Source organism: Polyodon spathula, chromosome 2 (genome assembly GCF_017654505.1).
Source record: "Polyodon spathula isolate WHYD16114869_AA chromosome 2, ASM1765450v1, whole genome shotgun sequence".
NCBI lineage: Eukaryota > Metazoa > Chordata > Actinopteri > Acipenseriformes > Polyodontidae > Polyodon > Polyodon spathula.
The window spans coordinates 10110339-10254517 of record NC_054535.1 but is presented as its reverse complement, the minus strand read 5'-3'; the positions used below and the strand labels follow the sequence as shown (position 1 = coordinate 10254517).

The following is a 144179-nucleotide window of genomic DNA, read 5'->3' as shown; positions in this document are numbered from 1 at the left end:
TATATATTATTATTATTATTATTATTAATAATAATAATAATAATAATAATAATAATAATAATAATAATAATAAATATGACAGTTTGTGCAACGTGTCGGTCCTACAGGTTGACTGTGTGCAGGAACACAGTGTCCTGGGCTGCTGTGTGCAGGAAGCCTCCTATGTGTCGTGTTTGATGATATCTTGCCGTTCTTGGGTAGAGACAGGAGTGCAGGCAGCGTTGTCTTTCATTTGGGACGCTGTGACTGCTATCTCTGAGACCAGAGCTTGCTTATTTTAATTTAGGTTTCATTGATCTTTACAAACTATCGGCCTGTGAGATGGTTTCTAAAGTCTCAGACTCCACTTTTAGTGGATGTAGCCTGTTTATCCATTTCAGCAGAATACAGCCTCTATGTTACCTTCAAAAGAGAAACGTAGTTTAGGCCGCTTCGTGGGTTTAATTTTGACAGGCAGTTTACGCCCATCATTGCATTCCATTTCGAAGTTGTTTTTTTCTTTATTCAATTTTGCTCATGGCAATAAAGTTCCGTTTCCCTATAACTGAGCATGGTTTATTTCCTTTTATTTATTTATTTTTTCGTCCTGTCATGTTCTATTAGACTTTGTTTTGGGAGGGAGGTAAAACATAAATGAATATAGTATTGTTGGAAACTTTATTTAGACAGTTATAAATGACATACCGTTTTGTACTTTCCCACCTACTTAACAAAAAACGGTCACACATCGAAACACACGTGACATTTTGAAATATAACATGAACTAAATTATGTCTCAATCCTAAAATTCTAGGTGATGCAAAACTGATGTGTCTGTGTGTGCAATTATGATACAGCCTATATACTGTTTTATATTATAGTCTGCATTATAATTGGAGGTAGCAAGTTGAATCAGGCAGCACAGTGGAGTGATTCAGCTGCTAAGCCAGGTCTCTTTATTTACCTTGACTCTTCCATGAAAGCCGCAGTATGTCAGTGGGTTGGATTAGGTGCACTTCATATACATAAGAAGTATCTGACACATTTAGGGACATATTTCAATTTTCTGTACAAGGAAAATGGTCTTTTAATGTTACAAAACAAATATGCTGAATGTTTGTGTCTGTACACTTTGGAGCAAACACACCAAGCCCACTTTGTTAATATAGATACAATAATTTACTTTTGCTTTTTGATGCCTTTATTAATTTAATATGTAATAATAATAATAATAAAAAGCTTCTTGTGTATCTGGTTGAATATCTAGTAACTTGCGCAATATTTTTCTTGTATTAGTGACATAATGCACTGTTGAACTTTTGTATACAGTTACTTATTGTCATCTAAAAAACAAACAAAAAAACAATACATTTAATGATTAACTGCTGAGAAAGTACTGCACTTCTTTTTTTTGTTCTTAAAACTCATAATCATGAACATTTATTGACGTGCATGTTAATTGATGGTCAAGATAAATAGTTTTCCTTTATGAAACGGAGCACACTTTGAACTGGAGCAAAGGAAACAGTGACTAGTGATGTGTTTTTGAGAGAGTTTAGAGGGGGGGGGGGACCCGCCCCCCCACATACACACACACACACACACACACACACACACACACACACACACACACACACACAGACAGACCGACACACACACACATATATTCCTTTCAACTTATCAACCCCCACCCCTACCCAGTTTAAAAACAAACACAGACTTTTTTTTTTTTTTTTTTTTTATGAAAAACAAGTATAGTTAAAACAGATGAATGCATTTCTATCCAGAATTTACAACGTGTAGACTACCCTGCTTCTTCGTGTTCCTCACGTCATTTCGATGACAGGACCAGGTCATCTAAACATGTCTGTAGACACTCCGGTCACAAAATCTAAAAGCGAGTGAAAGCAGTTTTGCTCAAACTGCAGATTTATAATAAGCTTGTGTCACTGTCTGCTGCACTGTTGAGTAGGTTGGTGGAATTACAGGCACAAGTTTTATCCACTATCAAAGGAATACAAACATTAAAGTTAATACACAGCTTTCTATATATAATATACTCAATCATACATATCTTAAGCACTGTTAATAAACAATAATAAATAATAATTAGATTGTTATTACTCTAGAGTAGGCCGAATCCTAAAATCAATACAAGCAAATCAGAACAAATCTCATCTGGAAGTGCCATTAATACGTTACTGCAATATCAGAGCACTATCTTTTATAAGTTTGTACCTTTTGGAATCTAAAAAATCCCACCATTTCATGTTTGATTAAATAAGACGGCATTCAATAATTCTGCATTATTGTATTCCAACATGCAACATGCATAATTATTATAATCGCTTTTTTTGTTTTGTTTTGTTTCTTAGACTTTAGCAAATGATCTTATCAAATGTATTTCACACAGTAATATTATGGACATTCTTTATTTTTCAATATTTTACTATAAAATCTAAAATACCAATGTTACTAAGCCTTAAACGTCACGACAATAACAGACTGTTTACAAACAAATGCACAGCTATATTATGTTAGGCCTCCTATCTCAATCAGACCCTGGGTCTGGTTACTTTAAATAGGCCTATGTGTTTTTTATAGATTCACCACCATATTTTAAAGTAGTTATGAATCCAGCACTGTATTAAAACTTGATAATACTGCAGAATATAATATGTGATCATGTAAAACGTTAGATCAATCAAATCTTCTCTGGCATTTTACGATGTCTAACTTTGATACATAAACACATAACTGAAAAAAGTTACAGTTGGGTATCTTTATTTAAAAAAAAAAAAAAAAAAAAAAAAAAAAAAACTTTTTGTAAAAACAAACGTATCTAGGATTTTTTGTCTAAAAACAGACAAAACCTTTTTGTAAATCTTTTGACAAATGTATCTTAAGGAAAAAGTTAACTCTTCAGGCTTTGTTATTTATAATTTAAAATGTATAGACAGCATACCTGTTTATGTTTTTTGGAAAACAAATAAGGCAGTTTCTAGAATAAAAACCTATTTGAATTCAAAGTCATTACTTTCTTGCAATATTGGCCCAGGAGGCACTTGGAGTAAGCAAATACTTTGCTGGTATATCAGAAACATTTTACAGCAAGCTTGAACTGAGACACAAACAAATAAACTCTATAAGCTACATGTGGAAAAAGTGCTGAAAATTCTTACCCTAATCTCAGTAAGAAAAAAACAGGAACAGTCTGTGGTATTTGGGAGGTCTCATCGCTGTCCTCTCTACTATTAGTAGAATGAGTAAAATAGGAATATAGAACACAGATAAATATTTTAAGTAAAACCTGCAAATTCTAAACAGTCCATACATTCAGCAAAAAAAGAGGCACGCTTGTTGGTAATCAATAAAGTCCAACTGTGAGATTCTCATTTAATCGATGTGAATGGAAAACAAGTCCTTAGTACTTTCAGTATAGTATAATCCATAATGCTATAAACAGTCAACACATGGATTCCATGGAACATTCTGCACTGGGCAGTTTTAGCTTTTAAAAAATTACAATAAAATAAGTGTCTTTATTTAAAGCAAACCAAATATTAATAATAAATACTGTTGAGTTTCAGTTTGATGTCAGAGGTTTTTGTTTCTATGAATATTGTTTCACTGATTCCCAGCGCAGGCAGACAGTGTCCATGCTGGAAGGCAGTATGCATAAGGGTAGTAGTAGGACGGGTGAAGGGATAGGAGCGGCGGTCTTATTAGTTCTTCTGGGCTGTACTGTCTCTGATCATCCCGAACTAAAACTTTCACCGCTACTTTCTTGGCTGCTGGGGCCGAAGCCATTAAGTCAGCAGCCATCTGGCGACGTTTGGTTTTGTATCTGCGGTTCTGGAACCAGATTTTAACTTGAGTTTCGGTCAGCTTTAGGGAGGCCGCCAGGTCGGCTCTCTCGGGTCCGGATAAGTACCTCTGGTGGTTGAATCGCCTTTCCAACTCGAATACCTGCGCGTGTGAGAATGCGGCCCTTGATCTCTTCTTCCTCTGTTTAGGCTGATCCAAGCTTTTATCACACGCAGTATCTTCTTCGGGCTGGCTGGGATCTGAAAGAAGTAAATATTATATAGTAAACTCTTGTTTTTGGAGGTTATTGTACTTAAATTGATCACCAGAGCGGCAAACTCAATACGCACAAATGGGGACATGGGTGTTATTTATGTGTAGCCTATGTCTCTTAACAGCTTTACCTAAAATCATATGAACTGGGAGTGCTAACTTGTTCTTAGTTAAAACACTGTCTATGTTACAATCGCAGGCTGTTTGTAACGCCTTTTAATGCTTAATGCATTTCATAAAGTTTTTCGTTTCAATACTGGTATTAACACGTACATATTTTAAGGGATACCAAAGCATCATCGCTTTAAATGAACATTAACACATATAACGCTGACTCGGTTCTTTTTATTAAGGACGGGGAGTTATATTTTCGGAATACGTTATCACTTACCAGACACGTTTGCCGGTATCTCATAGTCACTAATAGTTTGAGCACTGTCCATTGCTGTGGATTCGTTATCTGTTTCATCATGGCAACTGTTTTCCAGTAATGCTGAGGTTGAAAGTTCCACGTTATCTTCCTCTGATTTGCAGACAGGACGGGTCGCACTGTCGTTCTCTTCACTGAGACCCGAATCTGAATCATAGCTCTTCTGGTCGCTCACCATGCCCGCCTCTCCTTCGCTTTTAGACGGGGAAGAAAACCCTTCAGATGCTCTGGTGTCCATATCCCCAAATACTTTCCAACAGGGTGACTTAGGAAAACAGGGCACGTCCAAATCGTTCGAATGCCTGCTGTATTCTCTTTTATTTAAAATAGCCTGGATGGAGAACGGCGTTAAGGCGTTGCTGCGAACAGCCATTTTAATGAAAGTTCTTCTTTAAATGATAACAGTAAGACCTATATTATTTTCCTCCTATAGATCATCAGGGTTGTTTCTTCTCCTGCTACAAGAAGCACTTTGCGTATACGGAATCCACAATGTGGTCCTGTTTTCGACTGCAGGAATCTTCTCTCTCGGCAAGTCTCAGCAATCCAAGTCTCTTCGTTTTCCTCCCCTTTTTCATGCAGTTCTGGTATATTCTTACCTGTGACTGACAGCAATCCCTCAGCAACTCCTATTGGACGAAGCAAGAAGAATGCAAGGGTCTGATTGGTCAAACCAATCTGTGAAACGCTAATACCACAATATGTATTTAATACTGCCGGAACGAAAAATGAACCCTTTCTTAACAGTGTGAAAAGTGGGCTCTGTTTGACGACGAAAGAAAAAAAAAAAAAAAACTATAACTACCTATACACAACATTAAGCCTGTAACCTTGTTTTTTATTTTTGTAAGTTTGCAAGTTGACATGATTTATCTTGTAGATTTAGAACTACTCATTCACTTGTGATCAGAATAAAATAGCACGTTCCAGTTGGTGAAAATTGCATACGCATTACTTCTGGACTCATAGCATTGATTGCTTTATTTGAATGGACTTTTAAGTGTGTAAGTGTAACCCCCCTTCACCTTTACTTTTAAGTGTATGTAAGTGTACCCCATGTTCACCCTTCTACTTACCCATAATACCTGGAGCAAAAAAAAAAAAAAAAAAAGAAAAAAAAAAAAAAGAAACTTCATAAAATAAAACCATCCTTGTACAGATAAGCGCAACTGCGTACAACACAATTGGCCCAATCATTTTTATGAGATTTAAAAATGCGGTGAACAAATAAGCACCATGTTAATTTATTATTATTATTATTATATTATTATTATTATTATTATTATTATTATTATTATTATTATTATTATTATTATAATAATAATAATTAATATATATTTTAATAATAATAATAATCATAATTTAAATGGAGTACGTGTTATAAATATGGTATAAGTTGCCATAGCCCATACTAATAATGAACTGTCTTCCTTACGACAAAACTATTAATGCTGTTGTTAGAATACAACGTGTCAGAAAACTGAAAAATAGTTGCTGAACAAGTTATATCTAGCTCACACACAGGTTTTAAAAAACTTATATTATGCTGTTAATAGTGTAGCCTATTGTTGGAAATAGGCTACACGTCCCACTTTTTATTCTTTCCGATTTTGTATTTTTAATTAGCCAACATTTAGCGATGTATATTTAGATGAATGGTGTTTTGTAATATTGACAAGCATTTTCATTATTGGTCTTAATTTCTAATTAAATAAAGCATTTTGTTTTGATTGTTTTGTACTAACGTGTTTTAAAAGCACATTATTAATATTACCACATCTTACATTTACTAAACTTACATTTATACAAGCTCTATTTTAATTTTGCTGTTGGTAATTTATCCTAGAATTCCAAAAATGTTAGTGTAGGCCTAATTGTCTTTAGATGCACCTGACTGATTCTTAAAGGCTAAAGTTTGGGTATCCTCTAGTTTACAAAATGATGGTTTTCATGTTAACGCTCGTCATTTTTATAGTTAGAAATCATGCCCCTTGTATAGTTTCCACTTAATCCCTATCACAAATCCATACTGGTGCTGTTACTAATTTTACCGCCTGATTTAACTATTTAAATCAGAAACCTTTGTGATTTTACATTTCTCTTGAGAAAACAGAATTTACAGTCGCTGAATCAACTGACCATATGGATGTCAGAGAACCATTCAGTGCACGAAGTCCGACTTTGGCTTTCTGAGTTCTGTTAAGCGAACTGGGTGGTCTGAGTTCATTTCAACAACTTATCGACCCCCGTATAGGCCTACTTTCTATTGTGGTTCTGCGCTTCAGCGCTCTCCAGCTGACCGGTCTGTTCAGAAGCTCCGTAAATTATTTCGTTGGTTTGTAGTGCGACCAGAAGGGTGATATATAGGCAGACATACACACACATGTGTGTGTGTGTGTGCATTCTGGAGGAATGTTTATTATTTTTTATTATTATTATTATTATTATTATTATATTATTATTATTATTATTATTATTATTATTATTATTATCTGGAAAATTGAGGTGAGGATTTAGGTGGCATTCTAAAAAGGTATTTCGAGGGATTTGAACTATTTTTATTTTGCATTTATTCCGATGGACACAACTATGGGTGTTATGGCATTGGGAATATTGTTTTTCATTGTCCTTGTAAAACATTTGAGCTGTTACAATAGCCCTGCATACTACATTTTCCACAAAATAAAACATATTCTGAAAGGGGATAGATCGACGACGTACCTTATTTATGCCACCCGGCCCTCAACTTTAAAATGCTCGTCGTATTCAACACGTTTCACACACACACACACACACACACACACACACACACACACACGCACGCACGCACATATATAAAACATTTGAGCATCATAACAGCAGTCCATAGCCGTAGTAATAGTCGGCATAAATAGTTGTGACAAATAATAACATACTAATAACACGTTCTTTTTTCAAAAAAACAAACAAACAAAAAAACCCACGAAAGTAGCGTAATAGGCCTTTATAAATAACACGTTTATGATATTTCCTGAATTAATTCGCCATGCAAAGTGATGTAAAACATCCCTATTAAAATTGGCCAAATACAATTGAAAATAAGGTCATAACTATATACGAATAGTTGTTGCTTTTACCCTGACATGGTCTGCTTGCAATTTACAGAAACAAAATAGTTTGTTACTTTTACCTGCCCATACCAGTGCAGTAGGCACATCTTAGGCAAATAATATTGAAGAGAATGCTTTCAAATGGCTGAACAACAAATTACGGTTTAGGCCAATATACAAATCATAGCTACATTTCTGAAATAACTACCACGTCTTAATATGCAGGGTTAGAAACGTATGACTTTTGACTTGTGTAAAATCATACAACAAAATTTAAATACCATTTCAAATCAATTTAAAGCTTAAAAAAAAAAAAAAAACCTTAGCATGGTGATGGAATATTGCGCTTGATTTCCTCAAGTATAAAAATATAGGCCTGCTTTACTGACTGGTTAACTTTGTGTGGACTGCTTGGATTGCTACATATCATGGTGACTCCACCTGAAATTCAAATCACTCTTGGAGTTTAAATTTAGTAACACAGGTGATGTCATGGTTTCACAGATCATATGGTCAGATAGCCTACCAGCATCCTATTTTTTTTTTTTTTTTTTTTTAATTTTGCTTATGTTTTTATGTTTATTGTCTACAAATCATTCATATAATTTGTAAGGCCTAGGCACATCCTGTCATACAAAACACTCCATAAAGCCTGCTCTAATTCTCATATAGGCCAGATTCAAAATACCTTCTTAAATGAATGGAATGCAACATTTTACTTTACTTATCAGTGGTGAACCTAAGGTGTTTTAGCAGAAGGCTTGCTGAACTCCTTCCCCCTAATGGAAGGCATGCCATCTGGTGGGGTTGCTTGACAAAATACTCTTCTGCCACATTTACTTCCTATTAGCATTCCAAAGCAAATACGTTATAATAATAATAATAATAATAATAATAATAATAATAATAATAATAATAATAATAATAATAATAATAATAGCAGTAACGAGACTGCATGTTAGTTTTTTTTTTTTTTTTTTTTTTTTTTTAAGGCATTAGAAGGACATCAAGCCATAACCCATTCAACTCAAACCTAATGAACATTAGTTAATGAAGAGCTGGTACCACATTATTATGAAAAGATCAAGTGTCACATTTAATAAAAACCTTAAACGAGTTAATCATTGGTGGTGGTCAAAATCCAAGCCTCCAAAACTACACCTTTACCTCACATTATTTGGGAGATGATGACTTAAAATGGCTTGCTAAAATGGTCGCTCCTTTTAGAGTACTAGAGAGTTATATTCTAATCAACAAATAAAGCACTCTTTAATGTTATTTTTCCTGATTTAAAAAAATATATAATTCAAACCCCCAAAGAAACTACAATTATTAGTCAAATAAAAACAAATCTGCTAAATTAATTAATTAATTAATTAATTTAATTAAATTAAAAAGCCATTTTATTTGCTTTTTGGTATACACGTTTAATTTCTACGTCTTTAAAAATGTCGCCATTCTACCCAGGAGCTGGGTCTGGGGTAAATCCAGTGAGGCGGAACTCAGAGCTCCTGCTGACAGCACTGCTGCTGAAGCCTCACATTCACTACCGCCGAACATCGGGTTTTAATAAAGTCTAAAAACTGGCTTTTCTAATAAATTCATTTCCCCACATATACTATAGAATCATATCTGTTTGAAAAAAGCAGCTGAAGTTTGGATAAGCATGTTTTACACGGGATTGATCAATAATTAATCTACGTTTCTCTTGAGGAAATATACATTTGTTTAATTAAGGCTGTTTTATCAATACAGAGCGTCTTGGCCCATTGATCATTTTTATACGACATAGACAAATGTCTCTATAATAAATATTGTAAGTTTTATAATGGCATCACCAAAGGTGTCTATAGTGTGTCATTAAAGGTGTAATTCCTAAAAGCAAATATTGCCCCAAGGTATAGTATTATTCCGTATCCAATAATAAAAACAAGCTGGCCGCAGTCCTAGTAGTACTCCCTTAAAGTTTTCTGTATAAAAACGCCTTGACCCGGGATAATGCCAAGTGTATCATATTGTATGGACTTGTATAGCTTAGGAAAAATAGTTGAGAATCGCAAACTATACCAAATGGACAACGCATTTGCGGATGATTGTGCAGGTGCGTAAACAGCATATTGTTAAAATATGTGCAATCTATAACGCCGGTAAATTATGACACATTGCAATTGATATGAGAACATTGCACGTGATACATTTTTTCATTTTTTTTTTTTTTTTTCAATTTTTATTTATTTATTTTATGTACTCAGTCAACAATGCTTGTTCATTTTTCAATCTGGGTGAGACGGACCAAGACAAAACTGCCCGGACAAGTCATTAATACAACGAGAAACGTCTTGCAAACTATACAATACAATCAAAGCATGAAAGCGCATAATAATTATCATTATTTTTATTGTGTAGCCTAGAGATTTTTCAAGACGTTTTGCATTGCTTTTGTGTTCTTTCCATAGAAAGGCAGGCTATAATTAATATAGCCATTGTCATGTTGGATGCAGGTGTGTGAAACGCATTGCTCCGAAACATTATTTATTTTTTCAAATATATATCTACGCACACTACATAGAACATGTAGGATTACTTTGGCAGTGGTATAGTGGTAAATAATAAAAAAAAAAGTGTGTAAACGCGCCTGTTTGGTGGAGATGAACTGATAGTTTGAACAGATAAACATGAACACATACATTGTTATTGGCCCTCAGCATCAGCATTTATGCTGCCAAAAAACAAACAAAAAAAAAGAGGACACGACCTCGGTGTCCTCATTGCTAGTGTATTTAAAATGCTTATTAGATCATATAGGCTAAATAATCTGCTTTGCTCCAAAAACTATGTATATTTTCAAAAATACATTTGTCTATGCAATATAACAATTAGCAAGACGTTCTTTAGTGATAAAACTGCATTAATTAAAAACTATATTGCCTAAAGAGAAACGTAAAACATGCGTACTACAAAACTTTATCGTCATTCAATAAGGAAAGGATATAAAGCTTTGAGTGTGCGTTTGGAATGCCGATTCTAGTAAATAAATATTGTGGCACTTATTTATTACATATGTTTTAACTTTATTTTAAATTTGTGAAAACATGCTATATAAAAAAAAAACTGCACTTGTTTATTGTTTCAGGGAAAATTTATAAAATAAATTAATAATTAAGGTTTGTAAAATGGGTTGCACTGCGAACAACCTGAACAGCTTTTCTTTCAAATGTCCACATCGGATTTTAGAGAATGATTGGATAATAAGAGTCTATTAATAAGCGCTTGGTTAGATTCATTTGATCTGTTCGAACTACCGATAAACTCCGTTAGTATTAGCCTACATTTGACAATTTTTTTTTTAACATTACGAGTAGACTACCCCTAACTCCCTACTGAAAATACCAGATCACAGGTAATATAACCCAGTCCCAATATTACAACTCTTTGCATAACGAGTATTTCTCTACAAAGGGTCAAAACCACTGCACCCAAATTATCGAAAGCTATTGCGGTTACGCAAGTTTGTTAACTGATAGGGATGACTTCGGTTTGAATGGTGGCTAGCTACCAAATTTACCACAACCCTAACATACACATTTCATTGCTCCAGTAGTCCTGGCAGGAGAAGGCGGCGAGGATAAACATTATACAATCCATGACCAAAGTTGACAAATCATGGTGAGAAAATAGGTTATATGATGCGCACATAATAAAACTAGTGGTTTCATACTCTTACGCAGCAATTTTAAAGAAATAATGAAGAAACAGCACCATCTAGCGAATACTTCCAAACATAACATTAACTTTTTTATTGAGTAGACAGTGGCTACAGTTTCTTTGTGAAAGTCACCCCATAAGTAGACTGCCACGTCGATATCTGTATGTCTCGCTGTCATATGATCATGCCAATCTGCCTGTGAAAGGTTAAATTGTTGTGTTCCCTGTCATCTTTGCTACAAATATTATACTGATCGCCATTATTTATCTGTACATTATCTCTGTCAGTTCGACATGGTCACCATTTTAAGTTCAAATCCTAAAAGAACGTACATTTATTGTAGCTTTCCTAGCCTGCGGAAAACAGAACGATTCCCTCATAGTTGAAAGATAGTTGTTCACTTGCCAAAGAACCACAAAGGCTGTTCAGCCTCAGCTACGTCAATGATCTCATCCTGAACACTTTCAGTGTTTTTATGTTTTGGTAAGTGTAGAGATCTGACTGATAGGAAGTAAGTGCTTAGAAAAGGGCCTGAAAACGAAGCATGGAGGAACAATAACTTGGTATGGTTGTCTTTGACAATGGAAATCTTTTTATTACATGATAAGACAATTGTAGTTATTTTGCATTCTTTTCTGCCTGGACAAAGTCTATAGTAATATAGTGGTACCGCTGAGAAGTTTGTAGCAGCTAGCGCAGTTCAAACAATACTCTCTGATACAGCAGATACTTTTCCTTTTATTCTTAGCTGTTTGTGCCCCTCCTCTGTAAGAAGTCCACCTCTTAAGAACATACATTGTTCATTATATCACGACAGTCAATGGCAATGTACATTCTAAAAGGATGCTGTTATAGTACAATGCATATGCTGTGTGTAGGATAGGGTGGGAGTAATATTTCTCCACATAAATTTCCTCTTTTTTTCACCAGACATTTAAAAACTGCAAGCATTGCTAAAAGATATTAGCTAGAATGTTTTGTAGTATTATCAATATTTAAATTTTTGGAGAACAGCTGCTGGAGTGTCATGATGCACAAAAGCATTGCATTCCTCACTGCTTGTGTTTACCACTGTTAGCTTTTATCATTATTTTCTGTTAAACCTGTCCAATGCCTTCCTAAATATATTAATGCAACCTGCGTCATGTGCAGATTTTACAATATCATTCCATTGAGAGCACATTCCTGGTCTAATTATTGCAAGCCAAGTGATCATTTAGAGATCTTAAAATATTTAAAGATATCTGTAAAATATTTTGAGAGATCTGCATTGTGCAGTTTGTAAGATATTGAATTCATTTTAAGATATCTGTAAATCAATATGAGCTATTTAAAAATGAAATAAAGCTATGTCAAATTGATTTACTGATTTCTTTCAATACTATGTAGATATCTGTAATTGATGTGGATTTTGAAAACATGGTAGGCTTACGCAAAACTATAGTTTGGAGATATCTTAAAATGCAATTTAAGATCTTTTTAAATAAAGCGTAAGGTTTTCAAAGATATCTCTAAATATGTTTAGCGATATCTCTAAGTTACTTCCTGTCTATTTAAACATATCTCTAGATCGCCACAATGCAGTCTAATCACGTTCAGCAATTTTATTTCAGCATATCACAGTAACAACACAGGCACGGTGATCTATTCACCAACAAAGCCAGGAAGGAGGCTTTGAATAAAATTTATAAACACCCACTGCGTACAAGTTACAAACAGGACAATCAGCATTAACACATACAGTGCCTATAGAAAGTCTACACCCCCTTTCAAAATGTTCACCTTTTTTTGCCATATAGCTTGGAATTAAAATGCATTAAAATAGTTTTTTTTTCATTTATCTACACATCCAAGCTCACAATTTCCAAGTGAAAAAGATATTCTACAAATTTGTAAAAATTAATTAAAAATAAAAACCAAAATAGCTTGGTTGGATAAGTGTCCCTCCTTGTAATAACGATCCTAAATTAGCTCAGGCCTAAACAATTGCATTCAAAATCACACATCAAGTTAAGTGGCATCCACCTGTGTTAAATTATAGTGATTCCATGATTTCAGAATAAATTCAGCAGTTCATGTAGGTTCCCTCTGCTGGGTAGTGCATTTCAGAGCAAAGACTTAACCATGAGCACCAAGGCACTTTCAAAAGAACTCCGGGACAAAGTTGTTGAAAGGCACAGATCAGGGGATGGGTATAAAAAAAAAAATCAAAGGCCTTGAATATCCCTTGGAGCATGGTCAAGACGATTATTAAGAAGTGGAAGGTGTATGGCACCGCCAAGACCCTGCCTAGATCAGGCCATCCCTCCAAACTGGATGACAGAGCAAGAAGGAGACTCATCAGAGAGGCTACCAAGAGGCCAATGGCAACTTTGCAAGAGCTACAGGCTTTTATGGCCAAGACTGGTCAAAGTGTGCATGTGACAACAGTATTCCAAGCACTCCACAAATCTAGCCTGTATGGTAGGGTGACAAGAAAGAAGCCATTACTCAAGAAAGCCTACCTTGAAACCTGTTTGAAATATGCACAAAAACACTCAGAAGATTCTGTAGCCATGTGGCAAAAAGTTTTGTGGTCTGATGAAACTAAAATGGAGCTTTGTGGCCTAAATGCAAAGTGTTATGTTTGGCGCAAACCCAACACAGCACATCACCCAAAGAACGCCATCCCTACTGTGAAGCATGGTGGTGGCACGTCATATTATGGGGTTGTTTCTCATTGGCAGGGACTGGGTTACTTGTCAGGATAGAAGGCAAAATGAATGGAGGAAAGTACAGAGAAGTCCTTGAGGAAAACTTGCTGCCCTTTGCAAGAAAACTGAAACTGGGATGGAAGTTCACCTTTCAGCATGACAACGACCCAAAGCACACAGCCAAAGCTACACTGGAGTGGCTAAGGAACAAAAAAGTAAATGTCCTTGAGTGGCCCAGTCAGAGCCCCAACCTAAATCCAATCGAAAATTTGTGGCAGGATTTGAAGATTGCTGTTTATCAACGCTCCGCAAGGAACTTGAAAGAACTTGAAGAGTTTTGTAAAGAAGAATTGTCAAATATTGCCAAATCTAGGTGTGCAAAGTTGGTAGAGACCTATCCCAACAGACTCACAGCTGTAATTGCTGCCAAAAGTGCTTCTACCAAGTATTAACTCAGGGGGTGGAGATTATGATCTTTTGGTTTTGTATTTTTAATTTATAATTTTTTCTCAATAAAACCTTTTTCCTCCTTAACAGTGTGGAGTATGGTGTGTAGATAAGTGGAAAAAAATCCTCATTTAAATGCATGAAGCGGAGGCACTGACACAACAAAATGTGAAAAAGTTCAAGCGGGTGTAGGCTTTCTATAGGCACTGTTTTATTTGTTCCGCTAATACCAAGGCCATAGCCAGCTATGAGGCACCCAAGGCACAGGCCTCAGTTAAATCATACTGATCATTATTTGTTTAGGCTCTTTTACACATGGATTTGCAGCAAAATAAAAGCGTTTCATCTCTTGTGTATGCATACATTAAAAGTCCCTCTGATATAGGCTCTGTGCTCTTCAACATCTTTTACTGTCATTGCAAACTACAGCGACACCGCATGACTCAGTTCATACACCATAGCTGTTAGTTAAATGTGTTCGAGTGGCTTTGAAACAGCCAGGGATTATTAGGGACTTTTTTTACAAGGCGAGGCAAAGTAATAATGTTGATTAAAAAGAAGTATACAGTATATCAGCCTAATAATAAGGAATAATACATTCTGTTGGTGAGCCTCAGTTCAGCTTATTAATATTCCACTTCTAAACCTCTAGGGGAAGCAGCTTGTAAACCACAGTTTAGTGAACCCATCTTAGTAATATTCCACTTCTAAACCTCTAGGGGGAGCAGCCTGTAAACCACAGTTTAGTGAACCCGTCTTAGTAATATTCCACTTCTAAACCTCTAGGGGGAGCAGCTTGTAAACCACAGTTTAGTGAACCCATCTTAGTAATATTCCACTTCTAAACCTCTAGGGGGAGCAGCCTGTAAACCACAGTTTAGTGAACCCATCTTAGTAATATTCCACTTCTAAACCTCTAGGGGGAGCAGCCTGTAAACCACAGTTTAGTGAACCCATCTTAGTAATATTCCACTTCTAAACCTCTAGGGGGAGCAGCCTGTAAACCACAGTTTAGTGAACCCATCTTAGTAATATTCCACTTCTAAACCTCTAGGGGGAGCAGCTTGTAAACCACAGTTTAGTGAACCCATCTTCGTAATATTCCACTTCTAAACCTCTAGGGGGAGCAGCCTGTAAACCACAGTTTAGTGAACCCAGCTTATGCTCATTTTAACAATTCTAGTTTAGAATACCCAGGTTGTGAATATTATTGTGTCATTTTAGGTAGGGGTTTGCCCCCGATACACAATGTAACTTACCATAGAAAGTGCCTTTGTACTTTGGCTACGACCCTGAATACATTTTAGATAACTTAAATGCTGGACATTTAACGACACAAGGCTGATCTTATCAGATAGTAAAGACCTCTTATGAGGGTTATGTTGCTTAATTAGATCAATTAATTTAAGATATCTATTAAAGGTATCTGGAAAACATTTCAAGATATCTCTGTACCTATTTTTGTTATCGTGAAATATTTAGAGATATCTCTAAATGAATTTTTGAAATCTCTATACCTATTTTTATTATCTTAAGATATTTAGAGGTATCTCTAAATACATTTGAGGTATCTTTAAATGATAATTTGGCTTGGCATAGTCTAATCTTTAAAAGCAGCTCAAAGCTAGATAAAGGCCATGTGACAGGACGGCTGTGTGAATGACATACCCGGACCAGGAAGCTGACTGACACACACACAGGTACTATGGGTTGAAAGCGCTGGTGCGCGTACTATATTACTGTGAATTAACACTGCAGCATTTATTTCAAATTGGTAAAAACAGCTGCAGCTCTTATTCAAGGGTCAGCAGTAATTAGAAGTACTGTGGTTTTTGAAAGGAGTGTTTTTCTTTTTTTTTTTTTTATAAATTTTGTAATCACCAATTATTTTATTATTTTCTCCCAATGTCCACTCTATTTTAACGTACATAGGTCTAATAAATTATTATTTTCTCCCAATTTGGATACACTGCATACTCACCGTGCAGCCACCTCAGAGCTACAGCATTGGAGGATAACGCAGCTCTGGGCAGCTTACAGACAAGCCTGCAGGCACCCGGCCAGACTACAGGGGTCGCTGGTTCGCGGTGAGCTGAGGACACCCCTCCTCCTCCCACCCCCCCCTCCCCTGGGTGGCGCTTGACCAATTGTGCTCCACCCCCTCGATGCTCATATCTATGGTCGGCAATAGAATAGACTAGACTTGAAGCGGTGACCTCCAGACTATAGGGCATATCCTACACTCCACTCAGAGTGTCTTTACCAGATGTGCCTCTCCGGAACCTGAAAGGCATGTGTTTTTATTGCTGTATTTGAGGGAGGCTTATATTGAAGTTTATTTCTGCAGATACAGCTTGATCAGGATGGCGTAGAAGTCCTACAACTTTAAATTGAAAGCTGCTGAGCTTGCAGATCAGATCAGTGTTTGACTAGATGACGACACATACCAGTGTAGCTTGGAGAGGGAAATAAAAGCAAGAGAGAAATGTGAATTCAACATTGAGCAGGTTGGGTTATTTTCCCTTTCTTTTCTTACAGCAGATTCTAAGAGTCGCAGGGCTGAACTCTTTAATATATGGTACCTTTCTCTTCAACTGGCAAGACAACTAAACACTCACGGTCTCCTGGTCCAGGCAGAGCTTCGGTGAGGAAGACGAGTTGATCCCATGGCTATCCCCTAAACAGCAACATTACAGTGAGAGCGACACTAGCTTCTGCTTGACATTCCAGAACACCACACCCCCATTCTCCAAACTTCCTATCTGGATCAGGATTCTGTCACAAATTACAAAAGTTTTAATTGTTTTATTCACTGGTGGTTTTATTTGTGCAGTTTTAGTTGCATTATTGTTTTTTTACACTTGTGTTATTTTATTATACCTAAAGTGAGGCCCAATAAGTGGTTAATTTATGTGTTTTATATACACAAAGGGAGCCCCAATAAGGAATTTTATGTATCTGTTTTTATCCTTTTAATTATTTTATCACAGGCACGGTCATGGTCACAAGCGATTAGGACCTCAATTATAGTCAGGTGCAAGCCGTCAGTACCACTTGTTTAGTTCCCCTATATAACCAGAACCAAAAGAACAGGAAGAGAGAACATGGGGGGAACACACTGGAACCAGATCGGGGCCATTTTGGACATGGAAGGAAGAGAAGCAGCACTGGAGCCTACCCAACAAATATATTGAAGAGAAGCGGAAGGAAACAAAATGGCAGTGAAGACTTTATGTCATAAAAAACAAAGTTAAGTAGTGATAGGGAAAGTGAAGCCTCCTGAACCACTGAACCCTCTGAATCATTTGGTTTGCAAAAAGATTGTCTGTGCTGAAGCACATGAAGTGCTTCATGCTCTTCAGTGCTATGTCTTAGTAGATCTGCACAACTAAATAGATTGAGAGTAAAGACAGCCCCTTATCTCCAGAGAGGAGGCATTTAGTAAAGTGGACAATAACACTAATGCTCAGAGAAGGCAATGTGTTATATAGTGAAATTGCATACACTTTTGACATACAATATCAAGCAATTTCATTTTTAATTTTCCTGTAAGTGGGCATCTATAATTTAAACAATCGTTTCAGTGTAAATGAACATTTCAATGTTTTTTCTAAAGACAGAGCTCGGCCATTGCTTTTTTCAAAATTGCCTGGAATATTAACATATCAACCACACTGTGATTAACCAATAAAACCTTCTTAAATAATCATAATAGAAATATAAAAGTGTTGTCTAATCGAAACCAAGCTCTTGTTGCTTGAAACAAGACAGCGTAATTTTCAACAGCAGTAGTGTGTAAGATTGTGTGATAAGTAGGATATTTTGATTTGTGCACAACACGATGGGTTGCAGTCCCAAACAATAACAAAACAATGACACTCCTGTACTACAATCCTCCGTGGAAGAAACTATGTTATGTGGTCGTGCTGGATGTGGTCCAAGTGTCCGTGCTCTGCTGTTCTGTACAGTGTTGTGCAGTGATGTAATGAAGTCTGGCTGCAGCTCCTGTTCTCTCTCTCACTCCTCTGTAACAACAATTAAATTAAAAACAACAAATACAGTCTCCAGCTGTACAGCTCATTTCACCACAAGAGGCCGTACTCATGCAACTGCATACCCTTTGTACCACTAAACTCCTACCTGCAACCAGCCCGTTGCCATGGTTTATCCAGTCGCTGCCTGACCCGTATCTAATCGCAACAGAGTTGTTTAGAGTACTTGAAGTTAAGCACTTCTCCAAGATGGACGACTTTCTGTTTCCGCCCACCACTGAGTCAACCCATCTATGAGGAAGTGTACTACCAACCTTACCCGGCTCCCTTTCTGATAGGGAGGGAGATTTACAGCATTGATTCTTTCTCTCTTTATTACACATATCACCCCTCAGAGTGATGCCGAAGGAACACTCTACATTCCTCAATGTTTCCCCCTCCCTTGAACAATAATCAGCGTTGTGATGCTCCTTACCCGCACGATGTTGTACAGTATAGTGGAAGGGTTGCAGCAGCAGATACCACTGAGTTATCCTAGCGTTATTGTCCTTCATTGTGTGTAACCACCTTAAAGGAGCATGATCAGTGAAAAGAGAGAAGGAGCGTCCCAACAAGTAATAGCAAAGAGCAGGAATATCCTATGACAAAGTAGTTAATCTCCCTATGGTACTTTTTTTGCTCAAAAAAATGATATGGTGTTCTACCCCGTCAACTTGTTGAGACAGGACCACCCCCTAGACTAATCTGGGAGGCATCAGTCTGAAAGATGAACTCTTTGCTGAAATCTGGTGAAATCAGAGCCGGAGCTTGACAGTCGCTTCTTAATCATATCAAATGCCTCCTGACACTGCCCTGTCCATTTAACAATTTTTTGAGCAGTCTTTCAGGTGAGATCTACGAGGGGGTTGACTATGATGGCATACTTGATGATAAAACAGTGATAATAGCTGGCTAGCCCCAGTAGTGATCTCACCTGTGACTTGGTTCTTGGTATCATGTCTCCACCAGCGCCTGGACTTTGGAGACAATCGGCTTTACCTGGCCATTACCCATAACATAGCCAAGATATTGGGTTTCTTGTTTGCCAAATGCACACTTGCCCAGCTTGGCTGTTATCCCCGCCTCCCTTATTGACTATAGAATGGCTGAAAGCCTTCCAGGTGGAGCTAAAAGTCGCCACATCATCAGTGCCCATGGATGGGGAGCAAAGACCTTGTCTGTCAGTCTCTGAAAGGTGGCGGGAGCTCCATGCAGCCCGAAGGGCATGGTCCTGAAATGGAACGAGCCACCTGGGGTAGAGAAAGCAATTTTCTCTCTCAAGCTCTGAGTGAGTGGAATCTACCAGTAATCCTTCTTCAGATCCAAGGCTGAAATTAACTGCGCCTTATCCAGTTGGTTGAGAAGCTCATCCACTCGGGATATTGGATATGCATCGAACTTAGAGATGGCATTAACACTAGAACCGGCATGCGGGTCAGTTTAACCCATTTTGCATTTAAAATGTTAAGTACTCTTTAATTGTAAATTGTATGTGTATGTCCGTTTTTGATTTTTCCTAAATACATTAATTAAATATCCTGACAGCGTTTGATAGCCAGAATCGCAAAAATGATAAGGTTATAAACAGTTCTACCTAGAACCGTCACATAGGTTAATGTGACCCATGCATTACAATCCATGTCTTTTTTTTTATATAACGTAAGATATTTTACTATATTTGTAAATGCCACAAACAAGACACACCTAGAACACATTTTTTATTTTTATTTATTTATTTATTTACTTCAAGCCTTTGTTTGCAGACTGAGTACGAGACAGAGATTGCTATGATTGTGGATTTGTCAAGATGCCAACTCACTGAAAGCCTAGTTGCTTATTCTTCAATGTACATGGGAGACAACAATCCTTCGTTTTGTTTCACAAATGGGAATATATCAGAAGAAAATATTTAATCTTGAAATGTGTTAATTTGATTGGAATACAGCAATCTGCACTCGGATGCATACAGCAAACTGAAATGACAGGTAGGATAAAAACTTATGTGCCTAATATGAAACATATTTGCTATATTTTTTTAACATTATTTTTAGAAAATAAAAAACATTTCCATTCTACAGGTTTGTATGTATCAGTTTACACGTGTTTACACAATAGTGTTCAATGGAACTGCGTCTGTGTTTACAACACAGCTCCTGGATGCAGGCAGTCAGCTGGCAGATGCATACGCTCCTCCATAGAGTACAATGCAGCCGGTATACCGGAAGTAGTGTTATATTTTCTTTTTATGTATTATTAGAGACAATGATTTCTATTTTATAGCTTTGTGTGTACATATACCCATTTTCACCTGTACACTGATATATGTACATGCCCGTTTCTTTTGAAAAGTGTATTTTATTATATTTTTACAGTTTGTAGTCATGTTGTAAATGTGCTCATTAAAAAAAGCCTTTTTTGTTTCATTTTCCATGTAATTATGGTGTTTCTGCAATCCAAATGTTAGATATATTGTTGATGAAAAAAAGCTTTTTAGTTGAATCCAAATGTATGTCTTTCATTTTCATAACGAAGCAGTTTAAAAATGTATTGGTCAGTGTGACCATGGTGGTTCTAGGTAGTTTGAAAATCCAGCGGTTCTACTGTGGAGCCATCCTTTTTGCCCACCATCACAATAGGACTGCACCACTACACCGGGAAGGTTCAATGACTCTAAGCCCTAGCATATCCTCCACCTCTTTGCGAATGGGGCCTCTGCGGCCCTCTCGAACCCTGGCACCTGCTGGAATAATAATAGCAGGTGAAATAACATTAGTTCTACCGGGCAACTCAAAAAAACCCATCATTAATCCTTTTCACTAACTGGTAGAGCTCACATTTCTGATCCGGAAGTAACTGTTCCTCCATCACAATGTTAGTTGTAGCTGGTGGACTAACAGTGGGACCAAAATCCTAAACTGTCACCAGCTATGAATAGGGCCTACCTTTCATTCCAGGGTTTTAACAAATTAATATGAGAAATTTCAGTCTTATTTCGGCAATCAGTTGCCTAATTCACATAGTTCACATTACCAATTTCCGGTATCACTCTGTATGGCGCCTGCCACTTAGTGCACAACTTAGACTCTGAAGTAGGAAGTAGCAACAGTACCTTATCACCTGCTGCTGCTGCTGCACCTGGTGATGCTGAGCTAGTTTTAAATTCTCTTGAGCTTGAACCAATTCTAGAGGGTCTCTTAATATGATTAAATACGTGACTATGTTTTGGAAGTTTTTGTTTGCTCCTCCCACCCTTCTTTCACAAGATCAAGGATACTGCGAGGTTGTCTCCCAAACAGCAGTTCAAAGGGGGAGAACCCGGTCGAGCTCTGAGGCACCTCTCTCACTGCAAACACCAGGTAAGGGAGGAGCTTACCGAATGTTTTTGCTCTTGGTTGACAAACCGCTTCAGCATCTGTTTTAAAGTCTGATTAAAACATTCCACCAAACCATCCATCTGTGGATGATAAACAGAGGTTTGAATGGACTTAATTTGCAAGGTCACACCGGGTCCCGATCCCCTTTCCCTTCCACTTGACACATTGAGAAACTTCCCCCACTAAACCCCAGCCTTGCTTTATTGACATTCCTCCGATTTGTTTTTCTCAGGCAAAATCAGGAAAGGAACAAATCCCTGGGCAGCATGGAGGGGGCCCCTGATCTTACTCACCTGGGGGTCATCCTCGGCCTCCATTGTTATCCTGGGTCTGGTGGAGGGAGACGCTGGTGCTGCAGGCTGCGGAGATGGCAATGGAGTGGGCTGCGAGTCTTCAGCAAAATAAAGTTATGTCTCTTGTCGTATGCGCAGAAGATTTGCCTTACAATTTACATCCAAACAAATTCAGATAATGAAATTGCACATTGTAACTTTTAAATTATTTTTTAAAACACTTACAGTATACATATTAAATGCTGAAGAATGGTGCATGCATTTTTACCTATCAGCAGCTACATTGACATCTGTTTCATCCAATGGAAGCACTAAAAAATATTTTGCTCTTGTTTGATTGGGTGATTCAGACGACTCCATCCAACCCCTCACTCCCCCCCCCCAAAAAAATAAAATAGAGGATTGATGCTGACAATTGACTCGAGCAGGGGTGACAACTGACTCGAGGAGGGGTGAGGATTGACTGGAGGTGTGACAACTGACTCAAGGAGGGATGACGATTGACTCGAAGATGGATGAAAATTGACTTGAGAAGGGATGACAACTGAATCGAGGAGGGGCAAGGATTGACTCGAGGAGGGGTGACAACTGAGGATGTCCTAAAATGGACACCGTACGTTTGTCTGTCTCTAGGGCTTGCTTTCTCTTCCCTTCGTTCCAGAAGTATTGTGGAGAAAACAGACTGCTGTATTACCTTGCAGATAAGTGAGGCTCTCATCTACTAGAGTTAAGTATCATTGGCTGGGTTGGAAGACTAATGCTCTTGTAGGGTGGGGCCGAAAGCGGGGTGTATGAATTAGCCCCACTCAGAGAAGAACGAAGGAGGGAGAAAGCACCCCCTGCAAGCGGGCTTTAGATCTGGATGCCAAGTATTGGTAAGGAGCCAGTGGAAAAACTAAAATGCCTGCATTATGGTGAAGACCACTTAGGAGAAGATTGCCTTTTGTCCTTTGAGGAAAGAAACACTCTGCAGCCATTGTGGATGTAATTAATCTACCTCCTAAAAAGTGTGGGACATTTTGGAATCCTCCAGTGGGACTGAACTATAATGTTTAGTTACTGGATATTAAATGACAGCATCGCTGGGAAAACCATTGTTATTTTATGGGGTATAAGTTCTTATTGACATCTATTTGTGAAAAAAAATGGACTCTTTGTTGCTTGACATTTTACTGTGTAGTTCCTGTGCACTCCTGGGGTGGTCCGATGGTTAGTCTGAGATCCAAACAACCTGTGGGGTATAGAAGAAGTTATTACAAAAAAGATATACTCATCTGTAAAGTCACGCAAACATAACCCCTGACAGGAACCATAAATCAAAACTCATAACACTTTCTCTCTCTCTCTCTCTCTCTCTCTCTCTCTCTCTCTCTCTCTCTCTCTCTCTCTCTCTCTTCTTATATATATATATATCTATATCTCTATATATATATATATATATATATATATATATATATAATAAGATATAATGAGGCAATATGCATGGGCAACTTCGATTATACCAAAAATTTTTTTTGGTGGCTACCAATCAGCGGAAATTGTTTATGTCAATACAAATACACATCAGTGAAATATACAGTATCAGATTACATTTCAGCTTGTCACTTCCTTCCCTGATTTCAGGTAAGCCTGCAATACAGGAAGAAACAACTCATTTGCTGTAAAAGCTTTTGATTGTTTTGTCGCCCTTGAGTTCTGAACCTGCTCTAAAGGTAAGAACTTACTCAAACTTTGGGTAGAGAGCTGTGTTGGATTGGCATTTACATTTTGAAAAGGGATAGGCAAATACAAACACATGTATAGGCAAACAATTATCCAGGTTTAAGACATTTTTATTTTATTGAGTTTAACAGGGAACAGACTGTAGAAATGTGCCAATATATTATACCAGAGGACATAGGCAGACATATTTCAAATATGTATGCAGTATAGTCATTAAAACTATCTTATGTTACAAGTACAAGGTTGCTGCAGTAAAGGTTTTATTTTGTGTTCAAAATCATTAAGGCTTTATTTAGTTAAGCTATTGGTATTCCCCCTCTGGGGGTGCATGTTCCATGGTGGTGGTGCTAGTGGTGTGGGAGGAGGGGTACAATCACATCCAAATATGATTAAATCTCCTACGACTTTCCCACATTAACAGAATCTTGAAAAACTTTACATTTATTTTACGAGAGTTTCAGAATCTTTGGTTGTAGAGGCATCTGCCTGTCTGTACAAAGACCTAACTATTTGAGTTTTTCTTTTTAATATATAATGATGATTAATATTTACTCTAACAGCATCATAATTCGAGTATATACAGCTTCTGTTCATTTAAAACACTATTGAAAGGTAACATTTCAATTCGAGTAAAGTAATCATGTTTTGGTAGAAAGACAAGAGGGCATGTTAGTATGAAAAAGCTTTTAGCAAAATTCCAATTTTTTTATATCTTATTTTGTTATGGTCTCTTATGGTTTATTAAAATCTAAATAATATATAATTGTCAGAAAGAAAAAAAGCTACAAAAAGAGGATTTACAGTAAAAAAAAATATGATAAGTCTTGTATGAATAAAATGCCAAGAAATACATTTTATTTTTTCACAGTGAAGCACATTAAGTTTAAATCAGGACAAACAAGTTCAGTTGAGATTTGGGTCCTGATTCTAGGCTATCAATAGGGTTGAACCTTTAGTGCATTTTGTGTGATCGAGGGATTTATCTAAATTGAGCTCTTTTGTGTTCGCACAATACTTTAGGGAATTATTTAATTAAGTGCAGCCTCCCTTATAATGTTTAACTAAATGAAGGACTCATTTTATTTCTCTGTCATTATCTTCAGACAGATACCACCAGGTTCATAACCTATGTAGTCATACTGTTTTGATTTTATAGCCGAGAAACAAGTTAGTTACTATTAAAAGACGTCATAAAGACCAAGACTGTTGCTGGTACAAGATAAGGTTTGGAAATGTAGCAATGGCTCTGAATATCTGGATAATAAAGACAAACAGGTGACATTCAAAAGCAATGCAATCTAATACTGGTACTAAATTAAACCTAAATTACGTAATGCAGATTTTTTGGTTGATTCTGTATTATTTTAACAGATACTGTGGCAAGGCAACATAGTGCCTGTGCCTGTGCTGGTACTCTAGATAATGGCAGGTTGGACTCAAGATGTCGTTATCGAATCACCACCAGGTAGACGAGATCAGCCGTTATTCATTTGAAATTTATAAGGATCTGACTGTCACTTATGAAGCTGAATTTAGATTGTTGACAATACTGATAAACTCTACTTGAAGATCTGCAACTAATGACAAAATTGAATCACCACTGTGCTGCATTAACTTATTAGCTTTTTTTCTATGATTCATTTAATTGTACATTTAGGTGTTTTATTTTTATTTAAGCAATTAGAAAAACAATGTGCATGGAGCATCACCACTGGCTCATCAGACATTGCATTGCACCTTCAAATACACTTCATTCAATGGGCATATATATATATATATATATATATATATATATATATATATATATATATATATATATATATATATATAAGGTTTCGAAAAAGTTTTTTCAATAGGTGTAATATTATGTCTAGGTGTACATTATAAAGACAAAAGTTTTCAATATTGTGTAATGCACATTACTGTAATGTCTTCATGTAAAAAAAAAAAAAAAAAAAAATAGAAAAAAAAAAAACAAGTCTGTACAGTAAACCTGGACCACTGTGGAGAATTTACTACAGTAATCCACCCGCCTGTCTTTCACGGTTTCCTTTAACAGATAAAACATGTTGATTTTGATTCAAAGGAAATTGTCAGTTTTTAACTGGCCAATTATCATCATGTATGTTTTGCCTCGTCTCAATTTAAAACTTTCAAACCTCAACATCAATAGATCAAATAATTGTAACAAGAGGGATTTTTTAAAAACCCTACCTGAAGACATTGGACACTATTTTAAGCCGTCTGTAGGTAAAACAAAGTGTTTAAATAGTGGTCATACTGAATATTGTCCTAGTCTTATTTTCTTGTTTTACTTGGATTTCTTTTTGCCTGGGATAGAAGCAACACTGCTTGAATGCTGTCTGTTTTAATTTAGAGCACAGCAATATTATCTCTCCTAGAGATGAGTATGAGGTTTCACGCAGACTTCAAACCTTGGAAGAGAAGATTGTAAACATACTGAAGAAAACCTGCCAGCAGAAAGAGCTGCCTCTCCAAGAAGGTAAACCCCTCTCCCTTCCCTCCCAGTTAAACCATTCAGTCCCTGGTTTAAACAAGTGACTCTGTTCTTGTGATAACACACACAAAAAAACAAAGACAGTATCTAAATGCCTGGAATATCCTAACAATTTGTGTTCACTCTCTTAGCGGACTGTCTTATTTAACCCTCTACACATGGTTCTGGCCAATACAGCTTTAAAACTACCTTCTCTGCTGTCAATGTCTGGACAACTGTCCAGACTGATTGATGCCATCATCACTTCTGACTGCGTGTAGACCAAGCAGTGGTTCTTCTGTCCCTGTACCTAACAAAATAACTTCATAAATCAGCTACATAGGTCTCAAATGTGCTTTAAAATAAATACGCTAAAGCACACTTACCTTTTCATTTTAGACCATTATATCTCATACTAGATGGTGGAAATCTGTTATACTTTCACTTCTTAGGTCATGTGATATCAGGGTCTTATGAGTCAAAAGCATGTTGCTGGCTGGGAAGCAGATGGTTGGTTAAAGACAGGAAAGAAGCTGTGGACAATACAATACAATATACATTTATTTTTATACAGCACCCTTCACACCATGGCATCTCAGAACGCTCTACAAAGTTAAAAACAAAATAGCGCATGTGTACAGTCTAATTACAATCAATTATTTAAAAACACATTTAAAAAAAAAAAAAAAAAAGTTTTAATTTAGATATAAAATAATCCAATGTTTCAACCTGCCTAATGGTAATCAGAGTTCCACAACTGAGGAGCACAACAGCAGAAACACTGGCTCCAGTTGTTCTAAGATTACTTTTTGAGAGATAGGATGACCCTTATCCATAAAGGGCATTATAAGTTATTACAGCAACTTTAAAATTAATTTGGTAGCTCACTGGTAACCAATGTAAGGACCTAATTACTGGAGTAATGTGTTGAGAATGACAAGTAGGCCTATGAGAAAGCAATCTGACAGCTGCGTTCTGAACAATCTGAAGCCTTCTAAGTTTAGTGGCAGGTTTACCAACAAAGAATTGCAATAATCAAGATGAGAAGTTATAAATGCATGTATCAACATCATTGACTTCCTCATATTCAGTACAGATTTTAATTTGGAAAGATTTTTCAAATCTTTATGCAAAGACCTTTTTGTAGATTGGGATGGACTATTTTAGAATTTTGTTAATGTTATTTATTTATTTATTTATTTATTTTATTTATTTATTTATTTTTTTTTTATAAACAAAAACCTGTTAAAAAACTAAAACTATAACATTAATATAAATAATAACTTTATATATAAATAAAGTACACTTCACGTAACCTACGGAACCGTACTTTCCGTGATTGATTATGATTTCACTACAACTAACACTAACTAACTAACTGTTACTATTTTTCGATAAACCTTTTGTCTTAATTATACCTTTAATTTTCTTTTCGCCCGAGTTCCGAGATTATATTGTGGATCCAAAGCGACGCGAGATCACCGCTTGTCCATTTACCTTCACGGTAGTTTTATTATAACTAACCGAATGTAATTAGCGACTTTGGTATAGTTTGGTTTTCGCTAAACCCATTTTAGAACCAATTAACAAAACCTCTGGGTTTATTTTCAACCAGTTTGTGGCCATCCAGGAGGATTGACCAAAGAAGTGTAACATTATCTGAAAATATAACTAGTGTACTACTAGTCTTTATGCTTTGAAAAATGAATAAATGTTTACTAGAACATGTTTCTTTCAAAACTGTATCTAAGAAACAAAAATGCACAACAGGCAAGATTTCTGGACTCATTGTGTTAGCTACAATCATTTTAAAGTGGAATCATTGTGTTAGCCATAATCACTTCCTTGATTTCTCAGTTTCCACTGCAATCTGAGATACAGTACAGTCAAGCACATGACACATCTCCTGAGTACTTTGTTTCTTATTCTTCCTTAATGTGGCCACACCCTGAACCGTAGTAGAATATGTACCATGACTGTAAAGGGAATTTACTGGTATAGTGCAGCTTGCAACCAAGAAGCTTTTGTTCTCAGTTCCTGTATTATTTTTTGATCCATTCTTTCAGAAAGGAAGGCTGTCCACGTGATAGAATGAAATGCTTTGTTTGAGTATTCATGCGCTAGTATATTGGTGGTTATGCCAATCATTACAAGCTTGAGACAAGGTGCTGGATGGGGAGGTGAGGCTTGATCGACCAAAGAGACAAGAGAATGGAACAAAGAGGGGGTTATATAGACAGTAGATGATGGGACCTGCCTCCTTTCAAAAAATCAACTTCCCCATTCCCATTCTTCTATATTACTGGAGCAATCGAGTTATTTTTGGTGGTAACAAAACTGGCATTTCTTAAGTTTTCAATGGAAACATTGTATTTGGTTTGTCTAACAAAAAGGTTACGAGAAATTGGGAGTATATAGCAAAAACAAATATATTTGGAGGAACTAGAACAATGTAGGAGGGACTCTAAGCTTTGCGGAAGCTTTTTTACTTCTGGATGCAGTGATCACTGTAACAGGCACACATGTGATGTATCACACCACACCAAGTGCTTAGGATCACTTTTCTACACACGTTTCCATACTCCAGTCAGAAACTTCACAACAGATTATGTAAGTTTTGGTCTAAAATGGTTTGAAGACACTACAGGTCACCTTGATTTCTTTTATGAGGCAGGTCCTGCGGGGTACAATTCTACTTGCTTTAGTTTTCTGCACTGTTTTTTTGTCAAGAAAGGTTAAATGCATTATTTCTTACAATAAGTATTTTAATCTACATAAACTGTTTATACAACAGATTTGGGCTTTTTACTGTTAAGATATATGCTCATTTTAAATAGTATGGTGTGCATGTTTGTTAGAATATATTCAGATTAACACCATATAAAAAATAATCCCTCAAACTATTACACTTTGATAGTCTGGTTAAAACAGAGAATAGCCTACTTTGGTTTAGACTACATCAAGCTTTCTCAGTCCAGTACTATTATGATCTACCACTGTAGTAACATTATTCTTTCATTAGATGAAAGGGCCCCTGTGAAAGATGACTCCGATTCAAGCACTGAAATGTTGAAACTGCTTCAATCAATGGAAACCAAACTAAACTGCATTGAAACATGCTTGGGAAAAGGTAGAATCTTTTTTCTCTTCTAAAAAGTATATAATTTTTCCAGCACTTTTACATTATTAAGGCAATAATAAAAAAGAAAATGGTTGTTTGTTTACCCATATATATGTATGCATTAAGGCCCGACAGGGTGTCCGTACACGTCGAATATTTGGACACCTCAGGTCGTTGTGCGCCACGAGACAAAGTCGAGCGCCTCCAACCCTCAAGAAGTCTGTAGAGTCGATGTATACGGACATCCTGAAGGACCTTATCGCATTTATGATCCAGATGTATCTGGCCTAATTACATCACAGGGTAATCTATTGCTGCACAAGTGAGTCAGGTGATCACTGTCTCTGATCTAAGTATAAGCAGACTCTGCGTTGTGTTTGATGAAGTAGTTTGTGTAGACTGATCTTCAGTTTCAGATTCCCTTCTCCTTTTATTTTGCCTGTGAAAAATAACACGTGCAAAGAAAAATAAATAATCAGTCACCTCCCACAGTACAGCTACCTATACAACCAGAGAAAACTGATCCCCTTCTGTACAAATAAAATATACAGACAAAAATAAAGGCCCCGCCACTCAGTAGGTGTAGCGAATCTGCACAGCCCTGCATACAGTTACATTAGTTGGGTTTACACATACTATCAGGGCTGCACAGAAAACAAAAATAAAATACATTATTCACACAAGTTCCCAACATAATAAGTCCCAATTATATTCCCATTTTCTCTTCCCTATATTTGAACCAATTTAATTCATTATTTATGATTTTTCCTGTCAGAATCACTATTCCGCTGTCTCGTAATATAAGCTAAATGAAATTAAGTTAACAGAAATTAAAATAAACATTTTCTAACCAATACAATAATTTGTCATACATGAAATGTGACGTTAGCTATCATACCCTTCATGTTACATACACCCCCATGTACTGCAATTGTTCAATCTGCCGTGTTAATGAACCCCGCGAAAATCCTATTTTCATTACCTCAAAAAGAACACAAAAAATCTGGATCACCTCCCTTTACATTATATAACTAAGTGAGAATAGATCTGGTGCATATATTGATAATCTAGCAAAATAATACACCTGTTACACAGGTCAAACAGTGGATTTGAAAAGGGCAAAACATTTAGTTTGAACTACACACTAAGCTAAGCAGAGTACATTGATTTTAATTGAAACATGCAAAAGTGAGTAAATATTTATTTTTGATGTGTTGAATTGCACATTGCCATTGAAAAGATCCACCAGGAGACAGAGTTGAGATGGCACTGAATTCATTTTTTTTTTCTGTGAGTGCAAGTTTCAGCAGAACGGGAGTAAAAAACGAAATAAATAATGACGTCTTGGATTTCAGTATTTTTCAAGGTCTGTGTCGGGGAAGGGTGGATATTGTGCAGAAATGTCTTTGTGTTTTTTCTGTAGTGTTTACAAACCTCTAAAATAAAAAAAAAACATTATTTGAAGTGATAAAGTCATGGTGAGTGTGTATACTAGTAGTAAAGGTATGACCCCTTCTATCAAAATGCTTTTTATGACCTCTTTTAATTGACTTATGACCCATAAGTTGATTTATGGCCTTTAAGTCCCTCCCCTTCCAGTGACGTGTTTCATCCCGCCCATATCCGGTAACGTGTTTTTATCCCGCCCCATATCCGGTGACATATTTTATGATTGACAGGATCATAGCACCCCCTCAGCCATCATTGCGTAGGCCATTTTGTTACGCCAAACGGGACCTCTGTTGGTTTTAATATGACTGTTTTTATATAGGTGAGGGTGAACTGTTAATATATATTTTATTATGGAATGATTTACTAAATTTTTTTTAAGATTTAGGGGGTAGGGCTTGTGTTAACTGGGGTCATGGGTACCTTAAAACATTTGCAGTGGAAAAAAACATGGTAAAACGTAGACAAATTAAAATGATAGTAAAAAATAAATAAAAACTCAATATCCAAAATGAAGAGAGAGAGAGAAAGAGAGAGAGAGACTTTTTGACTTTTACAATCCCTTTATTTATAAAATAGAATACAGAATAAAAACAAAATAAAGTCACTCTTTAAAAAAGAAGCCAAAACAAAACAAAAAAAAAAATACATTGGTGCAAAACACAAAACGATCCAACATTTCTCATTCCATTTAAAAAAAAAATGAGTTCAAAGGGATCTCAGTCTTTGAGTGTTTCTCACATGAGCAGAACAAGCTGCCCCTCCTCACCCATGGCACACACCCTCTCCCCACTGCACCAACATCTCTCAAAACTGTCCAGGTCGTGCACCATTTTAAAATACGCAAACTCCATCTTGATCCTGGAGACCATCAGGATCCTAAAAATACTCATAGGATTTATAAAACCAGTGTCTAAAATTTTAAAATAGCTAATTTCGCAGGACCAAGGACAAAGTTAACCAATGAGCACCCATCCCTCCATGCAAAATTATACTTTACACTAAAAACAAAAACATTTTAGTAAAAATAACCCCCAAGGAAGCCAGCAGGTTCTCTAAAAACAAAAAGGGCAGCAGCCGAGGGCAATCCACAAACAGGTGGAAAACGGTCTCCTCACGGGACAGAAGGAGCACTGGACACTGACCCCCGGCTCCGATATCTATTTGTGGCTATAATGCCATGCAGCACTCTCCACTGCAGGAGCGCTTAGGCAAGGGAAGCTTATACAACACCCTGCGGACAGGAACTTCATCAACAGGGACACCAAGTCTTTCAATTTATTAAAATGTCTGGTTTTCACACAGATTTCATAAAGAGTCTTTTTCTCATTTGTGTGGAAAGCCACCTCAGTGACCTTCTTATGTGACAGCACCTTCTTCAGGAAACGCTCTGATCTAATATTCAGTGCAGAGGTTAAAACCCTGCTTGCTTTTGTGCAGGATGCACCCTATAGCCTGGACGTCGATGGTTCAAGTCTGGGCTATTCCACAGCCGAACGTGGATGGGAGTTCCCAGGAGACGGCGCTCAATTGGCTGTGCGTCGCGGGGGGGGGGGGGGGGGGGGGGGGGGGGGGTTAGGTCAGCCACGGTGTCCTCAGCTCACTGCACACCAGCGACCCTTATAGTCTGGCCGGGCGCCTGTGAGCTTGCCTGTTAGCTGCCCGGGAGCTGCGTTGTCCTCCTACGCTGTAGCTCCTGGGCGGCTGCATGGTGAATCCACAGTGTGTAAAGAAGCGATCAGCTGACGGCACATGCTTTGGAGGACAGTGTGTGTTTGTCTTCACCGCTCCCAAGTCAGTGCAGGGGTGGTAGTGGTGAGCCGAGCCTAAATAATAATTGGCCATTTTCAAATTGGGAGAAAATAAAAAATAATTGGCAATGACTAAAATTTAAAAAAATTAATTAAAAAAAAAACCCTGCTGGCTTTCGAACTAAAAAGGTTAAAATCAATCAAATGCCCCAGTTTAGTAAAACTGGCTTTAAGAAACAAAGTGGATAAAAAAGCAAATCTAAAAACCTTACATTTAAAAATGGGGTTAAAAAAGTTCCAGCTTAAAAATGAAGGCAGTAATGGAGGTGGGTACCCTCTCAACTGCCAACAAGAAAAGCTTTACTTTTTGCCCAGTTTACTCGTGCTGAGGTTGCCTTTTCATACATTCATGACTCCAGCACAGCGATGTCTCGGTCAGTTGTGACAAACACGCTGAGATCTTCATATGTCGAGAGCTTGATAGGGGTTGCATTGGGCACAACTGGTACTGCCATACCAGGCAGTTTCCCCCTCAGCTGGTGTAGCAGGGGTTCTATAGAGAGGACATAGAGCACCCCTGAGAGGGAGCAGCCCTGCCGTATCCCCCTCTGCAGAGGGAAGGGGACAGTCAGACCGTTATTAATCTTCACAACACTAAAAACATTGTGATAAAGGAGTCTTATAAAAGAAGTAAAAACAGGGCCAAAATCCAATAGCTTTTAAAACACAAAACAGATACTCATGGTCAACTCTATCAAAAGCTTTTTCATGATCAAGCAAAATTAAACCAAAATCAACATTATAGACTTTGGATACATTAAAAAGATCTCTTAATAAAAAAAAAATTACCAAAAATCGATCTCTCGGGCACATAGTACAACTGGTCTGTGTGCACCACTGATCCAATGTTGGTCTTTAGGCGATTAGCGAGAGCCTTTGAAAGCAGTTTGTAATCGGAGCATAGCAAGGAGACAGGGCGCCAGTTCTTGATGTCACAGAGGTCTCCTTTCTTGGGTAGCAGTGTTATCACTGCACTGCGGCAGCTCAGCAGCAGCTCCCCATCCCGAACACATTCCTGCAGGACCTGGTACAGGTCCTCACCAACAGGCAGTCCATCCAGTCTGGGAGCCTTCCCTTTGGAGAGCTGCGCCACAGCCGCAGTGAGCTCTGGGAATGCCAGAGGAGTGTCCAATCCTCTGCGCTCCTCCTTGTCCAGGCTGGGGAGACCCTGGAGAAGCAGCTCCATCTCTCCCGGGTCACAGCCCTCAGCCTGAGCTCTGCAGGGCTGGAGACCTTTCTCCCCCCGGGCAGCCTCAGACAGCACATTGTCTTACACTCCATTGTCTTTCACTCCAGGCCAAAGAAGAAGGCTGTGGGGGCGTCCATATCTTTTAGTTCAGTAAAGTGGGCTCTGAGCAGAGAGCCCTTCACCTCTTCTCCTGCAGGCCCCGATACGCCCCCTCATCGCTCTAGCTGGCCAGCTGGCTCTCAAACTCAACAATCTCTCTCTCCAGCTCACTGACCACTGCATCCACTGACCTGGTGACATTATGTGTGTATTGTTGACAGAAAAGTTTGATTTGAATTTTCCCTATATCCCACCACTGTCTTAAACTACTAAAATTAGTTTTTTTCATTTTGCCAATTTTTCCAAAACAATTTAATAATTAGTGAAGTTTTTGTCCTGTAGCAGATTGTTGTTAAAGTGCCAATATGATTTTGAATGTGATTTGGTTGGTAGTGAAACAGTGATGGAAACAAAATGATGATCGGAAAAGCTACTGGGTGCTATACTACTTTTAATGAATTTGTTAATATGCCTTTGTGGAGTATAGAACCTATCCAGGCGTGCCCCTGACAGCTGATTTTGATTACATTTGTTCCATGTATATTGTCAACTTGTGGAATGAAAAGTCCTCCAAATGTTAACCAGGTCAAAAGTATTTAATACAATGGCCAGCTCCCTGATAGATTGGGGATGGGGTTCCCTGTGGTTTCTATCTTTATGAAAATCAACAGTACAATTAAAATCTACCCCCACCACGAGGAAACTGTCCAGACTGCAACCCTTGAGTACCTGACTGAGCTTTTTAAAAAATAAAATATTTTCCTCCCCAACATTTGGTGCATAAATATTAATAAAATCAATAAAAATCCCAGCGTGTTTTATCTGTACTTTTAAAAGTCGACCTTGAACAATATCCTCAATAGATAAAATCTCCGCCCAAAATCCTGGAGAAAATAAAACAGCAACCCCAGCACTAAAATGAGAATCGTGGCTTAAAATACAGTCGCCCCTCCACTCAGACTGCCAGTGAGACTGATTACTGCTGTCTGAGTGTGTCTCCTGCAATAAAATCATGTTTGAATGCTTGCTGTTTAAAAAAATCAAATAATTGTGCTCTTTTATTAAAATCCTTGCACCCATTCACGTTAAAAGTGCCTAAAATAATTCTCCATAGACAAAAATAGATTATTCAAAAATAACAAACACGTTAAAATAAAAGTTTTCTTAATAAAACTAGCCATTAAAAATGTTTAGATGCGGCTAATGTTTTCCGAACTGAGCTGACATATTTTTTAAGTCTGAATCTTTTATTTCTGGTCAAACTCATTCATAGACGATTTCCTTAATATTAAATCTGCAGAACACAAGAATAGTTTCTGGTATGGGAAGAAGGATTTAATGTCTACTCGCCTCTTACCTTCTGTTCTTTCAAGAAAATCGCTGATCTCGTTCAGTGAATACAGTTTCCCCCTCTGGCTGGCTGTCGTGTCAGAGGGCTGCGAGGTATCGGAGAGCCCATCCTCCCATCCATCCTCCTCCTCACCCGCAGAATCTCCATCAGACATCAGCATCTCTGCTACAGACCTCGCAAGCTGAGGAGTCTCTCGGGGGGGGGGGGCGGAGGCCAACAGGGCCTACCTGATTCCCGAGGCTATCCCGCCCAACACCAATCCCTTCCAGCACCGGGTCCTCAGAAATGAGAATCGTGGGTTGAGGCCCGCCTTTCTTCTGTCCTTCAGACCCGGGTTTAGCTCCACCGCAGCAGAGGGTTGAGACCCTACACTGCTGTCGTGAAAGATCATAAAGGGACCCCACAGAGACTCCTCCTCACCCGCCGCCAGGTCGGCAGCAGCAGGAGATGTTTTTTTATTAATTTTTTTAATTTTTTTTTTTTAAACTGCAGTGTACACACCGTCCTTGCCTGTGTTGCCCGGCGCTGCATCGCCCGGTTCGGATGCAGCCGCGCTGGTATCCTGCTCCTCCGCTCTCTTCCTCTGGGGCTGCGGCTCAGGTCTCGGCGGTCCTCCACCTCCACTCTCTGAACCACCCCAGCCACCTCCCCGCCACCACCACTACTACTTGTCCCTGCTTCAGATTGTAGCTTGGGCAGGTCCGTTTAAGGTGCCCCTGTTTCCCGCAAGCAAAATATTTAAAAACCTTTGTGCTGGCAAAAACAACATAATCCCTGCCCTCGATACTAAAATGCAAAGCTACATTTAAAGTTTTATCCGGGTTATCAAGCAGTACAAATACTTGTCTCCTAAAAGACATGATGTGCTTAATTTCAGGGTTTATACATCCAAAGGGAATCATTTTGATCGGTAACATTATTTTACCATATGTTAAAAGCTCTCTTTCAATCAATGAATTATTAATAAAAGGGGGAATATTTGACAATACTACATTGGTAAGAGGTGTAGATGTTACAGTGTTACGGTTACTAAAGAATCATTCAACATAATGATATATATTATAATGATAAATATTGGTTTGATGTAGATTTTTCTTCTGTTCACTCACTTTGCATTTTCTTAATTGATAAATACAAACTATTAACATGTCTATTTTTGAAAGCATTCTTACTTTACAACATTTTTTCACACCTGCCTAAAACTTTTGCACAGTACTACACACACACACACACACACACACTTGGTGTATCCTGTTTATGTAGAATATCGTTATTCACAGTGCGTTTTAAAGGACAAATGAACGTTTGAGGGTTAGGGTTAAATTGTTAATTATTCATATGATAAAAACGGGTCTACTATTATTTCGAAAATAATAATACATGTGTATTTTTTACGTTTAGGGATTACACCTTAGAAGAACAAATGGTTATTATAACAGAATTTAGCCATGTGTTAAAAAGATGTTAAGTATCCCTTTGAATAGCCTACAATTGGCTAATCCATGATACTGCACTGGTGTAGTTTTACAAATCAATTCTTAAAAACTATTGGATGTTTGGTACAGCTTAGAGGTTATATATATATATATATATATATATATATATATATATATATATATATATATATATATATATATTTTTTTTTAAAAAAAGCAGTTTTTTAAGGGCCCGTCCTCGACCCAAGCTCTTCTTGAAAGCCTCTGTTACAGCCTTAGATGTTCTATTTTCAACGGTAACACCCAGGAGAATTTGGACAAAATATCAATACACGTTAACATACATTTGTAACCAACGTTTTCTTTTGACAAACTAGTCATATCCACTAAATCAGCTTACCACTGGTAATCAATATCACAAGCATAAACTCGATTTCTTTTAAAGTTGCTTCTGGAGGGTATATGAATCTTGTTCGGATAGCCAAGATGTTAACAAGGGACCGTCCACCTTAAAACCATCATTACCCAAGGCCCTTTGAAGGGCTTGAAGACCCCCAAAACTCCCAGGATCATAGTATATATTTTTTCATGCGATTACGGGCCATTCCCTCAGTTAAAAGTATAACAAATGCAACGTGTATTCTGTTCTAAATGTTTTTATACAGAGTTTATCAATCAACACAGAACTTTTTGCAAGTTGTATAAAGTTCATACATAAAAGGGGTTGTTCGTCCATTAAACATGATACAGTGTCTTGTACAATCTGTGGTATATCAGGCTGTAAACCACAGTCTATCTGGTAAAGACATACTTCAGATACATAGGCATACAAAACAATTATATGTACATACTTACAGGATTCTATTTCATTAAACATTTGAGATTTCATTCTCTTTAGGAACTCATTTAAGGGGGTATTACTTTGTACAGAGTCTGTAAGTATTATAACCCATTCTTCAAGTTGGAGTCAAGATATGCCCCATATTCAACAATAAAACATGTCACCAGATATGGACGGGGTAAAACACGTCACTGGATATGGACGGGGTAAAAGCCATAAATCAACTTATGGATCATAAATCAATTTAAAAAGGGTTATAAAAAGCATTTTGACAGTAGGTGTCATACTTTACTACTTCTACTGACAGAATCCCCAGTTTGTTTTCATTTAGACAGCGGTTTATTCCAGCTCTGAGACGAATGTAGCTTGAAATGTTATATTATTCTCCATGGGCATTTTTTACATTTTCATAGAAATCCCCGAGTATTTTGAAAAGATTTTCTAAAGATGTGCATTTTCCAGGGTTGAGACAATTTGTTTTTTGTTTCAGTCAGTCCTGAAAGACAGCGATTTGTTCATTTTATCATTTATTTTTGTTTTGCTATCTTCCAATGAATATAATTGTTCTTCATCCTACTTACTACTTTTTTTTTTTTTTTGCAGTTTTATAGTTGCTGTACACCTGTAACAACAACAACATGTTATTTACATAGTGCCTTTCATAGCAAGTATTCCAAGGCACTATACAAGACCTAAGCAAACTAAAATAAAAGGTACAATTAGGTACAGTTAAAAAACAGTTAAAAGTAGTTAGGTACAATTACAAGCCAATTTAAAATAGTCTTTAAAGAAGTTTTTTAAAAACTCCAGAGGGTCTGAACTTTTAATATAATTTGGGAAGGAGTTCCAAAGTCTGGGTGAATAAACAGAAAAAGCAGTGCCATCCTGAGTGCGCAGGGTAGAGTTAAGAACAACCAAGAGACCAGCCTCAGAGGAATGCAGGCTGCAGGGCCATAGGGAGTAAGCAGGTCAGCAATATGTGAAGGAGCAGTGCCAGTTAGAGCTTTATAGGTTAGCACTGTAATTTTTAAAATCAATAATAAAGTTAACAGTCAACCCATGGAGTTGACATAGTACAGGTGAAATATGATCACAAGCTTTTTATCTAGTTAGAAATGTAGCACCTGACCGCCGAGACAGAGCAGGGGAAGGCCACAAAAAGGACAAAATAGTATAGCCTGACTACGCCACAGAGGAAATTACGCACTCAGAATTAAAACAAATGGTAAAACATGTCTCTTAAGTAGGTTCTTTTATAGAGTGTGGAGCTGGGATACAAATCAGAAGGAGCACACAAACTACAATGATTAAAATTAATTCCAGATTTTATTTGGAGAGGACACAGCCTTGGATCATAAATATGCACAATAACAAACAATACTACTACCATTGACAGTATGTAACGGTGCAGATGTGACAAAAGAGTTAAGAACACTTATATATCAGCTGCAAAAATGCTAATAAATACTAATCAGAATAGTAAAATAAACAAATCAAATACACCAAACACATCTTTAAATCACACATATACAAACCAATAAAAACAAACGGTCAAAGTGCAACACATTGCTATTATAATTAACTATTCCATTTTTTATACACACAAAGCAGGTGGGTTATTTCTGATAGTGCAGACCATTTATCAAGTAATCACACTGCAAGCTGGAGACTAGTCCTATTACAGGAATTTAACAAAAACAGTCATAATAATGATTTGCATTACATGAGAGTAGAGTACAAGTACAGTACATAAAAACAGAATCAAACAACCAGGGGGATATCTAAAAGAACGGAAGCATTAAAACACAAACTAATGGGGGGAGCGGCAAGCTGTCAGGACATCAAGCGTGTGGTGGTCCAAGAGTAGCCAGCTATGTAATGAAAACAAACTTCCTGCTTTGAAACAATAAGTTCTAAACTAGTCAGTCCATTGAAGGATTTCACGACAACCAACGAAGGCAGCTGACTAGAAGATCCTAATCAAACTGGCTTACTCACGTCTCATACTTCAATGTTACTGCAGCTACTCACAGACCACATACAAAATCCTTTTAAACACACTGCCATGGCATTGCACAGACTGCTGACCAGCCATACGGTCACCTCCCGTTCCCTTACATTCTGCTTCCTATTCCGTTCTCTCCTTGTCTATAAAACCCAGCCTTTTAAATGATCCAGGTAATGGGGATCATCCTTTGATTGGTGCAAGGACAGGGACAAAAGATGAGGGGGCATTTGAAAAATGAAAGTAATGAAAACAATAAACAAACACAAAAGTAGCGACCTGCTACATCAGGATACGAGCAGCAGCATTCTGGACATGTTGGAGCCTTCTAAGAGTATTATTAGGAAGGCCACAGAACAAAGCGTTGCAGTAATCCAATCTCGAGCTGATGCGTGCATGAACTAACCTTTCTGCACCTACTGATGATAGATAAGGACTTAAACGGGCAATATTACGGAGGTGAAAAAAGGCTGTCCTAACAACACTGCGAACGTGAGATTCAAAGGTTAAAAGGAATCCATAACAACAGCCAGGTTCCAAATACTAGAACTGACTTTAATATTGAAACAATCTAATGACAGGGAGGAGAAAGTAACTCTGTGCAAATTATTTATTGTAAACAAGATTGCTACCGATACTTTAAATTCTGTGGGCAGCGCAGTGATTTTGAATATATGACAAAGCTCCTAACAAAGCTCCTACTTTGATCAAAATGCTAATAGTTCATCGATCAAGTCTTCTCCTTCAAGATGATCCAACTAAATTTAATGTGTCCAAGTATTATTTTACCCCCAATTTTCTGTTAATTTGGAATGCTCAATCACTTTTCCCTCGCCACAGCAATTCCCTACATGGCTCAGGAAACCCGCAGGTTCAGTGCATGTCTTTCGATCCCACGACCAAGCCAGCTTCCTTTATCACCAAGGAACTTGAAAGCGGATGTCAGCGAGTCAGAGAGCTGTACTACAGTGATGCCGTGACACCTGCAGAATTACTTACAGTCACACTGCAACTGGCAATTCTCAGCAAAGTGTGGGCACAAGCTTCCTACTCCACCCTTTACTTCAGGGTTTTCTTGCTCTTCACAAATCTATCACGCAGTTTTCTCCACTGAGCTTTACATTCTCTCCAGTCGGTTTCTATTTTTTTTTATGAATGAAAGTTGGTTTACACTTCAGATTCTGACATCATTTTTTCAGCGACAGGTTGGAATTACGTATCCACACTCTTGCGACATGCATCTTTGTTGGAAAGTCGTACAGCCTTTTCTCATGCGTCTGTGACCTGAAATCGCATAGGGTCAGATAACGTTAAAAAATGTCAACATTGGCTGCATGGTCGGAGTGAAGCTGCACAGCTTTTATAGCGTTCCGTGCCTGACGAATTACAATCAACTGCGACAGAACTAGCCCTAATGTACACCAATGCTGTTTCTGTTATTTGGGCATCTCTATACTCCAAGTGCGGGGTTACATGAATGTGGATGTTTACGCAAGAGTGTGGCTGACTTAATTCCAACCTGTCGCACAGGTTCGGAGACCAGAGACCAGAAACGATGTCGGAGTCTGAAGTATGAACCAACCTTTAACCTGCTCACCACATTGCTGCGTTTCTACCAGATGAACCAATCTGGGGCCTGATCAAAACTGAACTTAAACCTGTTCCCTTTTAAATATATTTTTCCAGATAATAGAAGATTACTCACTACTACGCCTGAACAGAACGAAGGTAGGTTCCTTTATATCAGGAGTCACCAACCCTGGTCCTGGAGAGCTACCGTGGCTGCTGGTTTTCATTTCAAACAATCTCTCGCTTACTTAATTGAACTAATTATTGGCTTTATTAGTCACAATTAACAGGTGTTCCAGATCTTTAGACACTGATGATGTAAAGACACCTATAAAACCTGCCGGATAGGGGCACTACAAAACCAGGGTTCGAGGCCCCTGCTTTATATCATAGCCACTGTGATACGCTCTATGATGTATAAATTTGTGTTTGTCTACAAGAAAACTTTGTTGACATAAGACAAAGACTTAGTTTGGAAAACAGCCAGTGTTCAGTAAGACATGCACACTGAGAGCTGTCCTTTTCAATTTTAAAAATGATATGTTAATTGTTATCATACTAGGGTTTGATAACAGTTAACAGATAACATTTTTAAAACTGAAAAAGCATGTTTAAAATGTGCTTGTTTCTAACGTGCACACACAAGATCACAATGCAAAAGGAAGTGCATAACAGTTATCTATGGAATTATTTCATCAACTACACCCCTTAAATAAAACGTCCTCACATATTTGTGTTCATTCAGTTGTTTAAAATGAGGCCTCAGTCTTTTTGTTTTTCTATTTAAGATGTCAGCGACAAATTCCTGTATACTGTGTTGGGTAACGTCACTGATGTAGACTGGAAACACTTAATGAGAATCCTTGGCCTCACTGACCCTGAAATGGAGGGAATTAAGCAGGAACACTTATTTGATATTAAAGAGCAAAAATATCAGATGCTGCAGCTGATTAAACAGAAGAAAAGAGAAAAAGGGGAGACTGTTTCAAAAGGGGAACTACAACAAGCTTTACAAATCCTCAAGCTGACAGATGTGCTATCCTGTGTTGAAGCCGGGAGTCATACCTCAGGTAGCATTTTCACCTTATTGAACGCAGTTTTGGTAACTGACAGATACCACATGACATACAATACTTGTGTCAAGAGGCTAAATGACTGATCAACTTGCTTTACAACAGTTTTGGTTGCTCCAATATTTCTTTACATCACAAAAAACAGCAGAGGCTCCACTTTTACCCTTTAAATCGATGTTACTAGTCTGCTACATATTCTAAACTGGGTGATTTATTAACATTACCAAATATAATAAATATAAAACACACGGGTTACAGACAACTCTACTAACTGCTAGCCCTTTATTATCTAATTTGTATAATATTTGGCATGTATTTCTGGGAATAGGGCACACAGAAAAAATAAATAAAATACACCACTTAATTCTCTTAAAATAATGTAATTTCATGTATTTGCTCTAACATCCAGTGTTATTTGTTTTCCATAGCACCTGCTACCTTGGGCTGAGCAAGATGATGTTATTTGTGTTCCTTTAAAACAAGGTAACAAAATCGAACCCTTATAATTTACAAACCTAAAATAGTAGAATTAAAACAAATGTCTGCATAATACCAATTAGCTTACCTAAAGTGTTTTTTTGTTTAGTTTTGTTTTGCTTAGGTGTAAAACAACTGGACCTTGAATCTGGAGACATCTGAAATACAAGAATCAAGACTGCCAGCCAGGAATACAACTTCTAACGACTTATGAATCTAATCAGACGGACTGGCGCATTCACACAGAACAGGACACAACCGTTCACCTCACACATCAACCACACTGACGCATTTATACAGTCAGGACACAACCATTCAAACCAGTCATGTAACGTACTGAACTATAGTGAGACGACCATCAATGCTTTTTGATCTTGCATTGTTTTTAGTATTATACTATATTAAATTATTCTTAAATTTGCTTCCATTTATAAATTGTATCTGTGTATTTCAAAAAATGTCTGGACAGCTCTCCTGGTTGATTCATACACAAGGCATCCAGGTTTTATAAGTTTGAAAGTAGCAAAACACTTAAAATCAGGATTCTAAAACTGATGTTTTAATGCTAAAAGGTGTACAAATGATGACCAAAAAACACTTCTAACACAGTAACTGAAGAAAAGGATACAGCTTTTTATATGTGGTTACCAATTTGAAACAACAGCACATCATTTGTTTCAACAAACATTTTCACTCAAGATAAACATGGTGTATTAAAAGGGCAAACTTTTTTCATGAGTCTTTTGTTTTCTTTTATAACAAAAGTACATTACAGTTAATGTTTGTAAAATTAAGAAAACCAATCAAAACATGAAGTTACAATATAATAAAAAAGAAATACATACCTGCACTGCATTACAACATTCATAGAATGAATATGACAACAGTCATACAGTTTCTTTTTTTTTTTTTTTAAACATAAAAGCATACTTTTGGATATATTTACATAGTTTTCCATAGGCTTCCAAAATATCGATTTGCATGTATAACAGAGGCAAAATGACTCCTTCTATGGCTTCGAAAACCACTGGAGCAAGAACATACAGTTTAAGTAAACATTCTTTATATGCTGTACAGATGGTTAACCTACGCTGATTAAATGACAATCTCATAATCAATTTAATTAATTATGCAGAAATGCTCAGTCTTCAAATCAAACCCATTAAATCAAACATCAAATGTATCTATTTTTAAAACCTGCCACCTTGACTACCTATTTAGGCAGTCCTGGATTAGGAACTCCCACAACATTCACTACCTCTGACAGCATTTCAGTTTATCGCTTGGTCCTTTTAGAAGGGGGCTCCTCTGTTTTTTGTCCCCCCCGTGTGCGGGCCGCAGGGGGACTGGTTTCACGTCTACGTCCCTGCTTACTTGCTGGGGAGGGCTGGACTCTTGATCTATACAAAAACAAAATAGCGAAAATACAGTCTGGGTTTCTCAATACGTCATCATTATCTCAATGCAACACTTTACAAATGTGAGACCATTTACAGGCTTTATATACACAGTATACATAAGTTACACTTACCACTCTCAGTAAATGACATCCTTGCAAGGACTCTTGAACTAATTGAATGGACTCTTGAACTGATCAAATCAACTAATCAATTGTTAACTGCTACCAACGACTGAGCAACAAGGCATTAAGCATTAATATACTCTGAACCCTTTGCAGTCATATGTCAGGCCAGGTCTCGAGACCGATAGGAGCCGAGAGAAGCTGAACAGAGAATAGAGATAACATGGACGTAACAAAGGAAGGAAGCTGCTTCTACATCCGGCGCTCAAAGAATATCACAGACATTTGCAGAGCTTTTTGAAAAGTTACAGTAATAAAATAATGACTTGGATTGCATTATTGAGGAATTTGGTGATAAAACAAGTGATTTATCAGTATGCACGTCTAAAAATACAGCAAACAAGGGGTGGGGCTTGGCTGTCGATACAGTACAGTGTCCTTTTGCGATTCAGTGCCTTTTAAACCTGTTTTACTCTGAAAATATATATTTTAAACAGCACGTGTGTAAATAAATTGGATCTGACGCGTCTGACAAGCGCTGAATAAATGGACTGCAAAAGAGTTAAATGAGCCATCTAAATAAATAAATAAAAATAAATACATAGTCTCACTCTATTATCCACCCATACCGTGTTGTTGTAGCATGAGCAGGGGATGCTTTTTCCTTGGCGGATGTAGAAGGTTTTTCCCGGACAGAGTCTGAGGTGTCGAGTTTCCTGACTGCCCGTGTAGAAGGTTTACTGGGTTTGTTTCTAGAAGAACAGAACAGCATCAAAACAAAGGTATTCAAATGAATCAATGATACATTTTTATGAAGGAAAAAAAAATACATTGCATTAGTGGGGAATTTATATAATATGAACTAAATGAAAAAATGGAATAACCTAAATAAAACAGCTTCAATTCAAGCCTATTTTTGTTTCTATTGTAGATATGGTAAAAGTTTTGCTTACAATAAAAAAAAAAATGACAATCTCGTCATGGCACACTTAAATTCAGACATCATGTGCTATTCACTATACATTTAATCCAGCCTTACACGATATACAGGAACTCGATCAATTCCCTTCATGTTGACTAAGGCATTACCTCTCAGCCTCCAGCCTCGAAGCAGAACGTGTAGTAGCTCTTATCTGTGTCTCCTCCTCCTCCTCCCCTTCCTCCTCATCATCACCGTCATCTTCTCCTTCCTCATCCTCATTTCCTTCCAGTTCAGTTTTTTTATCTTTCTTATCCGAATCTTGCTTTTCTTTTTGAAAAAAATTAAATAAAATGGCTTATAAAGGTAGATTACACATATTAAAAGGGAGTAATGGCTTGCGCCATATTGAAGTGAAGTAACTGACACATTATGCTGAGGAACTAACAAATGAAAACCCACAACACAGGTAATTCCATTTCAGCAATTTCTTTTTTGAAGTATCTACGGTATGTGATCTCTCTGGATTTTCAAGTGCTGCCCAATGAGCTCACTTTAAGGTTCACGTATTGTTAAATGAGGAATTAAAATAGACATACCCGATTCCTCTGCTGGACTACCTTTGGAGGATCTTCGAACATTTTTCTTCTCCATTGTTTTTTCTTTGTCTTCATCCTACAATAGAAAAAAAAAAAAAAAACTCAACATACAAATTGCCATTTAACAGTTTCCACCAGATAAATAGGACTGTTCATGTTCACATTTCTTGTAATGTCCTCCAAAATGTATGTTCTTGATTTCTGCAACCCATACTACAGCATATGAAAATGTAAAAATGCAGGCTTACTTTTTCATGTCAAGATGTAATGCTATATTGCTTGTTTCATACTTTGTAAATCCTCAAAAATCAGAAACGGGGCAGTGATTTGGCTGTTTCTCTTTTTTGAGTTAAGCAGGCAGCTGTGTATTCAAAAGATGGCTTACATTTCTTGCTTTTGTATCATTTGTTCTTTCTTCTTCCTCGTCATAGTCTTCGTCCTCGTCTCCTGGCTCCTCGGTTGGACTACCTGCAAAGAGCAAAATCCAGAAATCAACCAAATCAAGGTCTGTTGTGAGGGTTTACGTATTCTTCACTCTTGATGAAATCTCACCACTGTCACTACACGCACGCTTTGGAGGCCGTTTCTTTGGTGCAGGTTTCTTATCTTCAGACTTTTCAGGTTCATTCTCCTGAAATGACACATTTAGATTAAAAGTAGATGTCCTAGATTGAGGGTCCACATACACCTGGTCTGATTTTGTGGCCTAGTCAAAAATACTTTTTAATTTCGTAAGGAGTTGTTGGCATACCCGTGTCTCCTGTGAAAACAGATTACATGGAGATCTGTAACGTATGGCAAATTTCAAGAAAATGCCCTTGAAAAAAAGTTACACATTTCCATAATTATAACAATGACTATTTGTTTAAAATGTTAAAACACACTCACATCATCTGACTCATCAGATTCTTCAGAACACTTTCTCTTTCTGGTTGACTTGCCTAAAAAATAAATAAATAAAACAGAAATAAATGGCACAGGGGCCTAAATAAAACAATCTGAAATCAGAACAAAGTTACAACAATCCCAACAGTCTACCTTTCTTGCTTAGCTATGTAAACCTCAATAGAATCTCAGTGCATTGGCCACAGAAATGAATAACACTTGTCTCCATACAGTATTTCTAGTCATATGACTCACTTGTATCTTTGGACTCCTTGGGTGGATACTTTGCTCTTCCCCTTTTTGTGACTTTTCCCTCATTTTCTGTCTCTTCCTCCTAAATGAAAAAAAAATAAATATCCATATCGATAAGGTTTTTTTGTTCTGTTTTTTTTTTTTTTTTTTTTTTTTTTTTTTTTTTTAAATGTACCAATGAGTCAAACTTACATCTTTGGAATCTGCATCAGGGGTCTGTCTATTCTTTTCTTCATTTTGCATCTTTGATGGTTTATCTATAAATAAAATCAAATTCAGCTTTAAAAAGAGCAATACCACTTCAAAATAATAAGAACATAAGGCCAAGAGGAGGCCATTCGGCCCATCTTGCTCGTTTGGTTGTTAGTAGCTTATTGATCCCAGAATCTCATCAAGCAGCTTCTTGAAGGATCCCAGGGTGGCAGCTTCAACAACATTACTGGGGAGTTGGTTCCAGACCCTCACAATTCTCTGTGTAAAAAAGTGCCTCCTATTTTCTGTTCTGAATGCCCCTTTGTCTAATCTCCATTTGTGACCCCTGGTCCATGTTTCTTTTTTCAGGCTGAAAAAGTCCCTTGGGTCGACACTGTCAATACCTTTCAGAATTTTGAATAATCTAAGCTAAATACACAAGTATTAACACTAGAAGCCCCGCAACGGTCATTTTGGCGTTTTTTGGTTTTAAAATGCAATTTTCTCCAGTCGTGTAATACATATGGGGTTGCGTGTTCATGTACCTTTCTGTCAGTATGTATTAAATATGCTCAGAAAGCATGAAACACGGGAGTGAAGAAATAAAGGAGTTAAAGCCCTGGGAGGAGTCACACTGACAGCCACACACAAAACAATTGTATTTTAAATTATACAGAACGGTATTGTGCTTTATTATTTTTATATACCAGTTTGCACTGTGTTTAGGTGTAATCAGATTAGTCTCTACTCTCTGTCAGAGTGAATGACTGACAGTCTATAGTTTTCAATCAGCCTTTTGAAGGCTGATGCCTGCTTGCCAGCTGTGCTGCTTTGGTCAGTCGATTAGCATCGGGACTAATGAAAATAAATACCAGAGACCGCAGAGTTTTACTACGCAACAAAATATGGAGTTAATGTTTTGGATAAGTTAGCATGGAAGTATTCCGTGAAAGCTGGCTCCCGACGGTGGTCTGTTCAGGTGTTTTACAATGTATTGGATCTAGCAGCCATCAACTCCTGGGTACTTTACAAAGTATGCACAGCGAAGAATTTACCAAGGAGACAATACATTTTACAGTTAACACAGGAACTTTGAAAGAAGCATTTGGAACATAGGGAGACTGCTAAGCGTGTATTTATTGAGAGCCACAAGAAACACCAATGCCAGGCTGGCAAGTGCAATAAAATTTTTTAAGAAAAGCTGTGCCCTGTGCAGAAAGGCGGCGTGGACAAGCGCATTATCTGTGTGCACCGTCTGTAAAATGTTTTTTTTTTTCTAAGTTTATTTATCTACGTTGTTCAGTTGTTTAGTTGTTTTTTCTTATGTTGTAAACCAATGTCTGTTCAGATGATTATTTATTTACATTTTCTTGTTTTGATTTGTAAAATAAATAGACATACATATACACGTACTGGACAAAAAAAAACTGAAATAACTGGGTAAATGAGGGATGTAAATGTATATTGAAAGCAAGGGCTTCCACACAGGTGTGGCTCATGCGTTAATTAAGCAAATAACATCCCAGCATGCTTAGGGTCATGTACAAAAATGCTGTACAGGCCTGGTTGCCTGAGGAGACCTCAGTGACTTTGAAAGAGAGGTGATTGTTGAGACGCGTTTAACAGGAGCTTTTGTGACCAAGACAGCTCAACTTGCTGATGTTTCACGAGCAACGGTGTCTAAGGTGATGTCGGCATGGAACTCCAAGGGAAAGATATCATCAGCAAAGGGCAACAGTGGGCGGAAGCGCATACTCCAGGATTGTTATATCCGTGCATTAATTAAAAGTGCAAGGCAAAACAGGCGAGCAACTGCACATCAATTGACTGCAAATTTCATACTGGGGCGCGAGCAGCCAGTTTCAGCAAAAACAGTCCGTCAAGAATTCCACAGAGCGGGATACCATAATCGGGTTGCAGTGCACAAACCGCTCATCACACCTGGCAATGCACGTTTGCGAGTTCAGTGGTGCAAAGAGCACAGGCAATGGACTACTGAGCAGTGGAGAAATGCGATATGGTCAGATGAATCAACCTTCACCATGTCCTCAACAAATGGACGAGTGCACGTGTGGCACCAAACTAAAGAACTCTACAGCCCTGAGTGCTTGGTTCCAACAGTGAAGGGTTCTTTTGGTTCCTTAATGTTGTGGGGCACATTTTCCTGGCATAGTTGGTTGCACTCATTCCCTTAGAAAGCATGGTCAATGCTAATCGCTACTTAATGGTACTGAGTGATCATCTTCACCCTATGTTGCAGCAATTCTTTCCTGCCGGGGGGGGTCTAGAACATCAGAAAGACCGCTGTGGGGCTTCTAGGTATGTTGCTGCCTTACACTTTTAGATAAGGTAATAAGTTGCATTATGTTTTGAAAGATGCTTCTACACAAGTATTATTCAAGAACATGTAGTGTTCCCTTGGTGATGCTGATTTCTCAAGCTGCTAATGTATGACACATAACCAAACAACTGTTATAAGCATGTAGAAAATAGGATTACTGTTCCTGGCTTTCTACGTATAAAACACATCACATATCCAGGGTTGTACAACAGTGAACATTATGCCTTTGAAGCTTTGGCATTATTGGTTCCCTTTTATCAACTTGCCTGTTTCTTTGGAAAGCTGTTTTGGAGGCCTTCCCCTGCGCCCAGACATCTTTTGTTCAGTTCTTTCATCTTCTTTCTAAAATAAAAAGCTTACTTTTATGAAGTTGTGTTTCTTGCATGCTTGACACTACCATTGATAAGTATATGAGCTCATTAAGTGACACACCAGTGTAACACAACTGTACTACTTTACCTGGCACACCGGGCTAGCTCACAATCCTCAGACTACTTTCAACATTAGAGGCCTAGGTTTGAATGCCACACATGGTGATCTCCAGTTGGAAGCATTCCAGCACCTAGCATGTGCTATGACCCCTAACTTCTCAACACGAACAATCCAACAAGGAAGGATTGTGCTTGCTGAAGTACCGACTGTTAGCCTGGACATGCAACCAAGACTGTATTCACAAAGCTTGAACTCCTACAGTTTTAATGCGTAGTTAATCACCCTACCTCATCCTGTTTTTGTTCAGAGTCAACATCTGGCTTTTCTTCAGCCTCATCCTGATTGCCTAAATGAATGGGACAAAACAAAGGAATTAATGTAACCTAAATATACCTTAACCCTTTCAGGAACACGCATTTTTCAGTGGGATGCTCCCCCAGGACCATTTTTGGATGCATTGGATTCTATTCCTATAAAAATCCACTCAAAATCTATTCTACACAGTACCATCTTGGAAATGGTGTAATTTTTTTCAGAACACTCTGGGGAACACTATAAAGTACTTCAGAAACCATACAAACTTTTTTTTTTGTTTTAAGTTATGTGTTTTTTATTATGTATTCTGCTTTAGAGATACATGTAGAAAAACGTGTTATTCTATGACCCAAGGGACCTTGCAATACTTCCTGAAAGTTTTGTAATATTGATGTTTGGGCAAATTACAAGACATTGTTTAACCTCAGTGATTGCAATGACATAATACACATTTATTCTCAGGGTCTTTATAAGCAATAATGGAAACTACTCGATTATTTTCTCAAAATAAAACAAAAAATATACATTCATTCCATTATCAGTAATAAGGACCAAAAAAAAAAAAAAAAACCACCAGTCCCTCCTCACCTATCCATTGATATGTGTTGCAAGCCTGTACTGCAAAGTACAATGGCCCTGTAAGTCATCAAAGCAAAGTGCTTTTTTTATCGTGTTCACACGATCGCAGTCCTTAAAGGGTTAAGTCAGCTACTCAAACAGGTAGATTTTCATTCACACTTGCCTGTTTCTTTCCCTTGTGCAGCAGACCGTCTCCCCCTGCGTAAAGGAGTTTTCTTCTCAACCTTCTCTGATTTTCTCTCCTACAAAACAAACAATTATTATTTATTTTTTTTTTTTAATTTAGAAGGAATTATTTTCTAAATTCTAAGTGTTACAGCATTCTTCCCAACTACATTGTCCTTATTAAAAAATATGTAAGTGGCGCAAGTAGCATCCAAGGTAAAATTAAAATAAAAGATCAGCAATAGCGACCAAATATAGCTGTTATCTTTGATTTGTGCTGCAGCTGTTTCTATAGGATTCAGCTGGACGACACACTGTTTTGGGTTTCTTCCAGTTATTAACAGGCCAAGCAGCCCTACTAATGTGCCACTTGCCTGAGTGGTCTTTACCTAAACAAGATGTAGCTTTGTTTCCTACTTAATTATTTTTTTAAACTTACATCTCCAGAGTTTTCAGCCTTTTCCTCTTCCTTCTCTTTAGATGATTTACCTAAAAAGAGGACAAAAATTTAAAACAAACAGATCTAGCAAGAATATTCAGGCGTCAAACTTGGTAAATGTTGTGTAAGCTGCATGAGATCTAGTCTTCAGCAGCTCAACAAAGTTTGAACTTGATTAATCAAGCCAAGAGCCAAAAACAGAAGGCCAACTAAAATGACTACAATTCCCACAATCATATAGCACACTAATGCCGAAGTAGAATTGTACCGCTTCATCGCATTTGGAAGTGCCAATCATGAAACTAATAAAATCGCTTACCAGTTTCCTGGAGTGGAGTGGAGGGCTGTTTGGAAGACCTTCCTCTGCGAGGAGGCTTAGTTTCCTTTTCAGATTCTTCATCCTGCAAGTCATTGCAACAGGTAACTCAAGCCTGTTGAATGTGCTTACACAGACATTTTGACTGGCAGATCATACCCAAATACTTACACTTTCAAACTTCTGATCATCATCATCTTTATTCTCTTCCTTGGGTGTTTTGCCTTTAAAAAAAAAAAAAAAATGTAAATTATATATATGAAACATTAGGGCTGCCTGATTAACAGATTAAATCAGACCGATTAATCAACTAAACAGTTGATTGCAGATTAAATTTTATTTTACAATTTAAATCGTGCATTAAAAATGCACTCTGGGCAGACAGCAATGCGTGCTGCTATTTAGGGAAGTGCTGATTTAAAGCACATACTCTCTCTCCCTGGAAGTGGTAGGACACTGTGGTTTTAAGCATGTATAAATTACAAATGTTACATTTCCATTAAATCTCCACAAGCTTTTTGTTTTTTTCACCCATATTATAGTGATTACTTCAGCAACATTGTGTAAAGAAGCAATTCAGTATGTTACATAAACACTTCTCAACAGTAAGAATCAATTATTGTCTTGTTTTGTACAAGGGTTGCTGATAGTGTGCTACGGGTGTATATACGTAATTGGAACTAGAATGTTTATCTATGTTGATTTAAACTATTGCCAAACATGTGTCTGCAAAGTTACTTGTATGCATGGTAACCAGAGCTGTGGTGAACGCTGTGGTAAAATCCAGCATGGCACATGTACCCTGAATAACACAATAAACTGATGATTTAGTTATAAACCTCAGTTTTTTTGTTTACATGTTTGTGCATTCCCAATAATTTTGCTGTTTAGGGGTTACCTCAGATTGGTTAAATAGTAAGAGAAACTGTGCTGCTCTGGCCCTTGGGGCTTGTGTGACTGGAGTTATCAGGTCCTTAAATCTGTTTCATTAGGGTAAAAGGACAGAAAGGTAACATTTGTTACATTTACTAAAACACAAATAAAAATAAAACTGGTTTTAAAAAGACCACATTCCCATTGGGAATATTTTATTTTATTTTTTTAGATTCTATTGATTTAAGTACAGGCGATCCTTCAACTTTTGACTTACGACGCACAGCACTTATGACTCTTTTGCATTGTTACCCTGCTTCGACTTTATGGCATCGATACGGCATTTACGACACAGCGAGACCTGAGCCAGGCGTCATGTCCGCATGCTCGGTGTCCGAACTGCAGTACCTGCCGTGAGTTAGTCTAGGGGTTTTTTTTTATGCATATAACTTTTTTTTTTTTTTTTAAATATATTTGTCGTTAATGTCTGAGCAAAACAACTGACTCAAAATGAAACATAAGCTGTGAACTCTGTCACTTCAGGCGATTGTATTTCCTGCTGGGAGTACCACATACACACAACAAACATGTCACTGGAAAGCCCAGAGTCTGTACTTTTAAACAGGTCAGGTAGGTGTCGCAGTAATATGCGCGTAAACACCAGGCCAAAATGCATCTTTTTACACCCAAGAACTTGACAGCAGATGTCTTCAGGCTACCGGCCTCTGGAGGACAAAGACCAATCTCCGTCCCCAAGCTCACTCTGCACCTGGCCTGTAGGAATCCCCTGCAAAGACCTGCTGCCTCGCACAACCAGGATTCGAACTTGCAATCTCTGGTTGTAGGACTCACCCTGCACGTTGCGCAGCAGTGATGATCAAAACTCAATGCTTGTTAGGATAGAGCCCATCACCACAAAAACCCTTGGCTTGCCATTAATCAGTACGATTAAACTGACGTACGATTGTCACAGGCCTGCTGAAAGAAGACAAGCACATTTTCTTGACATTCTTTTTTACTTGTCCTGGTCACCTTCGCTGGAGTGGATGCTAGCTTGGATGTTTTTAAGCTAGAGAAATATTTTGACACAGCAGCCCAACTTTATAAACTGAAAGCACTACGTGTGTATATAAATCCTTGACTTGAACTGGTCTGCTGTTTCAGGTGGAGTTATTTTCCCTAGACTGTACCAGCAGCAGTCATTTTAGGTTTGCAGAAACATACTGGTTCCCTTTGCTCTCGCAGGCATTTCAGATGATCTTCCCCGACGCAGTGGCCTTTTGTCTTCAACTGATTCGTCCTCCTAAAATGTATTGTAAAAACAAGATGGAAATGACAAAAACCTGCTACATTTTTGATTGAGCATCTTAATTTTTTGTTTTTGCATTACTGCAATAAAATAGACATATAATGCAAATCTAAAGATTTTTTATTTTAAATGAAAAAAATTTGTTTTGAGGCTCAAGGTCAGAATGTCGTAGTGGAACCCCCCCCCCCCCCCCCTATGTCCAGGTCCAGAACTATATTAAAGTACTGTCACAGTGGGTTGACCCGTGGGCCTGATACACATGGTTTGATAAACAATTTCAAGTCAGTATCAAGTCAGTGGAAATAGTTACCTATATGGAATGTCCAAGACACTAGTCTTAAGCAAAGAAAGATAACTAGGTGTAGTAGGGAAGAAAGCAAATTCAAGAACAGTTTCGAGTAGTGAGGAAGCACCACACCACAATTGTTTGGACCCTTTTGTAAATCAGACCTTCAGGGTAGTAGATCATCATCATCATCATCATCATCATCAAAAATTTGCATTCGAAGCATTTGAGACTAGTTTAAATGTCAATTACATACACACACTCCAGGCACTTTATTAGGACGCAAAGGTTTCGGCAAGACAAAGACTTCAAAAGAGTCCAGAGGGGGTCATAGGAGGAATCCACAAAAGCAACATGCATCCTAGAGATGCTAAAAAACTCTACTCTTCAAGGAATATGACTGAAGCAAGACTCGTACGCCTTGGTTGTATTACATGCTTTACCGTATCCCTGGGTAGAAACTGTGAGGTGGACTAGATCAGCGACAATGTCCAGGTACATTGAAGTTATTTAAAATTCATGCAGATGAGGTGGACAACCAATAAAAATGCTGTAAACACTTCACAAAAACATTTGTTCCCTCAAATGTACGTAGTTTGAACATAATTCTGACAACCTTAAAAACCACCTATTGCATCTCAAGGGTCTATTGATTTTAAAGCTAGGTAAGGAAGTTATTAAATGGGAACTATCCAAGTCTTAATATTGCTGTACAGTCCCCTTCAAGCAAGTCTCTCAAGAATGAACATTTGCTATGGCTGACCTATCACAACTAAGTGGCCGATGCTGGGATAGACTACCATAACAGATTCTACACGTGCTCTGTGGATATACTGAAGCCTTAATGGGAATGTATGAGTGCATCCACTGCCTTAACACTTCAATCAAACTACAAGTTTCTTCAGTTTTGATGCACACTTACCTGAGGGTCTTCCTCTGCGAGCTGACTTTCTCTCGTCTTCATTCTACACATTAAACATGAAATGTGGTGAATACAACACGAACACAACATCTTAACAGTGATGCTGTAACTCAATGGCAAATAACAAAGCAACTTACATCAGAGATCTGATCTTCAGCGTCGCCAATTTCATCTTTACTCACAGATGGTTCACCTGCACAAATATTACAGCAAATAATATCAGGTTAAGTGTTGAGGTCTTGTGCGTTTATACATAAAAACTATTTATTTTAATTGTTCAACACTTACCTGCTCCTTTCACCAGGGGAGGTTCCTCTGTGGGCATTTCTGCTGCAGCAGTCTGCTTTTCAGTTTTGGGTTGTTTAGATTCTTTACCCTATCATATCAAATACAGATGTAAAGGTGTTCTCAGATTATTCTTTTAAAAAAACCCCAAAACCTCTTAATCTTTTCTGAGGCTTTGGGCCCTATTCACTACATTTAAGTTTTGCAGTAGTCAATCCTAGAGGATATAAAAGCACGCATTAATCTCTCTGCATCCTGCCTGGAAAGACTACGTCTCAGTCTTGCAATATTTCTTAAATGAAAAATACATTTTTGTGACATTTTTAATGTGTGCTTCGAAAGAAAATTCTGTATCAAATATAACACCTAGTTTTTTTTTTTACTTCTGCTCTAAAATCTGTAGAATCCATCAGATAAAACAATCAAATGTGTATCTTTACAGTTTTCTTTGAGACCCCAGTATCATCACTTCACATTTAACATTAAAAAGTTATTAAACACCCAGTTCTTAATGTCAGCAAGACGGATATTCAAAATAGCAGCAGATACATAGTCCTGTTTGAGGGACTAGTAAAGCTGAGTATCATCAGCATAACAGTGGAAACTAACCCATGTCTACCAATGATGTCACCCAAGTCTAACATAGAAAGAGAAAATAAAATTGAACCAAGAACTTAACCCTGAGGGACCCCACAAGTAACCTAAAAAACCTACAAAAAGTAATAAAATGGAGGTCTTCTCTTCAATTTTTATAAACTGAAAGCTGTTTGAGAGATAGGACCAGAACCAAGACAAGACAGTGCCTGACAATCCCACCACATGTTCAAGACGATCAATTAAAAGAGAGAGTGATCAATGGGATCAAAAGCTGCACTTAAATCAAGTAAAACAAGAAGCGAAGGTGAGCCCAAGTCGGAGGACAGCAGAACATCATTCACTACTTGGATTAGTGCTGTCTCAGTACTATGATAAGGTTTGAAGCCAGACTAACACTTTGGACAGAAAAGGGAGATTGGAAATAGGTCTTATTATTAGGAGCAGTGGGATCAAGGATGGGCTTCTAAAGAAGAGGTTTTACTACTGCAGTCGTAAAGAACTCTGGCACAAAGCCTGATAAGAGAACTGTTAATAATATTTAAAACTCAGTCAGACACAGTTCAAATGCAGCTCATCTAAAAAGGTTAGTGATTACTGTATTTTTGGCACTCCAGCAAAAAATCAAGCCATGGATTTAATACTTAACTGAGCACATCAATTTTCAGCGCCCATATTGTAAAAGGGGGAATTACACTTAACTCAGGGAATTAGGCTCGACAAGATTTCTAAACAAGCATAACCACTGGTTTGTATTTGTATTTCTAGGGAATGCATCTCCTTTGCAAATCACCTCAAGACTGGAATGATGATCATAGGGAGCTAATCTTTTTTTCTAATATAAAACAAACTCAAGGGGAGTAAAGTGAAGTAAATGAATTTGGCTACCTCTTCTAATTTTTCAGCACTCACTACTTTGTTTTCAGCTTCCTCTTCTTTCGCCAGCATTGGTTCACCTGAAAATACAATATAGAGAATAAATACGTGAACTACAGTACAAGTCATCTCAGTATCAATCATTACAACTCCTAACTCTTATTGTAAATCACAGACCAATAACCTTTAAATATGTTTAAAAGAGAGACTTCATCAAGTACTTGCATTGACAGCTTATGGAAGATATATACTTACTTGAAACAGATACCCGTTTTGGTCTTCCTCTTCCTCTCCTCTTTTTGTCTGTCATTTCCGCCTTTCCATTCTATATTTAAGAAAAAAAGGTTTTATCACTAAACAAACACCAAACTAGAGTGTTGTGTATATATTTTCATCCTTCCCCAACTTACATCAGATTTGATTTCAGACTCTTTACACTCCTCTTTCATCTCCAATTCCTGACCCAAATATTGCTGACCTGAAAAAAAAAAAGATCACTCAATATTTACTCAATTTAATCTTACACTTACAAACTGGGGGTTATTGATATCAAAAACAAAGAATTCCTGACAGTTAAACAGTTAATTTGTACTGGTCAACACCAACACTTAAAATGTATTGAGAAATTCATAGAATACAGGGGTGTACAAACTGTAAAGACGCCATCTCAAAGCATGCGATCTGTATAGGCCATATGAAAAAATAAACTGCCAACGAAACAGTTCATTTACCTTCAGCACAACGGAATTGATCTTATTAATCAAATGCAAACACAGTAACTGAATGTATACTGTACAGTCTCTATACAGCAGAAAAAACAACAACAGTCACAAGGTCAATGTTACGGTCAACACATTTAGCATGGAGTTGTTTATATTATATAACAGTCCAAAATATGATCTTACTACCTCTGCAACAGCTTTGAGAATCTATTGGCTAAGGACAAACTTATAATGAAAAAGTTACTAAGTAAACTTGCTTGACTTTTCACCAATTTAAGAGCAGGATGTTTAGTCTGATTTACAAGTACTCAAGTGGAGAAGGTCCAAACAGCAGAAATACAGTCATGTTGTGTTTCTTTTTAATGAAAAGGAGGAGAGTGGGTATTGTTCACTCACAGGATGAAGATCACATTATTCCTACCTTCATCTCCTGTGGTTTGTAACTGCTGCCGCTGTGTACGTTTAGGTTCGTTTTCCAGGGACGTCTCCTTCCCAACACCTTCAGACTTGTTTTCCTGAAGCAGACAAATACCAACAATATTTTCATGTCCAAATCTGGTGCAAATGTGAAATATCATTCAAAATAAATAAATAAATACAAAATAAAAAAAAAACAACAAAATAGTGAAACATTGACCTCCAACAATGTTTCTGCTGACAGCATCTCAGTTTCTTCTGTTGCTTCTAGTTTACTGCATGTTTTTCCTGCAAATTAATAGAAAAAGTGTATATTAAAATATCACCAATTCTAGACTATCAAAACTATGGCATCATACTTTATTTTATGATTTTTGTACGTATTATTAAGTAAATAAAAAAATGTTTTTGCAAAATACCAGTTACCTGTTTCTGTGGCAGGATTTGGCTCTGAGCTTTCTGAGTAATCAGCTTTGTCCTCATCTAAAGGAATATCAGTGTTTCCTTCCTAAATAAAAGATATTTAAAACAGAAGATGAAGCAAGATTAATATATTTGTGTTATTACCAACCACAACTACTAATCAGTGCATTCTGTAACACAAATTGGTATTATGATCAGAGTTTGACAAAAGGGAACCTACTTTTTTTTTTAATAAACCGGCAGTATATTTTAATTATATAGGACTTGATAAACTATATAAAACTTACATGAGGAGGAATCAGTGGGAAATCTTTGTTCTCTCCTTTCTTGTTTTCCACAGGATGCCCACTGACCTGTCCATCTGCTGTACGTTACAATAAGCAGTTAATTAAAATGAACCAAAAAAGAAATGCAATTTTAAGAAACATAGAAACACATATAATCTACAGGGTAGGGGCCACTACAGTGCTAAAATTTAGCATGGCATGTATTACATTATCAAACTAGCTGTGGAAACATGATCATGTGACTATCTTTTCTTAGCTACATTCAGAGATTTTATTTATTTTTTTTGCAGTGAACCATGGCGAAGATTAATAGATGATCTTCTGCAAGAACAGCAGCAGCCAGGACGTCTTAGGTTTCCTGCTTATGTTTTCATGAGCTTTAATGTGGGTGCACTTGTTTATATTAGTGTTAGAATAACACTGGCATTCTTAATAGTGATAGCCATGAAGAGCAATGCCTGCAATACTTGTTATCATACAATTTGACAGCATATGAGAACCTTTGGCATTTAGAAGGTGTTTAAATGTATTTTAGAAAAAAAAAAAATAATAAGTTTGATTTTAAATCATGCAAACTCTAAAACCTTCCACCTAGATCTTAGTTTTCAAAAAAGATTTTAAAAAGAAATAGCTATTTGGGCTCAAGAGAGTTGGCTTCCACCCCAGATGTTTTTTTTAGCCATAGCACTTCAGACATTTCTCATGAAACCAGGACATGGTACACATTTAAAGGTCCTCTGTTACAATCTGGTTTATTGTGGTGTGAGAATAAGGAGAAGCCACAGTATCCAGGACGAGACCCCATACAGACAGACATGCAGGAAGATGATACTTCCACCTACCAGTGTCCTTCACACGACTGGCAGAGGTTTTGGGCAGTCTACCTCTTCGAGGAGTCTTTCCCTCTTTGGAAGTATCTTTTATTTCTGCTTCCTTTAACATAAATTAATCAAAGATTAACATTTAAAATGGCTGATTAGTGCCAATTTGTGTCTGTGAAAATAGCTGTGTTACAAATCATATTTATTCATTTTTAATTATCAATGGACTGAATAATGTATGGTCCTTAAAAAAGCTAAATTACACCAAACCCTGTCTTTATAATTACCCCCCCCCCCCCATACAAACCTGTTTGTCTTGAGATGTAGTTCCAGGCATTCCTTTATCCTTCTTTTTAGATTCACTTTCATTGGTGGCTTCATCTGTTCAAAAGTTAAACATCACAAATCATGAAATGCTCCAATATCAGGTATACCGACTAGAAAACATTATGAAAATTAAATTAATACAAAAATAAAAGTAGGTCACCTTTCTTTGCAGTGTCTTTTTCAGGAGGTACTTCACTTTCATCATTTCCCAGTGATGGTCCCTCTTTTATCATCTCCTCTGTGTCTTCCTTCTTTTCTTCTGGTTCTCTAACCAGTAGAGCTGACTCTTTGTGCTCTGCTGCTCCAAGACATTCATTTTCTGGTATCACGTCTGACTTCTGAGTACTACTGAAACCACCCACATCAGCTTCCACCAGTGAGCTTTCTCGTGGTATGGCTTCAGCTAATAACTGTGTCTGTGTTTCTTCTTCAACCTGAACTGGGATCTGTGGATCCATGGAAAGCAATGCCAAGGCTGCTTCTTTAGTCTTCAGGTCTGGTTCTTCATGTTCTTGAATGGAAATGGGGGCAGGCTGCTCAGTTCTCTGTTTGATATTGGTAAGCGAGTCACCACTGGGCAGGTTAATAATGGGTAGTTCCTCGTGTACAGAAACCTCATCAGCTCTTTGGACTTCTTTTCTTTCTTCTTTACAGACACCTTCAGTTGCTGCTTCTTGTTGATCAACACAGTCTACTTTGCCCTCTTGGTTATATTTAATTTCCACTGGAGTGGTCGATTCTTCTTCCAACTCCACATTCTTCACCAGAAAATCAGCCTCCTCCTTAGTTTTAGATGCCTCTTTATTGGTTTCATCTTCATGTACAGGAGCTGGGTCTCCAAGCTCAACCACTATTTCTTGATTGTTTGTCAGTGACTCAGCATCTTGAGATGCCGGTGTGTCTTGTTTAGAACTCTCTGCCTCAGCCTCTTTCAATTCCTGTCCAGAACCAGTGCCACGCACTACTGGAACAGCTGCCACTGGTGTTTTCACTTCAAGTTCAGGAGTCAAATTACTTGCAGCAATTTTGTATGAAACAGTATCTACAGCTTCAGATTCCATACTGTTGTCTTTAGCCAAAACGGTTTTTGAGACAATCTCTGTTGGGCTGCCTTTTCCTTCCAAACCGGTATGATCAGATTCAGACCTGCACACTGAAGCACCTTCCTCTGGTTCTGTAGTTTCAGAAGCTGCAAAGGCAGTCAGGCTCACAGGCACATTTTCCTGTACAGAACGGTTAAGGTTGTCTATGACTTCAATATCCTGTGGTGATGTTGAACTGCCCTCTGTGGTACTACCTTCTTGTTCAGAAACATCAGTCAGACTACCTGAAACCTGCGATACAGATGTACTTCCTTTCCGCTTATCAGACTCTATTTCTTTTATGCTGAATTTTTTATCCACAGCCTTCTTGACCTCTTTGCTTTCTTGCTCATTTTCTAGCATCTCTTGGGTGTCTTCTTTAGTTTTACTCTGAGGCTTTTCAACAGGAGCCTTCTTTTCTTCCTTGATGCCACCTTCCTTTTTCCTCTCCTTCAACGCCTCCAGTCTGTGGCTTGGTTTTGCACTTTTACTTTTGTGTTCAGTTCCCTGAGATTTCTTTTCTGTCTTTGAACTTGATGTTCCTTTAGCAGATTTTGAAGCAGGCTTTTCTGCTTTCAGTTTGTGACTGCTGTCTCTCTGTGAACTAGATCGTCCGGTGCTTTCACTCTCTGATTCTGTAGCTGCTTTTACTTCTAAACAGGAGTCAGAATCCTTGGATTTTCGATCAACGTCCGCACCCAAGTGACTCTTCTCAGTGTGATGGCTCTCCTTTGATGATTGATCCACCTTTGACTTGCTTTCAGGGCCCAGGCCTTCTTTGTCACTTGCTTTGGCCTCTTTGTTCTCGGTCCTGGATCTAATCTTTTCCACATGCCTATCATCAGAATAGCTCTTGGATCTCTTTTTAATATCTTTGAGGAGCTTTTCTTTTTTTCTACCACTCTCAGATCCAAGCTCCATATCAGACCTGTCTTCAGAAGAACTTTCCACTTTATTTTGAGAGACAGGATTCTCCTTCGAACTACATCCTGCACCGAGCTGAACTTTAGTGTCACTTCTAACCAATGACCGGTCACCCTTTACCTTCTGCTCCGCTTTCGGTTGATCAGCTAAAGATATTTTGACCTTTCTTGTGCCGTCTTTGTGCAAAACATCCTCGGAGGTCACCTCTGAAATCACCAGCCTAACATCCTTGACCGAAGTCAAACATTTCCTGTCATTTTTAACTTTGCTCTTTCTATCAGACTTTTCGTCAGATGAAGCCTTAACTTGATGACCACTGTCCTTCTGCAAATTCTCCATCCCTTTACCTTCTGATGCATGATGCTCAGCAGCATCACCGGTTTTCTGCGCCTTGTCACTTTTGCTCTTGTGTTTGACTTTATCGTCCAGCATACTTCTTTCCTTTTCACTTTTTTCTTTCGGATGTTTAACTTCCTTCTTTTTCCCAGACTCTGTTTCTGCATCAGAAATTGTCTCCTTTTTAAGATGCTTTTCAATTTTTCCTGTGGCTCTTGGTTTGTAGGTTTCATCATAACTTGGATCAAGGTCTGATAGAAAAGAGTGGACTTTAACTTTTTCCAGCAGCTTTTTGGGTTCTTTCAACTCTCCCACTTCTGCTGCAGTTTCATCAGCTTGTGGAGATGTGGAAACAGTGCTGCCTGATCTTTTCCTCCTGTGTTCATGCTTGCTTTCTTCTGCAGACTGAACAGACTCTGAAAGTCTTCGAACAGGCTTCAGCAACTGGCTTTTTGAAGAAGGTGGTTTTGGATCCTTTGCATATGTTTCTGATGTCTGTTACAGAAAAAAAAGTACTTTAGATTGAATCACTAACAGAAACAATAAAGTTTTTACCACTGCTGTAGAGTGCCTGGATTAATTACTGTATTTGACAGTCAAAATGCATTTTACCTCAGCCTTCTTCAGTAGTTCCTTGAATTCATCTTCTGGTTCACGTTTTCTCTTTTGACTAGTACCATCATCCCCGTCTTTTCTGAAAATGAAAAGAATCAAAATAAAAATGACTCGAGTGTTTCATGAGTGGATCTAAATGTGCAAGAGAAAAAATGTGCATTTAATTCTCATTTTCTCTACTGTACTAATAGCATCAAAGCAAGATTTTTATGGAATAACAGGGTGCTTGTTCCTTACAAAACAGGTGGTAAATTCCCATACTGCAGCACTTTTGTTGTCTGCATGTATTCTTTCTCACCTTGAGTTTCTCTTCCTTCTCCTGCTGATAGCCACTTTCTTCTCCAGTACTTTCTGCTCTTTAAGGGCCTCTTTAACACTCGCTCCCTGGGAGTCTGAACTTGGCGACACTGTCCCCGTCTTCCTTTGAACTTTGTCTGAAACCGATATAAAAGGTCACTAAAACTAGAAACACTTTAAAAACATTAAAAATAAACATACAGTATATTATATATATATATACCACAGATTTATCATGCAAAACAAAATTTGCTTTACGAACCGTTGATCATCTGGACATCTGTGGGTTAAACAAGAGCATTAGCAGTTAACAGCAGTCCGAGAAACACCTTACATGGCTTTAAACTTTCAAAACTATGACCTGAAACTTTCTGTTTCGTCCCTCAAGTTTCTTTAATGATTACCTAAAAGTGTGACTTAACCATCTAGATATACAAAGTACTGTATATGCGCGTTACAATGGAGCAAAACAGAAATAAAAGAAAAAAAAATGTGTTAACTGCCTGTTGGAAGAAAATCTAAACAGTATTAATTACCACACAGTACAATTTATTAACAGTTACGAACCACTGAGAAGTTATTTTGCCTAAACCCATTACAGCCCACACATTGTCCTCTGCTAGTCAAGTACTTAATGAGCCCTATGTTTCTGACAAATGAAATACCAATCTTCCTTTGTGCCAAGTGTAATGGCAAGTGTCAGTGAGAATTATAAAGTCTGAAACAGTTACAAATAAGGCAGAACAACACATTAAAGCACATCATGAACTGTCCTGGGTGGCAGTACCTTGTTCCACCGAATGCAGAGTTTCTTGAGGCTTTCCTTTCTCTGCAGCTTTGTGTTTGCGCCTCTCCTCCAATTTCTCTCGGTTTTGCTGCCTCTTCAACAGCCTCTCTTCTTTGTCTTTAGCCTGTGAAAACAAAACAAAAAACTTGTCAGGACAAAGCTACACTGCCAGTATGTTCTTGCATGCACCACTGCAAACGTAAAGGACTAACACACAGTACACTGGAGAGCAGTATATCATGATAAATGTAAACCAGTCACGAGACCTCTACTTACAATAGACCGTCGTCGCTGTTCCACAGTCACCTCATCGTCAGAATCACTGTAGTACTTAGAGTAAAGGAAAGGCTTGTGGACGTAGGCTTGCCGTCCTGCTCTGGGTTTACGATCTTCATTCTCTTCTCTTGCTGTGCTGTTTGTTTTTGTCTCCTGGTACTCTTCATCTTTTGTAAAAACAAATTGACAGATGCTTAGCTAGTCCACTTGTTACCAACATAAATTCATTTTTGATACCACGATCATTTATAAAGGCACTATTATTGAGAACTTGTTTTAGGAATGTTAAAACCAAGAAGGGACTTGCCTGAGGGCTCAAGCTGCCATGACCCGCATTGTGACTGCTTTTTATTAGCAGGTTTCGAGTCATTAAATGGAATACTTGCTTGACTTCCACTGCATCATGTGACCACATGAATTGGCATACATTGCAGACAATGGGATTTTCAAACTTGGTTTACAATCTCTACATTTTTTTGTAAGTCAGTGTTGTTTGAAACTTTAAAGTCAGTGTAATGCCAGGCTGGTGCAAAACTTGTTCCACCTTCTAAGCAGCTGAAAATGAAACCTGTGGTTTGACTGTGATCACATCTAGTGAAGAGTGCAGATGTCTGTTTCTAGAGATGCTGATGCTAAATAAAGAACAGTTTCATACAATGGGCCCTATTTTGTGCAAAATAAAAGCAAAGACAAATAAACCTATTTTAAGTGTACAAAGTTATCATGAAACAACTAGTACAAAACTTGGATAGAATTAAATATTGAGTTGATGAAAAAAATCAAATTATCACCTAAAGAAAGGATCAAATTACTGAAATACAGGCAAACACTGTGAAAGTGTGAAGCAAGCTTTTTTGTTTGTTTCTTAGTCATTTTTATAAACCTGACAAGTATTTTATATTTGTACATTGCCTTGATCAGAAAACAATATAAACTTCCCTACTTGCGACCAGCTGGCCAGTCTTAATTGGTACACAATCTGAGGGTTTTCCTCCATTAAAACCATCCCTTTGAGGTTGTTCTGGAGGAACTGCAGTGTAATACACAGTAAAAACCTGCTATCATGTTTTACAAGTATAAAGGTAATCTGTTGCTGAACTGCCACAGATGCTTTACCCTCCGAAGTGATCTCTCCCTCCTCTGTGCTGTCAGAAAGTGGAGGCTCCTCTTCACTCTCCTCATCGAAGGAGGACAAGTCACTGGTGTGGACGGAGCTCACAGAGATATCACTAAGCCCTTCCAGGTCCGAGTCCTCCAAAGAATACTCTGAAATTATACATATATATATATATAAAAGAATAATAACACAGTAGAGAGTCAATTATCTGAACTAATTGGAATTGATACCAGTTTGCATAATTGATCACAATTACTGTACCTTTAATAATGTATTGAATAAAGTTAACATGCACATAGTACACAAGTACCTACTGATGATATATAGCTAGTTACCTATTCTATCACATTAAGCATACAACATTACAAAGCTTTACAGATCATTACATTAATGCAATTCAGTAAAACTTTAACACCTACAGTTAAAATAATGAAATACTTTAATTAAACATACTGTATACCAATCTCTGAAAATCTTTAAAGTTTAACACATTACAGAACTTAAGGAATCATTAAACTTCAAAAATTCAGTAAAACGTTTCTACACTTTGATACTTGCTGTTAAGGCATTGTAATAACATGCAACTGAAATGAATAAAATAAAATTTCTTCGCTGCTCAACATCATAGGCATGATCTGCAGCCCTTACTGACAAAACAGAAGAAAGATCAAGAATGACGTGACATTTAATTTGCTTAATTGCAAGAATTTTAAGCACACAATGCTCCATCTAAGGTTTTGGTGGTCTGAATAATTCTGTAACTTTCATTTGCCTCAGTCTCCTGGTCCATGTTTTGGCAGCTAAATCTCATAGGCGTTTTAGCAGCAGAAGCTGTGTCTGTAATACACCACATGCAATTAATCACGTGATTACAGGTGCATTCGGTTAATTAGACAGTAAGGTTGATCAAAGATCAGATAATTGACACTACTATAATGAAGTTATATTTTAGTGCTTTATATTTTCTTTTATATAATGTATTGGTTGCTTTGTCTGCTAACTCAACTACAAAATGTGTTTTTGTGATTGTTGTGCGTGTATGTATGTGTGTGTGTATATATATATATATACACACACACACACACATACATATATATATATATATATATATATATATATATATATATATATATATATATATATATATATATATATATATATATATGTGTGTGTGTGTGTGTGTGTGTATATATATATATATATATATATATATATATATATATATATATATATATATATATATATATATATATATATATATATATATATATATATATATATATATATATATTTGTTTCCACTTCAGCACAAAGATCAAGATTTAACTGATGTCTTCTGTATAAAAGTTGTTTGTATGTTACTTAGCCCTAAAAACCTTTACAGCTATGGCAGTAACCCTTTAAATGCTAATGCAGGATTTCACAGCTGGCACGACTCTCTTGTTTTCTTTTACCTTCTTTTAGTCTCTCCCTGGCTTTCTGTTTAATAATATGCTTCTCGCTAGGTGCTTTCTGCTCCTCGCCCTCCTTTTCTGTTGGAGCTGCTTCTGCTGCTTCTTCTTTTGTTTTAGAGACATTCTTTTCTTTTCCTTCCTCTCGCTTATCACTCATATTCTCAGGGTCTTCACTCTCCTCTGCGGTTTCCTTGCTTGGCTCAATCGGGTCGCTGATCTCCTGGACTGTGTGTAAAGCATCCTCGCTAGCCTGAAGAGCATTCTCTGGGGTTTCTTCCTCAACGGCACAGCTCTCCTCCACTGCCTCGTCCAGGTCTGCCTTCTCTTTTCCCATCGATTCTTCCAGGTACTTTTCTTTCTCTAACCCACCATCAGCAATCTGTGAACTGCCTCTCCTGGCTGTTCTGTCAACGCTCTTCCCTGCTATGCTCTCTGTTGATGCCCAGGCTGCACTTGCCTCTTGGTTTAAGGATGTAATTGTATCCAGAATAGACATGGCATCACTGGCTACGGTAGTACTTGGCCCAGAGGAAGTTCCTGAATAGCAAAACCAATTAGATATTACTGTTAACAAAACTCACTGAAAAGGCGCAGTGTTAAGTTAAAGTTTAAACAATCAAATTCCTTCCCTGCATGTATTCGCTTTAGTACTCTCTTTACCGTTCTGATGTCCACATTCAGAAAGAACACTACAGAGCTATGTTGGGCTGCATATACCTAAGTGCTTAAAGCTCTCTTTGTAGGTCAGATAAGAAACCAAACCTCGTGCCACCCTGGTTCACCGATGGTGAGGGACTTGTGGCATGGTTAAATGATAACTGTGACACAGCACATAAAAAAAACACTTGGGGACTCACTGTAAAATGTGAACCAATTCAACAAAACAGCAATTCCAGGGATGCTAAACATACATATTAAAAAAGTACATGAATGTCAGTATGAATTAAATGGATGGATGGGTGGATGGACATATATATCCCAAGATAAATCTTTTAAAAATACAATACCTGGAGTTGCTATGAAATAATCTTGCTTCTCTTCAATCTGGGCTGAACTAACTATCTGATCAGATTCCTTTTGGTTTATAGAGGTTAAATAATCATGAACGACTCGTTCCACCTGTGGTTTAAATTTGTGGTGGATCTTGGGATCCACAACCTGGGTAATTATTCTGTCAACACCAGCCTCCAACATTCCTGATCTGAAATGAGAAATAAACAAACACATTCAGATTGCTAAGGTTATAGCTATTCATTCACTCATCAGAATACAATGCATGCATTTTCTATTCATACCTTCATTCACTCACCATCAGAATACAATGCATGCATTTTCTATTCATACCTTCATTCACCCATCAGAATACAATGCATGCATTTTCTATTCATACCTTCATTCACTCATCAGAATACAATGCATGCATTTTCTATTCATACCTTCATTCACTCATCAGAATACAATGCATGCATTTTCTATTCATACCTTCATTCACTCATCAGAATACAATGCATGCATTTTCTATTCATACCTTCATTCACTCATCAGAATACAATGCATGCATATTCTATTCATACCTTCATTCACTCATCAGAATACAATGCATGCATTTTCTATTCATACCTTCATTCACTCATCAGAATACAATGCATGCATTTTCTATTCATACCTTCATTCACTCATCAGAATACAATGCATGCATTTTCTATTCATACCTTCATTCACTCATCAGAATACAATGCATGCATTTTCTATTCATACCTTCATTCACTCATCAGAATACAATGCATGCATTTTCTATTCATACCTTCATTCACTCATCAGAATACAATGCATGCATTTTCTATTCATACCTTCATTCACTCATCAGAATACAATGCATGCATTTTCTATTCATACCTTCATTCACTCATCAGAATACAATGCATGCATTTTCTATTCATACCTTCATTCACTCATCAGAATACAATGCATGCATTTTCTATTCATACCTTCATTCACTCATCAGAATACAATGCATGCATTTTCTATTCATACCTTCATTCACTCATCAGAATACAATGCATGCATATTCTATTCATACCTTCATTCACTCATCAGAATACAATGCATGCATTTTATATTCATACCTTCATTCACTTACCATCAGAATACAATGCATGCATTTTATATTCCTAACTTCATTCACTCACCGTCAGGATACAACGCATGCATTTTACATTCTTAACTTTTTTTTTTTCCAGCTACTCTTTCAGTAATGTAGACTGTTTAATTTGTAGTCATTTAGATCACTTTTACTCCAGCACTTTTCAAACATAACTACTATAAACAAAAACAGCGGGTTTCACAGATCCCAATTAACACTAATCCCAGATTACATTGTGTCGATAATCCAAGATCAGTGCTAACTGGGGTCTTTGAAACCATCTGATAATCCCAGCAATTGCTTCCACTCCTATTTGGTGGGCTGCTAAACTAAGCAGGTTTCCTCCACTGACATGCATAACTTATTCATTTTCAAAAGTGAATGATTAAATTGGACTATTAAATTAAATACATATTACACAAACCTTAAAAAAATATATTAACCCTCAAATAGCTGAAAGTAGTAGTTTTGGATGCAATTTAAAAATATATTTTCATTGAAAATGTTATTATAATTGCTTTATATGGGGGTATATTGCTTATATGCGATCGGCATGCTCGAAAGGGTTACTGTACCGAGTCGCTTGCAGAGTGACTTACTGCAGAACAAGCTGCCTGATGTTGTTCCTCAGCTGGTTCTTATTTAGGTGCGGGCTCCAGGTATGATTGGAAAGGTGGTTGGACACAAAATTATCCACGCGCTGTCTTAAATTCAGGTAAGCAGGCTGAAAGGGGGAACACGTTAAAAAAAAAAAAAAAAAAAAAATTATCGGTATTTTATAATTACAGAGCAACTACTGTAGCTTGTGTTAACACACACGAATACATACACAGAAATAAATTAATAAAAACACATATCGATTAAAGTCAGATAATTACAGTGTGATGATAATCTAAAATCTCACTCGTATGTTTAACGAAAAGCGTTGCTGTCCATAACATTCTGCAGTATTAAAATAAAGATCAATGAAGGCTTCAAACCATTCTAATATAATTGCGGGTTACGATATATTATTGCTGAGAGATCGTTACTTTTAGTAACTATAATAATAAAAAACGCAATTGCAAAACAGAGGCTACATTGAGTATGCACAACACATGATCACAGGGTATGTAATATGGCTGTAATACAACTATTATGCATACAGTACCTTTGTGTCCACATCAGCCAAGCAATCTCTTCTGAACTGGTCAAAAAGCCCTTGACTTTTTAAATGATTCACAATCATAGAGACGAGCTTCGGGTCCCCGGGTGGTAAACCAGCCATCGCTAGTCCTCAGCGGTGCCTTTAAAACGAAGAATATATCATTAAATGATAAATACTCCAGACCTCTCGTATTCCGTCTCAGCCACTGTTTTGATTGCTTTATGCCGGGAACTGCTCGACCCGGAAGCTGAAACCAGAAAGACCGTTTCAAAACAGGATAAAGAAGGTACTGCAGTTGCCTTAATTATGAAATAGCCGTTTAAACAGCGGCCCCATCGGATGACCGGTGCTTATTGCAGCCCAGTTCTGCACACCGAAAGCAACATGAGGTGTGCCGAAGCAGCTCGTACAGAACTGTAGAACAGTTCTCACGATATCTGATACTTGCCTTAGGTATTCAAGAAGCCAGCATTAGTATGCTACCCTACACGGCTCAACAAACGTGCAGGCATTACCGTCAAGATACGGAGTAAGATTTAATACAACTATTAAAACATGACAAGCAAACCCAAGCACGGCAACCTTATTCCCAGCAAAAGGGGCTGTAGTGGAAATACAAAAATATATACATTATTGAATTATTCATATGTCATGTCCAGCAGGGGGCAAACAGCATACAATACAGTATATAAATAAATATGCTAAGCACGAGGGCGTCCGTCATCAGATGGCTCTGGTTCATCAATGCATTTCAATAAGTTTACTGGTTTGAAAACAATACACGACAGTCTTTGGCTGAAAGTACAGCCAAAATGAAACAAAACCAAAAACTTGTTAAGGTAACTTTTTTTTTTTTTTTTTTTTTTTTTTTTTAAATCAATTACGAGCCAAAACGTGTGTAAAATGTATATATATATATATATATATATATATATATATATATATTTCACATATAATCATATATATATATACACACACATACATTCTACATACACACACACACAGCTCTGGAAAAAATTAAGAGACCACTGCAAAATTATCAGTTTCTCTGGTTTTACTATTTATGGGTATGTGTTTGGGTAAAATGAACATTTTTGTTTTATTCTATAAACTACTGACAACATTTCTCCTAAATTCCAAATAAAAATATTGTCATTTAGAGCATTTATTTGCAGAAAATGACAACTGGTCAAAATAACAAAAAAGATGCAGTGTTGTCAGACCTCGAATAATGCGAAGAAAATAAGTTCATATTCATTGCTTAACAACACAATACTAATGTTTTAACTTAGGAAGAGTTCAGAAATCAATATTTGGTGGAATAACCCTGATTTTCAAGCACAACTTTCATGCGTCTTGGCATGCTCTCCACCAGTCTTTCACATTGATGTTGGGTGACTTTATGCCACTCCTGGCGTAAAAATTCAAGCAGCTCGGCTTTGTTTGATGGCTTGTGACCATCCATCTTCCTCTTGATCACATTCCACAGGTTTTCAATGGGGTTCAGGTCTGGAGATTGGGCTGGCCATGACAGGGTCTTGATCTGGTGGTCCTCCATCCACACCTTGATTGACCTGGCTGTGTGGCATGGAGCATTGTCCTGCTGGAAAAATCAGTCCTCAGAGTTGGGGAACATTGTCAGACCAGAAGGAAGCAAGTTTTCTTCCAGGACAACCTTGTACTTGATTTGATTCATGCGTCCTTCACAAAGACAAATCTTCCAGATTCCAGCCTTGCTGAAGCACCCCCAGATGAGTCCAATTTTCAGCTTTGCCCAACACCTGGTCGTCTAATGGTTAGACGGAGACCTGGAGAGGCCTACAAGCCACAGTGTCTCGCACCCACTGTGAAATGTGGTGGAGGATCGGTGATGATCTGGGGGTGCTTCAGCAAGGCTGGAATCGGGCAGCTTTGGCATGAATCAAGCCAAGTACAAGGTTGTCCTTTGTTTGTTGTTTGTTTGTTTGTTTGTTTGTTTGTTTTTTCAATTATCAGGAAATCTAGAAATGGTAACACCAACCCTACTCTTTTGGTGAAATAGGAGAGGAGGTGGTTTTATTTGCAAAGCAACACATAAATAAACAGCTTTAAATAGCTAAAGATACAATAATAATAATAATAATAATAGATTTTTTTACTGTATAAAAAAATACATTTTGGGTTTTATTTGTTTTAAAATTAATTAATTTCTTTCTTGTTTTTGCAAAACTCATTCAGAAAAGTTCCAGTCATCCCTACAGCGAGAAAACAGAGATGTAAGAACCAGCGGGAGACCACATCTCAATATAAATAAATAAATAAATAGATGAATAGTTGGCACAGACCAAAGTGGTAGCTAGACAACATGTTTCACAGTGCTGAAATAAAAATAGCCATTATTCTATCCAGCCGTTCTGGTGCCTGACACCTAAGTACTCTTCAATCAATTCTGAAAGTTTCTAGATAGAACAAACACAAAGAGTTGAAAGACCTAGCTTCCTGGTTCTCATACAGAAAGTGAACAGAGTCGCCCTTGTTAAAAAAAAAAAAAAAAAAAAAAAAAAACAACATTTCACTCATTCCCAAGGTCTAGTTGAAATGTTGACAATTTTCTGCTCATTTGGAAATGAATGGGGCAAGTCATTGATTAGATCTGCAAAGATACTTAACTGGGCACTATCCACTGTTCTTAACAATAAGAGTTTTGTGTAAACAGATAGATACATCTTTCTCCATTTTATACCAAACTATTTTGTAACTTTAAAATCCATCTGATATTTTAAAATCCTTTTTTTTGTTATTACAGTATTTGTTTATTTAGGGATTTGAACCGGGAGCCTGCTGGTTACAAGCCCTTGTCTTTAACTCCCCCTCCCACCCTGGACCACACAGTGTTTAACATTTTATCCTCTTGGTATTCGACTGTAGTATACTGTCTGTATATTATTTGCACTAGGTGGCAGTGTTGTCCATATTATTTCATGTTAGACTAACTACAGTATAGTTCTAACTTCATATATCAAAGCATCCATTTTATGTTAACAGATTATGCACATGCTTTATTTTCTCTAAGTAGAAATTATATACTGCTAAAAATATTGTATTTCTATAACAATATGCTTATGTGTATTTTTGCAAATGCTGATATATATATATATATTCTATTTTTAGAGCAGCAGCTTAACCTTTTGGCTCCACCTGCTTCTATACACTGTACGGCTTGATTGTTCTGGAATCAGGATGCTAAGATAATGACGAAAGAGCAAGGATTCTCCAAACAAGTTAAAAGGTAGAGCCATATGTGGAGCAATCTGACTCAGTTGATCTAACACATTTTAATAAAAGAGTAATAGTAGACAGCTTGTTAGCAGTAGGTTCCATATTCAAGACTACAAGATTACTGATGTTTTATGAGAAAACAAAGATGATGGTCTCTTGGGATCAAACTGTTCTGCAGATTTTTAACTCCCAACCTTCCTGATGGAAATAGAGGTGCTAATATTTGACTGTTTGTTCCTGTTATGTTTAGAGTATTTTTTGTGCAAACCTTAGAGCTGGGAGAGAGATATATTAGTTTGATGTCACTACATTTTTAAAGTGACAGATACTGCATTTAAAATAATAATAATACACATGCATTAGGGGAACCCTTACCCTTTCTATAGTATACTGTATGCATATATAATATGACACCTTCAAGGCTGTGTATGGAATATCATATAGAGTATTGTACAATGCAAGCTGTTATCTGCTCCACCAGTGAGCACAGCTCCCATTCTGACCTTCTATCATGCACAGCACCATATCTACATTCTTTATGATATATCATTAGTTAAACTGTGGCTCGTTGTGGTGCAACGAAATTTCCATCTGACACAAATACATTTCAGATGGTGGTGTCACATCATTATCAGTGTTCTACTAATAATATAACTATAAAATAAGCCTCTGATATGATGATGTATGAGCCTCAGGCACTCCTTGCTAGAGTTCAGTGACTGCACAAGTCTGTTCATATAATCAGTGCAGACCTGCAGCATGGGCCCTGCGTCAAGGCGTGCTCAGAATCACTCTAAGTGAACCATGGTGATTTGTTTCTGGGCAGGATAACGTATGATGTGTCGAGCTTGGATGATGAACTATAAAAAGTAATTCCTTCCTTCACTTTTTATTTGAAGTCTATCAAGCAGGCACAAATCTGATGACATTTTAAGTTCATGCAGCTGAGCTGAATATAAAAAAAAAAATAATAATTAAAAAAACTGGTTAAGGTTGTACACTCACACTAAAATACAGTTTTATCCTAACTGGCATTACTGCATGTGAGAACCAACAAAATCGAATATTAGGTAGGATTACAAGGCTATAATTTCTGTAAGGCTCTAGTACCATTATAATATATGATTATAAGTATGACTGGACGACCTCTAATGGTTATAAGAATGTCGTCTTGCGCATTCCACATCTTTCTTTCTGGTCAGGTGACAGTGTGGTGACAACTGGGTAGGTTTACAACCAACAGCTCTGCCAGGGCAATTATGGGGATGCCTTCTGACTGTCGATAATGATATCCCTGCAGTTACTGCTGTACCAGTTTGTTATGGGCTTTCTTCAGTCAGTGTCTTAGTAACTGGGCCCAATCAACAGCTGAGCTCATGAAAGAACTTCCATTTGATTCCCTTTAACTGACCAGCTTTACGTTGCATCCCACCCATGCTGTAGTCACTTCTCTCATCTAGTGACTGCTAATTTGTATATGTGACCAGACTGCCATCTAGTCACTTTTATTATTATTATTATTATTATTATTATTATTATTATTATTATTATTATTATTATTATTTTTTTTTTTTTATTTTTATTTTTTTTTTCAGTTGGTGTGCATACTGGGGACGTACTTGCTTTCTGTTTGGATGTGGTGGCATTGCATCAATGAGGTCTAGGAACCGTGTCACCCAGTTCAGTTGTTTCTCATTAGTATCCAGTGTGCATATTGGATGCTCAACAGATGTGCAACAGGGCAGAGCTATAGCCTACAAAAGCAGCAGGGTAGCTGAGGGGCTTTATGGAAAATAAAACACATTGCAAATTGTGATTGCAGGTTGCGTAGCGGACCCCTGCAGCTTTTCAAAGAATTTAGTTAATAATTGGTACTAAAATAATGCTACTCCCACTTTGAATGCATAGAAAGCTATAAAGAACAGAACCATTTGCCTACTTTTTATTCTATAACATGATTTCTCAAGAGACTGTGCTTTTATAGTCTGACAGATGGATACAAAAAACTAAATGTCTTTCTCAAACTGGTTTTGACCCTGCCTTTTGAAACTGATTTTTGTAGCCATGGTCGATTAATAACAATTTGAATTACTTTACTGGTTAATTTTATTTAAGTATTGCTATTTTTATTGTGTGCAAACCTATAGCATATTACAATGCCTAGAAACAAAAAGAGGACAATACAATGTATCTAAAATTAACTGATCTATACAATGTCTATCTTTTGTAAACCTTTTTGTAAACATGAGCTCTTTGGATCTCATGTTGGATTATTTTGTTTTACTAGTAGCTAATGATAATGTCTTTGTTCCAGCTTTTCAGTTGTTGATATGTGTGGGGGAAAAAAATAAATAAATATGTGTTTTTTTTTTTTATACATGCACCAGAAAAGAAGGAAAAAGCATGGCTCTGAAGGATAGGAAAATTGGTTCTGACTTAGGCCTACATATTGATCACATGTCGTTGGTCATGTTTTTTTGAGCAGTCATTTTGATTTATAGGTATGGTAATCCACATTAAACAGAACAATACAAAGGTGTGAAAAATGAAATACTGTCGAAACTAAATTATCATAATATCATACCGTCATCAATTAAATTTCTTAGCACTGAAACCATATTGCTCTTTAAATTGTAGTTTATTCCAAACTAAAATTTGGATTGACACAAACAAAGGCCTAATGTTCAGACCAGGGAATGTGCTCTGTGCGCAAATACAGGCACAGTGTATTTAATGAGTAAAACATGAATTAGTGATTAGCATACATTTACTGGCTGAATGAAGGATTCTGACACTCAGCTACTTGGTAACCTGGATTTTTCATTCAGGGGGTAAAATTAGCTGCTGATAAAACTAAGGCTGTAAATTTGTGTTTAATAGATATTTAAACCTTCTTTGTAAATGGTCCTATCACAGACAGTTTCATTGAGAAAGTAGACTTATTTCAATTTTATATTGATTTTCACACACACAGTATTCAATTATAGAGGTTTCCAATTCATCAAGCTATTACAAGTGCTGAAAATATGAGAACATCAATGCAAGGTCATTAAACAAGACTTTAAACGGTTAGTACTGTGCTGGTCAGGGTTTTAATTTTCATTTATCATTTCAGCATTTAAACCTTTAGCCTCAGATAAAACAATGACATGAACAGATTAACGTGTATTCATCAATGTAAGAAAATGAAACAATTGCTCACAAACTTAAAAGCGTGGTTTTCACAGACTGAACCTAAACAAAGCAAAAGACAATACAACGCTTTAAACATCATTTATATATCATTGCAGCGTAAATGAAACCTGTCAATACCATGAAAATGGGTACTTCTGAACCAATAACCTTTGTGTATATAGTCCAACATGTTTTAAAATGTAAAATACATATTTGCTAAAACATGTGTTTCTTTCAAAACTGCTCTTGGGCGAGCTGGAGAGTGACAAAGCATTGACTCAGCCCATTGGGTTGCACACGTGTGAGTTTAGAGCCTTACATGGTGAGGGCATTGCTTGATTTCATAAATGTAGGCATGATTGGTTGATTGTTTAATTGTTTGATTGTGTAAGTGACTGGGAGAAAAGTCAATCAGCCCTGGTCACATGGTATAAAAGAGAGAAAAAGAGTGTTTGTTGGGAGAGTGTGTGGTGTAAAGTATGAGTGAGATCATGTGTGCTGTAAAAGAATGAGTGAAATCCTGTGTGCTGTAAAAGAATGAGTGAAATCCTGTGTGCTGTAAAAGAATGAGTGAAATCCTGTGTGGTGTAAGTTTGTTGGTAACATTTATAGACTCAAACAAGTTTTCCTCAAGAATTCGCCTATACTTTGCACCATCCACTCTCCTCTCAATCCTGACAAGCTTCCCAGTCCCTGCTGAAGAAAAGCAGCCCCATAACATGATGCTGCCACCACCATGCTTGACAGTTGGGATGGTGTTGACAGGGTGATGTGCAGTGTTGGGCTTGCGCCAGACGTAACGCTTGGAATTTAAACCGAAAAGTTAAATTTTTGTCTCGTCTGACCACAAAACCTTTTTCCACATGTCTGCAGTATCATCTACATACTTTTTTGCAAACTCCATACATGCTTTAAGAGGAGGCTTTTTGAGTAATGGCTTCTTTCTTGCCACCCGTCCATACAGACCAGCTTTGTGTAGGGACCGGCTTATTGTTGATGTGTGAACAGTGACTCCCATCTCAGACACAGAACTTTGCAGATCTCTCAAGGTCATTGTTGGCTTCAGAGTGACATCCCGAACCAGTTTCCTGTTTGCCTGGCTGCTCAGTTTGGTAGGGCGACCTGATCTGGGTAGTGTCTGGGTGGTATGATGCATCTTCCACTTCTTAATGATGGACTTCACTGAGTTGAGAGGGATATTCAGCACCTTTGAAATTTTCTTGTACCCTTCTTCTGCACTGCGCCTCTCAAACACTTTATCCATAACTTGTTTGATAGCTCCTTGGTCTTCATGGTTGCTTTGTTGGATCATTATGTGAGTTGCAGCTTGAAAGTCTTTCTGTACCTGAGGGAAATTATCTACAAGTTAAACCACTTTGAGTACACACAGGCTGAAACCATTTCACTAATTTTGTGACCTATCAAACAAATCATTTGCACCTGAGCTGATTTAGGGCTGCAGTAGCAAAGGGGTTGAATACTTATGCAACTGAAATTAATCTGTTTTTCTCTGTCAGTCTTTCTTATTTATATTCTATATGCATTTTTTAACTTTATCAATGTGGTGTAGTTCGTGTAGATTCTACATATAAAGTCTAATTTGAAAGCGTTGTGTGAAAACTTTGCAGGGGGGTGAATACTTTTGCAAACCACTGTGTGTGTGTGTGTGTGTGTGTGTGTGTGTGTGTGTGTGTGTGTGTGTGTGTGTGTGTGTAATTGTATTTATTTTTATATGTTTTTTTTCATTAGTATAATATTTGTTAGAGCTCTTTGTATTTTCAGGTTCTAAGTTGCAAAGGGATGTATTTGTGCAGTTAGTATTTGTTTTATTTAGATATATATTTAATACAATATATCAATAAAAAAAAATTCTATACCACAGAGTATACAACATATTTAGAGTGACAGGCATGGAATGAAGCAGTTGCCACAAGCCTGAGCTTGTCAGCATAGGGCTTTGCTGGCTGTTCTGGTTGCACTGGTTTGCTGTTTGGGCTTGTGGGGTACTTAGGGGAGCCTCCTGGGAAGGGTTTTTAGAAAAAAAATCATTACAATTAGCATGCTTTAGTAGGTCTACCACCCAGGGTAGTTTGTTTGTAGAAATACAATGCAATTGTACTCCTTCACACACACACCAGTACAATGTAAAATTAATTTAATTCAATCCAGTACACAATTCAGTCCTCTATATTTTATTTCTATTAAGCCTAATACTGTAGCTGTGTCTGTGTGTTTGTACTGGGAAAAATATCAAAAATAAAATAGCCTTTATCAAGAATAAAAAGAAAAAAAAACTATTGTTTTTATATTTAAACAAAACACATTTTCTATAACTTCCCTGCAAACCCCTAGCTGAAAATGTTGCTTTAAGATGCACATTTCTGATGATCTGAATGGGAGGGTTTGTTTAATCTCCTAGGGCTGCTGCTCTATCTTTTCAGACATTTTCCTATTGCTCTTGATAAATCTTCCCGTGTTTCATGCCTTGCACAGCTGTTGTAATTTGTATAAATCCTCTGCTCAGTGTGTTTGCAGTTTCTTTGTCACAGCCTCAGTATGTGACATTAAGCCCTCAGTGGATAATGGAATTTACAGTAGCTTTACAATAGTGATAATGTGTTTTCCATTTCTCAAACAGCGGTGGCAGCTCCCAGGTGATTTATTTATTTATTTATTTATTACTTGAGAGCCTACCAATGCTAACCATATATACATTTCAAACACTAATCTCACATCATTATGTATTAATAGAACAATGTTAACACCTGCACAATTGGAAATAAATCGAACACTATTTTCTATGCTTGGTTATTTGCTTAGTAATCCAGTAATAACTCATACATAAAACAGTGTATATTTGCATTATGCATAATGAAAGTTGGATTCCTTTATTTTGCATGCTGCACTCTAAATATTATTTGTTAATTCTTTATATATTATTCAGGACTACAGTGACATTTTTAAATAGGAAAGATGTGCCATGTCTCTTCATATAATGCGTCTCATTTTCTACTTTATAAACAAATTGAAATATCACACACATTTCTTTCATGATGTACTACTTGAAGTGAACATTTCTCAATTAGGTTCTCCTGGTTCACTTCTCACAATCCTGATTTTTACTAGGGAAATGCAGTATATACAACATTTAACTGTTCAAACAAGTATGTCGGTAGCACATAATCCCCGCCATGACTATACATTCTAAATTAGAGCTATCAGTATAATGAAAAAGTGGATGACCATGACATATGTCAACACTATGTACAGTATAGTATAGAAAAATAATACATTTCAGCCTGACTACACATGACTCCCCCTGCCTCTACTGACTGCATATGACTATCCCTGCCTCTACTGACTACACACGACTCCCCCTGCCTCTACTGACTACACACGACTCCCCTTCCTATACTGACTACACATGACTATCCCAGTCTCTACTGACTACACACGACTCCCCCTGCCTCTACTGACTACACACGACTCCCCCTGCCTCTACTGACCACGCACGACTCCCCCTGCCTCTACTGACTACACACGACTCCCCTTCCTCTACTGACAACACACGACTCCCCTGGCTCTACTGAATGAGCCCAGAGGGACTCTGAACTCCCGATTTGAGTTTCTTAAATTGGTCACACTCAGCAGGGAGACAGAATAATACAAACAAGGGTGTGGCCAAATTTTCTTTTCTTTTTTTTTTTAATTTAGTGTGCCCAATTATTTTACCCACAAATTCTCTTCAATTTTAAATGTCCAAGCATTTTTTTCCCTTCATTGCAGCAATTTCCTGCACAGCTCAGGAGACCTGAAGGTTCTGTGGGTGTCCTTCGATCCCACAAGTGGGCCAGCTTCCTCTTTTACACCCAGGAACTCAAGGGTGGATGTCAGCGAGCTGCAAACCTAGAGGACAAAAGCTAGCCCTTCTAGTGTTTACCTTTGAGCTCACTGGGCTCCTGGCCAGCAAGGCCGCCTTAGTACGACAAGGAGAAACGGTCCCTGCCGGTTTTGTCTCCTTAACCCACAACAGCACCAGACATTTTAACACTGCCCTTGGAATCCTCAGCAAAGACCGTCGATTTCACATAGCCAGGATGCAAACCTGGGCTGCATGACTTACCCTGCACAGCACGACAGATGAGTCATGCAGGGACCCCTCCGGTTTTCTTTTGTATCGCCACAACTTGGCTGCCATGCAAGTTTCAATGTAAAAGGCTGCATTACAGAAATGTATTTTGAACAAATCTACAGAAAAGATGCTGACTGATGCTTAGTCACTGTTTTGTTAACCAGTTTACAGCTCACATGAATTATATTCCACATGGATAGGTTAGCTACTGATTAAATATGAAGTATTTAACCACCACATTGATGACTCAACTCTTATTGAAAAGTACAGAACATCAAACTGTAGTAGGATTATTTCTTTGGCTACAGTAGCACTTTAAAATGAACACTATAATCTTGATTTAACACATGCCTTAGATCCTTAGATCATCTTAATCAAAGAAGCTAGCAATGTATTGCGTTAATTATTAACAATTATTTTGTCCAGCAATGGCATTACCAAAATCTTTAGTTTGTCCTTTTTCAGCCTATTTTCATGTTAAATTAGATTGCTGTAAATGAGATTTGCATTAGTGGTATTGCAGAATTGATTGAAGTTTCAATGAAATGCAGAAGACATTTAAAACAGCTATGATGTAGCTATTCTCCAAATATCTTTCTTAAATTACAGAGTGATGGCATTTGATCCATTGACTGTAAGATACCTGTGAATTATTAACCCATTAAACTGTTAATGCAACAAGTTGTTAATATCATGATAGTAGCTAAGCTGACAAACTATAAATGAGATTCATATTTTATAGCTTCAAAAGATTTCCAGTCTCCTAGTGGTGCAATTATTTCAATAAAATATAAGGCGCTGCTCATTTGTGAGAATTATACTGTATGGGAGTGCAGAAAAAGCACAACTTTTTAGCCCATAACTAACGGTAACTAAAATGCCTAACATTTGTGAATGTCTAATCAAATTACTTCAAACTTTTTTCCATGAAGAAGCCTTTTTAGCCTTGTGTCTAGTTTCTAAAATCCATTTTTAGGATTACCTGACATGAACCATAAATCTCATTTTATACTGCACTCTCGGAGAGAAGGCATTAACTGCTACACACCATTAAGCAAGGACTACTAATTGTTGCTCTTTTCCTCACAAGTGATGCATGACAATGACATCTGCAGGCAAAGGCATGTAGCCAATAACCCTATCACAATGAAGGAGTTGTTAAAATGGCCTCAATCAGTGTGATGCAAAAGCTTTCGGGGGGGGAATCACATCTACTGTACATGCAATAGTATATGAAAATCTTCACAACGTCATTTTAAAAGTAGGAGTTCAAACCTTGCATGCTGAAACTATTATTAATTATGTGTGTGATTCATCCTTCCTTTAGCAATATTGACTGTTGAATGGCTCTTCTACTGCTGCAAGCATGTTTCATGCCTGTACACTTAAAATGTGTTTCTTACCTCAGCTAAATGTAACCATTTTTACATTAAATCCATAAATTACCTATCATTTCAGTTCCTGTCAATCTATATTTTCCTAGTTACTTTATTAACAACATATTAATTTAAGCTAACATCATATCAAAAGATGTAGAATCATTATCAGATTGCTTGCAGGCTGCATTGTACCCAAAGTTACTAAAATGTATGCCATTGCAAATCCATAAACTGTCAATGCATTATCTCTGCTATATACAGTAGGTCTATTTCCTTTTGCAGCTTTGATATTTTCTTGTAAAACTGAAAGAGCATCATCATTTTTCAAGCATTGACATTCATTCTCACCAAACGGCTGTATATCACAAGAGCTGCATCTCTAAGTAGTGATGTGCCATGAACACTGCAGAATCTCCCCCTGTTTCACTAAATTTAACCCAAGAACTGTTTCCTCAATTTCTAGTAGTGTTCTACCATATGTATGTTCTAGAGTTTTTGTAGCAATCGGTAATAAGCAGTTACTGTATTTGTCTCATTCTTTGCAGTATACTGTACATTATTTCAAGTGAATTGGGAAGTCCAGTTCCCTCCTGGGGTCATTTTGATTATTAACCCCATTGGGGTCCTTTAATGCTATACTTTGATCTGGCTTACAGTGTTTTATTTTTCCAGACTTACAAAGAACATAGCTTCATGACATATTAAAGGCACAGGCGTATATCTCCCATCCCTTTTGAGATCTGGGCTGATGAAAGGATGCCATTTCAGGGAGTTCACTACAGTGATTCCGGAGTTATCACATATACAATATGGCATTTTTCCTGGAAGGCTCAGTAGCATAACATGTATCCTGGCACCGGCAGCACATATAGCTATAAAGAGTAAAAACACATTTCAGATATTATATTTGCAAACACATGTACATTCAAATTGATCTTAAAAAGCCACAACGAGACTTCCCCTTTCAGATATTATATTTGCAAACACATGTACATTCAAATTGATCTTAAAAAGCCACAACGAGACTTCCCCTTTAACTGCTAGCAACATAGATGCAAAATCCCAATATCCTGTAACTACTAAAAAAAAAAAAAAAAAAAATGCAATAACATTAAAATACAATTTAGTAGTGCTACTTGAATCTGTCATCTTAAAAGAATACTAGATTTGGTCCATTTAGATTTCCATAATAGTTAATTTCTTTTCTGTGTTATGTCATTCTTTATTGATGTTACAGATTAGCATGATAGAGAATACACATACAGTAACGGTCTATTAAACAAGTTGTAGGCAGACTGTATAAAACATTTAAATAGAAGAGGCTTGTTTATTTTATTTTGTTTAATATTGTAAGCTTTACCTTTTCATAGTAAAATAAGATTTATAAAGTAGCATTCACAAACCCAGCTATGACAATCTTGCTGTGGCTCAATATTTGCTCAACAGTACTGAGAACAGTGCTGAGGGACTGAAATAAAGTGCTGAAATAAAGAATTAAATGTCATTCACTCAAGGATGCCATGACTTACATGCCAGAAATTGGGGATATTAAGAAATGCCTATTTGAAATGTGTTCTGTAGATGTGTCTTTTTAGAACTTCAAGTAATGGCTGGTGCTGGTTTTATGCTAGTTAAAGCTGGCAGTGCATGACTGGTCATGCTGTTTCAAATTTTGATGTTGGTTCAAAGGGTGATTATAAGTATGCATAATGTGTTTTCTTGCCTCTGTTTCATAAAATGACACTCTACACTATATATATATATATATATATATATATAATTATATATATATATATATATCTATATATATATTATATATATATGACACTATATGTTGACTAAATTTTGCTACAGAAATAATTGTGTAATTAATAACATTAATGACGGTCAACAACTTTTAAATGGTGCCAATTCATGCTGATTCATTGTTGTTAACACACACAAAATATATTTCCCATTCTAAATCAGATAAGATGTATTGAAAATTAACTTGAAATCAGTTCTCACTGAAATGTCTGACTTCATACTGTGGGAGATGGCCAACATCTTATTTTGATTGTGCATTGATTCGGTTATAATATCTTTCTTGGTGCATCACACTAAGTGGTCACCTAATAAAAAAAATAATAATAATATCAAGCATGTCAGTGATGTTGATCCTCTTAATTGTATGTAAAACGAGCAGGATGTGAGCTCAGATAGCAGTAGAGATTAAAATCATAAGTCCTGTATGCATAATAACCAGGTCATTTTATAATGAAGCTCCTGCTGTGCAGTGTCTGAAAGGCACAGAACAAAGAGAGGAGGGGAAAAGCAGTCCCATTTATTATTTTCATAGAACAGCCTTAATAAAAATGGAATTAAACACATTCTCCACAGAGTTAGTAGAATTATAGCAATACATTAAAGAGACAGCTTATTTTACTGAAATAACAGGGCAAGGTGTTTATTCTAGTGGCAATTTCAACTGTTTATCCAATGCAAGGTCGTCTTAATTACTGAAATCTACTGAAAATTTTATTTTCGTCACAGGTAATATCCTAGAAATATCATTAGGAAGTAGAATAATACTTGATTCAGAAAATTTAATTAAACGCTAACAATAATTGCACATAGACTACCTGTCCAGTTCTTCTGTTTACTGTTAATGTCAGTGGTGATGAAAACCATAGGGACCTATAGTCAATTGGCCTTGTAAATCTGTAAATATTATGAAGTATATAACTTTTCAGAAGTTACCCTAAGGATTATTTGTCTGGAGGGGAGGGGGAGTAGGACAGAGGTAAGGTCGCAAGCCAGATCAAGAACATAGCCAAAAATGTATTTAATAACCTATTGCACAAAGCCTTTATAACCTCCATCTAACCACACTATGCAACAACTATTTATTTACATTAATCACTACTATTGAATTCCCGAAAGAAGGTATTGTTTGATTGTGAATACATATATTTTATTTAAGTTTCACTCTACTTTTATTAAGTCCGTAATACAGTGACTTACAAGATCGTGCTTCAGTTCATTTGAGTTCAGATAATGTATTTTGTATCTATTCTCTTTTACACAAACACATATTATATTTATGTATTTCCCCTTTGTGTGGGTTTATAATGGAATAAAAACATGAAGTTCGCAGACAGATTTCAAGGCTTACGCTGCACAGGGTATTGTTAATGTGTTTTTCCTGCATCCATAATAAATTATTATTCTGTCGTTCTTTTTTTGCTATCATGTCCTGCTGTCATGTCAGTCTGATATTTCTGTCTGTTTGATGGTAGGCAATTTTCAATTTGAGACTTTAGTCCTTAGTTTTACATTGAATTTGCTGGGTGAATTCATTGACGTTGCTTGGAAACAGTGATGGTGTGTGCTGGGAACGAATGGAGATTAGAAGCAAAGCACAGAATAAATAATCACACAGCGACTTTCTCATATGAATTAAGAAGCTCTAAAAGTATAATTATAACTTATATGATTATTATTTTCCATTTGTAATTGTTTTCAGTAAACTCAAAATTATTAAAGTGACCAATGTCCTGTTGTTTTCAGTGCAAACAAATACATTACATTCCAGAGTTTCAGGGAGCTCAGCAAAATCAAATTACATATTTTTCAAGAATGCAGTTTTGCCGCCATACTCGAGTCTGAGCCACGAAAAATGTGACTTGAGTGTATACATGTAGCTGCTTCAAGGTACTGATAAGGTTTCAAATGAAAAACACATGTGCTTGGACAAACCTGCAAATTGCTTTGTCACTAAAACCCACCAACATAAAATTATTTCTGAAGAAATCAGATCCATGTTCTTGAAGCTGTGCTATCCAGTCAAAGATCAGTGTGATGGCTGTGCGATTGAAGCTGGAATGTCACATTGTTTAAATATCTGCAAGGTCATGGAGATTAATTGCACTCCTGAGAAACACACACATACAAAAAGAACAGAATGCCTGAGTCACCTCTACTCCCGGTAAAGGGTCACATGACATTTCCAGGATTTCTGAACAGCTCAGCAATTTCGCTCAGCAAATGTAATGATCCAAGTACAAGGTAAACCACAGACACCCTGATCAATGTGATGGTAGGACCCTAAGAGACCCAAAACTATCCTTCAATTAGATTTGAAATGGTTAAGATATAACACAGCAAAATATGTAAGTTTGATCTCTGCTGCTCTTCCCACTACCACACTTTCAATTAGGATGATACATCTTAGGGAGCATTTTCACATGTGCGTGTCTATACCAGGGATAGACAAAGCCTTTTCATTCCAAGTTTCATACAGCAGATATAATAAAATGAGTAAGTGCATTAGGACCTGGACAGGGGTTTAATTAATTTAATTTAATAATTAGGGAGATGGTTAGAACAAAGACCTGAACTCAAAATCCTATGGTAGGCTATATTACACTTTAAGTAAACACGCTAAATGCAACTCTGGTGTGAATTGGGACAGTGAACTTGCTATAAGCCTAGGGTTGGTGTGCCATTCCAATCCAGATTTCAAGTACTTCAGCACTTGAGGTTTAATTTGTTCAATCTAATACTTAAGGAATAATTGAGGACATGTTTGAACAAAGACCTGAACCGGAAAGTCTGAGGTTGCCTACCCTAAGAGAATATTTGTGGTATAGCCAGATAAAACACAAACACGTATTGCTTTGTGTGGCATATACACCGTACAGTGCAACAATACAATAATTATGTTTTAAAACAAGGTTATTGTTTTGTTTTACTGCATATTCTTGTCAATAGAATAAAATACTTATTTTTGTCCCTGGGTCCAGTGTTGTAATGAGTGTTGGATTTGATTATGATGCTAAGCCAGAAAATGATGATGATGTGATGTCCAGTGTAATAATTTGCAAGTACAGTTATGTTCTTACAGAATCTCACAGGACCTTTAATTTCAGAGGAACCATCGCTCCTGTAGAAATAGCATTCCTTTACAGTTACTTAGCAGAGAGTTCACTGTGGCAGAGCAAGAGCTCTGCCTGTAAATAGTGTGGGTGTTTTTGTGTGTCTTGGTGGTGGTTGGCAGGGATGGGGTTAATTCCTGTCCCTACCAAAAACATGTGAGATGTGGCTGCTCCCAAATAGAGTAAAATGGAATAAAAATAAACACGCAGTTCTTCAGTCCTGAGTCTTCTTTTTGCCTCTTGACCACCATAGACACCCGGCCTCTCTACCACACGTAGTGGCAGTGGTGGGATAAACAACGCCACCAGAGAGCCAGGCCAGGAGGAGACTGCAGGGATTTTTTAAATTTTATTTCACTGGGAATTTTTTTTTTTTCCTTTTTTTAAAATATGGATAACTGGATCTGTGGGAACCGTCACTCAGCTCAAATTGACGGGATGGAGAACCTCCTCAGTGGTCTTGAGGAGCATGGATGGTGCCTTGCATGTGGTGAGTTCGGGCACAAGGTGGTATGCTGCCCCCTCCAAGAGGAAGAGGAAGAGCTGCCTGCCCATAAAGGGGAGAGCCGGACCAGTTTCCAGAGATAGAGGGAGACTACCTGCTGCTCCCGCCTCCACCACTAGAGGAAGGCTACCTGCTGCTCCCGCCTCCACTGCTAGAGGGAGACTAACTGCCACTCCCGCCTCCACCGCTAGAGGGAGACTAACTACCGCTCCCTCCTCCACCGCTAGAGGGAGACTACCTGCTGGTCCTGCCTCCACCACTAGAGGGAGATTACCTGACACTCCAGCCTCCACCACTAGAGGGAGTACCTGCTGCTCCTGCCTCCACCGCTAGAAGGAGACTGCTTGCTACTCCCGCTTCCATCACTAGAGGGAGATTACCTGCTGCTCCTGCCTCTACTGCCAGAGGACAATCGACCATGCCGACCTTCACAGCCACTGCAAGTTCTACTGAGGGGAGCGGGGGGAAAGTTAAGGGCTCAATCGTCGCCTCCCAAGGGTCCGCTGCTGCCATAGTCTCACAAGGGTGCGCTACTGCTGTCGTTTCCCGAGGGTCCGCTCCTGCCTGGTTTGCCTCCACATGGGGATGCGTGGGCTGCTGAGAGGAGTAGGGCGAAAGCCAACAGCTCTGTCATTGCCTCCCGAGGGTGCGCTGCTGCCGACGCCTCCCAAGGTTCCAGTCCTGCCTAGTTCGTCACTGCCCGGGGATGACTGCACATCACCACCCGTTGGATGCCTACTCGTCAGTACCCAGAGATTTGTTGTTACTACAAGCAACAGTTTCGCTGCTTGAAATTCTGTGGCCAGAGCCCAAGAAGAGGGAGCCGTCGGCTACACAGAATGGAGGAGGTCAAGAGACACTGTAACCATTTCACTTCCGGAGTCCGCAGCGCCACTGCCACTTCCAGAGTGCCCGTGGTGAGGGCAGCATTTCCTCTGCCAGCGCCACTGTCATGACTGGAGGAGCCAGACGTGCTGCTGCTATTGCCACTATTGCCCCCTAGGCTGGAGGAGCAAGTGTGATCTTTGAAGAAGGACCTCACACCGTGACCGCCACCCGTAAGCCCTTTTTTGCCTCTGTTCCTGGGCAGGAACAATGAAAGAGACTTTTAGGACTTTACGGGGGAGGTGGCTATGGCCCCTCCACCGATACAGGTGTTCACCATGACGCGGGGGAGGGGGGGGGGGGGGGGGGGGGGGGGGGGTGGGGGGGGGGGGGGGGGGTGGTGGTTGTGGTAGAGCAAGAGCTCTGCCTGTAAATAGTGTGGGTGTTTCTGTGTGTTTTGGTGATGGTTGGCAGGGATGGTGTTCATTCCTGTCTCTGACAAAAACATTTGGGAATGTGGCTGCTCCCAACTAGAATTGGTGATAATTGGGAGTAGCCACATCCTATAAACGAAGAGCCCAGAGCTCCATTAGGGAGACAACCAGGGAGCTGGGAACAGAGAGTTTGCTGCCACAGGAAAAGAAAGAAATGTTCCTGTATTTGTATTTAAAAACCCACTGTGACAGTGCAAGACTTGGGTGAGGGATTTTCTGTTTCATTTTGTGTTCATGGCTTATTTTTGTTTAACCTTTTTTTATTTTGGCTCAGTGAGCTGTGCTTTTGTTTATAATTTGATTTAAGAAAAATAAACGTGCAATTCTTCAATCCTGAGTCTCCTTTCTGCCTTCTGACCACCACAGACACCCAGCCGCTCTACCACACTCACCTTTGGTTTATTTTATGAAGACAGACTTTTCATTATTTAACGGAAGAGATTTTAAAGTGTCTGTTAATCAGATTGAGACCTGCTTTAGACCCTTAGGATTAGAATATTTTACATTTTTTTGCAATAAACTGACCTTCAGATAAATTATGGCATAAGAGATGTTCTTACTAAGTACTGACGTTTAAAGTATGTCATCTTTTATATGTGAACTGTCTCTTTACTCTAATAAAATTTATGATCCTGTTTCAATCAGCTGGTACCAGTGCTACAAACCAAGGCTGACCTTGTCTTCCTAAACAATATAGCCACAAAAGTCAAGACACTCTTGTTGCAGGCAAAGGCTGGGTTTTAAGACATTGATCTTTTTCTTTTAAATTTGTACTTCTTATACTACTATATACATATTTAGATAAAGCTATGTTCCAAAACAAGCAACCCAAACACTGTACAAAAGGATTGATCCTAGGTAAGACTTTTCGAGCTCCTAACCCATCAACTTGTCTTACCGGTAAGACTCAGCAGTATCTGTAAAGGCAGTGTGTCACACATCACTGCATGTTACAATTCTTTTTGACCATGAAAAGATGCAGCATATTAAGAGCAAATAGTGTATACTTTACAGAGGCTTAAAACGTCTAGTTTTTCTGGACTATACAGAACAATCGCATTTGGTTACTGTCTATTTCTTTGCAGAACAAAGTGTTCCAAATTTGGTATGCCAGACATATTAAGATGGCAACTTGTGCAGAAGGCATTTTTATTGAACATTTATCTCAGTGAAAGCCAATGTTACATTCAAGTATTTCACCCTTTAATCAACGTCTAAAGATTTACACTCCAAAAATAATGTTTTTTCTGTCATTACCGTTTAGAAATTGGCAGGGATGGGGTTAATTTCCCCTACCTGCCTGGGTTTATTATGTTCAGGTGGCTGGGGTTGATTAGTTGATTAAGTGATTAACTTAATTAATGATAAATCAGCGCCCAGCCGCCTGACATAAAAGGAGGCCTCTACTTCTCATTTGGGAGGAGGGAGCTGAGGAAGCAGGTTGGTGGTTTTTGGCTTGTTTGTATTTTTGAAATTTTGAATCCAGTGAAGGCATTGCCCAGCCTGGAGACCTTATTTTTGTAAGTTTGCTTTTTGTAGTGCTTTATTTGTGTTTGAATCCTTTTGTTTTGCCCTTGTGCACTTTTATTTTGTGTTTATTTATAATAAGTGTATTTCTTTTTGACCTGCAGTCTGTCTCTGAGCCTCTAACCTCTCGCCAGCCTGCCACAACCCGCAAAAAGAAAATGACTTATGTTAGACATGCAGTGTCATCGTTAAGAGTGTAATAGAAACTTATGGAAACACAATTTGAATATCTGCCTATTTCATATTACCATTACCATTGACATATGAAAATGACCATCTCTTTGCCTTGGGTACTGCACTGTTGCCTGTTTTTCCCCCTATAGAAGGATGTACGTATTTTCAAATGAATTGTGTCAGTTAACTAAGATAATATCCCAGAATTAACAAAGGTATGAATCATTAAAATGGAGCAAAGCGTTCTTCATTTTCGAGGTAACACATTTTACAAAGTTACAAAATTGCTTATCATACGGCACAGGAGCAGCCTGGCGGAATACTTGTATTTATTTAAGTCCTGTCTCCGGTCGACTGAAAATGAGTCGCTTGCATATCTCAGGGAAGCAGATTGCTTCGCTACCTTGGTTGATAGATACCCTAGAGAACTTCAAAACAAAAAGGCGCAAATGCATTTTGAATATTAAATACCAGAAACAAGCTGCAATACCTTCAAACTCCCTCAGGGTGTTGTAAACTTATGATATGAAAAATGAAATCTGCTTCACTTTTGTTTTTTTTCTTTATTCTCAGTATATACTACGTACGCTGTAATAATGAGATCAAGTCTGCTGCTTGCAAGGAGGGATGCTGCAGGGAAAACACAGAATCAAGTCAGAGTTCCACTATAAGAAGAAAATAGAATAAACGATGGCTTGCTACAGGATGACTTTTAGCATCTAGAATTAAGAATTAATTAATTTTCAATGGCATTTTTTTCTAAATGATTTCCTACTAATTTCATATGAAATTAATTTCTTAGTAATTCCCTTTAAGATCGTTTAGGTTGTTAGGTAATATTAAATGGAATAAAACATGCTAATTACTCAGCACAAGCAAAATACACTTCCCAATTTGCACAGTGGTAGCTCTCAAGCTGCATGTGTGTGATGAATCAATCCCATTGGGTGATTCTGCAGCATTTTCATTGTCAGTTTAAGGCATTGGCATGGCTGTACGATACTACAAATGTCTGTGCCCTGGGTGAAAGGGAAGCTTACTTCCAATCAGCTTTTAAATTGCTCAAAGAGTCGTTGTCATTGATTGGTACTCAATTATCAATGTAAGGATAAGGAAGCTTCTTATATCCTAAAATATGGCACTTAATAATGTCTTGCCAACAAAAAAATGGACACAGCTGTAACATTCAACAAATAATATCAGAGACTATAAAAAACTGTCCTTTAGAAATATAGTCATAAATAAACATATAGTTTACTTTGTACAAATTATGTTTTAAATATTTAGTAGTGACTATGTTACTACATTATTAATGAAACCATCTATCTTTCTATCTAAGCCCTTTAATGACAGAAATCAGTGCAGAAACCAACATTTCACATAAGCCCTTTAATAGTTAGGCTTAAATAGTTAACCTTTAACAGCTAAAGGCTCTTCATTTATAAACACATACGAATGACAACGCTTAATAAAATGAACTTCTAGTGTGGTTACTGCAAAGCACACCAGACACATCCTGCTGTATAATATAATAGCTATAGATCAGTGGTGCCACTCTGGCCCTAAAGAGCCAGGTATTGATTCTAAGCAGGTTCTAAAGTTACTAATTGAACCTGCAGTCAGTGAACTCATTCAGGACCTGATTTAAACAAAAACGCAGCTTGGAATGGATCTCAGGGGTTAGAGCTGTGCAGCATTGAGGTGGATAGACAGGTCATTGAAAGAATATAAGGACATTGCATTTTGGTAAAGTCACATCAACATAAAGATGCTTTTTAAGATGTGTAAAATTAAAATAAAAATCCCTACTATGAAATGAGGGCAGATTAGAAAGATACAGCAGCAATAGCAAAAAAAACCTCTACAGTAAAGTCATCAAATCAAGGCTAGCCCAATAAGATAACATTTATAATCCGATAAACCTTCATGGATTTGATAATGCTCAGACACAAGAAGCCATTTAAACATGGCCCGGAAACACCTGCCTTTTTTGTTTATACAGAATTGGTTAGAGCCTTCCTAGGAAAGAAAAAAAATCAATGCAACATCTCTGAGGTAATCAACTGTAAAACACTTAAAGGGTCTTTTTTTACTCATCCAAGGTCAACATTTTCTTCCTTTCTGTAAACAGTCCCCTCGCATGTTGCTTGTTAATAGGGTTCCTGTAAGAGGGGGATATCTGTGCTGACTCTGCTGGTGTGTTTATAGTGCTGCAGGAAGAGGGCAGTGGTTGTCCAACACCCGCCTCGCGGTCACGGCAGTGACACGGAGAGGTGGGAGAGAGGGTGTGTGGCGTTCCCTCTCTCTGAGTGGCAGAGAGGTGGGTCTTGGGGAAATTGTTAGCCCTATAAAATAACACTCTGCTGTTCCCTCAGGTCTGCCCTTTTAGACGTGCTGTGTGTACGGAAGCGCTGTTCTGGAACTACGAACGGCCGGGAGAAACCAACCCGGGAGGAAACGAGGCAGTCTTCCCAGTGACAGCGAGTGGAAGCGACAGCGAGTGGGAGAAGTACAGAGCAGTTTAGAAGCAGTAAGGAGAAATTGCATCTTGAATTGCTTTAATCAGAAAACACAGGACACTGGGGAAACACAGCAGCAGCTCAAAGTCAAACAGCCGCGTGTGTTTTTCTGATAACAAACAAGCTGAAACTCGGAGCAGCTGATTCAAATTCAGCGCCGTTCTGAGACACGGGCGAGGGGAGGAGCCAACAGCACAGCAGAACAACGCAGTTAAACGAGGCAGTCTTCCCAGCTACAGCGAGTGGAAGAAGTACCAGCGTGGGAAAGTACAGAGCAGTTTAGAAGCAGTTTGAAAGCAGGCTGATGGCTGCAGAAGAAACTAAACTTCAAAAAAAAAAAAAAAACCCTCAACATGGTCTTCAAGCCAGTAAGCTGTGACACCTGCTTGATGTGGGAAATCCGAGAAAACCCAGCGGAAATAAACCAAGTGTGCGTAAAGTGCCGCGCGATCCAGGATTTGCATAAACTAGTAAGTATTCTAGAAATGGAGCTGGAAGAAGTGAGAAAGCAACAGGATCTTGAGGAACTGGCACACCCACAATTCATGGAAGTCTGCATCACCCCTAACAGACTGAAAGCCACCAGGGAGATAGAAGGTCAGAACAGCTGGGTTCAGGTAGGCAGAAGGAGGGGAAAAAAGAAACTTTGTCAAACACAACCACCAGAAATCAAAACAACCAACAAATTTGAGTCACTTCAGAATTTTGATGAGCAGAACCAACAACAAGAGAACGAAAGGAACAACATTCAGGACCCCATTGACAGTGGTGACCAGACAGCAAAAAGAAGGGAGGTCGTGATTGTTGGGGACTCCATATTGAGAAACACAGCAAGTTCAATTCACAGTTTGGACCCCCTTACTACAACAGTGTGCTGCCTTCCGGGAGCCTCGGTCAAGCACATCACTGAGAACGTGGACAGGCTCCTAGAACGAACAGGAGATGACCCGGTAGTAGTCGTCCACATCGGTACAAACAACATTGGAAGAGACAGACCAAAATCCCTGCAAAACAAATTCAGAGAGCTAGGAAGGAAATTAAAAGAGAAAACCAAAACTGTGGTATTTTCTGGTATACTACCGGCACCTTGCAAAGGACCATATGGACAGCTGGAAATAATTAATCAAAACGCATGGCAGAAGATGTGGTGCACACAGGAAGGCTTCACCTATCTTGATCATTGGACCACATTCTACAACGAGGACTATCTATATAGACGGGATGGACTGCACTTAAATAAAAAGGGAACCAGTCTACTTGGAGAAAAGATCCTCGAGCAGGTTCAGAAGCATTTAAACTAGAAAGGAAGGGGGGAGAAATTAACAAAAAAAAAAACAGAAGGGAGACCACATCAAAACAAGAACAACAACTCAGGTAAGACAACCATTAAATGTGTTTATCTAAATGCTAGAAGTATCAGAAACAAAATTCTAGAACTTGAAGCTACTGCACTAACAGGTAACTATGATGTGATAGGTGTTACAGAAACTTGGTTGTCTGAGAGTGATGGGGACGAATATAATATTTGTGGGTATACACTGTATAGGAAAGACAGGCAGGACAGAAGAGGAGGAGGGGTAGCGCTATACATAAGAAACAGTCTTGAAGCCCAGGTGTTAAACCTGGACAAAGAAAATAAAACCGAATCAATATGGGTCAGAATAACAGACAAAAATTCAAAGGGCATAATAATAGGAGCATGCTATAGACCGCCAGATTCAGACGGTGAGCAAAATAATCTGTTATACAATGACATTAGAAATGCGTGTAGCAAAGGAGAAGCCATACTAATGGGGGATTTCAACTTCCCCCAAATAAAATGGGAAAACCCGGTGGGTAGCACGAAGGATGAAATAGAAATGGTGGAAATGACAAATGACTGCTTCCTAACACAATTTGTCAAGGCACCGACTAGAGGGGAGGCATGCCTTGATTTAGTCTTTTCAAATAACGAAGATAGAATAACTAAAACAGAGATCAGAGAACCACTAGCAAACTCAAACCACAACATGGTCTCATTTGAAGTGTTTTTTAAATCCCCAAAAGTAAAGACTAAAGCTAAGGTTTACAATTTTAGAAAAGCAAACTATGAAGGTATGAAACAGAGACTAACAGAAGTAGATTGGAGTAAAATAGAGAAAACACCCACAGAAGAAGGATGGTTGTTCTTCAAAAATGTAGTACTAGAGGCGCAAAACAATTATATCCCTAAAGTAGACAAATCTAAATGTAAAACTAAATTGCCAAAATGGTTTAATAGATCAATTAAAAAAAATATTCAGCGAAAAAAGGCACTTTACAGAGCATTTAAAAAGGACCAAAAAGAAAGTACGCAGAAAGAGTACACAGAACTGCAAACGCAAGTCAAAAAGGAAGTTAGAAAGGCCAAGAGAGAAATAGAAATAAACATTGCTAAGGGAGCTAAAACCAATTCCAAAATGTTTTTCCAATATTACAACAGCAAGAGAACATTCAAAGAGGAGATTAAATGTTTAAGAGATACAAATGGCAAAATCGTAGAGGAAGAAAAAAAAATAGCAAATATATGAAATGATTACTTTTCACAAGTTTTTACAAAGGAAGATACTGACAACATGCCCCACATGTCATCCAGTTCCTATCCAGTTTTAAATAACTTTAGCATAACTGAGGCAGAAGTGTTAAAGGGACTAGGAGCTCTTAAAATAAACAAATCCCCTGGGCTGGATGAGATCCTCCCAGTAGTACTCAAAGAAATGAAAGAAGTAATTTACAAACCGCTAACCAAGATCATGCAGCAGTCTCTTGACACAGGGGTGGTACCGACAGACTGGAAAATTGCAAACGTAATACCGATCCACAAAAAGGGAAACAAAACTGAACCAGGTAACTACAGACCAGTAAGCCTGACTTCTATTATATGCAAACTTATGGAAACTATAATAAGATCCAAAATGGAAAATTACCTATATGGTAACAGGGTACTGGGAGACAGTCAACATGGTTTTAGGAAAGGGAGATCGTGCCTAACTAACTTGCTTGATTTTTTTGAGGATGCAACATCGATAATGGATAATTGCAAAGCATATGACATGGTTTATTTAGATTTCCAGAAAGCTTTTGACAAAGTCCCGCACAAAAGATTAATTCTCAAACTGAACGCAGTTGGGATTCAAGGAAACACATGTACATGGATTAGGGAGTGGTTAACATGTAGAAAACAGAAAGTACTGATTAGAGGAAAAACCTCAGAATGGAGTGTGGTAACCAGCGGTGTACCACAGGGATCAGTATTAGGTCCTCTGCTATTCCTAATCTACATTAATGATTTAGATTCTGGTATAGTAAGCAAACTTGTTAAATTTGCAGACGACACAAAAGTAGGAGGAGTGGCAAACACTGTTGCAGCAGCAAAGGTCATTCAAAATGATCTAGACAAGATTCAGAACTGGGCAGACACATGGCAAATAACATTTAATAGAGAAAAGTGTAAGGTACTGCATGCAGGAAATAAAAATGTACATTATAAATATCATATGGGAGATATTGAAATTGGAGAAGGAATCTATGAAAAAGACCTAGGAGTTTTTGTTGACTCAGAAATGTCTTCATCTAGACAATGTGGGGAAGCTATAAAAAAGGCTAACAAGATGCTCGGATACATTGTGAAAAGTGTTGAATTTAAATCAAGGGAAGTAATGTTAAAACTGTACAATGCACTAGTAAGACCTCATCGTGAATATTGTGTGCAGTTCTGGTCACCTCGCTATAAAAAAGATATTGCTGCTCTAGAAAGAGTGCAAAGAAGAGCGACCAGAATTATTCCGGGCTTAAAAGGCATGTCATATGCAGACAGGCTAAAAGAATTGAATCTGTTCAGTCTTGAACAAAGAAGACTACGTGGCGACCTAATTCAAGCATTCAAAATTCTAAAAGGTATTGACAGTGTCGACCCAAGGTACTCTTTCAGCCTGAAAAAAGAAACAAGGACCAGGGGTCACAAATGGAGATTAGACAAAGGGGCATTCAGAACAGAAAATAGGAGGCACTTTTTTACATAGAGAATTGTGAGGGTCTGGAATCAACTCCCCAGTAATGTTGTTGAAGCTGCCACCCTGGGATCCTTCAATAAGCTGCTTGATGAGATTCTGGGATCAATAAGCTACTAACAACCAAACGAGCAAGATGGGCCGAATGGCCTCCTCTCGTTTGTAAACTTTCTTATGTTCTTATGAAAGAGAGAGTCGTAGTGGTAGCGGGGAAACATTGGGCAGGACCCCGAAGTACTGTGTGTGTAGAAGGCTGAGGGAGCGGAGAGTGTAGGGCAGTGACTCGGGTCGTGCGGGTAGTGACGACCGGGGTAAAGCTGCAAAGTGCAACACCTTTTGTTTGTAGTTTTATTACAGTGTTTTATTTTCCCTTTTTCTTTCTCCTTTTGCTTTTCCATTTATTGTTTGAGCACCTGTGAGTGTGCCCCCAACTGTCTCAAGTACCAGGATTGGTATTTCCGTGGTCCTGTCTATCATTGTTGATAGTTAGGCCAAGGACAACAGCGACCTCTGTGGGCTAAAACAAATCACTGACGAGAGTCAGAAAAGAAATAAAACTGGGCACCTGTGTAGTGTTCCAATTACACCTGTCTGTCGCCTCTGTGTCAGTGAATTTCCCACCACCCTTCCACAGTTCTTCATAAAGAAAATGCCTACCAGCCATTTAGAAAGCTCTCCAAAAGACAAATCACCTTCCTTGTCCCTGAGGTCATCTGCTGATTGCAGCCCTCATGCCGCATGGCAAACAATATATCTAGCTGGACCTGCTGGCTGAACAAAGACATACAGCCAAGCACCAGTTAAAAGTCAGATAGTCTAGCTGCTGGGGGTAAATACATGCAATATACAATTATTCATGCAAAATACAATTATTCAACTTGAATAATTCTCTCAAAAACACGGAGGTATTTAAAATGCAGAAAATAGCAACTTCCTAATGTTCACAGATATAAATGTTTATTTTCGTAATGGATACTTCACTCAGATTGCAAATGACTGACAGGTTGTACATACAAGGACTGATATTCACAAGACAAACTTAAGACACGGCATTAAATAATAATTAATGAACTATTCAATAACCGATTACACCTGGAATCATTTTATACAAAAATAAACTATTTAACATTCATTCCATTTAAAATAAGTAGTCATATCATTTACATGACACATGTTTCTTCTCATTTATACGTATTTGTTTACCCCTTTATACTGTGGAGCAGGTTATAAGGCGGGACGGTCATGGCTCCCATTTGCCCCATAATGCCATTACACTAACACTAGTATTCTCATTATAAGGCGGAACACAAATAGCCCAGTCTCTTAATTATGGCTCCCGACTACTTCGTTATAAAGGGGACCACTGTACCGTCTTTATTTACAAACACGATTGTTAAACTATTCTATTGTTTACTTGTTATTATTATCATTGTCATTATTATTCTAGTTGCTAACCAAGTAAAGACTGAACATCAGCATTACCTCTTCTCTTGGAAGATTACCGAACATATAGCTGTAACAAAACCCTTGTTCCACATGTAGCTATGGCATCTTCATTAAGGGAAGTACCCTAATCTAAATACAGCAATACATCGTCGTATATCAAATACACTTTGCTCAACAACATGCACAATACATAATAAACTACTGCTCTATCGCCTGTAGAATAACACTAACAATAATAATCACAATAACAAGCATTGAAATATTACAGTGAATACAATGTTGTAGACTTTCAAATTCTAAGCAAGTTACAAGCTTACCAATGCCATTAATCAATAAACCAAACTTTTTTTTTTTTTTTTTTTTTTACCTACAGAACTGCAGCATTCTCCAGCCAGATTGTTGTTGAATTCTGGCGTTGAGCACAGAAAGGAATCCCAATTTTGCTGTTTGTTTATGTTTCCTTCACAACTGTGAATGGGGTCTAATATCAGTCCCCCCAGATCCTCTCTTAACTTTCTGAAAGTTTAAGATAACAGAAACAGTTTTCTCTATGAAAATCAGTGAATTTGTGATACAAGGAAGAGTATCTTAATGTAGAGCAGAATGTACGTTCCTTTAGTATTTTTTTCTTGGATTTGTAACAAGTCTACCTGCCACACAAGCTGTAATGCCATAACCTTTCCAGCCTGAAATTACCATGGTTGGAGTTTTGTTTTTGGTGTTGTTATTATCTTTAAAAAGGTTAAACTTGATCACAAGAGTGTGACAGAGAAGGAACTGGACTCTCAGCTGAGCTCTCTGTGACCGAACTGAGACAGACCATCTAAGTGAAAATGCAATCGTGCAGAGAAGCTGATCGACCATTGAATAGACACTGCCGTACAACAAGAGGAACAGAGAGATCATTTCCAGGTTGAGTAGGCATGTATAAGCTGAGCGACAATCTATATTGCTTAAGTAAAGATAGACAGATCTTACACATAAAGCCCCTCAAAAGTATATCATTTAGTTATTGTAGTGTTCAAGTTGCAGGGCGATAACGTGCATTCTGTGTAAAGCAAATATTTGTTTTAAGATTTTTTTATATTGTTTTTTGTTTTAACTGTTTTGTCTGAATTGTGTGGAAGTATAATGTGCTCGGATTTATCATTGCTGGTACCCCATTATTATATTAATTATTGTAAATAACTGTAAATAAATATTGGGCACATGTATGGGGTATTAACTGCATTCCCTGTCTTTGTGCTCTCAAAGTGAATCATATACCCTTTTACAAAGAGAAATATAGAAATTCAGCAATGCAAACATATCTGTGCCTTCCATAGGTTAGTCTGTCTATCCTACCGTGCTCTGCAAGGTAACTGAAACTACAAAATAGATCATGTTACTAAATTCTGGGTGCTTGTGAGAAAGAAAGAATGAATCTTGGTTCTAAATCTCCTTCCCGACCTGTGAGGGCGCTGTATAAAGGGAAGAGTGTGCCCCGGACTGGGTGGTCTGACAATTCATTCCAGGGAAAGGTGGAAGTTGGCCATCTAGAAAGGTTCTGGTGCCACCGGAAAAGCGATTGCACTCGCTAACTAAGGGGGCGTGGCTGAAGGTACAAAAGGGGATGTGGACGAGCGAACTGCCCTTTTGTTATGGTTGCAAGAGAACCGCTGAAGGAGTGTAAACAAAAGAACTGTGAGCGTTTAGTGTTTGTTTGTTTTCCCGTTTCTAACTGTACTCGTTTGTTCTTGTTAGGTAGCTAATACGTACCGGGAGCTGACGCTTAAGGCCAGCACCAACCCGAACAGCACTGCACTACTGTTCACTAATAAATTGTATTTCACCACTCACATGTCAGCACTCACTCTGGACTTGTGATTGTGTTTGTGTTGTGTGTGTGTTTATACTGTGTGTATCATTACGGGACTGTAACCTGTGGTTTATACTGTGCAATACACATTGCTGTGTATTGCCTGGGATTATTATTTGCAGTCGCCCTCACCACTGGGACTACAATTAAAAACAAATGAAAAATTGTTTGGACTGTGAACTTAGTTGTTTGTCATCTGTTTACACATTACATCTCCTCTACACCTGCGCAACTTGGGCTAAATCAATATGTTTTAGAAGCGATACACCTTTTCTACATTTCTCCCCGCTCTCTCACAGCAGCTGTAGTATGTGAAACATGTATATTTTTTGTAACCCTCGGAAGGAGGAAATTGGTGCAAAACTGTACTATGTGCATTTCTCCTCTTTCTTGAGTCAGTACATGGTATCAAAAAAGGGTAAGCAATAAACACTGAGTCACATAAAAAGGTGGTCATGAGGACGTCAAATGGTTTTGACATATGTTCTCAAAACTGGGGTGTGTTTGAACCCCATTGCTTCTGACTGGTTCAGCTGTGCTTTAAAAAATGATAATAAATGATCCTGTCTGCCACAAAAAAAACAATTAACAGTCTGCTCAAGACAAATACTACTCTAACTGAACAAACAGCCATATGTATTATGTACATAACAGAGAGAGAGAGAGAGAGAGAGAGACGTTTGTCTGTACAGCCTAGATTAACTTCTAGTATGCTTCTTTTACACTGCTCCCACCTTTAGAATACTCTTTTCAGCACTGTGTGAAAATGAGAAGTAAGAAAAGATATTAGTCTAATAAATCTAATATAGTTCATGTTCCAGCTCCATATACACTCTCAATGAAGACTACACCAGACACAAGACAAGTTAAATTACAGTGTCTTGGAACAGCTGCCACTACCAGACAAACACAGCAAACAGCATGTTATCTTGAGTGAATAGTTTGGTAACAAATCACAATGCTGAAGTAGTTTTAAAAACATGTGACACCTTGTAAAAACTTCTTTATGGTGTAAAACATTACCCTACCGCCTCTTTTGAAAACTCTAATGACAACACACAGCAATATTTACTGTAAACATTCTCCCTGGAAGAGCAAGGACTATTGGCATTACTAAACAGCTGGACAACTTCCATGCTTATAATTTTTTGTTTGTTTGTTTTACATGCAGTGACACATTTGTTTCAGAATAATGATATACAAATGGTGTCAGCCTACTTAAACTTTTTTTTATAAGTGGCAATGCCACCTACAGAACAAGTGTTTGCCATGAGTAGGTGGTGTGGATAAATGTAATGATTTGAAACAGTTCTGCCCCTCTCATTAATATACAGTACTTCCACAGAGTACCCAATTAATGCATTCCAGACATCTTAACACCCAGAAGTGAATCGTCTCTCTGCAGGCTTTGTGCTACTAAAAAGAACATGCAGAACAGGGTGCCTAATTGTGACAGGTTTGTCTGATTTAATGTGATGATGCTGTAACGACAACAACAACAATGACAATAATATATTCAGAAAGTTAAGAAAGCCACAGACTTTAACCGCTCCTTATCAGATGATGCTAGTCATGATCAAGAGTCTCAGTCTGGATCTTAATCAAGCTTTAGCACCTGACCCACAATGTCACCTTAAGATCAGGTTAGGTTGAACTGAAACGTATTAGGCAATGGTCTCTAGGCAGTGAGATATCCTAAATTATTTTATAAAGAGACAGAAATACATACTTGATTTAAATAACACAAATAGCACTAAGCTTGTAAATGTGTGTTTATTAACATGTCCTTGTGTCATAGCTGGGGATAATACATTCTGATTTTTAATTATTTATCCCACTTGTAAAATACTTTTTCTTTTTTGCATTTATGGGGCTATAGAAATGAAAGCCCAGAGTGCCTGGCATACATATTAAACCCTGCATGACTGTCAAGCACAGCTGCATGAAGATTAAAGCACTTAAATATGCACAGGATTAAACACATTTCAATCAATATGGTCACTATTCTGTCACTTTAATTTACTACCAGAAATTTCAGCTGTGAAATACACAACCCTCCAAAGTTCCTGAATAAATTAAATATATAAGAAAGTGGCATAACTAATCCTTGCACAGGAGTGGAATGTAATTACGCCAATCTTTGATAATCTGAAACCTTTTTATTAGACTTCTTTCTAAAAAAGAGATAAAACGCAACTATTAAGAAAATAATAGAAAATAGAGATGGATTGGTTCTGTTTTTTTTTTATTGTTCAAAAGCAAAACGCTGAACGGAATTTCAAGATTTGTGCAATCAAACCCATAGCAATGAAAAATCAGCTCCTCTGGTGTGCATTGTTTTACAAACAAATCATTAAAAAAAAATGATTTGCCCTTATCTTAGTATGAGACATCTCCTTATCTTTTATATCAAACACTTTGTTTTTCTAAATACTTTTAACATATTTTTACTATTTTTAAAATATGAAAAGTTTCCTAATTTTTATGAATCTGTTGGCTTTGTTATCAAAACCAATATACTTTATTTCTTTCTTACATTTGCATTTCATGGAAACCGAACCCAAGTAGATGGCAATTTGTTGACATTCTTTTTTGTACATGTGTGTCATAGTGGGAGCACGTTGCTGTAAGGAAATGTGAGTCAAATGTTGTCAAACAAACTTTTCTTACAGATCAAGGGGCTGATGTAAGAATATGTGCAAAGTGATTTGCAGCTGCAAAACACTCATAATGCTGCCAAACAGTGTTTTGCCGTAAAGTGGGACTAGCGGCCACAAAAAATGTGGCACATGTAAAGAATGTTTCTCACCTGTCGTTCTGCACCTGCTGTCAAATTAACACTTTAACAAATGAAGAAAAGAGCATGGAATTGGGCGGGGATCTGGAATACTAAACGGGCACAAACATTATAATGAGATGTGAGATATTTGCCTTGCACTTGGGCAATTGCTAATCTTCCAAAAATTTGCACCTCCTCTTACAAGGTGCAAACCATTGTAGAAGCAAGTAAAAGCTGTATAAAAACACACACCTTCAGAGACCTGTCCTTGGCCTCAGTATGGCTGCTGTGGTAAACTTCCTTATGCAGTGACGCTTGGCTCTTGTTGAGGACAGGCAGGAAAACCTTCCAAGGAGAAGGACAAGACAGAGAAGACCCCACTTCAGGGTCACTTTGTTTGGGATGTCGGTGGATGAGGTGGGAAGGCAGTATCATCTCACTTCGCACGTCATCCTAGACCTAACAGCTGAATTTCACATTTTCATCACTTGGTTGACTGTCCTCCTGGTAACACTTACAGCAAAGACTTTCTCCACAATAGAGGATAATATGACCTCCTTGGTAGCATAACTGATGTTGGCTGAGGCTTTTTCAAATAACTCAGTTTCATGCTGAGTGACCTCAACTGTAAGGACTCTCAGCTCATCCTCAGAAAAAACTTTCTTTCCTTTTCTGTGCATCACAACGACTTTGCTGCCCTTTCTCTGACATATTTTTTGGTTTGGTTTGATTTTAGTGCTCCACAAATCTCATACAGTGCCTATTGCTCTCTATACTCCTAACTCACCTCAACTCTGGGTTGTAAGTGCAGCCGCTAAATAGCCTGATGCACAGGCGGCACTCATTGCATGTTGAATAATTTTCATTGCTCTTAAATTTACATAGGCCGCAGTGCAAAATAATTGCCCGGTCACTAGGCAATTTGGATTTTGTAGCCACAATTGTTTGCACAGCATCTATCCTTTCAGGCACACTGAGGCACACTGATATGTTTATTCAATCTTTCCAGAACCACCGTCATATCATTGCCTCGTTTTGTATTCTGATTTCCGTGCATGCACCTCATTGCTACAAAATGGAATTTAAATAAACGGCAAAACATGCCGCTGTTTCTCTTGCTATAAAAAGTTGGAAATTGTTCGAGCTCCTGAAAAAACCTGAACGTGACACAAGTCGCAGAGCAATTTGGTGTTTTCTGTTCTGGTGAGTTGCTTCACCATTCATAATTCATGTAGAGCTGCTCCTACATTTTTTAACATGTGTAGGGGTGCTGTGTTAATTTAGTTTGACAGTTAGTTTATTAGCGTAGTTTGTCTGTTACTTTAATATTGGTTATTGCTTTTCTCTTACTTATTCTGTTCATTTCATATGTTGATACATGTGCTTCATAACAAGTAATAAAAATGTATTTATTGATTCATATTGTGTCTGGTGATCAAATCCGTCTTAAAAAACACTTTGCTTGCTTCCAGAGGGGTGTTCTCTTAGCCAGAGACTACTGCAGTCTATTTTAGCAAGTGCTGCCAAATGGTACTGAATTATGCAAAGGGTTATGCTGGAACATAGGCTGAGCAGAGGAAACTAAACCTATTTCATTGTTACAGTTAAATGAAATCCATTCAAATGTGAAGGACTGTACTCAACCATAGTTCCTTCAAGTGCCTCTTTTATAAAGATCAACTATTTGCTATTTAAAATACCTGCAGGACCCATTACATGGAAAGAACTCTCTGTAGACACCAGAAAGACTGGTATGCATGCAGAAAATATTAGGATGTCAATCCATTGCCTTTGCCTGGATGAAGTCGTAGCAACAGCTAGTCTTGCAAAACAGGTCCTGCTCTTTATTAGTATCCTTTTCACCCCTCTCTCAGTCATTACATTGTCAAAATTATAATTTGTATTTGTCTTCCTGGGTAAAGTCCCAAAGTCTTATGAAATCATTCCTTAACCGTTTACAGTCCTGACTATGTCTCTATACCTATTTAATGCCTATTTTTCGCAATCCTAAATATATTGAACATTAGGCAATAAAGGGTTAACTCTCACCTCTGTAGTGAGTGTAACTTTGTAGTGTCTGGATATAGGTCATTAGGCATGCTAGAACCGTTGCTTGCAGAAGAGTTTAATCCAGAACACAATGAGAATGTAACCATGAATGGCCCCAATATTTATTTTTTAATAGGAGTAGTGTTAAATGCCAAAAACATGTGAAATGTGTTCTTTCTTAAGGACTTCAAATGATTATGTAAAAAAAAAGTTCTTGTAACTCAAAATTGAGGAACAACACGACATAAAGTAGATTTTGCTTTTATAGCTGAGGGAGTACCGTGACCTCGGACTCGTGACGTCACAAAGGGAACATGTTGAAGGAAGAGTGTTGCCAATTTGGTGATTTTGTCAGGTCAGTCGCAAGACTGGAAGTAGCTAGTAGTTGCCCAGATCCCGAGTTCGATGCCCTTTTCTCTGACAATAGTAGTTAAGGGAGAATCTGTGAAGTGAAACATTTATCTACAAAGGAAGTGCCGTTCAGCGATATCAGTTTGAACCATGTCTGAGTGAGGGTCGGGGCTCCACGGATACCACTGGCAGTGACACCGACCCGACTGATGAAGACATAGCCCTCAGTTAAGAAATAAAGACTGGTACGATATCAGGCATATTTGGGAATTAAAAAACTGGGCGCCTACAATTACTATTACTTAATATTAAGAATATATCTGAAAAGGGAACAATACAAGTACCATGAGACAAGCTGTCTATTATTGAAGCTATGTGCAATAGTAATCATTTTATTCTGAATATAAATCATTAAAGTTGTTACAACACAGTTTTACAGGACATGTTGACAGAAGCAATGTATTATTATACTTGTGTTATTTTGCTCAGGGAAGTTCAGCGTACAGGAGAATAAGAAAGTCCCTATTGTGCTTTGCAAAGTTCAATTGAACTTTGACTCTGTTTTTACTGAAAGCATTGAATGAATTAATTAATAAATAAATAATGTGCATACCCTCAATCACTCATTTTTCAAATGCAGTTCTTGACTTTGGAGTCAATGCCAGTATCCCCTTAAAACTGGGCACAGAGTCCTCTAAATTTTCACTTTCCCAGGTCGTCTCTGTTGGGCTGTTCTGTACTATGAATGATTTGTTGCCATTGTCAGTGTCGTTGGTATTGGTAGGGCTAGATGTCATCTGCAGCATTACTGCTGGCCTCTTTGACAATACCGTCAAGACATGCCAACTTCATTTATCAAAATGAGCAGAACACAGATTGAGAAGGCCTTTTCCAAACTCTGGTACGCTGAACAAACTTTGTCCAGCTCTGTGTTAGCTTCTTTTCTTTCGGCCATAAATGAAGCTTGACACCGTCCTTAGTTGTGTTTGAACACCCCCCTAATAATACACATCACGTGGCATCGTAAAAATAAACAATTTAAAATAAATAATTTAGTATAATATGAATAAGAAATAAATTAAACAAAAAAATAATAATAATAATAACAATAATAATAATAATAGTTTTGACAGATAGAAAGTGAATGACGAGCAGTGGGAGGAGGTGAGGGAAACGCTATTTTCAGTGATATCAAAGAATAGTTTGGTGAATAATTACTGTAGGTATAAGGACTGGGGTTCCACTTTAGTATTGGGCCCAATCCACCAAGCTTCAAGTCATAAGCTATTTAAAGAATGCTTTGAAAGGTTAATGTCTTTCATGCAAACAAAAAAAAACACTTTATGTAATTCCTGAAAACAGACTTTAAAAACATTCTTTAAAACAACTCATAAACAGGGTCAATTATATTTTTTAAACATAATTATAAAAATCCATGCTTGCCAATAATGTGTTTTTAAAACCCTGAAATCTGAGATGGCAGAGAGCATTCAATGTAAGAATGAATCCAAGAGAGGCTGTAAAGTCCTTCCTCTGCTCTGAGTACTTAGAGACACAAAGAGAAATGTGGGTGTGACCTTAATTAAAGATTTAAAAACTGCAGTACAAAATGCTGGCAAGCATTACTTAAATATAATCATAATTGCGTGAAATCCAGAACAAAAAACTAAAAAAAGCGATCAGACTTATCCAATTATCCAAAAGGGTAATTCACAAGTTAAACTAACATGGTCATCACAATGAACTCGAATTCTCTACATGCAAACAAAAGCAGAATTTAGAGACAGACTCCGAGTCTTAACACCATGTGCTTGTTTTTACATGTCATTGAGACACAAAAAAGCAATTAACATCCTAATTGTAAAAATACCTTCAGGAGAAGACTGAGACACTGGCTGAATATCAATTACCTTCTGAGAATGCTTACAGGGGTTGTTTGTTTGGAGAGAACAGTTTACTTTCTCTATATCAAGCCCAGGTGTACAGTTAAAAAGGCACCATACCTGAAAGAAAGCATTCATTTTCAACAGCATAAGTGTATTCTAGTATCTTTCCCAGTTTAGATTAATGAGACACACCAGTGGGGGATTTAATGCTGAAGTGATAACAAAAGCCCTCCAAATATTCTGTATTAGATATGTATTTCAGATGATACAGCACTACAAAGGACAGCACCCTACCGAGTTTCAGATTGGATTTCTGTCACTGTCCTTAAGCGACTGAAGCAACTTTGGCATGTAATCATTGAGGATTTTAATCATACCCTCACCCATTGTTCGATTCCTGCAGAATACTAATGTGTAGTTTCCTGTGAGAGGCCAAGCTCCAAGCCTCACCAGGATTCAAGCACAATCAACATGTTTGTCATTTACTTCATTCACAAGGCATTGATCTTGCATTATTTATGTATCGCGGTGTAAATGGGACATGGATAAACTCCATAATGTATAGTATGAATCAATGTGAGATGTATTGATATTCAACAGGAATGTATTATTGACTATGAATTACAGACACTAATTTACAAGTGTTGCCATATACAGTAATGCAAGATGCTTTACACATACATATACCCACATAAATGACATGCCCTGAAGTACACAGGAAAAAAAACAAACAAACATATGAGCCTTTTGCTCAAGACTACATAAAACAACACTGACTTGACGTACAAGTGATAATACATCATGAGATGTTTTTTACACCACTGATATAAGCAAACACTTGTTAGTTTGAGTTTTCACACCATCTTCATACAACAATACACAAAACCCATATAAAGTTCGTCACTTGTGACACCCAGCGCAAAATCAACATGGGAATTATCTTGGTTCTAATAAATGTGACATAACCAGTGTGGCAAGCATTTTATTGAAGTGGAACAGAAGGTAGAGTAAATTAGAACCAACAATTAAGTTCGGGGGAGGAGCAAGATGTTGACATTTTGTTTTAATTCAGCCATGCATTCATATGGAAAAATACAGAATAATGGTTATATAGATACAGATTATTAATTCTTAATCTAAATTAGTTACATTCCTAGAAGAAAACATGTGCACAGATGACGTGTGTGTGTGTGTGTGTGTGTGTGTGTGTGTGTGTGTGTGTGTGTGTCAGGACCTGGAGAAATGTTTGTTATATCAGGGTGTTCACTATAACAGGGTTTGGATTATTTCTGTATCCGAATAATGACAAAACGGCAAATTTAAATTGAACATCAATACTTGTACTTTTGTGAAGATTCCTTCACATTGATCAACATTTAAATGGTATTGTGACAAGGTACTCCTGTCACATGTGTGGGTAACTGCATTGCAAGACAGAGGAGCTGGAGTTGAAACGCCGGCACAGGCACGCAGGATTTATTAAATCTCCACAAAACAGAAAGTAAACAAATAGGTCATGTGAGCCTACCAATGATGGTAATGCACAGAGGACACATACAAGACAGGCAGGCATCAAGTCTCAATCGAACGCCTGTCTGTAAGCAATCATTTGATCAAACGTAACTCCAAAAAGCACACAAAACAAACCTGTTTCCCCATATAAATTACACTAACTCTAATTCCCCTCTGTGGTATGTTTAAAAGAAAACAGTAAAGAAATGAAAAAAGAAAGAATGTACACTTATATGCTGAATACAGTAATTACATGTCCTTTTTCTTGAAGAAAAACTATCCAGCGTAGATTGTTCCTCACACCCGCTGTTAGGTTGTAGTTTGTGTGAAGATGATGGACAGGCAACAATTGCATTCGTCATGCATGATTTATACTACAATCGATCATCTCTGAATTAGTGTTATCTTTGAATGATCAACCATGATACGTACAAGTGGCAGTTGTTCCAAGATTGGTGTCTGGCGGGGGGCCATGACCCAATATCTTGTCCTATGGCAGTGATATTACAGTTCTTTCATTGTTAGATGAAGGGAAATCTCCCTCCACACTTAAAGTGTATTTAGCCGCTATATCAGCTTGCAATGTACGCATTGATGGGTTATCACCAGGTTGTCATTTTCTGGCATTGCAGTTCCTTAAGGGCGCAAGACATTTGCGACCTCCGAGAACGACTAGTTTACCGTCATGGAGCCTTGACATGGTGCTAGAAGCCCTTACCAAGGCACCATTCGAGCCTCTCCACACTGTGGATATGAAGCTCATGTCTATTAAAACTGCATTTCTGCTGTCAGTGGTATCAGCCAAACGCGTCAGCGAGTTACATGCACTGTCAGTACATCCATCATGTACTCGCTTCACAGGAGACGGTTCTAAGGTCTGCGCCCAAATCCAGCCTTTTTACCAAAGGTCATTGTGACGGGGAACTCCTTGTCTATATGAATATGTTTGGAACTGGCAGGGAGGAGGTTAAATTTCTCCCTGCCAGAAAAACATGTGAGAATGTGACTAGAGCTCTAATTGAATAATTGATTAATTGGGCTCCAGCCACAGGGGATAAAAGCCAGGGGAGAGGCCCTGGCTGGCAATGTGTGGTTTTTTCTGTTTGGAGTTTGTTCCTTTGTTTGGGAATTTGTTTTTGTGCTGCAGAGATTTGTGTTTAGAATTAAAGGGGTATCTTTTAAAGACCTGGAACCTGACCGTTTACTTCTAAGTTCATTTTTGATTATTTCTGTTTGAACCTCGTTCTGTTGGCCCTTGTGCCTATTTATTTGATTATTTTTTGTTTAATAAAGAATTGTATTTTTGCCTTTAATCTGTCTCTGAGCCTCAATCCACTCGCCAGCCTGTCACAGTCATATTCCCGTTACACATAAGCTAACCAGTCAAGTTGATGGTGTTCCATCCTCCTCCTTTCTCTTCCCCAGAGGAAGAACGGTTAAACATGCTCTGACTTGTGCGGGCACTGAGGTGTTATATTGACCGTACAATGATTGTGAGGCAAACAGAACAATTGTTCATATGCCATGGTTCTAAGACCTTGGGTCAGCCGTTGCCTAAAGAACGCCTTTCCCATTGGATAGTGGATACTATTAAATTAGTTTATGAATCTGCAGGCCTTCCACCACCAGGGCAGTTGAAGGCGCCTTCCATTAGGGGTATGGCGACATCCTGGGCCCTCTTTAGAGGAGTGCCGGTGTCTGACATTTGCGCGGCAGCCAGTTGGGCTACACCGCATACTTTGGAGGTTTTACAGATTAAACGTACTGGATTCCTCTGCTCCACTATTTGGAGCATCTGTACTACACTCTATGGCACCTCAGGATGCCAAAATTACTACCCCACCTTAGGACAGGTGTCAGTGAACCGGGGTTGCATCCGCAACCTATCGTTTTTTTTCCATGTCTGTTTTGGATATTAATCGGTAAAGCTTGTTATACGTCAAATTCCCCCAAAAATATGAGTTTGACTGAAATAAATTTATATGCGATAAACGTTGGTAAAACCACTCGCTATTTTTTTATTTTCTTACCAAAAATAATCATATAGAAATCCTCTCTAGTTTGTGTAGTTTTTATATTTGCTGTCTGTCCCATCTCATTTCTGCTCTGAATGGCTGGAGGTCGCTGTCAGTCATCACAGTGGTCTGTTGGTATTGTAGTTTCACCCTGTTCTGACAGATCTCGTTGATTGAAGCAGTGCTAGAATGCTCTCATTTGTTTAAATGACTGTCAGTCATCAAGACCTCTACCGACTGCATTTTCATTTGCCTGTCATTTAAAGCGCCTACTTTGAAATTAGTGGGTTAAGTTGTGCATAAGCTTTTGCTTTAGGTATACGGTGACAGTTACTTGTTTGATTTGAAAATGGGGCACAACAGAAAGAAAGAATGAATATTGTGCACAATACCCTGGCTAATGGCTGAAGTCTCCTTGGCAAGACCAAGCGGGCCTGTCTGCCTTACCATCCAGTTACTCTGAGTAAGTGAACGGCACGACAATGGGCCTCAGGATCTCATCACGGTATCTCTGTGCATTCAAATTGCCATTGATAAAATGCAATTGTGTTCGCTGTCCGTAGCTTATGCCTGCCCATACCATAACCCCACTGCCACCATGGGGCACTCTGTTCACAACGTTGACATCTGCAAACCGCTCGCCCACACGACGCCATACACACTGTCTGCCATCTGCCCGGTACAGTTGAAACCGGGATTCATCTGTGAAGAGCACACTTCTCCAGCGTGCCAGCGGCCATCGAACGTGAGCATTTGCCCACTGAAGTCGGTTACAACGCCGAACTGCAGTCAGGTCAAGACCCTGGTGAGGACGACGAGCACGCAGATGAGCTTCCCTGAGACGGTTTCTGACAGAAATTCTTCGGTTGTGCAAACCTACAGTTTCATTAGCTGTCCGAGTGGCTGGTCTCAGACAATCCCGCAGGTGAAGAAGCTGGATGTGGATGACCTGGGCTGGCGTGATTACATGTGGTCTGCGGTTGTGAGGACGGTTGGACGTACTGCCAAATTCTCTAAAACGACATTGGAGGTGGCTTATGGTAGAGAAATGAACATTCAATTCTCTGGCAACAGCTCTGGTGGACATTCTTGCAGTCAACATCCAATTGCACGCTCCCTCAAAACTTGAGACATCTGTGGCATTGTGTTGTGTGACAAAACTGCACATTTTAGAGTGGCTTTTTATTGTCCCCAGCACAAGGTACACCTGTGTAATGATCATGTTGTTTAATCAGCTTCTTGATATGCCACATCTGTCAGGTGGATGGATTATCTTGGCAAAGGAGAAATGCTTACTAACAGGGATGTAAACACATTTGTGCACAAAATTTGAGAGAAATAAGCTTTTTGTGTGTATGGGAAATTTCTGGGATCTTTTATTTCAGCTCATGAAACATGGGACCAACACACATTTTTGTTCAGTGTATAAAAGTCTGTGTAATACACTTCTGTATGCTGTGTTTTCTATGGTTTATTTGAGACAATATTTAAAAATTTTGTACAGGATCTTTTACAAAGTATAGCTCTGCTGTGACCAAACATTATTTCAATTAGAATGTTGATAACCATGGTTTTGTTGAATGTTGAATATGATAAAGGGGTTTTGCTAAATGAAATGCTTTTCAATGGCATAATGGCATTAATTTTTTTTGGCAAAAATGGTATAATTTTTTTTTTAAAGCATAAAGGTCGATTTCACCCATTCTAAGCTTGAATTGAAAAATAAACATTGATTATTAATTGTTGATTTGGCAAACAAATAAGAATTAAATAGTAGCAAGCCATTAAAATAGTTGCATACAAAAATATTTGGGCAGTTAAAAAAATAGAAAAACCACAAAGAAAGTGATTTCTATTTTTTTCTAATTGTTCTATTGAAAGATATAAATTAAGCAGAGATTCAGCATATAGTAAAACAACAAATTATTATATAATATGAATAAAATGAAAAATAACATGCAAAAACTAAATTCATACTTTGACAAAAGTATTTGGGCACCCTTACATTAGTATTTTGTGTGCCCACCCTTTGCTTTCTTTACAGTCTGCAGTCTTTTTTTGTATTTTGAATCCAGTTCCTGGCATGTTTTCAAAGATATTTTTGCCAATTCTTCAACACATGCAGCTTTGAGATTGGCAATCGACTTTGTTTTCCATTTTGCAACAGCAGCCTTCAAGTCAATCCATAACATCTCGATGGGATTCAAGTCTGGAGACTGAAATGGCCAATCCATAACTGTAATCTAACTTTTTTTTCAGAAATTCCTTTGTAGACTTTGCAGAATGCTTATGGTCACTATTCTGCTGGAATACAAACTACAAATACCATCTAATAAGACTTTTAGCACTGGGTAACAAATTAAAGTGCAACATGTATTGATATTTTGCAGCATTCATTGATTCTTCTACAATACAAAGGTCGCCAGTGCCTGAGGAAGAAAAACAAGCCCATACCATCACACAACCTCCACCATGTTTAACACTGGGCATGAGGAACCTTTCTTTAAATTCTCCTCTCTTCCTCCAAACACATTGTTGCCTTCTTGGTGAAAAAAGTTATATTTTTGATTTGTCTGACCATAAAATTTGGTTGAAGAAATCATCAGGCTTCTTCAAGTATTCAGTGGAAAACTCCAATCGCTTTCTTTTGTGTATTGTTTTTAACACAGGTTTACATCTCCGTTTTCGCATGGCCATTCATCTTGTTAAGGTTTCATTGAATTGTTCACTTGTGAATTTCTTGACCATCTTCTCTCAATTCTTGTGTCAAATCTTTCGCAGTAATCAGAGGATTTTGCCGGGCTGCTTCTTCCTTGGTCTTGCACACCTGGAGCTAGTTGCAATAGTTCCTGTCTTCCTGTGTTCCTCAATAATAGCCCACACCGTGCTTTTCGGTTAACCAAGTCGTTCTGCTATTTTTTTGGGTAGTTTCTCCTTTTTCATTTAATTGTATGACTGCCATAACTAAATAAAAACAAGGAACATTACTCATCTTTGTGTCTCAAAAACATTGTTTACTGAAGAAGCATTCAGTAACAAAAAAAGAGTTCTAGCTTCTGACAATAGTTACTCCAGTCCTGAGTTTGACCTCTAATGGAAAAGTCCAGTGCGTCCTCTGTAAAGTATTAACTCCTTCATGTCATGAGATCCTGTTTGATAAAGAGACAAGAGGCCCCAAAAATGAATGTTTAAAGCAAGAATGCCAGATGATATCCAGTAAACTTTATCCAGACTTTCAGCAACATGTTACAGAGAGTTGCAATAGATTTTAACAAGATTTGAGCAGCTGACAAATAACCCCAATGGGATGAACCAGCTTGGCTTTAATTGTACATTTTGACGGTGATGAATGCCGCTTTTTAACATAACCTTCAGCTCATTTCAGATGTCAAACTCAGATCCTTGAATGAGTCATCCATGTTGTCCCAATCCATCCGTCTTTCAGGATCTATTTTTAATATGCAGTCCTGATTTTCTCTGATAATACCCTCATAATTTGATGAAAAACAGGAATGTCAGAAGTAGCATCACTGCAGTAATATATCTCACTTGACATTTTTGTCAGTGAATAGGGGAAAAGCTAAATACAGTAGCTACACATGAAATACTATTGTTTTAAGCCCACCATAGAGCCCCTATCCTGTAGCTCAACAAATGCAATTCTATGCCTGTGCCACCCATAAGGAGAACAAATATCCTGTTTGTAACCAGTTCAACTGAAATTTGTAACCACATTTTTTATATTGTTGTTTTGGCATTAGTACCCCATGTTAGGATTGGCTTCTAGTGGTGTTCACATTCAGATTAAGGCTTAGTACAAGGCTGTTTGACAAAAAAGGAAATCTTCTCTGCAATTTGGTCTTACGTTTTCAAAAGGCTTTTTTTAAAGTTTGTATTATTATTATTATTATTTATTATTATTATTATATTATTATTATTATTATTATTATTATATTTCAGATTGAAAAAATTACTCTCCTGTTGTCTTCTGTTGTGGCAGATGCTAATAATTGCAAAGTAGGTTGATAAACAAAGGTCAAATGCCAACCCAGCCATTCATTATTCTGGCAGTGCTGCACTCAGTCAACCAAAGCATGCTGGCTAATAGAAGACACAATTCATCATCTCTGACCTGGAACTGCTTAAGAAGAGCTTTTAAGGAAAAGAAGTAAAACAGCTTGGACCGTGTGAAGCCAGATTCTCATTTAGAATTTAAAATATTTTTTTGTTTTAAAACACAATCATATAAAATGTAGCTTTGTGTTCTCTTGTAAGAAAATATAATGCAAAGGTAAGTAGGATGTAAATAATATCCTTAGAATTTAGTAAACTCATATTTTGGGTTCCTTGCTGAACTGTAGACAAAAAGTTATTTTAACCCTTTTCGGTCCATTTATTCAGCGCTTGCTAGGCATGTCAGGTCCAATTTACTTCACATACGCTGTTTAAAATAGTTTTTTTCAGAGTAAAACAGGTTTAAAAGGCCCCTGCATCACAAAAGTTTGCTGTATTTTTCACATACCTCTTCATAATTGTGCATACTGATAAATCCTCTCCTGATCACTCGTTTTATCACCAAACTCCTCAATAATGCGATTCAAGCCATTATTTTATTACTATAACATCTCAAAAAGCTCTGCAAATGTCAGTGATATTCTTTGAGCGCTGGATGCAGAAGCAGCTGTCTTCTTTGTTTGTGTCCGTGTTATCTCTGTGGTACAGGGGCTATGTGTATTGCTCAGACACGCCCTTTTGCCTAGCAGTGGAAAAAAGCTTTAAACTTACTTTTATATGTAAAACTATGAACAACAAGATATAGCAATGATGATTAGTTAGCCAGAACACTGATTGATGTGTATAGCTAACTGTATTGCTAACGAGTTGCATATTAATATGTATCTCACCATGCCCTCATGAGCTCAGTAGGGCGAGAAGGAACACAACTGAGTAGTGTATGTATACTGTACATGAATGCTTCACTTCAAAGAACAAGTTAACACTTTCAAGTCGAACTCAGGCTGTGCCCCTTTTTTCATTGGACTCAGCCCAGCAGCAATCAGACACAGTTAATGAGCTGGTTTGCTGGAAATAAAGAACCCAGTGCATGCCACTGCTCTGCTTTTCATTTTTGCTCTATAGAAAGGCTAGTCTGACATTTAAAACTGCTTCATACTCTAACACTTTAGAGGCTATATAAATGACTTGCTGGTACTTCAAGATACATTATTCATGTGGATATCCGTGAAGGTTTTACTGATATCTTTAAAGAGAATGTATTATCTGTAAATGCATTATCTGTAAGGATATAGTCACATACAAAGAGATATCTGAGTATTCACACATAACTTTAGAATAACTGTTCAAATGATCTGTGTGGCAAATGAAGTACTTTAAAATAATGGTAAAGACCTAAACCTCTACATAAAATATATGTTTTCTTCCCTTCTGTTGCTTTCTTGCTCCTAACATGGGCGTCTGCGTGGTTCCAGACCCTTCTTTTATTTCAGCAAAAGTTGGTCTGATTCGTGGAAATGGTAACTTAAGTTCCCTCCCAAAAGGTAAAACGTGACTGTATTATATACTGAGCATCAAAAAAAACTTATCACTTATATTTGAGCATCAAAAGAAACTTATCACTTATATTCTGGATAAAATTCCCTAGATGTTATTGAAAAATGACAAACACTGCTTTAGAGCAGGTGCAGTGACTTTTTATTGTTCTGATTAACAATTGACATCATGAAGATGCTGCAAAATTATCTGTCGATCTTGGGCAGGTGTTGTGACTCTTTGTCTTCCAGTTCATGGCCTGACATTGACAGAGTGTGTCTGGTTATACCATCTGACCAGGTTTGAAATTGCTGGCTGTAAGCACCCAAGACGGTAAGCCACAGTACACTGTCCTAGTCTAGCCTATAACATGCCGATTGCCAAAGGCGCTGCTCTCTTTGACAGACGTGGCATATTGTTTTTTTTTTTTTTTTTTCTGTGATTTTCTTTATTGCTTTCATTCAAGCTTGCAATTCAACAGCTGATCACTCAATATCCAGTGTGCAATCAACTGTTTCACTAATTAAGTGCATATGCTTCAGTCATAGTCACTCAAGCGTGTCGTGGTCAAGGATGAATGAACGAGTGATTAAAAAGATACCAAAAACATTTAATCAATGTCCATCATTTATATACCTTTTTTTTCCAACATAAATGTGTTATAATAGTGATAAGTTTCTTTGGATGCTCTGTATATCTCTCCTCCCATTTTATGGCACCTTTTTCATTTGATGTTCATTAAGAAAAAACTTGGAATGGAAAGCCAAACTTTAGATTTAATCTACCCCTTAAACAGCCTACTTACCAAATATATTGTCATCCCTGAATAACAAAACATCCAATGTGTTCTAATACCATTGAAGCATAAAAAAGTATAAAAAGGCAGCATCTTTAATATGATTATCTCTGTTAAATAGGAATCCCTGTTTGACAGGTGTTATATCAAACAGACATTTCAAACGTATGTGCTGGGTGCCTTTAAGTATAGAATTGAGCTCCATGAGAAAGTTTAACTGGAAGAGTGTTTGCAAGCCATGCTAATGTACACTAGCAAATGATTATTCTCATAAATCTGTTAATAGCCGTAGTGGGCGTTCTTTGTATTAAGGGAACACTTTGTTATAATATTGTGTGTTCTAACTTCATCATTATGAATTTAACAGTGGAATGTAATAACATGTCTACTTAAAATGTGTTGTGTGTTTTATTGAAGAACTTTTATATATATATATATATATATATACACACACACACACAGTGGCTTGCAAAAGTAATCAGACCCCTGTCCAATTCTCTCATATTACTGAATTACAAATGGTACATTGAAATAATTTCGTTCTCTTTGATATTTTATTTTCAAACACTGAAACTCAGAATCAATTATTGTAAGGTGACATTGGTTTTATGTTGGGAAATATTTTTAAGAAAAATAAAAAATTGAAATATCTTGCTTGCATAAGTATTCAACCCCTGTGCTGTGGAAGCTCCCAGTTTGCACCGATGAAAGAAATTGTCCTAACGAGGACACAATTACCTTACCATTGGCCTCCACCTGTGAACCATTAAAGTTGCTGTCACATTTTCTGGATAAAAACCCCACTGTTGAAGGATCATTGGTAAGGCTGTGAATCTGAAGGAAAATGAAGACCAAAGAGCATTCTACAGAAGTTAGAGATAAAGTAATACAAATGCATAGATTGGGAAAAGGGTACAAAATAATATCCAAGTGTTTGGATATCCCAGTGAGCACAGTTGGATCAATAATCAGGAAGTGGAAGCTGTATCACACCACCCAGGCACTGCCAATAAAAGGCCGTCCCTCAAAACTCTGCGCTCAAACAAGGAGACTTGTGAGAGAAGCCACAGAGAGGCCAACAATCACTTTGAAGGAGCTACAGAGTTCAGTGGCTGGGAGTGGAGTAATGGTGCACCAGTCAACCATATCAAGAGCTCTGCATAACACTGGCCTGTATGGGAGGGTGGCAAGAAAGAAGCCGTTACTCAAAAAGTACCATCTGAAAGCACGTCTGGAGTTTGCCAGAAAGCATGAGAGTGACCCAGCTGCGATGTGGGAAAATGTTTTGTGGTCAGATGAGACCAAGATAGAGCTTTTTGGCCAAAACTCAAAGCGTTATGTGTGGTGCAAACCTAACACTGCCCATGCCTCAAGACACACCATCCCTACAGTGAAGTATGGTGGTGGTAGCGTCATGCTGTGGGGATGCTTCTCATCAGCAGGGATTTGGCATCTTGTTACAATTGAAGGAAGAATGGATGGAGCAAAAACAGGAAAAAATCTTCTTCAGTCCGCTAAAAAACTGAAGCTTGAGAGGAAATTCACCTTTCAGCAGGACAATGATCCCAAGCACAAGGCCAAAGCAACATTGGATTGGCTCAAGAACAAAAAGGCGAATGTCCTACAGTGGCCCAGTCAGTCCTGATCTCAATCCCATTGAGAATCTGTGGCACTATTTGAAAATTGCGGTAGTAAATCTGCCAAGAAGAATGGGCCAAAATCACTCTGATACTGTGTGCAAAGCTGGTACATACTTACCCCAAAAGACTTAAAGCTGTTATTGCAGTGAAAGGTGGTTCTACCAAATATTAATGTGTGGGGGTTGAATACTTATGCAAGCAAGATATTTCAGTTTTTTATTTTTCTTAAAAATATTTCCCAACATAAAACCAGTGTCACCTTACAATAATTGATTTTGAGTTTCAGTGTTTGAAAATAAAATATCAAACAGAACGAAATTTCAATGTACCATTTGTAATTCAGTAATATGAGAGAATTGGTCAGGGGTCTGAATACTTTCGCAAGGCACTGTATATATAATGCTCAAAGGAGCGAACACTGAAATAAACTCAGAGAAGGGGCGGTAGCCAGCTTCTCAAGCTCAAGGATGTCGAGTACAATCAGTGGAAGTAAATCTCTCAGAGAGAACTTACCAGATTAAAGTCCTACAAAGGCTGAAGGCAAAAGAGGAAGAGAGTCTCTGCGTGCTGCGTATAGTAAGCTCCCAGGGGAGCGGGTTTACAAGTGAGCTCGCGCAGAGGCCTATCGGCAGCTTTGCTATAAAGCACAGCCAATCCCTACTGCCTTACAATAATTGATTTTGAGTTTAAGTGTTTTAAAATAAAATATCGAACAGAACGAAATTTCAATGTACCATTTGTAATTCAGTAATATGAGAGAATTGGTCAGGGGTCTGAATACTTTAGCAAGCCACTGTATATATATAAAATAAATATACCACACCAAGACCAGGAGACCATAGTAATATCTTAATATTTAAAATGGCTTTGATCACAACATACACACAAATGTCATCGAGTATTTCATATAATTGTCTGAAATGTATGCCACAAGTGTTCAAAATTATGAGGGTTTGTGTTCAATGAAATTATTTTAAACGCACTTTTACATGGAATTCCTATTTTCAGAAGCTGGTGTCCGCTTGGTGTACATGGCTGATTTTAAAAGTTTTTCATTCTGATGACATAATCCTGTCATGTGCTCTAAGTAACAAATATTTTCAAACTCTTAACATCAAGAAACATATGCCACTTATTGATGGTGTAAAGTATTTGTATTTGTTATTTAGTAAAATTATTTCTAAAATGTACTTTTATAGTGTTAAATAAATTATAAATATTAGTAGAAATGTATCTTTCTCCCCAGCAATAATGTCCTTGAATATATATACAGTAATCCTGGGATGTACTATATGTTGGTTTTTTCTGGGATTTGTTTTTTGCAGTCACACACTGCTCAGTTTAAGAAATCAGGAACAATGTCATACAACAGAACCTGATCCGCAGCATGCAAGCTGCCTCGTTAATTGTACTCTGTAATTAGAGATTAATCTAGCACACGTGGCTAGCTCCTTGCTCATTTTCATTCGTTACCCTTCCAGGCTAAATTAAACAGAGAGCAGAGAAAAATGAACCTGCTCCTCATCCAATGACACAGCAGATTCTCAACGAGGATGAGGAATAAATCAGACAGGTCCCAAGGCTGTGGCTTCATGAATAATCACATATTAACTTCTCACAACCTTGGGCAACTTGCATCATCATTATTAATCTTGTCATACAAAGACAGATATAAATTAAAGCACACAACACATATACAGTACAATTATTTTTAAATTATGATAAAATAGCTCTCCCTTGACCTCTGTGAAGTAAGGCCTGTGAGGTGTTATGGAATTAATAATCCAATATAAGAAATATAGCAGTACAAACATGAGACTGTGTGTTTTCCTGCTGTACCGAGTCAGATTAACTGTTCCTGAATGACTGATGTAATCAAATAATGTTAAAAATTATTTGTGTTGTTTCTCTACACTATGTTGCACCCACCCATTTTAGTGTTTCTTACATGACAACAGTACCTATATAGTTGGAACAGTCCCGATTTCCTAGCAAATGTCCCGCGTCTGAGTGCATCGCAAGAAACTATTGATAATTATCCCTGGAAGATGTTTGCTCTCGCGCCCCTACTGCTCAGCTGCTGAGCACCGTACACTGATTCTTCACTGGCATATGTCAGATCCAGTCATATTGTAGAAGCGTATTGTTTCCTCGCTGCTGCTGCAGTATGATTTGATGTGTATGATTGAGTAAAATGTGGGAGTCAATAGAACGTGAAGGACACCCTTCATTTTCCTTGTTCAAGGTTCTGAGATATATATTAAAATGAAAAAGGACAAAAAAAAAAAAAAAAACATTGTCCTTAGCTAAATAGTAATAGAAACTGGAAAATGTTTAAAAACTAGAAAGAAACTGAAACGAATATTCTGAGTTGTATTAATATCGTTTTAAGAAAATGCTATATATATAATTAATTTTAAATAAAAGGTTAGCCTTTTAGGTCTAGCAAATGAAAATGGCATTTATTCAGTGGTGTAGTCCGGGGTTAAAGACAAGGTATATGTGTTGTGTGGCGTGAGACTGACTGCTGAGAGCTCTCAATCAGAACTGTGGCACGAGCTGGGGGATGTGGCCACTGGACTGTGTGCTCTGTGTGTGTGTTATGTTCTGTTAAGGTTCTGTTAGGCACACTGGACCTGCAGGGTGGTGTTAGTAGCCTTCATCCTAGAAAGCGAAAGGACGCTCACAGAATTGTTCACGTGAAGCACTGTTGGGTCTTTGACTTTTCACGTGAACAGCACCTGAGAGGGGAAATAACCGTATGGGGGTCCTCTGGTTGGTTGAGGGCCAATAACAATGTATCTGTTCATGTTTATCTGTTCAGTCTATCTGTTCAACCACCAAACAGGGGTGTTTACCCATTTTTTTTATTTACCACTGCATCTATCAAAGCAACAAAAAAGTGACTCGTTTAACAGTTGCTGGATGTGACGTGGTACTCCCCGCCCCTGTGCATGCTATGATTTATATTTTGTATTTGATTATCGTTATGATTTATGCATTCTCTATATATGACGACGGAAAAGCCGGTGTTATTATGTAGTATTATTTGGCAGGACGAGCAAGGTGCCGTCCGTCGTTATTTGTTATTGTTTTGTTATTTTAAAAAAATACCTTGTAACTGTCAGCTACTGATTGTTTGACTGGCTGAAATTTAGACACAGGTGAATAACAAACATGGGTTGCCAGCTTCACATACAAGAAACTAACCATACACAGCTGTGCATGGTTCCTTCTTAAGAACAGCAAGCTGACAAGTCATCCATTTTGTTGAGTAGCTATGCTCATTTGAATTCAGTTATGCACAAAAACACTTTCATATTTTGAAAAGGTGCACTCATCTAAAATAACCAAAGTTGTGTCCTTTTTGTATTACAGTTTTAAGTATATAGTTTTATTCAACAGAGCAATCTGTTCATGTTTCTATTCAGTACCACTGTACTCTTCAAGCCTGTCTTTAAATCACCCCCAAAGTAAAACTCATATTACATCAATTCTCCTGAGAGTTTTAGAATAACCTCCTGCCTTCAGAATAACCTCCTGCCTTGCAGCATAAGCAAGTCACTTGGAAATGGTAAAATAAATCAGTACAAACTTGTGGGGAAACTTTTGCAAGACTCTTAAAGGCATAAAACTAGCAAGATGCTGGCAGTCACAACCAGTCCCGTCTCACAAAATGAAAAGCCTGTCTCTGAATAATTTATTGAAGTTTTTTTTAGCTTACTCATGTTCTTACTGTGCGACAGCAGTGATTGCATCTCATTGTCAACAAATCTCAGCCAAATATTTAATTATTGTAGATAATTCCTCTAGAACTTTAAACTACAGGGGTGGAAACCATCATAAGCAACACTAAAAAGAAGCTCACATTTTGTTGTCATTTATTTTTTATTTTTTATGTGATGTAAAGTAATTTCACTCTCCATATTTTATAGGTTCTTATGTATTTGTGTGTTATTTATAGAAGTATGACAGGGCGGGTAGCTAGTTAATTTCACTGCATTCACTGTGCAGGGGGAATAGAATTACCTCCCCATTTTGTCTCTGCTTTTTCAGGTAGCAGACCACTGTACCTCACACTTCAGTGCTGTTCCACTCAAAGTCCAGAGAGTGGTACTGAACTCCTCAAAGGTGTTAATCCCAGCTTTTTTTATTTTCTACTAACCATACTGTACTTGTGCTTTCTTGCTGAATAAAGACCACCAAGACTGATTTACATCTCACCTGCCATTGAGGACAATATATTTCTTTCTGATGCAAACATTCCTTTAAAGGCTGTTTGTATTGATTTGTTATATTCAATAGTGAGTTGAACACTACGCGTTTGTGTTTTATGAGTGTGTGCATGTGTGAACGTGTGTGTCAGTGTCGGTGTGTGTGTGTGTGAGTGCGTGGGTGCGTGTGTGTTTGTGTGTGTGTGTGGGTCTAGTGTCCAGTTTGTAGCATTCAGTGGATGTTCACTGCACTCTGACTACATTTATGAACACCTGTGTCTGGCAGTTTCCTACATTATCACTAAAAAAAGTATGCAACACTTATAGATTGCACCAATTTGCACATCATTGTGAACTATGTTTTCAGGAATGGCTAAATCACAAGTTATTTTTTGTGAAGACTGACATCTGTAGATGTAGATCCATCAGCAAACTAGAATATCGCTTGAGGATGCCAAGCCCGTACTGCCTGGGGTTGCCTGTCCCGTGCGGGTAAATATTTGGCAGGGCAGAGCTTTAAAAAGGAATGGCGTGTTGTTTGTATTGTTGTTATAGTTGTATTGTTATAATGTGAATGTAATATTAGGGGTTAATTAAGATGTTTTTTACTGTTTGGTATTTTGGGTGGGGTTAAAGCACAGCAGCCACTCACAGGATATTGGGTTGTTGAAAGAAGGTTGAATGGAGAATGAGAGAGAGACAAAAAGGAGATAACGGCTTGAAAAATACAATTGCTATTTGTGCTGGATTTCACCCAGCATGGTACTTGTTTTTGTTTGAAGCAGTGTGTCTGTTTATTTACAATAAAGAAAAGAGTGCATTGGCGACTCCCCTGCAGTACTTGTGTGTGTCAGTTTCCTGGTCATCCTATCACACTTGCAAACACTTTTCTTTTGTCTTTAAGTTTCTGTTCTTCAAACCTACACCATATACTTTTTTCCTGGTAGAGTCTACTCCCTTACACAACAACCTCCCCAAAAAAACATTTATTCTACCTTTTATACCATGTGGTAGCAGTTTAACCACCCTCACCTGAATTCATTTTTTTTTTAAAACTGGCCTCCACTTTGACTTCCAACCTCCCATGTGGGTCCCAAAATGGACACCAGCACCCACTCATTATGGTCCTAAAATCCCTACGTTATGGTATCGCAGGTACACCCCATCACACTATACAGTTGTAGTAAAAAAAGTTTACATACACAAATGGAAATATATAATTTCTCAAAATTTCTCAAAAACAAATAATTTTAGAAAAAATCTTTTGTAGCAAAAGTTTTGCTTTTGTGGATGAGGGAAAAAATATTACAAGAAATAGATGTCTACAATGATTTATTTTAGCAACAGCAACTGTTCTGCAAAAATGCTAATTCAAAAGTATTCACACCCTGACAAGAGCAATTTAATTAATAGTTAGTTGAGGCACCTTTAGCAATAATAGAAAGTCTGGTGAGGCGTATAAAGAAAAGAATGCCATGGGGCTTCTATGGGGCTGTTTTTCCTCTAATGACACAGGAAATTTAGTTCCAATACATGGTTTAAAGCGCAACTGGATGTCCCAACACGACAATCTGTCACTGAGAACTAGTGCGGCTCTCCCTCGCTCATGCTCCACCCTTTTGGGTGCTGGACCCAACGGGACTTCAGGCTCCTCCCCCTCTTCGTCTGTGTCTGAGTCAACCTCTAGGCAGCTTTCTTCCTCATTTCCATAGTAACAGCAGCAGGTGCACCATTCCTCATTTTCTCCTTTCTTCGTCCCAAAAATACTGGCAGTGCTGTCCTGGCGTGTGGAGGCGTTGTATCCCCCACCATATGTGGAAAAGATGGCTTTGGGGTGAATGGAACACACAACAGGCAAGTACAGCAGGGTGAGATGCTAATGTGCTTATTTCCTTATTAAATACAATATTTAAACAAAAATAAAACATTTTCCAAAACAAAACAGCACCATGGCCAAAACAGACAGACAGTCCAAACAGCACACAAACAAACACCGTGCCTGTACAGCGATCAGCTAGCTAGCAGTTGTTTTTATATTTTAGTTTTCCTCTCCTTCTTTAGCCTGTTGTTTTGCTCTGGATACATCAAATTTGTTCAGCTTGTCTTTATATTGTGGCCGAAGGATTTGCTGGCTATTAATTACCTAGTTTATCCGTCGATCACAGTCGGCATGGGTTTTCTTATATGTGTGGTCAAAAGCTAGTTTGTCAATAATCACTCTCTGTTGACCACACATTCTCATAATTTTATCTGGATGGGGCATGTTAACCCCATCCAGGCTTAAAACAATAATAACAATAACACAATGTTTTTTTCTAAATAAACACAAACACCACATTTGAATAAAAATACTACAAATGCAAAATAACACAAAACCTAAAGTACGCACAGGGGCGGCGTGTACCTGTCACATATGGTAAATAAAAAAAAGTTTGAAATAATGTTTGTCTTATTTCTTTCTTAGGCTTACATTAGCCTTCTTCTCCACATTCGACTGTATATGAATTTTTGGTTAGTCATAGAAAATATAACACATTTTTAAAGTTTTGTTATGTTACATCCTTAACAATATAAATAAATCACAGTACAATCCCGTCCGAAATGTATAAATGTCTATTCATAACATGAACATTGTTTCATGTTAAATAATAAGATATGATAGCTGCTCCTTTGAAGTAAACATGACTACATGATTCATTTATGTTATGCTCCCCTAAGAACAAACAAACATTGTATTTAGGCCAGTCCGCAGTGACAGGTGCCCACTTGTATTTAATATTTATCTATTTAAAAAATGTTTAAAAAGGGAGTCTGATCTTACAGCTTATCATTGACGAGACACCTTGTCGACAGCAGCAGGAGTGTTACAAATACGATGCATTGGCTTAAAAGATCAAAGATTATTTTTCTTTTTACAGTCTTTCTAAGCTTAACACAAATCAATGTGTATTGCCTCGGGGCAATCAGAATTCCAAGACTAATGCAAAGAACATTCTTCCAAAATTAGATCAATGACACAGTGTCCTGGAAAATATGAGTCACTATATGGCATTAATAAGCTAGAAATGAAGCAGGTACTGGCCCACTTTCTTGTAAGGATACATCCCTTCTTTGAAGTGATAAAGTGCTCATTACAAATAAGACAGATTCTTTCAAATTATCACATCCACATTAAAAACCCATGCAGAAGGTGGTCATCTCCCGAATTAATTAAGTGATTCATTTGTTGCTAATTGGTCACCTGTATAAAAATCCTGCTGTTTCCCCTGTTCGGGGTGGGTGTGTTTGAGAGGAGGAACGGGAGAGGGAGAGTGAGAGTGAGAGTGAGAGTGAGAGTGAGAGTGAGAGGGAGAGGCGAGGAGAGGCGAGGAGAGGCGAGGCGAGGCGAGGCGAAGTGAAGTGAAGTGAAGCAAAGCAGAAACTAAAACTTAGAAGTGTCGTGAAGGCTACTGCCCAGCCAGACCTTCGTTTTAGTTGATTATTGTGTTTGTGATTTGTTTTGTTTAAATCTTTTATTTCGCTCTGTGAGCAAGTGTTTTCTGTTTGAAATTTTTTATTTTATTTTTGTATTAAAATAAAAACAGCACACGCTGCGTGTTTTTCCACTCCAGTACTGTCTGTGTGTTTTGGTTCCTCCATCTGCCCTGACATCACCGCTATATATTTTTTCTGACGTGGGTTTTAAAACTGTAAGGATACCTGTGATGGGGTACACCCCGCCCCTGCGTGTATTTTGTATAGATATTTTGTATTGTTATTATTTTAAAAGTATGGTTTACTGTGTAAAAACACAGGGTTTTGTTATTATTCCTTACAGCCTGGGCGGGTTTAAAATGCCCCATCCAGATAAAATCGTGAGAATGCGTGGTCAACAGTGAGTGATTATTGACGAATGTGGCAGGGGGATAATCTAGGTAATTATAGACAGTTAATCCCTTGTCCGCAATATAAAAACCAACCCACAGCCGTGGCTGAGCAAGTTTGTTCAGGAGTGGAGAACGGGAGAGAGTGAGAGAGAGAGAGAGAGTGAGAGAGAGAGAGAGAGAGAGAGAGAGAGAGAGAGAGAGAGAGAGGGTAAAATAATAAATCTAAAGAAACGTTTGATATGCGTGCTGGTTCAATTCTTGTTTCAGTTATTATTTGTTTGTCTATTTTCTTTAGCCACGATGCCGTTTTGTTCATTCCAGTGTTTTGTTTTGTGTTTAAGACTTTTATTTGTAAATTAAACTTGTGCATCAGCACTTTCATACACCAGTCCTGTCTGTGTCCATTATCCTTCCTGGTCTGACATCACCACAAGCCATCCGGGTCACAACACCATATCATCTGGCCTGAAGCATGGGAATCGATTGAATGGTTTTGTATCGAAGGACATATTCCCACTAGTGAAGGTGTAATCTGAAACGACAGCAAGGTTCAAATAGAAGAGCAGTCAGGGATATCTGAGAAGCATCAGGAAAAGAATAAGGGGTTTATAGATTGCAGAAATAAGCCAGCAGACATTCGATATCACACACTGGCATGGGTACAACAAGCAAACATTATTTTTATGTACCGATAGAGAATTTTTTTTTTTTCTTAGGAGAACAAAGACACAAGAGTCTATTTAAATGCTGTATAGCTTATGTGAACAATGCATTAAAAAAAACCCACCTACCTAAAGCAGTGTTTGAACCATGTTCCTTGAGTACCCCTAAAAGTCCAGGTTTCAACCAGGAATTGAATATTTGTTTTAACATCCATTGTTTTCCAGTGTACATAGGACAACTATTGCAGACAGAGAGCCTTTGAAGCTTTAAAAAGTGTGGAGCTACAGTATTTGTTGCAGAGACTATGTTTATAACTGCCTCTGGCAGAGAAAGAATGAATCTTGGTTATAAATCTCCCTCCCGACCTGTGAGGGCGCTGTCTAAAGGGAACAGAGTGCCCAGGACTGGATGGTATGACAATTAATTCCAGGGAAAGTTGAAAGTTGGCCATCTAGAAAGGGGGCGGAGCTACAGTACACCAAATCATCGACCCAGAAGGGAAGAGATGTGGCAACCCGCGGATAGTAGGAGAAATGGTTGCACTTGCTAACATGACTGACAGTACAAAAGGGAACGTGGCTAGGTGATCTGTTCCTTTTGTTATGGTTAAGCTGAACCAAGAAATGGAAACTGTGAATTAACCGTGAGTGCTTTGTTTGTTTGTAGAGTCTAATTTTACTGTTTGTTATTATTAGTCATCTAACCCGATCTGGAGCTGTCGCTTAAGGCCAGCACTAAACCTGGACAACACTTCACAACTGTGCTCGAATAAATTGTATTTCACCACTATGCACTTTAGCACTCACTCTGGACTTGTGATCGTATGTGTGACTTTGTATGTGTTCTACTGTGTTTATTCTTTCGAACTGTGTATATTCTTTTGGGACTAACTCGTTGGTTTGGATCAGTTCAATACACATTGCTGTGTATTGACTAGGATTATTCTTTGCGGTCGCCAGACCGGGATTACAAAAATAAATGTCTGTTTGGATCATGAACTTTGTTGTCTGTCTTCTGTTTCGTAATCACATCACCACTACACCTGCGCACTGCAAACCACTTTGCCACACTGCCATACACATTTAAAAAAGAAACATTCAGCTTCTAGGAAACAAATGAGTATTGGTGGGCCAAGTGGCCTCTTCTCTGTTTATTGTTCTGAAATGTACTGTCTGTTCTTCATAATAGTATCACATGTTCTATGAATAGTGTGATGAAATCCCTCTTGTTAGGATGGCCTGGGCTCTTATATCAAGAAACTCTCACAGTCAGATTATATATTTTGGCGCGGTTTGCTCATTTTTAATCATAAATAAACAAACACATGAACAAATCAAACGTTTAAACAAAACACAACCAAACTATTCAAAATAGACCAAACCCAAAACACCCAAGCTACGGCTATCCTTGTTTTTCCCTCTCTTTTGCTTTCTTTTATTTTCTCCACTTCACACTCCTACACATCTACTCCTACACACCCACTTAAGATTACAGTGTAGTAATTCAGATGTATTATCCCATGTAACTGTAAAAGTTGTAAGCTTGTGTGACAGGTTGGTGATTTGCTTTCCCATAGGGGGTTTGACTCGATAGTAGGTGGGAACCAGAAGTCAGACATTTTAGAGAAAGTGAGTAATTGTGAGATTATTAAACAAGTCCATTGTGGTCAGCTGCAGGCCATGCAACGATTGGATAGACCATGGCTCTGGGTTGATGGCCCCTTAAGCTGAAACACAATTTACAAGCTGGAGCGCTTTGTTTTGTTTTCTTTTTGGAGTAGGAGTAGGAGCCAGGGAGCTGCAGCCAGCAAACCAGCACTAAAACCTGAGCACCAACCACACTGGAGAGCACAGCACAGCACAGCAAGCACCACACTGGAGACCACAGCACAGCACATCAAGCACCACACTGGAGAACACAGCACAGCGAACACCACACTGGAGAGCACAGCACAGCACAGCGAGCACAACACTGGAGAACACAGCACAGCACAGCGAGCACCACACTGGAGAGCACAGCACAGCACAGCGAGCACAACACTGGAGAACACAGCACAGCACAGCGAGCACCACACTGGAGAGCACAGCACAGCACAGCGAGCACCACACTGGAGAGCACAGCACAGCACAGCGAGCACCACACTGTAGAGCACAGCACAGCACAGCGGGCACCACACTGGAGAACACAGCACAGCACAGTGAGCACCACACTGGAGAGCACAGCACAGCAAGCACCACACTGGAGAGCACAGCACAGCACAGCACAGCGAGCACCACACTGGAGAGCACAGCACAGCACAGTGAGCACCACACTGGAGAACACAACACAGCACAGCGAGCACCACACTGGAGAGCACAGTACAGCACAGCACAGCGAGCACCAGGCTGGAGAGCACAGCACAGAGAGCACTACACTGCATTGCACAGCACAGTGAGGACCACACTGGAGAGTACAGCACAGCAAGCACCACATTGGAGAACACAGCACAGCGAGCACCACACCGAAGAGCAAAGCACGGTGAGCACCACATCGGAGAGCACAGCACAGTGAGCACCACACTGGAAAACACAGCACAACACAGCGAGCACCACACTGAAGAGCACAGCACTGTGAGGCCCATACTGGAGAGCACAGCACAGCGAGCACCACACTGGAAAGCACAGCACAGCACAGCACAGCGAGCACAACACTGGAGAACACAACACAGCACAGCACAGCGAGCACCACACTGGAGAACACAGCACAACACAGCAGCACCACACTGGACAGCACAGCACAGCACCACAATGGAGAGCACAGCACAGCACAGCACGCACCACACTGGAGAGCACAGCACAGCACAGTATGCACCACACTGGAGAACACAACACAGCACAGCGAGCACAACATTGGAGAGCACAGTACAGCACAGCACAGCGAGCACCAGGCTGGAGAGCACAGCACAGCGAGCACTACATTGCATTGCACAGCACAGTGAGGACCACACTGGAGAGTACAGCACAGCAAGCACCACATTGGAGAACACAGCACAGCAAGCACCACACCGGAGAGCAAAGCACGGTGAGCACCACATCGGAGAGCACAGCACAGTGAGCACCACACTGGAAAACACAGCACAACACAGCGAGCACCACACTGAAGAGCACAGCACAGTGAGGCCCATACTGGAGAGCACAGCACAGCGAGCACCACACTGGAAAGCACAGCACAGCACAGCACAGCGAGCACCACACAGGACAGCACAGCACAGCACAGCACAGTGAGCACAACACTGGAGAACACAACACAGCACAGCACAGCGAGCACCACACTGGAGAACACAGCACAACACAGCAAGCACCACACTGGACAGCACAGCACAGCACCACAATGGAGAGCACAGCACAGCACAGCAAGCACCACACTGGAGAGCACAGCACAGCACAGTAAGCACCACACTGGAGAACACAGCACAGCACAGCGAGCACAACATTGGAGAGCACAGCACAACACAGCAGCACACACTGGAGAGCACAGCACAGCACAGAGAGCACCACACTGGAGAGCACAGCACAGCACCACACTGAAGAGCACAGCACAGCACAACAAGCACCACACTGGAGAACACAGCACAGCACAGCAAGCATCACACTGGAGAGCATGACACAGCACAGCACCACACTGAATTGCACAGCACAGCACAGCGAGCACTACACTGGAGAGCACAGCACAGCAAAGCACCGTGAGCACCACACTGGAGAGCACTTTGCCATGCACTGCATGAAGGATTTCCAATTATTATTATTATTATTATTATTATTATTATTATTATTATTATTATTATTATTTATTTTGGGACTGTAGTCCTGCCATATCCTCTCGATACCATTGCTGGTACAGGGGCGGATTTTTTATTTGTTTTTGAGAAATAAATACGGACTTGTCTGGACGTTGCATTGTTGGCCCATACCACTCATCTCCTGACAGCTTGTAATAAAAAGCATGCCAAATCATCACGTGTTTATAGACAAAGGACTGGAGAAGTGGCTTTGGGCAGGTAATGGATACAGATTTCATTCCATGTAGAGTCAAATGCCTCTCAAGATGAGGGCTATCTATTCCCTGGGACTATTTATACCTCCAAAGACGAATTTGCTGAGTTTCAAGCAGAACAGAAATTACCTGAGTGGAACCTAGAATGACAGCATGACCTTGATCTGTAATATTTCTAGTGACTGACATTTCATTCTAGATTTTGCTCAGACCTAATCCACATTCATCCAGAAAAAATTACACAAAAATGGAAAGAAAGTTTAACCTCTGGTGTGGATTGTGGCAGTAACATACTGGCTTAAGCCTGAACTTAAAGGAGCAGTCTCATTAGGGATTTATAAGATATATTATAAATGTACATGTGCACAGCGTGCTTGCCTTTACCTGTTATACTGTAGCTCTCCACATGGTTTGCATGTTGTAGTTTACCCCCTTGCCTATAGTGGAGTTTCATCATGGTGGTTACACAAATATCGTACATATATTACAAATAGGGCTGTCAAGTAATCACAGTTAACATCTACGATTAACACGTAAATTCTTTTGGTCGATTCATTTTTTTAATGCACATTTGTCCTTAGCATACCGTAATTAATTTCATGTGGCACGATTGAATGAGTGTTGTCATCGTTTGAATGTAAAATTAGTGAAACAATTGCATTCTGTAGCAAAGCACTCAAACTGAAGGACTTGTGAATGGGACGTTTATTTATTTATTTATCTTTTTAACTTTCTGACTGATGGTTCACTGGATAGAAAGAGGGTTACTTGTCTCTGCTGTCAAAATGAGTTCTAGTATCACAGAAGTGCATCTAGTCTGCTGTACCACCTGCATGCTAAACTTCTCAAAATAGAGTTTCCAGTTGTTCTTCTGCTACCGACACCACAATACAATAACAAATGAAACCAATCAATTCTGTATTATGATCGCCGCAAACCCATGAATCAAGCTAAGCACGGTACTATACGTATAACCAGTGCTGTTGGATAGCTACCAGCTGCACATTAACATTGTAGCTTTGTTTTATTTCAATAACCACATTAATTTTTAAACAATATTATTTACAGTTTTATTTATTATGCTATGGACTATATAACCGTTACTCAGTGAATGTTTTGTTTTATTTAGGCAATTTCAAGTTTTTAATAAAAGATCATTTATTATTATTATTATTATTATTATTATTATTATTTATTATTATTATTATTATTATTATTATTATTATTATTATCCAGAAATAGGAAACGATAGGTTGCGGATGCAACCCCGGTTCCCTGAAAGAGAAAATAACCATCAAGGTATGGAATTAGCTGAGTTTTATAGCAAAGCTGCCGGTATGCCTCTGCGCGAGCAGACGTGTAAGCCCGCCTGAGGCCGCTTTGGCTGGAACGGCTTATTGGGCCAGATCTTAACCATTTGCTGTGATGTCTCCTGCGCCTTGTCAGAGCATTGCAGTATTTCCTCCACCGCCGGACCAAATGTGTGTCCCGGTGTAATTGGGGCATCCAGCGACGTGGCCTTGTCAGGCTCCTGTACTCTCGCCTGTGAGAGCCAAAGCTGTCTTCTGGCCACAACCAGAGACGCAATGCTCCTGCCCTGAGCCCGCGTATTGAGCTGGGCCAGCTTCACCAGGAGCTGAATGACCATGCCTAACTCGCTTCTGAGGGCCGCAGAAGGGCACTCAGGTAGGTCTCGAATGAGTGCTGCCTGGTAAACTGTCAGCAAGCTGGCTACATTAGACAGTCTGACCGCCTCTGTGGCCGCAGAGTACCCCTTCTTCAGGTGTACCTCTGTGGTCCTGCACTGCTTATTGGGGCATGTAGGGTCTTTTGTAAGCCCTGATAATTTTGGCGTCTTCACCAACGCAACGAACGCAGAGTCCACCGGTGGGAAGGACGCTAACAAAGCTTCACTTGCCCCCTGCATAGTAAAGGCCGAAGCCTTGCAAGAAGTCGCAGGAGCAGAGGCCGGGGCCCCTCAAGTAGACTGCACCTCCTTAACAAAGTCCGGGAACGCTGGGAGCATCCTGGACTGATGGGACTGGGCTGAAGGCGACTCAAACAGTGATTGCCAGGGAAGTTCTGTCTTAGGCCATGCGATGCCCAGATGGCGGGTTGCTCTCTCCACCACAGACCACGTAGGGTTATCGGTATCCAGCACCTCGAGCTCAGTTTCCTGCTCAGAGTGCTGGGAGGTTACCTCAGCCTCTATACTGTCCCTTTCCAGGATGTCAGATGCATCTCTGGAAACCGCATCGATATCCCACTCCTTTTGAGGTTGCAGTGGAAGGGGAACAACCAGTGCAGGTTATGGAGGAGCCACTGGCTGGCTAACGACGGACCCAGTTGGTTGTTCTGGGGCTCGGGGCACCGCATTGGCTAGGGACATAAGGATGGACTGCTGACCCATCATGACCTCCATAAACGGAGACATCTTGGAGGTTAGTTCCACCACCCCCACCCCCCACCCTGTCGCGACAAGGGGATTGAGATTGTCCTCTGCATCGCGGCGATCTGGAGTGCGACCTAGACTCCCGATGAGGGCGTACACTAGAAGGGGAGGGGCTGCGTTCCCAAGCGCATCTGGTAGGAGACCTCTGACCAGCTGTAAGCTGGGAGGACGGGCTCCTGGAGAGCTGCAGCCACCTTGGCGGCGTCGCCGTAGACGACAGTGGGGCAGAAATGGTGTGGGATGAAACTGAAATAAACTCGGAGAAGGGGCAAAAACCAGCTTCTCAGGCCTAAGCTTAATGAGTACAAGTCAGTGCAAAGCTCTAATAACCTACCGCTACCAATGCTGAAGACAAAAGAGGAAGAGAGTCTCCACGCGCTGCGTACAGTAAGCTTCCAGGGGGGCGGGCTTACACGTCAGCTCGCGCAGAGGCCTATCGGCAGCTTTGTTATAAAGCTCAGCCAATCCCTACTGCCTGACGGCAATGTACCATACCTTGATGGTTATTTTCAACTTGAAAGGGAAACAGGGTTTTTATAGTGGCTTGCTTTTTGGATAATAATAATAATAATAATAATAATAATAATAATAATAATAATAATAAATAATAATAATAAAATGTAAATTAGAGGGATGCAGTAATTATCGGTTAACTATATGATTAAAACCAAGATTAACTGAGATTCTTTTTTAATCTCTTGACAGCCCTAATTACAACACCAAAGAAATGCTGAATAAAGCAACAAAACGTTTTTTTTTGTTTTTTTTTTTCTGCAGTGGTGCCATTGTTTAATGAATTCTTGCCGATATGGTCGTAGATCACTATTTTATGGACCCTGAAGAGTTTCAGCATAAAATTGCCTTTTTATAGCTCCTCCCTTGGGTGCGGTTTGAATCTGGTACTAAGCATGAGAAGGCAGAAAAGCTGATAAATGAACTTATCAGTCGCACTGGAAATAAGATGAATTTGGATTTCACCGGTCAAGTGAAGAGGTTATCTTTTTATTTGCATATATTTTAAACTTAGGAAACAATAAAAACACAGAATTGCTGAAAAATGAATGATATATAAACTGAACAAACTGTCCAGGTGTACTTTATAATACTGGAAATATTCCTCAGCATTATGGAGCCTGTTACCTTGTATTGTATATCATAAGCTAACCCTGTGTCTTAGCTTAATCTCATAACAAAGTGCTTTGAGACTGTTACATAACAACAGTTCCTTAATCTTTACCTTATTAAACACGTCATGGGATAATTTCCCAGGACTAGAATAGTCTACCCTGACTCTAGGACTGCAGATGGGTTATTGTTTTCTTCCTATTCTGGATTCAGGCAATGACAGTGAACAATACAATAACTGTTTTGTAATAAATTCAGTTTTTTTGTGTTTTCATTTTATTAGCTGTGGATTGATTTTGCTAATCAAGTTAAGGTCAGGTGCATAGAAAGCTGCTTTTGTTTAGCAGTGCTGTTTTATTGCAATCTTGTTGCAAGCTTTTAGTGTGGTATATTGAATTGATTCATTTGACTGACTCGTAGGTTATTTTAGATTTGTTTTACTGAAAAAGGATTCTTTCTTTTCTTTGTCGGAATGAGACTATTTCACAATTTTGTTGATTCGATTACTTCATTATTTCTTACTGTTGGAATAAAATTGTAACTGTACAATACTTTACTGTATAAGAGTCCTTCACTGTTTTCAATATAACATCGTTTTTTTATGTGTAATTCAAACACCACTTTGTGCTGCTGATCTTTATCATTTGCTATGATGTTGGGCAGCTTTACAATATAAGGTTTAAATGATTTTGCACTTACAGGGCATTTGTAATGTAGTGGCAGAAAGCTGCAAATTCTGACATGTGAATCATATTGAGTTCAAGCAAATATATTTCATGGATAGCACTTGCCAGCAATTAGTTCAAATTTTGTGAAATTCAAGAACATTTAAAAAAAAGCACAATAATGTTTTCCTTGTTCATACTGTACAGTCATTTTTAAAACTTGTGTGAAAAAAAAATATTTAGCTTTCAAGATAAGCAACCGGACCCTAAAATAATATGTATATTTATACTTGAGCCATTGCGCTCCAGGCAAACAGAGATAATGGCAACGAGGAATTGAAAAGCTGACTGCTGTGACAAGCCAAAAGCAAATGCAGGGAGGCATGTAAGAAGGGATCTTTAGAACCCCCTTTCATCTTAAAAACTTAAGGAAAGAAAAACTTCTAGATAAAGTGTCATCCGTCTCCATGAAAAGAAAATCAAGGCAAAGCGCTAGGAAAATGATCCGATAAGCCATCCGCGTGACACTGCTGATAAAGATATCTGTGTACAAAGGATGCAAGGATTAGGGGGCTTCACTGTTTGATAGATGTGAGCTATTAAACCGATTTATTTGGCCCTTACCATCCAGCCCAGGCCAATACCACTTGCACAACAGCTCCTCAAAATGACTCTAGCAGCAAGTCTGCTTGCCAGATTTATATTACCCCTGAGAGTGAAAGTTGAATTCCGTCAGACTCTGGTCATTACTAAAACATACTTTGGAAGCTCCATCAAGATATTTGCACACCACTGGACACCAAGGTCAATAACTGTACTCTTCTTGTTTAACAGGAAAGGATCAGCAGTGTAATGTCTCAAATTGTGGTCAGCAGAATGTGAGCTGTTGATCCCGTACCTATTGATGATTCATACTTACCAGTGCCCTTTTGACCGAGGACCTTGTGTGTTGTATAACAATAGCTTTTCTAGATGCTGCATGAAAAAAAAATGGGCTACATTCTGCTTCAGTGTGTAAGGAATTGCTAGGAAGGTAAGTCATCATACTTGATATAGTAAAGGACATAGCAACTGAGTATGTTCAGGGACCAGTACACTGTCCAGTACGCTAGAAGAACATCACATTATGCAAGCATACACAAGACTGGTTAAGGCTCAATGCTCCACTCTTGTCTCTTTGTAATCCTCTGTTTCTCTGCTGTGTTCTAAAATACTGTTACATCAATGTTTTTAACGTTTGCATTGACTTTCGTTTGTTTTTAACTAATTGATGATTAGTTCTGACACACAATTTACTTTCTTTATTAACTCAATTGTCAAAACAAACAAGCCTTTAAACCTGCAGCTCACGTGTAAACCCTAGGCTTCACATACATTGTTGGTCCTTTATTGCACGACTCACTTGTATTTTCTCCACTTATATTGTGCTTCTGCTATATGGTTTCACTGCACTCCAGACAGCAGCTAATACATTATTAAAGCCAAGAAAAAACTCAAAGCATCCAGGGTATGGAGTTATTGCCTTTGATACTATTCTGCTATACAACTAAACTAGCTTTGAAGTAAAGCTGCATGCAGCTAGTATAAACCAGAATTATTCTATCTTGTCTTATCTTTTTAATCCAAAACTGGATTGAGTTCAGTCTTTGAGTGATGTCTCTAGGTAGAGACACTTTAAAGTAAAAACAAAAATGGGACATGAGTTAGTTGTGACAAACCAGAGGTGACTCATTGGCTTTCCTTATGGCTGTCTGCCCAGAGATAAGGCATAACTGCAGTGGAAAGATGTATCTAGAATAGTCTTCATAGCTTGTTATCTACAGTACAATTTTATAAGTCAAACAAACTAAATATTTCTTTCTTGTGGTCAGACTATTTATTCAAATGTAGAATAGGGTGTAACCAACAATCAGACAGAAATGTATATTTATTAAATATAAGTATAGGAAGATGCAACGTGTACATTGTTTGGAAACCTTTTTTACGGTAAAGCATTTTCTGGACTTTAATCCAGGTAAAATATTTTAAAAATATTTACAGAATACGTGTCAAGGGTTCATTAATCAGTCTTGTCAGGGACAGTGTATTTTTATAAAATTGACTAACTTATATAAAGTACATAAAGTATACAGCTTTACAATTAAAGCTATTTTCAGCAGGAGCCAGAATGCTAGGAAACACATTCCAGGAATTAAGGAGGAAGGCAACTCAAGCCATGTTATCATCACTGGCTGGCTTTTCTCCCTGCTTTAAGCCTCCTGCTCAGTTGTTCTGATGCCCAAACAGACCACAGGGTCACATCAAATAAATTCATGTCAGCAGTTCCCTGTAGGAAATACAATTATCCCCCTCTGTGTCAAATAGAATTAAATCTGTAAGCTTGCTGAAAGACAAAAAAGTTGCTCATACTTTCAAAAATGTTTTGTATTCTCAAATAGGTTCATGTTGAGGTGAACTAGCTTTTATAAATTATTCACAGTTGGAGTATTGTTTTAAAGACTGCTTCGAAGACAAATAAATACATTCAGGATAAATTCAGTAGTTCCTGTAGGTTCCCTCTGCTGGGTAGTGCATTTCAAAGCAAAGACTCAACCTTGAGCACCAAGGCACTTTAAAAAAGTTGTTGAAAGGCACAAATCAGGGGATGAGTATACAAAAATATGAATTATGCCTTGAATATCCCATGGAGCACGGTCAAGACAATTATTTGAAGTCCAAGACCCTGCCTAGATCAGGCCGTCCCTCCAAACTGGATGACCAAGCAAGAAGGAGAGAGGCTACCAAGAGGCCAATGGCAACTTTGCAAGAGCTACAGGCCAAGACTGGTCAAAGTGTGTATTTGACAATAATATCCCAAGCACTCCACAAATCTGGCCTGTATGGTAGGGTGGCAAGAAGGAAGCCATTACTCAAGAAAGCCTGACTTGAATCCCGTTTGAAGTATGCAAAAAGAAAAAAAAAACACTCAGGAGATTCTGCAGCCATGTGGCAAAAAGTTTTGTGGTCTGACTAAACCAAAATAGAACTTTTTGGCCTAAATGCAAAGTGTTATGTTTGGTGCAAACCCAACACAGTGCATCGCCCAAAGAACACCATCCCTACTGTGAAGCATGGTGGTGGCAGCATCATGTTATGGGGATGTTTCTTATCGGCAGGGACTGGGGCACTTAGATAGAAAGAAAGGATAGAAAAAAAAATGACTGGAGCAAAGTACAGAGAAGTCCTTGAGGAAAACCTGCTGCCCTCTGCAAGAAAGCTGAAACTGGGACGGAAGTTCACCTTTCAGCATGACAACGACCCAAACCATACAGCCAGAGCTACACTGGAGTGGCTAAGGAACAAAAAGGTAAATGTGCTTGAGCGGCCCAGTCAGAGCCCTAACCTAAATCCAATTGAAAATTTGTGGCATGACTTAAAGATTGCTGTTCATCAACGCTCCCCAAGGAACTTGACAGAGCTTGAACAGATTTGTAAAGAAGAATGGTCAAATATTGCCAAATCTAGGTGTGCAAAGTTGGTAGAGACCTATCCCAACAGACTCACAGCTGTAATTCCTGCCAAAAGTGCTTCCACCAAGTATTAACTCAGGGGGGTGGAGACTTATCCAATTATGATCTTTCAGTTTTGTATTTTTAATATATAATTTTTTTCTGAATATTTATTTTTTCCCTTTTACAGTGTGGAGTATGGTGTATAGATAAGTGGAAAAAAAATCCTCATTTAAATGCATGAAAGTCTGAGGCACTGACACAACAAAGTGTGAAAAAAGTTCAAGGGGGTGTAGACTTTCTATAGGTACTGTGTGTAAAAAAAAAATATATATATTATACATATATATATATATATATATACACTGTATAGATACCATTTTCCTACACAAAGCAGGTTTTGTACTTTTGTTCTACATTAAAATGTTGGAAAATACCATTATAATACCATTCTCCTAAATAAATGTTAGGAGAAACATTAAGAGACCACCACTATCAAAGGCAACACAGTTCATTGGGAACTAATACTACACTGTGGTCTTGCTACGGTAGCAAACTGGACTTGACATAGCACCAGGTAGTGCTATAAAATACTAGCGTTTATTGGTTAAAATAGGAAAGTGTTACCACTGTGGTATCATTCTACCAATTGTTCTACAGTAGCTGCTTAAGTGCATTATAAGAACATAAGAACATAAGAAAGTTTACAAACGAGAGGAGGCCATTCGGCCCATCTTGCTCGTTTGGTTGTTAGTAGCTTATTGATCCCAAAATCTCATCAAGCAGCTTCTTGAAGGATCCCAGGGTGTCAGCTTCAACAACATTACTGGGGAGTTGATTCCAGACCCTCACAATTCTCTGTGTAAAAAAGTGTCTCCTATTTTCTGTTCTGAATGCCCCTTTTTCTAAACTCCATTTGTGACCCCTGGTCCTTGTTTCTTTTTTCAGGCTGAAAAAGTCCCTTGCGTCGACACTGTCAATACCTTTTAGAATTTTGAATGCTTGAATTAGGTCGCCACGTAGTCTTCTTTGTTCAAGACTGAACAGATTCAATTCTTTTAGCCTGTCTGCATATGACATGCCTTTTAAGCCCGGAATAATTCTGGTCGCTCTTCTTTGCACTCTTTCTAGAGCAGCAATATCTTTTTTATAGCGAGGTGACCAGAACTGCACACAATATTCAAGATGAGGTCTTACAAGTGCATTGTACAGTTTTAACATTACTTCCCTTGATTTAAATTCAACACTTTTCACAATGTATCCGAGCATCTTGTTAGCCTTTTTTATAGCTTCCCCACATTGTCTAGATGAAGACATTTCTGAGTCAACAAAAACTCCTAGGTCTTTTTCATAGATTCCTTCTCCAATTTCAATATCTCCCATATGATATTTATAATGTACATTTTTATTTCCTGCGTGCAGTACCTTACACTTTTCTCTATTAAATGTCATTTGCCATGTGTCTGCCCAGTTCTGAATCTTGTCTAGATCATTTTGAATGACCTTTGCTGCTGCAACAGTGTTTGCCACTCCTCCTACTTTTGTGTCGTCTGCAAATTTAACAAGTTTGCTTACTATACCAGAATCTAAATCATTAATGTAGATTAGGAATAGCAGAGGACCTAATACTGATCCCTGTGGTACACCGCTGGTTACCACACTCCATTCTGAGGTTTTTTCCTCTAATCAGTACTTTCTGTTTTCTACAAGTTAACCACTCCCTAATCCATGTACATGTGTTTCCCTTGAATCCCAACTGCGTTCAGTTTGAGAATTAATCTTTTGTGCGGGACTTTGTCAAAAGCTTTCTGGAAATCTAAATAAACCATGTCATATGCTTTGCAATTATCCATTATCGATGTTGCATCCTCAAAAAAATCAAGCAAGTTAGTTAGGCACGATCTCCCTTTCCTAAAACCATGTTGACTGTCTCCCAGTAACACTGTTACCATATAGGTAATTTTCCATTTTGGCTCTTATTATAGTTTCCATAAGTTTGCATATAATAGAAGTCAGGCTTACTGGTCTGTAGTTACCTGGTTCAGTTTTGTTTCCCTTTTTGTGGATCGGTATTACGTTTGCAATTTTCCAGTCTGTCGGTACCACCCCTGTGTCAAGAGACTGCTGCATGATCTTGGTTAGCGGTTTGTAAATTACTTCTTTCATTTCTTTGAGTACTACTGGGAGGATCTCATCCGGCCCAGGGGATTTGTTTATTTTAAGAGCTCCTAGTCCCTTTAACACTTCTGCCTCAGTTATGCTAAAGTTATTTAAAACTGGATAGGAACTGGATGACATGTGGGGCATGTTGTCAGTATCTTCCTTTGTAAAAACTTGTGAAAAGTAATCATTTAACATATTTGCTATTTTTTTTTTCTTCCTCTACGATTTTGCCATTTGTATCTCTTAAACATTTAATCTCCTCTTTGAATGTTCTCTTGCTGTTGTAATATTGGAAAAACATTTTGGAATTGGTTTTAGCTCCCTTAGCAATGTTCATTTCTATTTCTCTCTTGGCCTTTCTAACTTCCTTTTTGACTTGCATTTGCAGTTCTGTGTACTCTTTCTGTGTACTTTCTTTTTGGTCCTTTTTTAATGCTCTGTAAAGTGCCTTTTTTTCGCTGAATATTTTTTTTTTAATTGATCTATTAAACCATTTTGGCAATTTAGTTTTACATTTAGATTTGTCTACTTTAGGGATATAATTGTTTTGCGCCTCTAGTACTACATTTTTGAAGAACAACCATCCTTCTTCTGTGGGTGTTTTCTCTATTTTACTCCAATCTACTTCTGTTAGTCTCTGTTTCATACCTTCATAGTTTGCTTTTCTAAAATTGTAAACCTTAGCTTTAGTCTTTACTTTTGAGGATTTAAAAAACACTTCAAATGAGACCATGTTGTGGTCTGAGTTTGCCAGTGGTTCTCTGACCTCTGTTTTAGTTATTCTATCTTCGTTATTTGAAAAGACTAAATCAAGGCATGCCTCCCCTCTAGTGGGTGCCTTCACAAATTGTGTTAGGAAGCAGTCATTTGTCATTTCCACCATTTCTATTTCATCCTTCGCGCTACCCACCGGGTTTTCCCATTTTATTTGGGGGAAGTTGAAATCCCCCATTAGTATGGCTTCTCCTTTGCTACACACATTTCTAATGTCATTGTATAACAGATTATTGTGCTCACCGTCTGAATCTGGCGGTCTATAGCATGCTCCTATTATTATGCCCTTTGAATTTTTGTCTGTTATTCTGACCCATATTGATTCGGTTTTATTTTCTTTGTCCAGGTTTAACACCTGGGCTTCAAGACTGTTTCTTATGTATAGCGCTACCCCTCCTCCTCTTCTGTCCTGCCTGTCTTTCCTATACAGTGTATACCCACAAATATTATATTCGTCCCCATCACTCTCAGACAACCACGTTTCTGTAACACCTATCACATCATAGTTACCTGTTAGTGCAGTAGCTTCAAGTTCTAGAATTTTGTTTCTGATACTTCTAGCATTTAGATAAATACATTTAATGGTTGTCTTACCTGAGTTGTTGTTCTTGTTTTGATGCGGTCTCCCTTCTGTTTTTTTTGTTGATTTCTCCCCCCTTCCTTTCTAGTTTAAATGCTTCCGAACCTGCTCGAGGATCTTTTCTCCGAGTAGACTAGTTCCCTTGTTATTTAAATGCAGTCCATCCCGTCTATACAGATAGTCCTCGTTGTAGAATGTGGTCCAATGATCAAGATAGGTGAAGCCTTCCCGTGTGCACCACGTCTTCAACCATTGGTTTTGATTTATTATTTCCAGCTGTCCATATGGTCCTTTGCAAGGTGCGGGTAGTATACCAGAAAATACCACAGTTTTGGTTTTCTCTTTTAATTTCCTTCCTAGCTCTCTGAATTTGTTTTGCAGGGATTTTGGTCTGTCTCTTCCAATGTTGTTTGTACCGATGTGGACGACTACTACCGGGTCGTCTCCTGTTCGTTCTAGGAGCCTGTCCACGTTCTCAGTGATGTGCTTGACCGAGGCTCCCGGAAGGCAGCACACTGTTGTAGTAAGGGGGTCCAAACTGCGAACTGAACTTGCTGTGTTTCTCAATATGGAGTCCCCAACAATCATGACCTCCCTTCTTTTTGCTGTCTGGTCACCACTGTCAATGGGGTCCTGGAGGCTGTTCCTTTCTTTCTCTTGTTGTTGGTTCTGCTCATCAAAATTCTGAAGTGACTCAAATCTGTTGGTTGTTTTGATTTCTGGTGGTTGTGTTTGACGAAGTTTCTTTTTTTCCCTGCTTCTGCCTACCTGAACCCAGCTGTTCTGACCTTCTATCTCCCTGGTGGCTTTCAGTCTATTAGGGGTGATGCAGACTTCCATGAATTGTGGGTGTGCCAGTTCCTCAAGATCTTGTTGCTGTCTCACTTCTTCCAGCTCCATTTCTAGCATGCTTACTAGTTTATGCAAATCCTGGATCGCGCGGCACTTTACGCACACTTGGTTTAGCTCCGCTGGGTTTTCTCGGATTTCCCACATCAAGCAGGTGTCACAGATTACTGGCTTGAAGACCATGTTGAGGGTTTTTTTTTTTTTTTGAAGTTTAGTTTCTTCTGCAGCCGTCAACCTGCTTTCAAACTGCTTCGAAACTGCTCTGTACTTTTCCACGCTGTACTTCTCCCACTCGCTGTCGCTGGGAAGACTGCCTCGTTTAACTGCGTTGTTCTGCTGTGCTGTCGGCTCCTCCCCTCGCCCGTGTCTCAGAACGCCGCTGAATTTGAATCAGCTGCTCCGAGTTTCAGCTTGTTTGTTATCAGAAAAACACACGCGGCTGTGTTTCCCCAATGTCC

At 38.3% G+C, this 144179-nt stretch overlaps 4 protein-coding genes across 7 annotated transcripts; 1 reads left to right on the top strand and 3 right to left on the bottom strand.

Moving 5' to 3' along the window:
* Positions 1 to 2864: 2864 nt before the first annotated feature.
* On the bottom strand, positions 2865 to 5042 carry LOC121327538 (homeobox protein Nkx-3.2-like). Its single transcript, XM_041271615.1, has 2 exons — positions 4451 to 5042; positions 2865 to 4046 (listed from the first exon to the last, which is right to left on the bottom strand). The coding sequence occupies exons 1-2, from the start codon at positions 4860 to 4862 to the stop codon at positions 3607 to 3609; spliced, it is 852 nt and encodes a 283-aa protein (XP_041127549.1). The 5' UTR covers positions 4863 to 5042; the 3' UTR covers positions 2865 to 3606.
* An 18699-nt stretch (positions 5043 to 23741) lies between these two features.
* LOC121329974 lies at positions 23742 to 43500 on the top strand. 2 transcript variants are annotated; one of them, XM_041276133.1, is made up of 8 exons: positions 23742 to 23834; positions 25216 to 25309; positions 26222 to 26347; positions 29364 to 29471; positions 41330 to 41371; positions 42001 to 42282; positions 42714 to 42768; positions 42872 to 43500. In XM_041276133.1, exons 2-7 carry the CDS (start codon positions 25267 to 25269, stop codon positions 42731 to 42733), a joined length of 621 nt encoding a protein of 206 aa, XP_041132067.1. In that variant the 5' UTR covers positions 23742 to 23834; positions 25216 to 25266; the 3' UTR covers positions 42734 to 42768; positions 42872 to 43500. The 2 variants fall into 2 exon arrangements, with proteins under 2 accessions (XP_041132067.1, XP_041132077.1); XM_041276143.1 differs by lacking the exons at positions 41330 to 41371; positions 42001 to 42282; positions 42714 to 42768; positions 42872 to 43500 and adding an exon at positions 35854 to 36443.
* Positions 43376 to 53963, bottom strand: LOC121329962 (ABC transporter F family member 4-like). Of its 2 annotated transcripts, none has more exons than XM_041276119.1 (16): positions 53816 to 53963; positions 51890 to 51942; positions 51722 to 51803; positions 51403 to 51452; positions 50962 to 51040; positions 50192 to 50250; positions 49739 to 49814; positions 47132 to 47196; positions 46943 to 47021; positions 46691 to 46743; positions 46373 to 46433; positions 46188 to 46270; positions 45803 to 45878; positions 45374 to 45533; positions 44914 to 45036; positions 43376 to 44162 (listed from the first exon to the last, which is right to left on the bottom strand). In XM_041276119.1, the coding sequence occupies exons 1-16, from the start codon at positions 53838 to 53840 to the stop codon at positions 44039 to 44041; spliced, it is 1248 nt and encodes a 415-aa protein (XP_041132053.1). In that variant the 5' UTR covers positions 53841 to 53963; the 3' UTR covers positions 43376 to 44038. The 2 variants fall into 2 exon arrangements, with proteins under 2 accessions (XP_041132053.1, XP_041132045.1); XM_041276111.1 differs by having other exon boundaries at positions 46355 to 46433; positions 53816 to 53956.
* Positions 53964 to 54957: 994 nt separating this feature from the next.
* bod1l1 (biorientation of chromosomes in cell division 1-like 1) lies at positions 54958 to 70263 on the bottom strand. 2 transcript variants are annotated; one of them, XM_041276086.1, is made up of 23 exons: positions 70041 to 70263; positions 69490 to 69614; positions 67755 to 67948; positions 66748 to 67284; positions 65294 to 65443; positions 64178 to 64344; positions 63902 to 64025; positions 63377 to 63394; positions 63116 to 63251; positions 62815 to 62896; positions 60021 to 62697; positions 59841 to 59914; positions 59555 to 59645; positions 58713 to 58789; positions 58429 to 58510; positions 58223 to 58290; positions 58007 to 58100; positions 57274 to 57341; positions 57119 to 57188; positions 56876 to 56943; positions 55397 to 55484; positions 55246 to 55301; positions 54958 to 55151 (listed from the first exon to the last, which is right to left on the bottom strand). In XM_041276086.1, exons 1-23 carry the CDS (start codon positions 70155 to 70157, stop codon positions 55071 to 55073), a joined length of 5244 nt encoding a protein of 1747 aa, XP_041132020.1. In that variant the 5' UTR covers positions 70158 to 70263; the 3' UTR covers positions 54958 to 55070. The 2 variants fall into 2 exon arrangements, with proteins under 2 accessions (XP_041132020.1, XP_041132031.1); XM_041276097.1 differs by lacking the exon at positions 63377 to 63394 and having other exon boundaries at positions 54959 to 55151.
* Between the last annotated feature and the right edge of the window lie 73916 nt (positions 70264 to 144179).

Coding starts and splice junctions, on each gene's coding strand:
- LOC121329974 (XM_041276133.1), top strand. CDS start 25,267: ATGGCAGGTTGGACTCAAGATGTCGTTATCGAATCACCACCAG. Junction 26,348..29,363: donor AGAGCTGCCTCTCCAAGAAG/GTAAACCCCTCT, acceptor TTCTTTCATTAG/ATGAAAGGGCCCCTGTGAAA. Junction 42,283..42,713: donor AGCCGGGAGTCATACCTCAG/GTAGCATTTTCA, acceptor TGTTTTCCATAG/CACCTGCTACCTTGGGCTGA.
- LOC121329962 (XM_041276111.1), bottom strand. CDS start 53,840: ATGCCTGCGAGAGCAAAGGGAACCA. Junction 51,804..51,889: donor ATGATCAGAAGTTTGAAAGT/GTAAGTATTTGG, acceptor AATGACTTGCAG/GATGAAGAATCTGAAAAGGA. Junction 46,434..46,690: donor AATCTGATGAGTCAGATGAT/GTGAGTGTGTTT, acceptor GTGTCATTTCAG/GAGAATGAACCTGAAAAGTC.
- LOC121327538 (XM_041271615.1), bottom strand. CDS start 4,862: ATGGCTGTTCGCAGCAACGCCTTAACGCCGTTCTCCATCCAGGCTATT. Junction 4,047..4,450: donor GATACCGGCAAACGTGTCTG/GTAAGTGATAAC, acceptor TACTTCTTTCAG/ATCCCAGCCAGCCCGAAGAA.
- bod1l1 (XM_041276086.1), bottom strand. CDS start 70,157: ATGGCTGGTTTACCACCCGGGGACCCGAAGCTCGTCTCTATGATTGTG. Junction 64,026..64,177: donor AACAGCGACGACGGTCTATT/GTAAGTAGAGGT, acceptor TTGTTTTCACAG/GCTAAAGACAAAGAAGAGAG. Junction 58,790..59,554: donor CAGTCGTGTGAAGGACACTG/GTAGGTGGAAGT, acceptor TGTAACGTACAG/CAGATGGACAGGTCAGTGGG.